Genomic DNA, 140,839 nt, shown 5'->3' with positions numbered 1-140,839 from the left:
AGACCTACTTATCATCTGTTGGGAACCCTTTGATCTTTGAGCCAATCATTCAAGTCACCGGATTAAGGCCAATCTGGTTATTTTATGAGAACAAAAGATTAACGATAATCCAATCCTTAGGCTTGCACATGAAGCGAATGCTCCAATTGCGGCGATCACCATTGGTGAGACCAGGGCTGATAGTATCTTGTCCTTGAAAATTAATGCGAGATGTGGGGAGGTTAGTACTTCCAAGTTTTATCTCATACCTATGTTTTGCAACGCACCATTTGACTCACTGCATTTCTCCCTTGCTGTGTTACAACCATCTTCTTCAGATACTTCCAAGGATACTTCAGATGGGAAGTCTAGCTGTACCAAACGTAAGTTGAGCACGGTGGTGCTGTGTACTCATCTTTGTTGGACGCCATGTTGTCGTGTAAGAACAATCTACCGTTGTGTGCTCCAATTGTGAGTCCGTCTGATCCCTGTTACTCTGGCCTGGGTTGTAACTTTTAAACTCTCCCTACCTATGATGAAATAGCAGAGCTCCTGCTTCCTATTCAAGAAAATGCAAGAACAATCTTTGGAGAACCAAGTTTCAAGGGAAGACGATGTGATGAAAGACTACACTTTTAACTAGACTAATTAAGTTCTGTTCAACTGGGCAGACTATCATCTCCAATCCTGTTTGCAACAGGATGGGCGCGTTAACTTTGTTATTGTAAATGTAAACCTTTTTCATTGACAATTCATTCGAAATTATCTATAGAAATGGATGTCCCAAACTGATTTATGCTTGGATAGTCCACTGTAATTTGTAAACGAAGTTGAAAAACGTTTCTGGTTCGGATCGTTGGATTCACGCGGTCTATCATCAAATGTTGATCTTTCTCTCGCTCATGATGTGATTTATGAGTGTCGTGACCCAGTCACCAACAATAAATAAAGTGAATAGACGGCGGGAGAAGATTCCCTCATGTACCCAAAGTGAACTCGGCATAGAAATGCTCAAATACTATTAGAATATATTATCAGGTACGATCTTTTATACCCCATGGATCAACAATACCCCCTTAGTTGCGATTACACACAAGGTGCAACGATATTTTGATAATCATAGGGTGCGTTTGCTCTAAGGTATATGGGGGATGAGATATGGCCGCCGTGAATACGGTGACCACCCAAGGAATTTTTCTCAAATATGCTGGATGGATGAATCCAGCCAATTTGGTTTGATGAGACCATCTACCCTCGCCAACCAGGATCATTAGCAAATAATTAATATATTTGTTGTTAATTAATGATTATCATTTTATGATTAGTGTTAATTATAGGTAGTTAATCTATTTTGTTGCTAATTAGTATCAATTATTATAGGATTATAGATTTATAGGTATGTTTTGTTTTGGATTAATAATTTATTATTTTTATTCCATCCACCCTTTATACATCTAATCTAACCTAGGAAAAAACTAGCTCATCTCATCCATCCAACAAACAACTAACCTACCAAACAACTAACCTAGATTATCCTATCCAGTAAAATATGAATCATTATATCCCATCCAACGTGAACCAAACGCATGACATGCTATGACATCTTGCAAGTTGTCATTAGCACTTAGTACTGGTCCCCATAAAATTTGTACTTTAAGCTAATTAGTTGTTTGTTATCAAATATAGTTTCATTGCAACGCACATGCATTTACTACCTCTATGTCATAATGTAAGATATTTGACTTTTTGGTGATAACGTTTGACCATTCGTTTTATTAGAAAATTTAGCACAAATATAAAAAATGACAAGTCATATTTAAAGTTCTTTTGATAATAAAGTAAATCACGGGCAAAAAAATGATATTTTGATAAATTTTTGAATAAGACGAATGATCAAACGTTACAACTAAAAAAGTCAAATATCTTACATTATAAAACGGAGGGAGTAACTATTACGAGGTAAATTAACACTAGCTTTCGCCAATTCTTTCTTCCCTGTCATTCATTTCCCATGCATCTGTTGATGCTAGTGCAACGCTGTATGAACACAATATGTTAGTGCAACACTGTATGAACACAATGTAACCGAATCGTGTTGAAGACGGACTCATGCTTTTATACCTAAGATGTGTTTAAAGGTGGTGAAACAGGAACATGCCGATGAAGATAGTCATGCAAAATGAGAAGGACCATTCGTAAATTATTAATTGATTATTATCCATTATAAACTTAAAAATTAATTAATATAAATTTTAAAGTAATTTTTATAAATATATTTTTTTAAAAAGTATACCGTAAGTTTGGGAACGGTGCCCATGGAAAACGAACAGAGTTTTGTTCGCATAGGTAGAAACGGACTCCACATAGCTTTGGTCTATCTAAGTTAACAAAATTTTACCCGGTACCAAAGCAGGTTTATTGGGCGCGTTCGCGAATAATGGCTGAGCCAAATTTTCTCCTTTCTTCGTACGTTTTCAAACTGTTAAAAATGCTGTGTTTTTTAAAAAATCATATGAGTTGTTAAAAAAATCAGATTAATCTATTTTTAAGTTTATAATAAATAATAGTTAATTAATCATATGTTAATGCGTACACGCATTGCGAACAAGGCCATTATGCTTTTGAATAAATATAAATAAATCTATACTATTATAAAAAACGGTAACAATTCTGTCGGACTTTTTTAGCCGTTTGTCATAATGACGTCAGCAGTGGTGGTATCTTTATTCTTTCTTTTCCCCGTGTGACAAAGCCTTGGATAAGGAGTAGCGGCAACGTGTAGTCGTTTTTGGCGATGTCGTATCCTGTCCAGAGACCAGACTCCCTCCTGCAGTGCCGCGCGTGGGTCAGTTGCGTCTCGATTTTGGTATGCACGCGTGGGTCTGCAACATCAGCAGCAGAGACGACGTCATCTTCCCTCCAGACTCTTGATTTGATTCTTTCTCCAAGATTATCCAAGCGTTGGGTGCTCGGTTCGATCCCCAACCAGGTTGCTTTATTTCCTTTATTTCGGCGCAGCCCTGTTCTTTTATTTCCTTTTCTCCTTTTTTTCGGCGCTAGCCTGTTCAGAAGTTGTTTTTATCTACCGCTTTGTTGTTGAAAATTTTATAAACCTAAATATATTCTTAAAATAAATTATTATTATTGGGATTTTAGGCAGATTGTGTTGGTAGAAAAGCCTAAACTGGTGAACATAAAAGTGAGAATGGTTTCGGTTGTCCGTCAAAATATCTAGCAACATGTATCTACGTGATGGATAGGCCGGTAGCCGCCAAACATTTTGGTGCTGGGTTCGATCCCCAGCAAGGTCCATATTATTTTCCTTTTATTTTTAAAATGTTATAAAACCAAAAATTTCATCTAAATATATTCTAAAAATAAATTATTATTATTATTATGATTTTACGTATATTATTTTGATTTTAGGGTAGAAAAGCCCAAACATGTGTTTTGTCCACTGTATCATGTGCAGTTGTACGTCAGTACTCGTTACGACCTTTTGACACAAATTTAATTAATTACAAATTTTATATAAATATGTAAATATAATTTATAATTAAAATTTATTTAGTATAAAATAAATAATAATTATGTAAGTTTTAATTAAGAAACATAGTTAAATGCGAGCTACAAATATTAACGATATTATTTATTAAAATAGAGTATATATTTTTATCAGATTTGACTATATATTAAATTATTATTAAATTATGTATACATGAAATATATATGCGTTTTAATGTAATTTTATATGAAATTATTTTTTTTATTCCGTGACGAAGCAAGGGCATATAAAATGAAAAAGATTAAGGAGAAAATAAAAGAAGATAACGTACTTCAATTCGGTCCCTCACCTCCAAACCCCTCCAAAACCGCGCAGTACCCAATCCCCAATGGCGACGCCGCCGGAGTCCCTCTCGGCGGCGGCGGAGGAAGAGGAGGAGGTGTTGGAGGAGGAGGAGGAGGAGGAGGCGCGGGGGCTGCTGTACGAGGCCTACAACGAACTGCAGGGCCTGGCGGCGGAGCTCGGCAGCGGGGCGGCACCCGCACCGGCGGTGGTGGTCGTCGGCCACCAGACGGACGGCAAGAGCGCGTTGGTCGAGGCACTGATGGGGTTTCAGTTCAACCACGTCGGCGGCGGCACTAAGACCCGGCGTCCCGTCGCGCTCCACCTACGGTTCAACCCGCGGTGCCACGTCCCCCACTGCCGCCTCCTCGCCGGCTCGGGCGCGGGGGACGACGGCGGCGAAGAGTCCGGTGTCGCCTGCCGTGCAATGCCGCTCGCGGACATCCAGGTAATGCGCGCACGCGTGTTTGTGGAAATGCCACTGCTGTGTGTTGTATCTAATCCATTCCGACATGGTGGCCTCTCTATAATGTGCCACATTTATTTGTGTAGTTGCTAGAAGGAGGTTTTGGTATACTAGGAAAGAGTTTATTCGCAACAATGGTAAAGATAAGTATTTGTTTGAGAAGAATCAAGAAGGGAAACATAAGGATATTAGATGTATGTAATGTAATGTAATCTATCTATCTTCTGTGAATTCAATGTTGTGGTTTTGACTAGCATATTGGTACTAGCATTAGCCAACTTAAAAACGAATGAGATTGAATTCCCAATATTTTCGTAGGTAGGAAGAAGAATGAGATTGAGGGGAGAGAGACGTGTTCCCAATATTTTCGTAAAAATGGGATTCTAGTCTGGATGGGCTGCTACACCAACTATGCCGGTAGCCTAACTTTTCTGATGAAATGATGAATAAAGGTTGTATTTTCTATAAAGAGGAGGTAGATAGTAGTTTTGACGCATCAGAATGACACAGGAAGTTTCACAGTCATTATTTATTCTCAACCTGAAGCATACTATTCTTTTATTCTTTTGCTATTTCATTTATAAGGAACAAATATTCACTTGTTGATTTGATTATTAATTTAATATCAACTTACAACTTATAACAACAAGATTTGGGTCATTGAATTGTTGCTGCATTAGGTGATTGACTGGCTTAACCTTTTCCATTACATGAGAATACCATTTTATAAGAATATTTTTCTTTCAGGCATATATTGAAGCCGAAAACATGAGGCTGGAGAATGACCCTTCCCAATTTTCAGAAAAAGAGATTATAATAAGGATAGAATACAAGCATTGCCCTAATCTCACCATTATCGACACTCCAGGCCTCATCCTACCAGCTCCTGGTCGTAAAAATCGACTTTTGCAGGTATTTGCACCTATTCTTGCTTGCTGTCAGTTAAGGCTAGTTCTTTTTGATGATATTTTGCTTCCACTTTAACTTCACTTTTTCTGACTCTAGGTACTCTTTTTATATCAATATGATATCTGTTAATATTTTGATTTGCAGAGCCAGGCTTGTGCTGTAGAGACCCTTGTTCGTGGGAAAATCAAGCATAAGGAAACCATAATACTTTGCCTTGAAGATTGTAGTGACTGGAGTAATGCAACTACAAGGAGAGTGGTGATGCAGGTTTGCACTTGCTAACTAGTTTTTCATAAAAAAAACTAAAACTCAATGACATTCCCATGATCTCTTGTTATTCCACATCAGTTGCACCTTGCCAGTAAGTTGTGTTCCCTTTTTTACTGTAGGTTGATCCTGATCTTGCAAGGACTGTTATAGTTTCCACAAAATTGGACACTAAAATCCCACAGTTTGCACGTGCCTCTGATGTTGAAGTCTTTCTTCACCCTCCAACCTGTGTTCTAGATGGTTCCTTACTGGGGGATTCTCCTTTTTTCACATCAGTGCCTTCTGGGAGAGTTGGGTCCTGTCATGAAGCTGTATTCAGATCAAATGAAGAGTTCAAGAAGGTGAGGCATCACACACCAGTATCACTTAAATTATGTAGAGCTTTGTACCAATGTGTTCAAATAATTTTCTCTTGCTGGCAAGTTTGACCTGTGTTACTGTGTTAAGTCACCCGTGAGTTTTGTAAGCAATTTGGGAAGCCTCATCTGGTTATATTTTCTCTGAAAATGTGACACTATCAAGGAAGTATTCCGGATTATGAAATGATGTAGTATTAAATATATTTATAACCAGTTGAGTTTCAGGTAACTGTTCTGGGACTTCACTATGACGACTTATGATTATTTTAATTCATGTTTACTTTTTTCAAGTTCCCAAACTCTATAAACTGCTATGCTTAGATATGCTCCCACATTTCTGCGCACTTCTATGTGATGAAGAATTGAAGATGTCACAGGAAGTCAGGAACAAAATGTTACAGAAACATAGTTGTACTGCACTAATGTTTATTGTGGAGTTTCATTAATGTCAATAGATTGCTCGTTACTGTTGTTCTTTGGGCCAAATGATTACTCTTTAGAAATAACATTTGAAATGCTGTAACCTAGTAGCAATAAAGGACTTCTTTGTTGAACATCAATGTCTGCCAGGATTCTTCTCTGCTGTTACCATTTTAGTTTCAGTGTGCTTTTTCGTGCATCTGAACTCTAGGAATCAAGTAACTTCTGTCTTACTTCATCGTTGAAATGCATCTAATGTTTACTTTCATTCTGCAGGCCATCTCATTGAGAGAGTTGGAAGATGTTGCATCTCTTGAGGACAAGTTAGGAAGGGGGCTTACAAAGGAGGAGAAAAATAGAATAGGAGTGGGTAACTTGAGACTATTTTTGGAAGAATTGCTGAAGAAGAGGTATTCTTACATATTAAAGAGCTGGAGTATGTATATTTTTTAACCATTCTTCATATCTTTGCTTTGAAATAATGCATACTAATATGGGCAAGGTACATCGAGAGTGTTCCATTGATTATTCCACTTCTTGAGAAGGAACATCGTGGTGCAGCAAGGAAGCTGCGTGAAGTCGCTCAAGAAATCAGGTGATTCCTTTGTTAATTGTCAGCAATTATGCATATCATTCATAGAACATTTAAAATCCCCTAGAATCTGGTTTTATTTCCTCCTGAAATTACTTGTAATTGTTTCCATTTGGTAATTTTTTTTTGGGTGAAGATAAAAGCTTATAAACAAAATAAAGCTCAAAAGTTTTGTTCTTTCCACCAACACCTTGCTGCCAACTACTATAAGTTGACATTCTAGTAGGCTAGAAACACCCTCATAAAGATTCAAGAACCATCACACTACTATGAGTATGTTATCTTTCCTCAGTCCCATTGCAATGATATCAGGTGCAACCTTGAGCCTGGACACTGCAACGGTTCTACCTCCAATTATGTGGCTTCTATGCAATCTCTCACCATAACATTTACATCATGAGCCATTGATTTGCCTAGAATTGCACATTTTCCCTTACTTTCCAGATTGACCAAGTGTAGCAGCAGTAACTTTTTTTACTACTTATGTCTGGAATCACTTACAAAGTTGAGCCAGTCTCAAAATCATGGCCAATTTATCTCCAGAATAGATCTGATTCATTTGAAATCAAATGCTAAATAATTTTATTAACACCAGAATCAAAGAGCAAATGATGAATATATACAGGGGTATTATGAAACAACGTGAATCAAAGATTGAAATGTTAGCCATACAATGCTGAATTTAAATTAAAACCAAGCCATTCCAAGCATCATCAATAAACCTTTACTGTTCACTCACTTGAAATATAAACCTCCCAGTGTTGAACAGCATGGCTAGAAGAAGCAAACCAATGAGCAATGATCCTCCTAGAGAATAAAAACTCGAAACCAAATATTTTTTTCCTTATGTCCCTTTTAGGGCCTTTCCACTATATATTTATCTCTACTGTTATTCAAGGTCCCTGGTATACCCTATTGATGTCATATGTATCTGGACAGTGATTTGGATGAAGCAAAAATGAAGGAGAAAGCTCGCTTGTTCCATGATTCATTTTTGTCAAAGGTGCTTACTACTCTGAAACATAATATTGCTGGTACAGTCGCGCGGATAGTTGGATACTACATGTTTTGCAATGAATAGAAATTCATGCACTGTAGCACATGTCAACCAATAATCTAATGTAGCTTTCTTCATGTCCACTGAATCTATTGCTCAGCAGCGAAAGCTGGTTGAAATAAACCTGAATACTGATGTTGTGTTTTCTTGTTTCAGTTATCTTTGCTATTGAAAGGAATGGTGGTGGCACCGCCTGATAGATTTGGTGGGTGTTTTATCTTTTGTGGCTCATTACTAGGAAATTTGAGGTTCTTCTTAGTTAGCTGACATTTTTTTAATAATTTATTGAAACTGTTGTTGGAGTGTAGGAGAAACTTTAGTTAATGAGAGGATAAATGGAGGAACGTTTACTGGAAGTGAGAATTTCCTGATCCCAAACAAATTGATGCCTGTAAGTTCTTTTTTTCCCATTGTATTGAAGATGCCATACTATTTCACAAGTTATTTTATTTTGAGTCTGTAACACAGGATGAAAAGGTTATTCGCTATAGCTAAACATTGTGTCTAAATAAGTTCCTGATGAACCTAAAGTCTGTTAGCAGTGGCAGATTGGTTTATGTAGCAGTAGAGTCATTTGACCAATTGACCCACTAATTTAAACCGCCCTGTAAGGCATGAAATATTTATTTCAGATGAAGACAAATGTCTGCCACATTTTGTCTTTTCAGCCCAGACGTTTATGTAAAACACATCGTCTACTGTTGTAATTTGCTGTTGGTTATATTTAATTGTCTTAGTCTCTTAGAACCTGTTAAAACAAAATTATGCACTGAGTATTCGTTCTGTTTTTTGAAAATGTATTCGCTATACCTTGCTTTTTCTTAGAATGCTGGAATGCGTCTCTATGGTGGTGCACAATACCATCGGGCAATGGCTGAATTTCGTTTGGTAGTTGGAAGTATGAAATGCCCTCCAATTACTAGGGAGGAAATCGTCAATGCTTGTGGCGTTGAAGATATTCATGATGGGACAAATTACTCCAGGTACTCTCATTCCGTATGTCAGGAATACTTGGCTTTATTTATATAGTATATTTACTCATTCCTCATTCTCAACTTCTTTTTTTTTGTTTAGGACTGCTTGTGTGCTAGCTGTGGCAAAAGCACGTGACACATTTGAGCCTTATCTTCATCAGGTAGGTTTAGCTTATCTACGATCTCATTTAGATGGCCCTGTTCGGTTTTCATGACTGTTACTGCATACTTGAGCTACTAGAATAGTAGTTGCTTTTGTGTGATTATTTCTGTGAAGTCGTCAACCATTTGATCATGCTCGTTCCATCATTTTTTGGATCAGAACTAGAGTGTGCAACACATTTCCACAGAAATGTGTGAAATCAAGACAAAAAAAAAATGTAACATGTGAAAATGAATATAGAATTGAATTAATTTTCTGTTATCGAGGTGTGATCTTTCCTCTGCTTAATCCTTTTCTGTGATTAAAACATATCCTTCCATTTTGTGCAGTTGGGTTTTAGGTTATTATACATAATGAAGAGACTGATACCGATATCTGCTTTTCTCTTGGAGGTACTGATTAATTCTCAAGCCATTCAATTCAAGTAGTATTTCTGCTCTTTTCTTTTGTAATACGATAGAACTCCAACAGAAAGATGGTGAGAACTGTAGCAGCCACAATGTACTTGTCAAGCGTGTCCAAGCTGCATTTGATAGGTTTGCTGAATCTACTGAGCAATCATGCCGTGAAAGGTAATATCGTAAGAGCATCTCTGATTTTGATTCCTTTATAATTGTTTCCATTATTTACTAGTGTACACTCTGGTTCAAGCCATCTTGCAAACTCAGTTCAACTAAGTCCTTGATATCAAATTAAATGTATTTTCCTACTGATTGCGCTACATGTTGATAATCTTAACATATGTGGGCAGTGTTTTCCAGTGCAATTTTTGTTTATTGAAGCTCATCGATATTAGCATATATAGCTAGCCAGAAAGGAAAAGCTAATTCTTTAGGGACCAAGGGAACATCATTTGATGATGTCTTGTATTTGGTCCTAGTCAATGTGCACTCTAGTTTACAACAGTAGTTGTTTGTTTTCTTGCCTTATCAGGCAGGATTCAATATTTTGTGAACACTAGAATGCCAATCACCCAACTGGTATTTTTCATTTAAAACGTAGTGCTTCTTCCAAATGTATCAGCTGAAGTTATGATATCATTGAACAATAAAGTGCAAATGAAGTGAACTGATGAGCTATCCCAACTATTCCCTCCTTTTGAATTCATGGTATTACATTTTGTGCGTTCCAGAGCACACATATTTCAAAGTTTGACTTCACTGGTATGTCTCATTTAGATATGACACATGATTTAATATGTTGTCAAACTAAATCTTTCTGTTATTATCCATATTTCTCAGTCTTCATGGCATGATGCATTCGTACATATATATTGTTGTACCTGATGGCATAGTTTATTTGCATGTCGAAATGTGTGGTGCAGATGTATGGAGGATTTGGTGAGCACCACCCGTTATGTCACTTGGTCCCTTCACAATAAGGTACAGTTAGTTATATTAACTAGAACTAGCACCTTTTGAGGGATTCATGGTGTGCCTAATGATTTTCTAAATTGTATAGAATCGTGCCGGATTGCGACACTTCTTTGATTCCTTTGTTGCACAAGAGCAATTATCCGTGAACACACTTGCTGCCCACTCGACTGGGCTGCATGAGCCATCCTCTGCTTTGAATGACAATAAGGAGGATAGGCCAAAGGGAAACTTGAAATCTAGCAGTTCTCCAGAATCAAATTCACCCACTATTGCATCAGAGACTAGGCTGGTTGATCTCTTGGACAGTACACTGTGGAACAGAAGGCTGGCGCCCTCATCCGAAAGACTTGTATATGCACTGGTTCACCAGATTTTCCATGGGATCAAAGAACACTTTCTTGTCACCACGGAGCTTAAGGTCTCCCTGTCGTAAATCTTGTACTCGTAATGCTTTGTAAATCTCTTGAACTAACTGAAGTTTATTATTATTTGTAGCTTAATGCTTTGGCTCATCAAACTTGCAGTTCAATTGCTTTCTCCTCATGCCGATTGTTGACAAATTACCGGCCCTTTTAAGAGAAGACCTTGAATCAGCCTTCGAAGATGATCTTGACAGCATATTTGATGTTACTCAGCTGCGCCATTCTCTCGGCCAGAGGAAGCGAGATCTGGAGATCGAATTGAAGCGGGTACTACTAGTCTTTTACATAATTTTGTTTGTGCACCACATTACTACCTGTCTACCTCAGTATTATAATTTTCAATTTTGCTGGCTTCAGATCAAACGCCTGAAGGAGAAGTTTGCAGAGATAAATAAGAAGATGAATTCTCTCCAGGTTAGACATTAAGCTCCTCTAGGAGAAGCAACTAGCTAGGTAACAATTAGTCGAGTTAGATTATTTCTATGCTGTAATAATAATAGTAATAATCCCTCACTGCACCTAGTGTTGTGACTTGTGAGATCTTGTGTAAATATACATATATGAGCCCTTTCCAGTGTTCTGTTCTACCTTATGATAAAAGATAGTAACTGACTAACAACTCTTACGTGATGTTTAGTGTTTAATCATTAGCTTTACTTTGCTGTGAGATGAGTTTACTGAAGCTGAAGCAATGCAAATGAAAAGTAGCCGATGGTTTTGCTGTTTGAGGCAGAAGAGCACATGCATGTAGCGACTGTTTCAACCCAAATCCATCACAGAAAAAGCAGCACTCTTCCCTTGCTCGCAACCTCTCAAACCCATCACCCTAAACTTAGCATTAGCAACATCCTCCCTTCTCTCTCTCCGTGCGCGCCAACCATGGTGGCATGCTTCCCGCATTGGGCACCGGCAAGAACGCGGCGTCGTCGACATGACCGGCGGTGGCAAGAAGCACGGCGGCAGCGGCGGCGGTGGTGGTAGGGAGGTCTTCTTCCACACCCTCGACCGCGTGCCGTCTGGCCTGCACATCGACGCCGACTTCCCCTCCGACGACGACGATGATGACGACGACGACGACGTTCGCGTCTCCTTCGCGTCTGCCACGGGCGACCACAACTTCCAGAGCTTCCGCCGGCATCAGGCGGCCGTGTTGGAGGACGACGACGAGGAGGCGGCGGAGGAGGAGGACGAGGACATGTCCAAGTATGATATGTGGATGTCCGACGAGCACATGTCGATACAGGAGCGGCGCCGCCGTCTGCACCAGGGGCTCGGGCTCGCCAGCAGCCGGGACCTCGCGCTCCGGCGTCACAGCACCAGGAAGCGCATGGTCGACATCCCCCGGAGCATGTCCAAGATACCTCCGGTCCCGTCGCCGGCGGCCGCGCCGACCGCCACCGTGGCGCCGACCACGTCGGCGCGTGACATGCTGATGCGGCGGCCGGAGAAGCCCATCGCGCGCCGCCGGTCCGACAGCTGCCTCGCCGTGCGAGACGGCGGTGTGTCGGTCGGCTCTGGGAAGCCACCGCCCTCGCCGTCGCCGTCGATGCGTCGTGCTCGCTCCTTGCCGGCCCGGCACGCCGCCTCCGACGATGTCTCTCTCGTCGAGAAGTTTCGAAACACTGTGGCTAAGCGTGATCTCCCCGCCGTGCCCCCACCGGACGCGGCGCCGCCGCCGGTGGATAAAGGCCGCGCCGGTGACGGCGACGGTAAGGGAGGCAGCGACGCGAACAAGAACCAGCAGAGCGGCAAGGAGAAGGAGAAGGAGAAGGAGGTCACCGTCGTCGCTGCACCCAAGGATGCCGGCGCGTCGAACACCCAGACCGGCGTGCAGCTGGGGCTGGAGGAGTTCGAGAAGTTCATCGGCAACACCCCCATCGTGAAGCACCTCATGCGGCGTGGCCAGAGCCAGAGCCACAGCGGGCCGCTCGCCTCACCCTCCGGCGGCGCGCCTCCCAAGGCCGAGAAGCCGGCGGGCAGCAAGAAGAAAGGTGGGTGGCTCAAGAACATCAAGTCCGTCGCCATCGGCTTCATCCAGGACAAGGACGGCAACAGCAAGTCGACCCCGTCGACGGCCACCGCCGCCGCAACCAACGCCACCCCCTCGTCGTCGTCGTCGTCATGCTCGGCTTCGTCGTCGGAGCGGCTCAAGGTGCACCAGTCCGGCAAGTCGTGCAAGGAGCTCACGGGGCTGTACATGTGCCAGGAGATCCAGGCGCACGAGGGGTCGATCTGGAGCATCAAGTTCAGCGCCGACGGCCGGCGGCTGGCCAGCGCCGGCGAGGACAGCGTGGTGCGCGTGTGGCAGGTCGTGGAGGCGAGCTCCCCGCCGTGCTCCCTGCCGAACGACGGCCACTCGGGGCCCCTGCCGCCGCAGCCCCCGGGCGCCGCGGCGGCGGACGGTACGACGCCGGCGACGCCGGCGCTGGCCCAGCTGTCCAAGAAGTCGGTGAAGGGGAAGAGTGGCAAGGACACGCTCCCCGAGCACCTCGTCGTCCCCGACAAGGTGTTCGCGCTCGCCGACCAGCCGGAGTGCGTCCTCGAGGGCCACCAGGACGACGTGCTCGACCTCACCTGGTCCAAGTCCGACCAGCTGCTGTCGTCGTCGATGGACAAGACGGTGAGGCTGTGGGACACGGCCACCAAGGCCTGCCTCAAGATGTTTGCCCACAACGACTATGGTGAAACATCCATTGATCAAAACCCGTTCTTGTCTCGAGATTGCTTTTGCAATCCAGCTGAAACAATCGCTTGAATTTGATCGATCTGCCGTGAACATGTTCGATGGTGCAGTGACTTGCATCCAGTTCAACCCGGTGGACGACAGGTTCTTCATCAGTGGATCGCTGGACGCCAAGGTGCGGCTATGGAGCATCCCCGACCGGCAGGTCGTCGACTGGACCGACCTCAACGAGATGGTCACCGCCGCCTCCTACACCCCCGACGGCCAGGTACTTTTCTACTTCTCATCACTGCATCTTTCACAGTACCCAGTGGTTATAATTTCGGACCAAAATTTCCGAAATTTTGGGTTTGTCGGTGAATCCCGATAATTAGTGTATTTCAGCCAAAAATTTTGGTTGAACTGTTGCAACCTATATTTTTTTATTTGTTGATGCACTTTATGAATCCAAATGTTTTTTTTTGTTACCACTGATTTAGGCAGATGATGGACTGGTAATTTAAAATTAAATTTTCAAAAAATTCAATCGAGTTTTAATTTAAAATTATATTTTGTTTGGAAAATTTCGTCTGAAATTTCTGAAATAATTCCAAAATTTCGGAATTTCGGTCCCCCAAATAAATCACGATACCGATATATCGGACCCTGTTTCTGATTCCCATTCTTGATCTGCATGAACAATCGAATCAGGGTGCCATCTTCGGCTCGCACAAGGGTAGCTGCCGGTTCTACAAGACAACAGGTAGCAACAGTTTCTGCTCTTCATCGACCTAATTATCAGTTTGATCATCGTGTGTTAAAAATGTTTCTATTTCATGCAAGATTGCAAGCTTAGCCAGGAGGCACAGATTGACATCCAGACGAAGAAGCGCAAGTCGCAGGCGAAGAAGATCACCGGCTTCCAGGTATATACGACCACTGATGCAACGCATCACGCTTTGGCTGCTGAATTCAGTAAAGCGTAGAGCTAGCAAGAACACTGATCGATGCAACGTTGGAGCTGCACTGCATGCCTAATTGTTGGTGTTTGGACATGGCCGTGGACACGCATGCAGTTCGCTCCGGGGAACCCCTCCGAGGTGCTCGTCACCTCCGCCGACTCGCAGATCCGCGTCTTCGACGGCGTCACCATGGTCCAAAAGTTCAGAGGTGCGGTGCGGCCATGAATGGAAAAAATCTAAGCTTTTTGTGGATGAAATCATTTCGTGATCAACGGTGGCGGCGCTCGTGGTGCAGGTTTCAAGAACACGAGCAGCCAGATCTCGGCGGCGTACACGTCGGACGGCCGGTACGTGGTGTGCGCGAGCGAGGACTCGCACGTCTACCTGTGGCGGGCGGCGCGGGGCGCGCCGCCGGCGGTGGCGGCCATCGGCGGCATCGGCATGAAGGCCAAGACGTGGTGCACCACCCGCTCCTTCGAGAACTTCTACTGCAAGGACGTGTCCGCCGCCGTCCCGTGGCCGCTCGCCCCCTCCCTCCCCGCCGACGGGTCGGTCTCCGGCAGCTCGCCGTCGCGGCGGCAGGGCGCGTCGTGCAACGACGACGTGTGCAGCATGGCGAGCCACGCCGCCGGCGCCACCAAGCCTCCGGACCTGCCGTCCAAGAGCGGCGAGCTGAGCAACTCCGGGACGCCGCTGACGCACTCCGGGCAGCTAGGTAAAAGCGGCGGCGGCAGCGCCGACGGCGGCAATGCGTGGGGGTTGGTTGTGGTGACGGCGAGCCTAGGCGGCGAGATTAGGGTGTACCAAAATTTTGGAATGCCATTCAGGATAAGAGGTCAGGGTAACCTCTTCTACTGAACACAAACGCTATGTATGCTCATGGGCTTTCTGACAATTTTCATTTTCGTACTATGATCCATTTTCAGAACTCAGAAGTGGCCTACTTAGATGATCTCTAATACTTACTATATATATATATATATATATATTCAGTTTACTATAGGTATTATTAGGAAAATGGTTACATGTTGTTAGTGACTTTAGTGCCAGGCATGCACGTCCAACCATGAAATTGTAATTCGTTGTATTTGTGTGTGTTTTTTTAATCAAATTTGCATTTAAAAACATGATTCTTCTGTCTAAACTAGCAATAGAAGGCGGAGGGAGGAGCGCCTGCAATGGGCATAGAAAGGAGAGGGGTGTGGGTTAGGCCCCGTTTGTTTTGGATAGTTTTGGGATAAATTATCCGGCACAAAAAATAGTAATATATTAATATATGATTAATTAATTGTTAATTATAAAAATTAAAAATAGATTAATATGATATTTTAAAGCAACTTTCTTATAAAAAATTTCGCAAAAAAAACACCGTTTAGCTGTTTGGAAGTGTGTGTGCGAAAAAGATTGAATCTAGGTAAGGAGAAGCGACAATCGAACATGGTTTCGGTGACTTTCAAATTCAACAAATTCAAGTATATGGACCAGTTCACTGCCTATATATTATACAATTAGCATATCTCACGAATGAGGGTTTAGAACACATTAGAGAATTTCGTATGGGTTCAGACACATCGGAGAATTTCGTATTTTACAAGGTAGGTCACCAAAAGTTTTGGAAAGCTAAAGACTAAAGGTGATTACAAAAAGATGCAACACAGAAAAGCAAGGAACATATCTAAATTTTTTTAATGTTATCATTTCATATACATATCTTTGCGAGATCATTCCAAATGTCACATATCTAGAAAGAGTTATTATCTTGTACATCTTCAAACCTGAGATGAAAATATAATTCATCTCGGGAGGGTTTTTATTTAACCTATTTAGGTAGTAAGCTTTATCCCGGAAAAACTCTTTAATAACTTGGGGATAGGATTTCCTTGATTATAATTAAGGTACATCCACAACTACTTCGAATTTGATGATAACCACTTTTCAAGTCCAATCTAGTAACTCATCCACAATAAGCAAAGAAAACTTATTATTAATTGTAAGATTATTCAGTCGTCTATAGTCCACACAACAACGACAAGAATTATCATTCTTCTTAACCAAAAGAACAAATGAAAAAAAGGTCTTCTTAACCAAAAGAACAAATGAAACAAAAGGGCTACAATTCTAAGTAATAACCCCAGATGTGAGCATTTCACCGATCTGTTTCTCAATCTCATCTTTTTAAGCTAGAGAATATCGGTATGACCTGCCATTCACCGGAGTAGCACCGGGTACTAATGGAATGGAATAATCCAATCAATGGTTACGTAACTTCTTTTTCACATTATTTCCTTTTTATCAGCAACAACTCTATTTTGCCCTCTTAAGTTATCACGATAACCTAATTTTCATCCTCTCAACTTTTTTAATCACATGAAAAAACTCTCTAATTTCCATTTAACAAAATAAAAAACCACAATAATAAAGTATTTAAACTAGTTATTTCCAAATTATATATAGTGCTTTCTGTTTTTTTTTCAATTAGTAATTCTATTAAAAGTTAGAGTCTATTTGAGATGTGACATTTTGAATCGATATAATTTCTCATATGAACAGATTTCACAGTTTGTTTATATTTTAGTTTTTCACCTATATTAATCTTCGGAAATGATAATCATTTGTTTTATGAATTCTTACTTTCCAACTTTTTTTTATAATTGGTTTAATATTTTTTATTATGCAGATAAAAATATGTTGTTACTAAACTCCAACGCATGACTTAAAATAGTTTACATTACCTTAAAGTAATTCCATATAGAAACTTGTCGCAAACAACAGTATGGGTTGAAGTATAATGTCCGACAGGAAGAAAATATAGTGCAATGGACTTGTAAAAGAGGTGCTCGTAAAATATCCATGCAAAAAAGGAATGCAGCAAGAATTAAAGTTAGCTATGCAACTTTTAGCTATCCGGAAATGTAATGGGATATTATACCATATACACTTGGCACATAATATCGACACGAGCTGGAATGACTCGATATCCTTAGACACATTTAGTATGGTTTATGGTATTATGTAAGTTTCATAAGCTGCAACACATTTAGTATGGTTTATGGTATTATGGAAGTTTCATAAGCTGCAAATGAGATTTTGGATAAGAACAATGTTCATGAGTATTATAACCAAGCTTACAAGTTGTTTTATTATATGCTAGAGCTAAACTACATAAATCTTATATATCTTAATCACTTGTGCATTTAGATTAATACCGCTGATGTTATTTCAGCAAAGAGCATAAGTTTTCATCTCTTCTTAAGAGTCCATCTATCACTAATGACATATTTGACACATTTAGTATGGTTTATGGTATTATGGAAGTTTCATAAGCTGCAAATAAGATTTTGGATAAGAACAGTGTTCATGAGGATTATAACCAAGCTTACATGTTGTTCTATTATATGCTAGAGCTAAACTACAGAAATCCTATATATCTTAATCATTTGTGCATTTAGATTAATACCGCTGATGTTATTTCAGCAAAGAGCATAAGTTTTCATCTCTTCTTAAGAGTCCATCTATCACTAATGACATATTTGACACATTTAGTATGGTTTATGGTATTATGAAAGTTTCATAAGCTGCAAATAAGATTTTGGATAAGAACAGTGTTCATGAGGATTATAACCAAGCTTACATGTTGTTCTATTATATGCTAGAGCTAAACTACAGAAATCCTATATATCTTAATCACTTGTGCATTTAGATTAATACCGCTGATGTTACTTCAGCAAAGAGCATAAGTTTTTATCTATTCTTAAGATTCCATCCATCACTAATGACATATTTGATACGTTCCTACTTACTTTGTTAGAGCTAATTATTTTGCCAAATTGGTTGAGAGAAAGGGAATAAAAGAGTTGTTTTGCTTGTATGTTGTTAGCTAGGTCTCACTCAACTTCAACATAGAGGAGTACGTCGTCCCTCCACACAACTTGGTTGTCTATTTATAGGTCATCATATAGTACATTGAGTGGCCAAGCTAGATTTCTCTACAATTAGCTAGATTATTCTAGACTTGACTTAAAACATGCAACATACATATGAATACTACATTGCTCTAGAGATTTCCATACATTTCTACTACTTGACTATTGCTTCACGAGCATTAATAGGCTTAGCCTTTTTTAACCATGCATGAGTTAGCTAGAAGCTTTAAAAAATGCATTAGTGTTAACACTAAAATCTGGTAAATTTTCTTAGTGGATTCGGTTAAGGAAAGGTGCAATTGGCAGATGAAAATCTTATCCAGAAGAGTCCGAATTAGAGAAGGAATCGTGAAGACCAAGGTTTGACGACGTAAATTTATCTATTAATTAGAGTTAGTTAGGATTTTTGTTTTATCTCTAAGAGAGTTAGAGTTCGATCGGGACTTGTTTGTTTTCTTTTATTTGTTAGAAACCGTGCCGTATCTAGTAAGAATTAGAGACAGAGTCTACATAGTTGTTTGTTATTTTTTTATCTATTAGGAGTCGTATGTCGTGTCCAACACGGACTAGCATCCGCCCGAGGTTATAAATATGTATGCACAGGGTCATTGTAAATCATCTACCTATCAATTAGATCAACTACTTTCGGCGCATCGCCACCCTCCTCACCGAGATTTCAATACCGGCGGAACTTAGCACCTGACGCGAGGTTGCATCGTCTCGATCTCTGCATTGGTTGGATTAGAATTGTCTTAGTTTGGTCCGATCTTCTAATCTGTTTGTGCAATTGCTAGTTATCGTATCAATTTTATTTTTTCAAAAATAAAATTTTAAAAAATATGATTAAATCCACACATTAATTTTAAATATGTTTTTATAGTTTCTGATGAAATAATTACATCCCCTTGTTTTTTTACGATGAATCTTTTTTCATTGCATATTCATTGAAAAGTAACTTTCAAATTTGATGGGGAGCCTGATTTGTTATAATAAATATTTTTTAATTGTTAACGAAACTATGTTTTATTTTTAAAAATATTTAGTAATTTATCTCTTATTATTATTCACAACCCAAATAATTTATTAATCAAACATTTCTTACTTTTAGCCATATACCAAGGACGCTAAAGTCATTTCTAGAATAATTAACGGTCAAACTAATGGTCAACTAACGGAATGGGCATATAAGGGATCCAAATAAAAACATAGAGATATATAAGAGATCAAACAAATCTCAGAGGTGTAAAAGGGATTGGGGGAACTTACAGGGGCACAAAGGGAATTGACCCATCATATAAATTGGAAGAGGAGGTAGATTAGGGATTCATCTACATAACGTTGGTGAGCACTTGAATGGCCATAATGAATTGGCCTCCCGTCTAATGTTTGCTGAATGATATGTCAAATGCTGATCTGTGGATACCATGGGTCAACTTGGCTGAATGTTACAGGCCAGACTTAAATTCATACTCATGTCTTATTTTGTATTTGAATTATCAATGTGGTAATACAGACGGGGAGAACCATATTTTGAATGTTGGTGTAAATATGACTGTCGGCGAAACAACACCCGGGTTCCCGCTTCTCCTGGGAGGAGACGTACCGGGACCCAACAGGCTGATCCAAGGATTGTAGGGACCTGGACCTTCACAGCTACCTTGGTGCCTCGCCGAAGAGAGGCACGAAGAATTACAAAGGAGGGGCATGTGAGTTCACAGGTTGCCCTTCGACCCTAGGGGGTCGGTGCCTTCCTAGTGCTGCGTATCGTCCATTGGCAATCAGGCGCCAAAGATAGCACGGTGAGTGGCTCCCAGGTGTTCAAGAAGGTACACCCCATATCGGTATCTCTTCCAAGGTCATATATATCATAAACTCCTCATTATAAGAGAGTTTTTCATCCATCTTTGCAAGGACATGTCCGCCGTCATCCCGTGGCAGCTTGCCCCCTCCCTCCCCACCGGTGGCGACAGGTCAGTCTTCGGCAGCTCGCCGTCACGGTGGCAGGGCGCGTCGTGCAACGGCGATGTGCGCAGCATGGCGAGCCACACCGCTGACGCCACAAGGCCTCCGGTCCTGTCGTCCAAGAGCAGCGAGCTGAGCAACCCCGGGACGCCGCTGCTGCACTCCGGGCAGCTAGGTAAAGGCAACGGCAGTGGCGGCGGCACGGATGACGGGAATGCGCGGGGGTTGGTGGTGGTGGTGGAGAACCTAGGCGGTGAGATAAGGGTGTACCAAAACTTTAGAATGCCATTCAGGATGAGAAGTCAGGGTACCCTCTTCTTATAATTTTACACTATCTTTCTAATTTTTTTGAATCTTTTACCCTTGGTTTGCACCACTGTTGGTTTTTCTAGAAACTGTGCAGTTTTCGCCATCCAACCGAGGCTATCATAGTTTTTAATTTAAATATTTTAATTTTAAATTTATTACGGTTTTCGCGGTAACCACCAGGTAACCGGTCCTTCTCTGTCGGTCAGTACGTGGGTCTCCGGCGGTTTTGGTACCCTGATCAGTCATTGTAAAAAAATTGAATTAGTTTGTCCAAGAGGCACTGTTCTCTCCAATAATTTCTCCCCAATTTGTATTATTCAACCTTGCTTGGAAGTTTGAACATCCCGTGCATCAGTTCTATACAAACCTACTGATTTCGTCTTCCTGGTAAAACTTGTATACAAAACTCGGTTATACACTTGTGCTAAGTTGCAACAGCTCTAATTTGTACTGAAATCTACCATCGATCGACTTTTATTGCAACGTGTCACATTTCCCAAACTTTTTTTTTATCAATTTTATGGTTCTTAATTAGGTACCAAGACTAAAATTTTGATACATCCTAATACTTCTCGGAGACCGTAAAATTGCTCCTTTTTGGTGCTAAGCACTACTGGCCATGGTCGTCTTCTTCTACTAGCTCGCCGTCGCCGTCGCCGCCTCGACTTCTGTGGGCCGCCACGTCGTCTTCTCGAAGCAGAGCAGCAGCTCCCCCTGCTTGGCCACCGTCATCCTCACCTCCCAGTGCAAAGACCTCGCGATGCTCTCCACCTCCTTCGCCGTCTCGCCGTCGTCCCGCACGATCAGCTTCCCCTCCGGCCGCAGGATCCGGTCCACCTCCACCATCACCGGCAGCAGCTTGCACCTGCACACGAGGACACAGAGAACGCCAATGGCGAGCTCAGCTCAGATCAGCTTTCAAGATGTTGTGTAAGAAAGAATGGAGCTAGTGCTGACCTGTTCTTGAGCTTGGAGAAGAGGTGGTCGGCATGGAGGAGGTCGTACGACCTCGGGTACGTGCTGAAGGACTCGCACCAGTCGTGGTACATTCCGAACAGCCCGCGCTCGTAGATGATCGGCAGCGTGTCTGGCGAGTCCACGGGCACCACGTTCATCACCCACACCTTCATGTCCTTGAGCGCCGCCGCAAATCTATGGAAGAAGACGATGACGACGGTGATGAAACGACGACGATCATGCAATGCGGGTGGAAGGATGGGTCGTAGGCGTACCCTCCGTAGACAGCTCTCATGTCCATGACGTTCCGGACGTTGCTCCAGTCGATGCCGACGCCGGCGAGGTACGAGTTGTTGAAGACGTTGCTCCAGTGCTCGTTGTCCGCGGCGAAGTCGTCCGGCGCCGGCTTGCCGTAGACGCCGACCTGGCTGTTTGACAGCCAGTAGGGCGCCGTCGATAGCCTCTCCGGCCACTGCTCCGGCCACCGCGCGCCGCGGGCGGACGTGTCGGTGGGCAGCGAGGGCATGCACGACTGCAGCGTGACATTCCTGCATCCAGCGAGCGTCGGTCGATCGCGTCAGCCATGCGAGCACCTCAAGAGAAGAGCTTCTCTGTTTCTGAAGGATATATACCATGCGGCGTCGGGGTCGTCGGAGGAGTCGCAGAGCGGCGGCTCCAGCTGCTTCCTCTCGCTGTAGCAGTCGTTTCTCGATGGCTTCTTGAAGATGACCATGGCGGTCTCGTCGACGGTGTCGCTCGTCCTCTTCACCATCTCCCAGCACATGGACTTGGTCAGTGCAGCCATGTCTGCGCGCGCGCGGCGACGCGAGGAAGAAGAAGCATGAGACCGTGTATGCTAGCTAATGCCATGGGAGGGGGAGAGGAGGGGCCTCACCGTGCCAGATCTGGACGTCCTCCGGGGTCTTCCGGTAGACCGGCGTGGCGGACCAGACGAAGAGGCCGCCGGAGCGGAGGAGGCGGTTCACCTCGAGGAGGAGCTTGCCGCCCTCGATGTGCCACGGCACGCGGCACCGCGCGCAGTGGACGGCGTCGAAGGCGCCGCCGGGGAAGGGGAGGCGCTTGGTGCCCATGACGGCGGAGATCGCCGGGATGCCGCGCTCCAGCGCGAACTGCACCTGCGCCTCGTGCTCGTCCTTGGGCGCCAGCGACATGGTGAGCGCGTCCTTGTCGAACAGGAAGCCACCGAAGCTGGCCACGCCGCAGCCGACGTCGAGCACGACGCGGCTGCGCCGCCCCCACGCCACGCCCGGCACGGCCTCCTCGATCAGGTCGATGTAGTGCGCCGCGCCGTTCTTGAACTGCGTGCCGCCGCCGGGGAACGTGAGGTGCTCGCCGGAGACCTTCACCCAGTTCTGGTGTCCCTTGTACGACGCCAGCTTGGTGTGCGGCACGTTGTGGTACCAGATCTTGTCGCGGCTGTACGGCCACGGGATCGGCCGCCGGTAACCGGCCGGGAGCGGGACGAGGCACGTCGGCGCGGCGGCAGGGCAGTGCCGCTCACGGTGCTCGTAGTGCTTGGTGCTTTTGAGCTTCTTGATGGCCGCCTCGTTGTCCAGACACGGGATGTAGTCCGCGCCGGCGGTCGAGTTGCAGAGCTTCCAGTCGTGCGCCTCCTCCTCCGTCACCGTACTCGTCGTCTCGCCGCCGGCGTTCTTGTTGCTCTCGCGCGCCTTCTTCTCGGCGCTTGACTCCGACGCCTGCGTCGGGAACGAGCCGTTCCGCGCCACCGCCGACGCCGTCTCGTTCAGAAGCTCAGCCTGCCCGCTCGGCAGCAGCTCCGCCGGCTTGATCTCGTCAGTGGCGGCGGTGCTGTTCGCCGGGGCCTCCTCTGTTGTTTCAAATGTCGTCGTCGTCGTCTTCGGCGCGTCGTTCTGGTCTCCGATAGTTTGGTTGTTCGACGCGGCGCCGGCGGTCGTGTCGCCGTCGGTGGCTTGCACCTCGCCGTCGTCCGCGCCATTGGTGGCAACCTGTTTGGAGCTCTTCTCTGTGCCCTTGCCGTCTTCTGTCACCTGTTCCACTCCGTCCATCTTTCCGTTCTCGTCGTCGAAGGTTGCCTGGTTCTTCGACGACGAGCCGCCGTCGCCGGTCGCCTTCGCGTCGGTCGGCGCATCGTCGCCGCTCTTGTCATCCTTAGTCTCCATGGACACCTCATCCGTGTTCTGGCCGGCCTGGCCGCCGGTGCTCTTGGTGTCCCTTGTCTCCTCCTCCGTGCTCTGCTCGGTTTTCTTGTCGGACTCGCCGGCGTTCTCCTTCGTGTCCGTTGACGGCGCCTCGTCGGCGTTGCTTCTGTCTTGGCCGCCGCTGTCCTTGCCATCGGTCGGCGCCTCCTCGGCGCTCTGCTTGTCGGGATCTTCTTGCCTCACCACCTCACCGCCCTCCGTCTTGCCATTCTCGTCGGAGAACGTCTGGTTCTTTGGCGGCGCCGTGTCGCCGGCGGGCTTGCCGGATTCCGCCGGCTCCGTGCCTCCGGTGGTGGTGTTGGCAATGGCATCAGTCACCACAGCGGAAGCCTCACCCCGGTTGCTGTCCGTCGATTGCGTGGCAGCGCCGCCGTCGCCGTCGCCGTCGCCATCGTCCTTCGTGCCTGTGTCCCCGACGACGTCCGTCGTCTTCGTCGCGTCGCCGGTATCTTGATCTTCCTTGCCAGCATCGCCGGCATCTTGGTCTTTCTTGCCCGCATCACCGGCAGCCTCCTCTGTCGCCTGCGGCGCGTCGCTACCATTGCCACCACCGCCTCCCTCGACTTTGTCGGTGACGACGATGGACGCGTCGTTCTCCTTGGCCGCCGCCGACTTGTTCTCGGTCGACGACACGCTCATCGGAACATTTCTACTCGACGCCATCATCCACGCGCCGACGAGGCAGAGCGCCACGAACAGGACGATGGTCGCCGTCGAGCAGGACGACGGCGAACGGCGCCCTCCACCGCCGGCGCCGGCGCCGCCATCCAGCCGCTGGTACCGATCTCGATCAAACAAGGGCATCCTTCACCTTGCTCTTCTGACACGATAACACCTAGCTCATGCAGTAGGCACTTCAAACTGTCGATCTGCACATTCATATAGGAACAAAGCTGTGAAAATTCATCTGAAATTTGAATATAAAAAAAAGATTAATTTAGTGATTTTTCAGGTAATTAATCTGGCGATACAAACATACAGCAGGACAAAATTCCACAAATTAAGCACAAGCTATGAACATCCTAACAACAAGAAGTCTAGAACAAGTGACAAACTGCATTCATAAATCATAAGTTCATAACCAATCAACCAATAAAAAGCAACAAATTAAACAAGAACCAATCCAATTGAAACTGACCTGATAAGTGAATTGAACAAAAATCAATCCCTGAATCCACAAATCAAACGATCGACTGCAAAAGCAATATATATACACACACGAAGCAGAACGATCTGGAGCTAGATTTTGCTTGCTTGGAGAAGAGAAGAGGTGAAGTAGAGATGAGAGAAAGTGAGATTAGAGAGAGAGAGAGAGAGAGAGAGAGAGAGTTCAAAATGTTTTCTATTTCCCAACAAGAAGCAACCGGCCATGGACGATGCATGCGTCGTCTCCGTGTTCCTCTCGCAGCTAATTAATCTTTTATTAGCATTGGGATCGCGAAGGTTTGTGTTGAGGGAGGATTACACGGGAAGGAGGTTTGTTTCAGTCCAACGAGAAATAGTAAAAAGTATATCGAGATATCAAATCGTTTCCGATAGTTGGATCTAATATTACACATTCTACTCAACTAGATCCAATGATGAAAAATGATTTAGTACTTCGAGATATTTTTTTAACCGGAGCAAATCCCCACGGGAAGCGAGGAGAAAAAACACTTAATTTTGTGGCGCGAAATTTGATCAAATTAATGGGAAACCAAAATAAAAGTTTCATTCTTGGTCGTGGATTTCACGGACAGGGGGTCGAATATTTCTCAAATTTTGGCCATAAATTCGATCAATCGCGCACTGGAAATTAGATCGAAACAGGAGCGATCGATCGAGAGAGAGATATATATGCATATATTGGTAGAAATCCAGTGACGCGTGATGGAAGATGAATGCATGTACGTAGAAATACTGGTGAAGTGTAGCTGAGTCCATAGGAGTTGACGCGTCAAGGGGAAGCGACCACCTTATGCGCAAATGCATGCCTTTGATGATCACGCACTCCATCGTACGATGCACATATACACCGTTATTAGCTTGTTCATGCTTCATACACACTTCCTGTGCAAGTAATTAATTAATTAGCCGTTGATTAGGAGTAACCATGTATGCAAAAAATTCTTCTGCCTGGTGCAATATGTATATACACACCCATTTCAACACTAACTTGAAATAATCTCCCCGGTTTTTAATAGATGATTTTTTTACTTTTAGACATACTGTCAGTGGAAATCCTTATAATGAGATCTAATGGTACCACACCTTCACGAGTTCGGCCGGAGTACGCAAGGGCCATCTAGGCCTAGATGGATATGGAATTAGAAAGAGTGATCATTATAAAACGGTATCGTGTTCCATAACAGGATGGCACTATACCAAATTATGATACCTATGAATATCAGGTGATCCATACAAGATATCAGGTGAAACTTACTGATACTTGTTGGTACGAGACCTATGATATCTACATAGGAACATATTAATATTCACTAGTACTAGGATGATCGAGATGGCAACGACCACATGAAACTTATATCTACATAATTGCTTGCATGGTGAATTCACACAAAAAAATTGTAGTAGAAATATTGAAGGGGACATGTATACACTTAGAAGAGGTGGATATACATGTGTTGCTTTGTGGGCTTTTTTAAATAACTCCAACAGCTTCCCATCTTAACTTGTCATCTCTGTTTTTTTGGTAAACCATAAAAAAAAACCTCCAACAGTGTACCATCCGAGTTGCCAAATTTTAGTGACATATCCTTCTGTTTGTTTTGTGCGTATACATGGGAGTCGACGTTTCAATTGACATCTAGAAGAGTACGGAGAGTATGAGCTCGCGCCTCGACCTGGAATTTTCAGCGTTCTTTTTTTTGCCGACGCATCATTGACAGGTCGCCATCAACTCCCGGTCAGCCTGGGCTCCCGCCGCCGCCGCCCGGCGCCCCCTCGCCGCCCGGCCGCGCCCCGTCCCCGCACGCCGTGCGCATGCGGTCGCGCGCCCGCGCCCGCTAGCTAGCCGCTCGGCGTTGCGCGCCCGCTGCCCGGTGCCACTCGTCCTCGCGCCCGGCACCCCGGTCGGCTGCTCGCCCGTGCGCCCGACGCCCCGGCGTCCGCGCGCTTGGCGCCACTGCGCCCTGGTCGCCCACTCGGCCGGCGCCCCTACGCCTGGTCACCCGCTCGGCGAACACGTGCGACTTGCATCCTTCACCAACCATAGAGGTTTGGGATTATATTATCTCTATCTCCAGTTTGGTGTTTTAATTTGTTTTCTTGGTATCCATCAATCTGGAATTATAATTCATAATTATATCTTTTAGGAAGAAAAGCCCGTAATGAATGTCAATTATTTAAGTGGTTGGTTTGTCGTATCAGTGCTAATAACCATGACAGCATGGTTGGCTTGTCATTGGCTAATTAAAGAATTCTCTTTTCAGCTAGCAAGTGCAGAGAGTGTATGCATGGTAGTTTGCAATAGGTGATGCTTGTTGGAAAGGGGCTAAATAACATTTGCACAGATAAGCTATTTTAAAAAAACTATCCGATTGAGCTCCTGGATACAAGAGGTTTACGTCAATAAAAAAAAGCGATGAACAGTAAGACAATGAACTGAAGTTCTTAATCAAATTCGGAAGCATAATTAATCAATCGAATATGGGAATATCAACTAACCTTTCCCTCAGTAACTGAATTCAAGCTGCAGGAAACAACAGATCATGGCCAGGCATTGACGTATTAGCTGCTAATATAAAAACATTAAGAAGCCAAATTTATCTGCCATTGTCATGGGGTCAATGGGTGATGCAGCACAGGAAACTTCCTAAAGTCAGAATTTGAAGTTTCGTTGTTTAAAAGAGAATAAAGAGGCACCACTTAGAAATATGTTTGTCAGTTTTTCTTTCTTTTCTGTTATGCATTGTCAACTAGGTTGTACCATATAGGCGATACTTAGTTCCATGGTAGTTATATTCAAATTATATATTGTTTCATACTAATTTGTTTTAACTACGTCTGACATCATGTTGCATTCAGGACAAACCCAACAGATTCGTTTCTTTGTTTCGAACCGTCGCCATGAGTGGATACAAATCACTTCTCCAAAGAGAATTGGATGACGATTCATCTTCAGACGACGATGATTATTTTATCATCGCAGCTGCTCGTATTGTGCAAATGTATTCGGGACAGACACGACGACCTGGTGGTTCTGTCCCTGGTCATCTTGTAATTTATCGAGATAGAGAAGGCGGCTATGAAAGAATGTTTCAAGATTATTTGGCAGATAATCCAACCTACGGTCCACATTTATTCCGTCGAAGGTAGCGAGGGCAATCTAATGCGATCTCCCTTAACTTTCAACCGTTTTGATAACTATATCTATTTTTGGCAAGCGGAATATCCCTAACTGTTAGAGATAAAATAATTTTTCCTTTGCCATATTGGTTACAAACTTGCTAAAACATCAGATTTGGAAAACTATTTTTGCCTAACTGCTAGAGTTGCTCTTACTGCACGGGGGTATCGTGAACTCGTGATGCTCGACCAGCGTGCAAGAGCGAGAATCTTGAACCAGTAGGGGCGCTGAGGTCCAAATGGTTAGGAGGTGAGAGCGGCGACAATGAACCAGAAGGGGAACAGAGAAATGGTTAGAGGTGCTAGCATGAATCTTAAATCATAACATGATATGTGACATCTAAATAATGATAAAAGTTTATTGGTATTTTTAGGTGATGGGAAACTAGACACTCCATTGAAAATATTATTTTTTTACTTGGATAAGATGCTACTATTGTAGTTCACCTTCACCTATGTGACTTCCTAGTAATTAGTAATTAGGTGAATGCTAGTGTTGAAACAAATTAATAAAATACATATATATGTTTTCCACCTAGGAAAAAGGCATGAAAGCTCTAAGGACACGCACAATGCACCTACCTGACGAGTGGTCTTACCTCGTCACATAGGTGACCTGCATCTGTGGAGGTGAGAGAAGATAGGGATGGGTGGCTTTATAGGGTTCTTGCATCTTCTATAAGCCACGGTGCCCTTGTCAAAAAAGTGGTGAGGGAGAGGACGGAAAGCGATCAGATCCATGCGATGGCTCACCTTCCTCGCCTCCACGGCCTTCGCCGACTGCCGCTGCGTCGATCCACGCCACTCCCAAGCTTCACCCGACGGTGTGAATGCCACTGCCCAAATTTGCTCCGTCGAAGAGGAGAGAAAAGCGGCGTCGATGGAGAGGGGATGGCTAACGAAGACAAGTAGCATGTTGGAGGGGAGAGAGAGATGCCAAAGGAGGGAGCAACACTAGTGGGGAGCGAGGGAGATAGGGAATGTGGATGAAGAATACTATTTCTATATTTGTTTCTGACTGTGAAAATGTTTGGTGTAAAATACTAAAGTTCGGAATGAATTAAAAAAAATATGAGGGCAAATAGAAAATTACAGGGGTTGGCGTATAAATTAAAGATACCCTTAAGATACTTTGAACTGAAACCACGTAAATTAAGTGGCCTGTACTGTGCATGTCATAAGACAACAACTTATGACCTCATTAATGAATCCAAATTATTAGCCCAAGTCAGATATCAACTCCATCAATGCACGAAGGTTCAAGAGAGTCTGAGTACTCTTGCCCCAATCAATTCATGAATAGTTTAAGCCCTAAGATGATATTGATAATTTTTTTCAACTCGGTGATAAAAATATGGTGTTCTCTGTTTCTCTCTTTATTTCATAACGTAATTTTTTTAGACTTATCGAAATTTATATGGTTAATAATAAATATAAACATATATATATTTTGATTAATGAATGAAGATAAAAATATAAACAGACGGAGTATTTAGGTCGTACTCCAAAGTTTAGCGTTGCATTGATGATAAAACACAACAATTGATATTATATTGGACCCTAACAATGTAACTAAAGAAATAGATTTAGGAATCAGTTCAGCAGTTTAATCTTGGACCCTAACAATGATCATAAGAATTCAATTTTTACAATTTAGAGTAGAGAGAGTAATCCAATTTGGAACGGCTTATTTCAGTACAGAGAGAATACTCTTCCAGTCTTCCCCACGCTACAATTGAAAAAATAACTTGAAAAAGAAAAAAAAATTTATTGGTAGATACCTCCCCGACGAGAGATTTGACTTTTTAACACTCGTAAGATTGAGAGATTGAGGCTCGATTATTTGACATCATGGTTCACACTCAGATGGTTACTCAGATGTCAGATGGTTACTCAGATGGTTCCACGTGTCTTACTCGAGTGTAAGCATAACCAATTAGCTAGAGTGTAAACTTAACCAATTGGCCAACAAGGAAGTGTCACATCATCGGATTTATCCTCCGGGACCACGGGAGCAGCGAGCGAACCACTCCCAAAACCCTTCCTCTACCCGGCCGCCGGCGCCGACATGGCCGTCGCCCACCGCCTCCTCCGCCGCGGCCTCTCCGCCGCCTCCCCCCTCCCCTCTCTCCGCAGCCTCCTCCTCGTCTCCCCTCAGGTACACTCTCCACCCGTTAGTCTGTCCATTCACCCACGCCGCGCGGGGGGCACCGGTTCTTGATTTCTAGTGACGTTTCTTTCGATTTCAACCGCGAAGGAGCTCGGGAGGCGTCCGGCGAGCTCGGCAGCGGCGGGGGACGCGGCGGCTGAGCTGCGGGGCGCGCGGGAGGACGTCAAGCAGCTGCTCAAGTCCACCTCCTGCCATCCCATCCTGGTATGCTATGCTCTATGCTGTACACAAACACAAGCTTGTGCTCTTGTGCATAGGTGCGAGGAGGGAAATGGAATTTTTAGTTTATATATCTACCTATCAGCGCAGGTATTTTGCATCTGTACACAAGTTTGTTATCACTGTGACATGTAGTTGGAGAACTAGTACTGCAAGATGGTTCCACTTCCATGTGTGTTTGGTTAGTTATGCTGTTTAAAACATAATTTTTGGCCTCTAAAAGATGCTAGTGATGTAGTGCGCTCCTTTGTAGGATTCTCATACGATGTATGCACAACTATAGTAAACTTTTTAATTATCACAGTATTTGCGCAGTTCATGGTTCGCCGAATTCTTGATTTTACACACACACACACACACACATGACTTGTCTGTTGATTGAGTTACTCTTGGTTTCAGGTTCGCTTAGGGTGGCATGATGCTGGTACTTATGACAAGAACATTACTGAATGGCCGAAGTGTGGTGGGGCTAATGGTAGCTTGAGATTTGAGATTGAGTTAAAACATGGGGCTAATGCAGGTAGTTCTTCTGTTCCATCGTTGTCTGTTGTTCGTGATGCATGATGATTCTTACAATAGTCCTCTGCTGCAGGTCTTGTGAATGCATTGAAGCTGATCCAGCCCATCAAGGACAAGTATGCAGGTGTCACTTATGCAGATCTGTTTCAGCTTGCCAGTTCTACAGCCATTGAGGTTCCTTTTGCACTTCAACCTAATGATCTAAAGGTCTTGTGATTATTATTTAATGGTTATATGACTGCTTCGGTTTTCACAACTTAGGAAGCTGGTGGCCCCAAGATCCCCATGATCTATGGAAGAGTTGATGTTGCTGCCCCTGAACAATGCCCACCAGAGGGCAGACTTCCTGGTTAGTAACTTTTAGGTTCTATGGCCCAAATTTATTCGCAGACGTGATTTATGGTCTGGAAACTAAAATATAATGTTTTCCCTTCAGTGTCATGTCATACTGATCCCAAATTGCAATTGCAAGATGATGGATCATCATCTTACAGCTTCAATTGCCTAATGCTACTTTGTCCTAATTTGCTAAACTTAGAATATTGATAGCTTTCAAGGCATTGACTTTGAATTGATATGTGTTTCAAAACTCAAGAGACCAATTACAAATTTACTGTATTGATTCTTTCTTTTAATCTCAATTTATGAGTTATCATGTATGTAATTGAGATACCTGATTGACATATAACCCTCTTCAAGGAAATCACCCATATCTAAATCTTTATTTTGCTGCAATATATTTACATCAAAGTATTTAGATCATTAGATACAGTGTCAGGCTGTAAGCAATAGGGCACATAAATATAATTGGTAGTTCTCTTTATAACTTATGGTAATAGCCATGTCCTGTTTTTCTGTCACAATGAATTTATTTTCTTAAACAGACAACAGGTCTTCCTATAAGAGGCCGCTGCATTCCTGGTAATGCCTATTTGTCTACAAGGTTTAGGCAGGGTACATTATCCATGTATTTGTGGATTTTATTTCGTGAAATACCAAAATTGATGCAAACAGGCAAAAAGCATGTAAAACAGTTTTTTAATGAAATATTGCCCCTTTTTAGCTCTATAATCTGATGTAATCACATTTCAGATATGCAAATGTGCAAGAAAGATTACTCCAGTTGCAATATAACAGGAAAATGAAAAGCTGCACATACTGTGCAGAATGGAAATCAGGCCTATGATAATATTTTACTTGTGAAATTGATAAATATTGCTACCCATGAATTGCAGCAGTGTCAGATGTATGGTTTTTGTATTCACATGGCTTTGATATATTTCCTGCTGTGTCATATACTAACTTTGATATTTGAAATCTTGCGTTGATGATGATCTACCACTTTTCTCTGCATGTTCTTTTTGTTGCAATTTTCCTCCCTACATTTTACATTTCCACTCTTTCAGCTGCTGGTCCACCTTCACCCGCGGAACATTTGCGAGAAGTATTCTATAGAATGGGCCTGAGTGACAAGGTAGTTGCAGACTGCTTCATTGTTATATTCAAACATTTTTTCTGGGGATTACTAGTCACATCTGTTTTGTTGTCTGTAGGAAATTGTTGCGTTGTCAGGAGCTCATACACTTGGACGAGCTAGACCAGAGCGTAGTGGCTGGGGTAAACCAGAAACAAAATACACCGTATGTAACTTACATCTGTAGCTCATTGCATGATTTTAAGAATGAGTTGTCTATTGATGCATTTTTGGAGTATTGCATATTATTTAGTTCTTTTTCAGATTAGCTAGTGAAAATTAATTAAGTTATCATCATTGGCAACACTTACAGATCATGTACATATTGTTTGCTTCCTAGCAAAAGAACCATATTGAATTCCTAATATGTTCATTTTCATTTGGAGGAGTTTACGTCAGAATTTTTATATGGTTTATTACACCAAAGAAACAAAGAATGTGCTCGTAGTGTTCTTTGGCCATATTATAGTTCATCTCTAGTCGTGAATGGCCTATATGGCTATATTAGCATCAACGTTACAAACTTTCCTACCACAGTGCTTGCATTCCTATTACAAACATGTTCTTGTGGGTACCAGTATTAACTATATCTAGCATGTACACCTTCATGGAGTTCTTGCTGAAGAATATTCTGAATGCTAATTTCATGTTTGCCTAAAGCATGTACAACTTCATGAAGTTCTTGCTGAAGAATGTTCCGAATGATGAATTTCATGTTTGCCTAATTGATTGTTTGCTTGACTGGCAAAGAAAAATGGACCTGGTGCACCTGGAGGGCAATCTTGGACATCTCAGTGGCTCAAGTTTGACAACAGCTATTTCAAGGTGGGATGCACAATTTTCTATATCGATGCTAAGCATGATAGAAATTATGAAACTTATGCTGGTCTGCATAAATTCAGGACATCAAAGAACGACGAGATGAGGACCTTCTAGTGCTGCCTACTGATGCTGTGCTCTTTGAGGATTCGTCATTCAAGGTTAGCGAAGATGCTCATCAGCTCTTTTTATAAAGAATGCTAAAGCTGATGCTCTAAACTAAACGTTTTGCTTCCTTTGCCGTGCTTGAAGACCTATGCAGAAAAGTATTCTGAGAATCAGGATGCATTTTTCAAAGACTATGCTGAAGCTCATGCCAAACTGAGCAACCTTGGAGCAAAGTTTGATCCACCAAAGGTTAGTAGTATGTAGTAACATGAAAAGGAAACTGGAATGGAGGAAATAACTAGTCATCGTAACATGCTTGTCACTGAAATGGTGCAGGGTATTTCAATTGAGTGACTGACAAAAGCTGCTGATGAGCTGCATTTTGGCGAGTTCAAGACAATACCCTGATTCTTCTTGCTGTTGTTTTTGAATTGTATGCTTATAAAGCATATTCTGGTTTATTACATCCAGAATTTGACTCCTAATTGGCAGTTCTTGTTCTTGATGCTGTTTCTTGAGTTGTGCTCTTGATTAGAAATAAAAACAGCAGTTACCATTTTCATTTTCAGAACCAAACATTTACCACATTTTTTAATGATGTATGGTACTGCATTGAGCTGTTACAGAGGATCACCAAAATATAAAACAGAATTTATTACTGAATCCTTTTGTGATATTTTCCACGTAGAATTGTACATAACCAGCTATCCGAAATCGAATCGAATTATTTGGTAGTTTCTTTGGATCATCTGCTTCCAGATCCTGTTCCTTGATCACAACATAACTTAGTCATCATACATATAAAGTTACATCTGCCAATCCTACTATACAGATTTATGCCAATCCTACTATACAGATTTATTTTGAACTCACAACTGCACTGGGTTGTTTCTTTCGTTGAGAAAAGCATATACAATATACATTTATCATGTACCCAATTAATATATGTTACTGAGAAGGTATGATAATGAGTTTCATTTCCCTCTTGGAAACCCCAAGATAGCCTGGATCATGGCCCCCAGGTTGCCCTTGAGGACGCCCCTGAGGATCTTCAGCTTCGCCATGGAGTAGGGCGGGTACCTCGCCGCCGCCTCGCAGGCGAAGCCGCGCACCAGCACGGCCTTCTTGTGACTGAAGGCCTCGAAGCTGAAGCTTCCATGGTAGGCTCCCATGCCGCTCTCCCCAACTCCTCCGAACGGCAGGTACTGGTTGGTCAGCTGCAGCAGCAGTGATGTTGTTGCAGATGCAGACACACATCAGAAATTCAGGATCAGTCACTTGGTTAGCACTGTTTGTGTTTGCGTCAGTTCACATGAAAGCCATGATGTGCTTGGCTTAAGAAATGCACAATTAAGTGCCAGATTAATGCTGATTTGCAAGTCATGAGATGATTAGATGCAAAACTAGATGCCAGATTTAATGCTGATAATTACATGAACAGCTGTGTCGTTGACAAGCATCCCTCCTGCAGAGATGGCCGCCACATACTGTTCCTGGAGCTTGCTGTCCTTGGTGAAGAGGTAGGCTGCTAATGGCTTCGTCATGGAGTTGATGAGGGCAAGGCTCTCATGGATCTTGTCAACCTAAGAGGACAACACAACCATACCAAGCACGGCACGTGAGAATTTGAGATGTATTAATTGCATTGTTTAATTAATGGCAACACGTTGTCAATCTGCAGTAACCCATCTGTGATTGACTAGAAAGATCATTTATTAGCTCTAACCGTTATGATAGGGAGCAAGGGGCCAAAGATCTCCTCCTTCATGATCACCGAATCAAGGGGGACGTCCATGAAGATAGTTGGGGCTATCTTTCTGAAAATTTGGCAAAGAAACAAAATTTAACCGGTCATCCAAACTATGTATGATTCAGAAGCATTTGCCAGAGTTAGAACAGTAAAAATTCAGTCAACTTACAGCAGATGTTCACTTCTCTGACCACCGAACACGATCTTATCGGAGACAGACTCATCATCCATCAGCCTTTTCAGCCTGTTAAAATGGTTGGAATTCACAATTCGTGACAAGTCGGATGATCGCAGTGGGTCCTTCCCGTAGAACTTCTCCAAAACTTTCTCTAGAGCCTCCAGCTGGGTTCGTAGCACGGTTGATTAGTTAAAAACCTTTCACGGTAAAGTTTTTTAGGCTGCAGTGCAATATGTTGTCTTTTCCTTACCAACTTTGGTGCAAATGATTTTGTTGTTATGATGAAATCCGGAGAAATGCACGCCTGGCCATTGTTGCAACCCCATTTCCCGGCGGCTATCCTCTTGGCAGTAACCTACAAATCAAATTAGAAAGAAGATTGTGACATGAAAGAATAGGACAGCACAAGTTAAATTTGACCATAATTATTGTTCGGAATACATGCTTTAGAGAGTGAAAATGGCACAAAGTTGTTTTTTATGCAAGATATGTTTATTACAACAAAAACTTCTAAAATATTACACTCACGGAACTATTTTTAAATTTCACGTAAAAAGTTAAGTGGTCAAAGTTACATTTTATTGGCTTTATGAATCTCAAATGTCACATATTTATGACTGAAGGGAGTACGTGCCGGTGTCAGGTTGGGCGGCAAATCCTGAAGTGACAACGCTCTGCAGTTGCAAATTCAGACTTTCAGAGAGCAACTTACATGGAGGTTGACGTTAGAGTCGACAACAACCGGGCACTTTCCGCCGAGCTCCAGCACCACCGGCGTCAGGTGCTTCGCCGCCGACGCCATCACGATGCGTCCTATCTTGCCATTCCCTGCAACGCAACAATTTCAGTATTTCACAGAGTCTGTCAGATTAATTTCTGATTCATGTAAAGGAGCTAGCTTCCATTCTAGCTCCACAGTTCGTCAGGTTTCTGAGCCATGGAAGGAGCATCACTTCGAGCTCCATCAATGGCGGCAATGAATTTGGAATGGTATGGACCTACGTACCTGTGTAGAAGATCTTGTCCCATTTCTGTTCGAGCAGGGCGGTGGTTTCGGTGACGCCACCCTCGACGACCTTGATGCAGGTGCTGTCGACGTACCGCGGCAGCAGCTCGGCCAGCAGCGACGAGGTCGCCGGCGCCACCTCGGACGGCTTCAGCACGACGGCGTTGCCGGCGGCGATTGCTCCGATGATCGGGTCGATGGACAGCACTGTAGTGAATAAGCAAAATTAGCTTGATCATGCATGCGTGCTACTGACAGCGAAAATAATGCTAACTCGATCTGAACTACATACAACCTAAGAAGAAGAAGAAAAAAAATCTATCGATACTGATACCATCGAGGCATATAGCACATGATTTCACCCTTGACAAAAACAGTTAAATTTTGGAACCATTGGACATTGGTCACTTCAAAGTTCTTGTTACATTCCCTAGAAGCCTAGAACAGCTTGTAGCCAGACATTTTCAGAAGAATTTCAAAGGAATGTAGTCTGGTTTTCTTCCAATTGGATGAATTTGTAAATCTCTGGTTTCAGAAGAAACTAAGGATATGTTTAAACTCAATAGGATTTTCAAATCCCACCTTAGTTTTTTTCTCACTTTCCCCGATGAACATATAATTTATATTTGGCCATGTCTTAACTAGTAGGTTCTCTACGCGAGGCTGGATTTTAAAAGTATAATCGAATTTGGTACATAACTCATGACTTTGTTTATTTTGTATACAGCTATACCATTCAATCTAAGTTGTTATAATTTTGGCACACTACCACAATCAAATACTACCTCGTCCCATGAAAATTTTATTTTTCAATTTGTGACCAACGTTTGACCATTCGTCTTATTTGAAAATTTTGTAGAAAAACTTAAAAAAATTAGTAAGTACTATTAACGTTTTACCATTTAGTAACAATAAAAATAGTAATCACGAAAAATTCAAATAAGACGAAGAGACTGAGGTAGTAGTGCTTATTTTCCTCTTCGATTCCATTAACATGGTATTTCATTTAGACCTCTAGAGTGGATGTGATAACTTTTTTTTCCAGTAAATAGCAGATTTTAATAATGCAATAGATAGACGTTCCTCCCATATCATATGTATGTGTGTGTGTGTTATTGCATTCTATTCATGTTATTTTTCCTGTTTGCTGTGTTGTATAGATGCATCACGGAAGATGCATGTTGCAGGTGGTTGAGAGTTGTGACCTACGCGACAGGTCGAAAGTTTCTGTCGGAAGCTCTGCTTCTATCTGATACACATCTTAATCTCGCAATAAATAGTAAGGCGTTATCGAAAACTGAATTCTTTTTGAGAAATTAATTAGCCGATCAGCAGTTGCACTGCCATGTCGAAAATCAGAGTTTCTTTATGATCCACCGATAATCAAACAATTAAGAGGACGGCTACGAGCTAGCTAGTCAGCGATACTAGTTTGATTCCGAATTTATGGAAGCTCAACCAGAGACGTCGATCACTGATCATCATCGAATCACAATTCCAGAACACAGCTGAAATTTGATTGATTCGATTTGTAGGAGGGACTGCTGTGTGGCAAGTCCCCAACCGTACACATCACAATCATGCATGCCATATGCATGAGTAAAGTTCTTGGATCTAGCTTGCTATCAAATGTAGACGTGTACGTGTACTCTTGAGATCGATGGATATAAATGTTGAGTGTAAGAATTTATCATCGTGGACCTCATGTACACACCTCTTGCAACTTGTCAGTTCTAACTTTAGTGAATTGAGCGAAAGGGTACGAGACTTTCAAATTCATAATTTTTTTTCATAACTCTACTTTGCTATGAAAATATATAACAAAATAATATATATTTTTTATTAATTGTGCTAATATTACTGTTAAAATATCAGGGCCTAATTTATAAAAACCGTAGAAAGCAACGGGGTAGCAGACTCATTGTCTGCTAAATGCATTTAAAGTAGTAGTATAGATGAATTAGTTCGTGAAAAAAAGATGTGTTGTTTAAGCAAGAGTTGTGGGAAATTTAAGGCGGGGAATGGACATTGTTTGTTTACTGGTATACTGTTTTGGACTTTTGGTGTGGACTAAGAATCAAACAATAAGAGGGTTCACTGGGATGTGGCGAAACTGCTTATTAATTTGGATGGTGTTTTTTTTTTGGCAAACAAAATCTGTAGTATGGTGGAAACTTTCATTTCGATGAGATGGATTTCTCTGAGAATTCTAATCTGTAGGATGTATAGTTACATACACATATTTGCAAGAAGCGTATGTTTATAATTATAATATTTGTCTCCAATGTTAACGTGAGCTCGATCGCTTGGACGTCTCTCTCTCTCTCCCCGTTAGTATTCTCGTAACATATTTTCTAAAACTTATTTTATATATTTTATTTCATGTTTTATCACCGAGTCATACATCCCTAAATATTTGACGCTATTAACTTTTTTATACACGTTTGATCATTCGTCTTATTAAAAAAAATTATCAAATATGTAAAATTATATATATATTAAAATATATTTAACAATACACGAAATGATATAAAAATAATTAAATATTAAATATTTTTTAAATAAGACAAACAGTTAAACATGTATAAAAAAGTCAACGGTGTTAAACATTTGGAGGACGGAGGGAGTATTATATAGCACTCAAATGCCATGCATGTATCCCGGCCATAGCAACCAGAGTGGCCATAATGCTTAATTAATTCGTTCAACGCTATCTAAAAGATCCATCTTTTACATGCCGTGATGTGTTTCGAGTCTAGGCAGCTTCCTGACTGGTCCAACTTTCATGTATATTTTAATTATTTCATACTTTCAGAATATAATATTTTTGGTTTTCAACATAAATATAAAATCAGCTTGTCAAATACTGAAATATTAAAAAATAATTGTTGCACTAAACAAGACCATCGTAATCCACATAAAATAAAACGATATTATTTGCAGCAGGGTTTTAAGTAACTCTGGCCACGACGAACAAATTACTCGAATATTTTTCCAGACAGACCTAATTTTTTAATCATTTTTATTCTAATAATTTGATTACTTAAAAGGATATAGTATTTAAAACTTTTAAAACTATGACTAGGAATCGTGACGAAGGATGGAGCAGGTGCAAAGAGGCAGGGATGTCAATGGCATGTCATGCACAGGGTCACGCAATTTCCATCGGATATGATTTGCGTGTTGGACTTCTGCTATTCAACGGAAATAAAAATAAAAATCCTAAATCAAAGTATTATAAGGTGATTGTTTGGCTTTTCTAAGTAAAAATCAAACAACATATTTATAAATAAAAAACCATGTATAAATAAACTTTTTATACATGTATCCTTATCGATCTAAAAATTAAGACTAAAAAGTTTAATATTTAAATTCACGTATGTGTCCTACGATAACAACCTTAAAATTTAATATTTAATTTTTGGTTTATTAGCCATAAGCAGATATGAAAAGATGGAGCTGATATAGTACTTGTTTGCGAGCAATCAAATCAGTTAAAAATGTTATACGCGCGCACTTAATCAATTACGTTTACCGTGAAATTAAAGAGAGATGGATCGATCAAATTAATAGAAGCATACGTGAATCATAATCAATTAGTTTTGGCCAACTTACGGAAAGGGTAGTTCCATGCCGAGATGACGAGCACGACGCCGAGGGGCTCCGCCGTGACCCTCGCCGTTGACGGGAACGTCATCAGCGAAGCATGGACCTGAATGCCGGGTACACACGTGCGGTAATTAATAAGGAAGCAATTTAGGATATACCCCATATTAATAACTTATTAGTTAAACCAAACTAAGGTTTAGATAACCAATGAGCAAATATTTTCTTTCATGCCATTCTCAGTGAGAGCTATATAAAGGTTTTATTCTAATTAAATAAGGTGTCACATCAGCTAATACAGAGACATGATAGAAACATTTGTAAGGACGCAAGAGCAATTCCATCATGATGAAATTGGTGCTCACTATTTCCAACGTGTTAAAAACCGTCACCCTCATCTGTTAGCATCTGCTTATGTTATAAGTTAAAATTTGAAAAAATATAGAATTAATTTTGAGGTTTTTTCACCGAAGTTTATTTGTTAGCTTTGTTTTTTAATCGCTAAGAATACGTATATAAAAGTTTTATTCATAATTGATTTAATAGAAATGGTTTATGCTTCACCTCAAAACATTTCATTAACTCCTACTTAGATGACACATTTAAATGATATGCTATTTTTAAAAACCATGAAACGGAACTTTTTATTGAAATATTTGGTTTCATTCATTAAGTCAAATATCCTTAAATAACACGGTACTGTCAGGAACCATGCAATAAAACCTTGCCCCGAGAATGGTCTAAGGGTAGTTGAGGAGATACCAATATTACATTATGTACTGTGTAAACGATATATTCGTAAATAAAAAATAATTTATGAATAAAACTTTTATGCAGATGTTCTTAGCAATCTAAAAGCACTGGTTAAAAAAACTACTACAAAAACTAAAACCAATGACTGAAAAATAAACTATGATGAAAAACCTCTAAATTTAATGTCAAAATTTAAATTTTGGCTTATAACCATGAGTAAAAGTGAAATATGATGGTGTTAGTGTGTGGTGATTTTTTATACTACAAAGGTATCTGAAAAATTGTCAAGTGGTTTAATCCTCTTCTATCCAGCGTTCAGATAATTTATATTGACCAGTTACAGTAAATTATTATGACTTACTATGCACTCCTTAAGTTATTGCGCTCGATGAAAAAGAACCAATATAATATGACCTTTAACAAGTGGTAAATAAAAGAACGAAAGTGACCTTGCGATTTTCGACAGTGATAGTAAGCTGTCATAAGCACAAGCTGCACTGGCTAAATTGGCACAGAAGAAGAACACCATCTACTTATGAAATGAGCCATTTTTTCATTTGCCAGCCAATTGTTTCAATCACTAATAAACATCAAACAACTCGGATGGCTGTTTTTAAGGTCAAACAAAGAATCTAACTAGTAACTTAAAAATGCACCCAATCCTAGTCAATATGAAAAGTAAACTTCATCGAACCTGACTAGGAAATACTAGGGCTGCGTTCAGTAGTTGGTTAGGGTGGGTCAGTTATCCGGCGTGGAAAACATAATAACATATTAATACATGATTATTTAATTATTAATTATTAAAAAAATATATTAATATGATTTTTTAAAATAACTTTCCTATATAAAATTTTTATAAAGTTTAGTAGTTTAGGAAGCGTGCGTGCAAAAAAAGAGAGGTTTAGATAGTCGAACGCGGCCTAAAAAGGCAAACATTTACAGTAAATTTGTAACACACCTATATTACATACATTCTAGTGATACACTGTACAAGTTTAGCAGGTTTGTTGTGTCGATTATTACAGTTTGATATCCTTTTGGAGTGACGAATGTTTTTTTTGGGTGTAATGATGTTTAATGAAGTTGTAGTAGCTGGGATATAATATATATACCTTTTGGGGTTTCATCCATTTCTTGAGATTCTTGAGGGCGAACTCACATGAGGATTTGACCAGCGCTATCTGCAGCACAGATTTATATTATGAGCATCAATATAAATGGCCAGTTCTCCTGCTGCCAGTTCATCCAAAAAATAAAAACACAGAATTTCATCAGCAGCAGAGCGGTGTGGCAAGGTGTAACAGCATATCCACATGCATTGATGTCCAGCATCGTTGGATCAGGAAAGTCAGTTCCTTTCCTCAGCTGTACGCTGTGAAACTGTAATAGTTAAATTTAAAGCACAGCGAACATCTAAATAAAATCAGCATCATAAATCGTGGTAATTAGGAAGCAAGTAGCAACAACGACGTGGTAGTGCTGATCAAGCGTCGATATCTGCAGGACTGTTCGACTGTACGTCTTGGTATGTCTACTGTGCAGCTATTATCAAGACAAAGTATGATGAATCGAACACGCAAAATTCATACTAGTATACGACATTAATGATCATTCAGATGATCAAATTAGGGCATACTAGTAGACTACATCAATGAACATTCAGATAATCACAATTAAGGATGATTTAGGACGAAAAATGTTGCAGCTAGCAGATCAAATCGTTACCGAATCAACCGACATATTTGATTTTTCCTAAAAGGAGAGGGAGAGATGATGAGGGGAGATCGGGTCGGATCGGGGATTGCCTCGTGGACGTAGGACTCGGTGGAGGGCTTGGCGAGGTCGGCGTGGAGGGCGCGGCACACCTCCGCCTCCGCCTCCGCCGCCATCCGCAGCAGCCCGCGGAGCTGCGCCGCGCGCCACTCCGCGCCCCGCGTCCGCCCCGCCGCGAACCTCCCCCGCAGCGCCGCCACCTCCTCCTCCACGCTCTTCGCCGCCGCCGCCATGCACGCACGCACTGCAATCTCTCCCTCGATCGATCGCCTCTCTGCTTCGGTCGATCAGGATGGATGCTGCTCTGCTTGCTGCCAAATTTTGAGATGGCGGAGGCTCTTTATATAAAAAAACCCATGCGCGCAGGATTTAATGGCAACTGAGATTGCCGTAGACTGACGTGTGGGTCCACCTGCCAGTGAGCAATACTATGGGGCACGTGGGGTTTATCTGTCAGTGAGCAATATTGCGGGACAATGCTGTAGAGGATAGACATTCGTTTATTGGACGGTTCATAGCACGACATCAAAATGGGACCACCAAATTCGTTTCGTGGAAAAAATATGTACTTATTTAATTTAGTTGTGATTTGTTATATTAATAAAGTAATTTTCAGCTTGTATTTTTATATACTTGGAAAAAATTGAATGGTCAAGTATATGTTAACCGTGTCAAATAAAAAAAATCGGAGGAATCTGATTTGAATTTTTAGAATTTTCTGGAACCCACTTTGTTGCAAAGAAAAAGCATATTAGTTCCCTATACAATTGTAAAATTTACACAATAAACGTGGAAAAAATTAAGGAAAACAAAGGGAGATGTGAAAAGAAAATGTGGCATGGCATTTGTTATAATTTTGACGACCAAAAGTTTTATATGATAAAGTTTACAATATTATAACTTATGTACACAACAACAACACTATAGCAACATTAATTTTTTAAAAAAAATTACATGCCAGCAAGAATACTATATTGCAATGTATATGATATCAACAATTAAAGTAACGAGCTTGTTGTTGCAAACGTGGTATTATTCTACTCTTTGATAGATAGCAAGTAGCTCTTATAACTTGATCGACAGGGCCCAACTATTATGCCATTTCTTCTTTATTTTTTTTACTTAGTTAAACTGCAAAAGCATACATAAATTTAACCCCTTATAAAACATTTTTCACTTGGTTTTTGATCGATATTGATGTAATTTGCTGAATCAGTTTTGAGACGGCTGTGTATGCACCATATTTGTAATCTTGGGATGGAATTTCTAATTTTTCTAATCTTTTTTGCCTGGATAGGATTAGGTATACCGGTGAGTAAGCTTCCTTTTGGACCTTTTGTCACCGCAAAAAAAATATTTTGGATAAATTCACATTTAACCTTCTTTGCCTGGAGTTTGTGAAGTTCAGTTCTTCAGAGTAGAAAGAATCAAACAAAAGTAAAGGAAACGTTTTAGCCAGTGTTGTGAAAAATGGCCGACTCGGCCGTTTAGTCGGCCGTTTAATCGGTGACGGTAGTAAAACCGTTTCGTATCGATAATACGGTCATGATTTTACGTTTATGAACGTTAAATTTCTGTATTTAGCGGTTAATCATCCGTTTTTATGTTTAATCGTCCGCATAATCCGTATAAATAGAAAAATCTGCCGTCACAATAGCTAACCTATCTAGACTCTATACATTTTATTTTGGTATGTTTGACAACTAATTATACTTATATTTATGCCTATGTTTACTACCATTTATATTTTATTATATTTTTTACAATTTATAATAAAAATAAACTAAAAATATTACTATTTGGAATAAATTCTAGCCTTTACATGACATGATTATTTTATGATTGCTCAAATTAATAATGGTATAAATACATCTATTTTATATGATCTTAGACATTTAAATATCTCCAAAAGAAAGAGTAATACTAATGTATACATATATTAATATAAACGTTATATTTCCGTATAATTCCGATTAATCGTCCGTATTCCGATTAATCATTTGACGGCACCCTCTCCGTCCGACATCCGTATTCCGTTTTCCACAACACTGGTTTTAGCTGCATCACGCTTCATTCGCCTACTCCTATCCCTCTATAAATTTCATTCTTGAAATTCTAGAGAGTTGTAGAAATTTCTTTCAGATATTTGTATGGCCAATTCAAACTAAGCACATTTGATTTTTCGTTCATTCCAAAACAATAACGAAACTCTCGATCCAATAACAACACATATTTCTGTAGAACCTAACAGGCAATCTAGACATTTTCAGCCAATCAAGTGCTCAGAGGAAATTTGAAGAATCAAAGCTCTAAATCTCACTTGGGGCCTTGTTCAGTTAATCCCAGGATATATTAGGAGAGGAATAATTCCACACTGAAAAAAAGGCAAAGAAGGCCTGAGGGAGGAATATATCAGTTAAACCGAACAAGGTTTTGCGAGTGGCAGGCTGCTTCCTGTTCCTGACGCATGTTTTCTGCTGGTTGCTAGAGAACCAACCTTACTGTTGTTTCTCTCTTTCCGAATTGACCAAGCAGCTAGAATGACGCTCGCTCCTGTCATATCCTCTCCTTGTTTTGGTGACCAGGCAAAGGTAGCGAGGGTACTCCCTACTCCCTCAGGCTCGATAATACTACCTCTATACCTCTGTAGCTGTCTCTAAATGCTTCACGCCGTTAATTTTTTAATGCACATTTGACCATTTGTTTTATTTAAAAAATTTACATAATTACTAATTATTTTTATATCATTTTATTTATTGTTAAGCATATTTTTATGTATATATATAGCTTGACATATTTAAAAAAAATTGAATAAGACGAATGGTCAAACGTGTATAAAAAAGTCAACGGCATCAAACATTTAGGAACGGAAGAAGTACTTATTATCTAAATTGTAGATAATGACATGATCTTTCAAAAACCACTTTGATCAGTATTTTCTATAGAAATACCAATAAATATATGATTCATTGAAGTGTCTTTCAAGTTTAATCTATGTATGATATATATATTCTCCATGCTCCTAAAGTAAATACTCCCTCCGTTTTTTTAACGTCGTTGACTTTTGGACTGTGTTCATCTTATTCAGTTTTTTTAAAAAAAATATATGCAAGATTGTAAGTCATGCTAAAAGTTTCTTCGATGATAAATTGAACCATAACAAAATAATTTATAACTATATATAATTTTTGAATAAGATGATCATTCAAAAGTTAACATCGTCAAATAAATAAGAGTGAAGTGCACCAGCGGTCTCTAAACTTATATGCATGTGTCATATATGTTTCTGAACTCTCAAAATGCATTTTGGATACCCGAATTTGTCTGGGTGTCATAAAGATCCAAACGTGCTCCAACCCGCTCCATCCGCTGACGTGGTATGCCACGATGGCGCCTACGTGTTAGTGGGGTTATGTGGGTCCCACATGTTAGTATCTCTCTCCTCCTTATTTCTTGTCTCTCACTTCTTGATTCCTCCACTAACATGTGGGACCCACACAACCCACTAACATGTAGATGCCACCGTGGCTGCCACGTCAGCGGATAGAGCAGGTCAGAGCCCGTTTGGACCTATATGGCACCCTAGACAAGTTTGAGGACCCAAAAATATATTTTAAAAGTTCATAAATCTAGATGATACATACACAAGTTTAGGGACCGACGGTGCAATTCACTCAATAAAAAAATAGAGAGAGAACTTTAAAAATTGTTTGTAGTCAAAGTTTTAAAACGATAAAGTATCGTAGAACTAGAGGGAGTAATGCATGTACAAGAGATTCCGACAAACTAAAAAGAATGAAAAATCGTCTAGAATGGCAAAGGTACCACACAAATTTGTGCAGAATTGAGGAGATAACCATCAGATGCAGCAATGGCATGTAGAGATCAATCCAACAGATCATTAGAAGGTTAAATATATTAGTTCTAGTGAAAGGAAAATAAAACTGTGAAGCAGACATAGGAGCTCATCTTAACAAGTAATCACAGGACATCCAAATGATATGAAATTTACCAAACTACATTACTGTTTTGACTTAAAGACAAGGGACAGAGGACAGGAAGAGTTGCCGAACCATTCATTCCTAGGAAAGGAACTTCTGCCCAACATGATTCATGTTTGGTCTCTGGTTCCGTTCTTTCTCCAAGCACAGGACAGCAAGCTCTAGCACCAGCAGCACCTCGGAGCGCACAAAGTTTCCATCCAATCTAGGATCCACAACGCCATCGATCCACGTTTGATCATCGGTTTTGATCTTTTCTGTTACTGTCCACACTAGCTGCCTCAATGCAGCACCTTCATCTCCACTGCCATTTGCAGGTAGTTCAGACACTCGAAGCCCCATGACTAACTCCAGAAGCACTACTCCATAGCTATACACATCGACCTTTTCAGATATGGGGAGGCTGGAAACCCATTCTGGAGCAATGTAACCCCTAGTGCCTCGAATCTTTGACATGCTGGGATCAGCCTGGTCTCTCTGTAGCATCTTTGCGAGCCCAAAGTCGCTGATTTTGGGCTCAAAATCCTGGTCCAGAAGTATGTTCTCGGGCTTTACGTCGCAATGGATGATCCAGTCCATACACTCATGGTGAAGGTAGGCTAGCCCTTTGGCCACACCAACTGCAATCTTGTACCTATGTTGCCACTGCAGCTGCCCCTTGCCATGAAACAAGAACATGGCCAATGAACCGTTCTCGATATACTCGTAGACCAGAAGCCTGTAGCTTCCCTCTGAACATACACCCATTACTCTCACCAGATTCATGTGGTAAATCCTTCCAATCACACTTACCTCTGTCTGAAACTCAGCCTCACCTTGCTTCACATCTTTGAGCTTCTTGATGGCAACCATGCGATTATCAGCTAGAACACCTTTGTACACAGATCCATATCTCCCACGGCCAAGCTCATCTCTGAAATTCCTAGTAGCCTTCTGCAATTCTTTGTAGGTAAACCTACGGAAATGATGTGTAACAATCCTGTAGCCTTCCTCCGCTGCCCACATCGCCGATCGTGCCGAGTGTGTTTTTGCCATGAACCACCAGCCAAAGGCAATGAAGCAGAGCTCCACAAGAAAGAACACAGCCAGGAAACAGTACAAGTAGTACCACATTGTACCCATCCCTTTGCTACCGTGTGCAGTATAATTGAATGTCTGTGTTTTTGATGCATTGCAAACATGGAGACGATTGGCAAGTTCAGAAGCAGATGCTTGTGACTGGGACGACAGAAAGCTCCGAGGAATCTTGACATATGCTGTGCCAGGGTATCCCGGAACTGTCTTGCCATTGAAGAGAGCAGACTTCAGGAAGCAGCCATTTGGGTATACCTTGTACACGAATGCTAAGCATGAGCAGCTCGACAAGCACATCTCCCTGCAAGCCTGCAGTGACGTCGACATGACGTAGTTCAGATCAGAGCCCCAGAAGTCGGTCTCGGGAATGCGCACGAAGCTCATTTTCTGGCCATCGCTGTTGCAGGTGAGGTTGAATACTGGCTTGCAGCCGCTGCTCCAATCACTAGGATCACTGACTACATAACCAGGAGGGCAAGAACAGCCAGGCATTGGCGTGTACCCACATATCCCATTCCAACCACAAAGTCCATGAATTTCACAGGCCTGGGATAAAGCCATCCAAGAATTGTGCCAGCTCCCATCCGACTCATTCAGGCTGTAAAGCCTGAGATTTCCATCGTAGTCCAATGTGAGTCTCCTTTTGATCTCCAAACCCCAATCTGAAGCATAAAACGTGGTGTTATCGCTCGACACAAACTTCCCCAGCTTGTCAAGAACACCACTCCTGCTACGGTTGTACGAGATCCTGTAGTTTTCCCAGCTGCTGCGGTCAGGGTTAGGCCAGTAGAGGATAGAAATGTCTGGCCCATCATAAGCAAGCGATAAAACATACCGATCATCGAATCGTAGGGTGTAGTAACTTGTTGGGTGTGAGAGATCAGTTGATACCAGCTTCACGGTGGCTGTAACCGGCTGCATCGGGAGCAGAGTGTTGGTTGGATGATCAAAGCTTTGCCAGAGGATGCCGCCGTATTGATCCTTCACCACAAGGTTTCCAGAGTCCAAGAGCTCGGCACGAACAGCTTCTGTGGAGCTATTGATTTGCCATACGACCATGCCATCGTAGTCTGTGAGAACCATGCTCCCATCCTTGTCCAGCGTGACCTTCGATCCGCTCTCATGCACAGGGCGGTCTTGATTTGCACTCCAGGCGATGGTTCTGTCAGCTGAGTTGGTGAACCAGATTGACAAGGTGAACGCAGTGGATGAAAGGTTGTAGAAGCCAAACGAGAAGGTACCATCCATTGACTGCAACACATCAGAGGCATGCTTCGTGGAGAGGGAAGACCCTCTATGCAGGTAATTAACATAACCAGCCACTGCAGAAATAGGAGCTAGAAAGGAAGATAATATGAGGTTTAGTATCACAAAAGAGCTTGCCATGATATGCTTTTAAAGAGCAAGATCCTAGGAGAAGAAAATGCTGCTGCTGTATCATGCAGGAGGAGGAATGAAATCAGTTGCAGGTATATCTTTTGCATAGTTCCATAGCCATATGTATAATCATGTGAGTTAAAAAAAAATGCAAACAAGCACATGGCAAGTGATTAGAGACCTAATTAAGATTAATAATACAATAGACTTGAGTACCTTTGAATATGGCAAGAGAAAAGCCGGAATGTATGACCTGGACTGCCAGAGAATACGGTCCAATATAATGATATTCCTTGTCCTTATCAGTTTCTTAATCCTATTATAGATGACAAAATGTCACCCGATATCAGTTTGGCTGTCCACCAAGATGAAGATTTCAGGCCTTAATATATGTTTTCTTGAATCTATTATATGCTTATAAGCTAGGGCAAGCACATAGTTATCTAATAAAACTGGAACAGTACATCTTTTCTTGATTGACAGTAGTACAATGAAACAATTGGATGCCGCTGATAATTTGGTTTATCTAATTTGGCATAGATATCAATTACCATTTTCCATACATCTTTGCTAACTGACATTTTCATGCCAGTATTTTAGCATGATTCTATTATTGGGGTACTTTTGCATTCAATTAACCTTTAACACATTCCATGGGGATTTATATTTGGGCATATTGGGTATGCTTTGAGGAAGTCACTTTTTGGGGACAAATGATATATATTTAGGCATATCATTTTTTATGATTAAGTGTAGTACAATCTCAGTGCAAAGTCACTATGTCATCTCAACGCACAAGGAGATAGTTTGAAGAATAACTACATTTCTTAAACAGTAGAATGAAAATCAGATGGCCAATTCAACATTCCAACTTGGAGTTAGTACAACGTAGTTCTGTAGTCTCCTTTCAGTATCTTCAAAGCTTTGTGGTGCACAACAAATCCTGGAAAATGCTACAGAAATAAAAAGGAAATTTTATGCTTGCCTGAAATTTTATGCTTACCAGAAATGATGCATCTGGATTTTAGCTATTTATACCCATTGTAAGGAGAGAGGATCCACACTAAAAACATCCTATTATTATTTAGTCCACCATAATTAGGATTTATAAAATTACATGTAAAATTATGTCAAATTTATAAGTTCTTTGACGCATCAAATGGATGTTGCAGTCAAATATGAAAATAAAAATAAGCTGCATATGGAATGCAAACTTATCACTAGCATCACCATATGGGTGACAACATATTTGCAAATAAAAAAAACATATGAATAAAACTTTCATATACATGTTCTTAGGTATTTAAAAGCTAAGACTGGACAATAACTACAATGAAAGAAAACCCTAAATCCAATCCATATTTAAGGCTAGAAATTCAAATTTTGGCTTATAAGCATAAGCAGAAGCGAAAAAATAGGACTAACAGTTTTTATTATTTGCACGGACTACTTAGTGAGATAGCCATCTGATGGAACAAAATGCATGTTATTTATGCAGTTCTGTCTTATTTAGAGACAATGTTTGATTTTTTTAGTTATAACGTTTGACCATTCGTCTTATTTAAAAATTTGGTACAAATATAAAAAATGACAAGTCGTACTTAAAGTTCTTTTGATAATAAAGTAAGTCACAAGCAAAATAAATGATATTTTTATAATTTTTTGAATAAGACAAATGGTCAAACATTACAAGTAAAAGTCAAACATCTTATGTTATGAAACGGAGAGAGTTGAACATAAGATAGAACTAGCAGTAAAAAAGGTACTGAAGTTCAAGTCAGGACTAAAATATAGCTGCAATAAATAAAATGTCCAATATAATAAGAACAAAGACCAGAAATTGGATAAGAAAGGCTGTGATCATGAATTCATGATGGGTGGAGACACAGCATAAAGTCTTAACGACTAAAACAGGCACAAGATAATCATATTTATCAGATACTATATGACTTAGGTGTGTAACTAACTAATTTTTTTATCAAGTTGGAGTTAAACAACACAAACCCTCACAGGATTAATTAGGAAGCTTAATCAGAAAGATGATTGATACTGGTGCCCTCTCCATGACACGGTGAGAGAGAACTATAATATTTTCAAATTGGATAATATCCCTTGATTTGGCATTACTGCAAACTGTATCCTCAATAATATATGATATAGTTCACCCATCACCATCAAGAACTATTGTTTGACTTGAAAGGTCAGAAAGGTTTCTCACACCACACATGCAATGGATCAGTCATCAGTTTTCTCTAACAGTTTAAGACATCATGCAGGTTTAGGGGAACATCGTCGACCACTTAACATTATTTCTTTTGTGAACTTTTGGCCTTTTCTGGTCAATTGACAATGCTGTAAATATAGAACCAAGGTCGACATCTTACCAGATACTACATGGATATAGATTATTCTTATTCAAAAAGTACTCTCAAGAAAAAATAATCTACTTGGAGAAAGTTGAATCAAATGTACCAACTTTGGAGAAGATATAAATAACACCCTCATCTCTTCTTGCTAGACCTTATTCACCCTTAGGGAGTCCACCTATTTGCCAGGATAGGTGACAGGAACTGTCAGTAAAACAAGAATATTGATATTGAGTATACTTGGCATGTTGATTAGGGCATAATATAAAGAATAAAGGACAGACGCAGGATATAAACTTATGTTTTTCATGAATGAATAATTATGTATGATCAAAGAATAACTAGCATAGCGAGACAGAATTCTGGTGCTAGAAAATTAGCTTCCAAACCTGAGAATCTTTGCCATGAAAAAACAAGTTTCGAGTTCCAGGAGTTCCACTGGCTGCACAGCAAAATGGAACGAACATGTACCACTTGTTTTACATCCGAATCTCTTGCACGTTCCCTTGGAAAAATAAAGCATGTACCCCTGATCGAAATAGCAGCTCAACACGAAATTTATACCAAGCAGGTTGTCCTAAGATGGAGCAACATTGCATCAGACAAATTAAATGAGGCTCACAGTATTTCTTTCCTCAATTCCCCTGCACTGCAGTGACAAATATATTTGGACGCACTGTAATTATGCAGGCAGTGTAACTAGTGCACAAAAGCACTGCATGTCGCTGGCATCTACAAACAAGGTCTCCCCCATTGACAAGCTCAAGACCCTGCAGGCAATCAGAGATGAAATCTGAAGACATCTTAAATTTGAAGGCATTTTGTTCAAACCAAAGATAGAGCAATCTCTTTCAGAAAGAAGAAAGAGAATAGCAAACTCTGGAAGAAAATGTGACCTCAAAATCTCAAATTTGAAGGCGTTTCATCAGAACCAGAAGTCCAGAAACAAAGAAAGCAAGAATCCCAAATCGGGCACATCACCATTGGCCCAAGGCCCCACCCCCTCCCCCCGCGGCGTCCTCCTCTCCTCTCCCCAGCCACCGCGTAAGAGAGACTTGAGACGAGCTGGATGAAGCAGCGGCCATACGAGCGGGCGGCGGCGATGGTGCGTTGGCTGGCGGAGGAAGCCTCGCCTCGCGATTTTTTCCTATTCTTTTTATTTAAAATCTCTTCAAAAATAGTTTTTTGTTTGAAAAAAATTTCAAATCCACACCCACATTATTCGCATTTGCTTATGTCTATAGGCCAGAATTTAAATTTTTAATTTTAAATTTAAGGTTGATTATTAAAAGCATATATAAAAATTTTATTTCTAAATTATTCTTTGCCTACTGATATGTCATTAGGTTTTTTATTAAAAACGCGAAAAAATAAGTCATTATAATCTTAACACCCAGCTAATATGATTTGACGAAGGGGAATATAAAACACTCACCATTGCCTCCACGTTCCCTTTTTTGTTTTAGTGGAGTTTCATCCACATATAATATGTGGCACTTCAGGAAAACAAATAACATGGCAACGAAATTAATGAGAGAGAAATTTTGTTTTATGAGAGTTTCATGAAGATAAAACACGGTGGGTATTGTTTTCAAGCCTATAAAACTCCAATGAAGTGGTACTAAGAGTGAAAAGTATAGCATGAGATGACCTTATGACTGGCCTAAGGTCATACGTTTTAGCCGCATATATGTCTTTCCCGCACATGAATAGCCATTAAGACGAGTTGTTATAATTGATGATGAAAAAGTCGACTAATTAATTTTATACATACACACGTGTCACACAAAGTGGCATGAGCGTAGTGCCTGAGATTTTTTTTTGCAGTCTTCGATACATTTGCAAACTACCCCTAATATAATAAAACGTCCAGATAATGGGTAACAATGAAGCCGCCTGCGGATATTCCTTCTCGTGTTGGATGGCTATTGCCTCTCCCCTATACATCGTTTATCACGTGAGATTTCATGTCTAACTAGTGGGTGTTTTATATATTTCGTCTACTGGCTAGACATTGGGACTTGAGAGTATAGTTTGCAATGCTTCAAATACTAATCTATTTTTGAAATTTTTTAATTAAAAATAAATAAATAAAATTTTCGCCTCGCCGGCTCATTACATATCTACGCCTCAAGCAATTAAAGCCCAAAAGGCCTCAGGCAATTCCGGCCCAAGAGGCCTTAAACTAAGGAACTGACGGACTCGGACTCGGACTCGGTTTTGACTTTTTTGCCATAAAAGGCAAGAGGCCGCTTTAACTCGAGTGTATTGACTTTAGCTGAAAACGGAAAAAAACGACAAAACGTCAAAGCAGCCAAAGCCGCCAAACCACCGGGCGCTCGCAGAAGGAGATGGAGCCTACTCCTCCGCCGCCGGCGCCGCAGCAGACGGCGGCGGCGGTGCTGCATCCTGGCGTCTACTTCAACCCGACGCTGGAGGAGGCCGTGCGCAACTACGTCAACCGGTGGATCACCGGCGAGGAGTTGCCGGAGGTCAACGCGGGGCTCGTCGTCGTCGGGGCCAACGTCTACGGCGACGCGGCCGACGCGCTGCGGCGGCGGCACCCGCCGGGGTACACGCGCGGCCACGAGTACAAGTGGTTCTTTCTCACCCATCGCAAGGTCCAGGTCTCGCGCAGGGGAGGGCGAGGCGGCAAGCGCTCCGAGCGCCACGTCGCCACCGGAGGGAGGTGGAAGGTGGAGCAGAGCAAGGAGCGGCTCAACGACGGCGGCGGTGGTGGCGGCGACGTCGGGGACAAGAGCAGCTTGGGGTTCTACTTCCCGGTGGACACGAAGACTCTGTGGATAATGGAGGAGTACACGAGCTCCCTCTGCGACGGCGGCGGCGAGGACGGCGCGGAGCCCGTGCTCTGCAAGGTGTACCTCACGCCGCGCGCCACCGACGACGAGGCAAGGGCGCTCTTCGGGGAGGACGGCGTGTCGGTCGGCCCTGACGGCGCCAAGAAGAAGGCCCGGGTGAAGGTTCCGGCAGCGTGGTTCGATGACGTCGCGGCCCGCCTTGGACGGCCGGTCGCCGCGGCGGCGCGGGCGACGCCGGGGCCCAGCGAGCTCCTCCTTGGATATCCGCTCGCCGCGGCGCCGCCGTCGTCCGCTGATCTTGGGTGTCATGACCACCGTCTTGTCGCGGGCGTGCTGCGGGTGGCAGGCGATCTTGGCCACGATCAGGGACATCTTGCAGCGCCGCCGCTGCTGATGACGCCTTACGACATCCAGCCCATGTATGAATTTCAACTGGAGATCAGATGCTGCAGATGATGTCCATGAGCTACACCGTGCCCCATGAGCAGTACCATGATACCATCCGCAGCTGCCACTGCCGGACCCAATCGCCGGCAGCTACTACGACATGGGTAGCTCCACCGCCGCCATGAAAGCGTGCGCCGACGCCGCCGCATCGGCAGCCCAAGAATCAGAGCAGACGCCGCCCACGCTACAAATTAGACCCAGCGCGGCGGGAGCGGTGAGGGCGACGGCGACGGCGGAGACGATGCCCCCACCTCTGGACGCCGTGGCGGAGCTGCCCACGCCGTCGCGTGGCCTGCCGCCGGAGCTCGCTTTCAATGGCTTCCCGTCCGCGCAGCAGGAGCCATCCTGTGACGACAGCGTCGGCGAGCTCTCGGCGGAGCAGATTGCGAGATATTTTGGACATTGCTATGATCGAATTTAGTTTATTTTTCTGGGACGATGTAATGCTAGTTAATGTTGATTCTTTTGACAACCGATGCATTTTTTAAACTTTACAAAATTATAATGCTACGGTCGTAAATTTTCCTGATTTATCAGGGGCCTTGCAATAGCAATTGATAGGAATTTCGAATCTACACCATATAATTCAGCATAGTGCTTCGAGCAAATTATTGTCACTCTCCATTTTAAAAGATATCTATTTCTATCTGTTAATCTCGACTAAAGAGTACCGGACGATGGGTGATTATTTGGTTTTTTTATAGAAAAAGTCAAATGGCATATTTACAAACCAAGGATAACTTGTGAATAAAAATTTATATATGTATTCCTAGTGATCTACTCTCTTTGTTTCACAATATAAGATTTTTAGTCTTGTATAGATTCATATGAATGCTAATAAATTTAGACATATATATAAATTATATACATTCATCAATTGATGAATTTAGGCATGTTAGAAAGACTTATAATATGAAACAGAGGTAGTAAAAATTAAAGCTGGAAAACAAAATTTGATGAAAAAACCTCAAAATCAATTCTAAATTTAAGGTGAAAATTTAAATTTTGACTTATAAGTATAAGCAAAAACGAAAAGAGGTGCTTAACTAGCCTATTATCAGTACTTCCTCCATCACATATTGTTTTTTGTTTGTAGCTTGTATCTCAACGGAACATTGGCCTTCCAGATTTACTGCATTGAATCCAATTGTACCCAGTTCCAAGAGTATTGTATGTTTCTGTAAAAATATTCGCTCGTCAAGTATACCTCCAGCATTTTTTAAGATAATAGAAGCTTTCATTGAACTTGTTAATTACAAAAAAAAACGATACAAAATCATTGAGTACACTTTGGTTTCTATATAACAGAATGCAAATAGCCAAAACACCCTCGCATCTATAAGTTTTCAATGACAACGTAAGGACCATCATCCAACCATTGCATCCAAGACCCTATCAAAGAATGAAAAATGCATCTAGCAAGAGTAAATTCTAAAAGAACACCAAACATATCAGGGGATAGAACATAACAACCATCGTCACCATCGTCTTTTCATCTATGTTTATACTTATAAACCAAAATTTAAACTTCTAAACTTAAATTTAGAGTTAATTTAAAGTTTTTCATCGTATTTTATTTTTCAGCCTTTGTTTTAGATCGTAATTAAGAACACATATATAAAATTTTTACCCATAAATATTTTTTTAATTGTTAATAAGCGGTTTTGCTTATGTTTGTTAAAAGCCAAACAATAGAGCTGCAACATGTTCAGTTCTTGAATGTCCCTGATCAAGTGATCAATCAGCTAACAATCAAACATGGCATCAAGATATTAGTGGGCCTATAACAGACTGTGGAATAAGTATATATTCAGTCTTTAGTCTTACAAGTGTTCTACATGAAGAACTCCTTGCAAACTAAGATTGGGAGCTGTGTATCATAGGAACATCATAATTTTATTTCATATGAACATGATGATGTTTACAGGTAACTGGATTTTCTCCTTTCTAAAGAATATACATTATCCTAACTGCGTGTGGAGCCTCCCTTTGATGATGATCCTTCTGACGTTGAGTCCTTCGATCATCTTAATGCCCTTTTCCCTTGTCACTTGTTCTTATAATCGAACTGTAACAAACTGCAGACTCCTCATTCTGATAACCAATGATGTTGGGGAATTGAGGCCAACAATAACCTTCCTCAAATCCATGAATTGTGTAGTCACTGTTTGAATAAACAGAGAGTAATTAAGGGTATATATGTTCAGGTGTGTGAAATGATCACAGAAGGGAAGATCCAAACTTGGGGATTCTATCACAGGGTGCACGGATCCATCCAATCTGCCCTCTCTCATTGTCATATATCACCATCTGATCCTGCATTGTGATGTCTGCGATAAGAGAAGATTAACATCAAGGCGTTAGAAATATGTGACATGGTGACTTTTGGAATTTAGTATGTTTATGCCTCAAGTTCATTATACCTCCAACAATGTTCAGATCCTTGAGGCCCACCTCTGATCCATTGAGGATGCCCAGGCATGCATTCCCATATTTCTAGCACAAACAAACGAAAATCTTAGAAACTAATAATGTGTGACTAAATACTAAGATATGCGGAGTTTCAGAATGTTTACTGTGACAATTAGGTAGTTTTCAGGAGGGATCTCCATGAGAGCTTTCTTGCCATTAGAAAAGCTCAAAACAACCGATTTGAATTCCTTTTTCACATCAAGAACAGACTTGAATGGCTTCTTCCCCTTCCAGCATAGAGGCAAAGAGTGGTCAGGTACTTCTTTCAGGTTCTTGCTTAAGTCGTCCTTAATCTGCAAGGGACAAACCTCATAAGCCTCATGTTTAATAATCAATCCTGTCGGGAAATGTTTAGAACTTACTGCAGCAACAAGTGCTTGATATGGCTGTGCAGCAAAGTAAGTGAATGAACTCCCGCTGTCAAAGACTACTTCCATTGGTCTCACACCTAGTGACCGGCCACCAAAGTAAAGGCTTGCCGAGCCAGGTGAGTAGTGATTCCTAAAAATAGACGGTCAAATAATTTGAAACTATAAATGGGAAATGCAGGGTCATGGCAATTCTTTTCTTGAGATTGGGTCATGTCCTCTTATAACAGAGTACAAATTCATAGTTTCAAGATCCATCAACAAAATGCATATACAATAACAAATAACAAACAGCAAACATATTAAACAGGATTGGTTACACATTCCATACAGATGCAAAGTACAATGTATAAAAATATTCGTGATTTCCAAGAACAAAAAGAAAATGTAAGTGGCCATGCTCAATACACTGCTTTCAATTAATATAGGAGTCATTTGACATTAGTAATGATCAATCGCTCAATTTCAGCATCACCATTCAAACACTGATACTGGCCATCTGCATTTACTTTAGAATCATCGCAAACCATGTTTGTCACACCAAAATATAAAGTCCAGGAACAGTAGGGCTCACCGGGATGCACTACGAGCCATAGGAGCCCAGGTTGCACGTGAGTAAGGCACAATGTCATCACCAAAGAAGAGGAACCCTCCACCTCTTGTACTGAGGCAGTGGCCGACCACGTTCTTAGTGACCCCATGCTCCTTGAGCTGTGACAGCAGGCTGACTGAGCCACTCCCAAGCCCAAGGACACCATCAGTGGGTGACACCTCAGTGCTGCTCCCAACCCGCTGATCATACCCACACCTACACACATAAAAGGCCACTATCAAGAACCAGCTCAAGTGGCCAAATCTTTCTTTGCAATGTTGATATCTTACAAGTTAAAAGCACCATACCCGAATGCAAGATCAGGACGGACAACGGAGGAGTTTGCAAGGCGGAGCACGAAGCTGTCCTTGACAACCACACCAAGGGAAGACCCCTGGTCAGCATACCTAATCTCATAGTCACACTGCTGCTGTGGTGAGTCGCATCTGTGCCTCCCAGTCAGGCTACCATGCAGGGCGGCGCACATCGGATCCACACAAGGGACCAGCTTGTTCTTTGTTGGTCGGTACAGCGGGTGTGGAACCTGTACCGACCATCAATCCATCCATCACCATGCAAGGCAACATTGAACATAAAAGAAAGAAGATAGTAGCAACTAACGTAATCCATGGGAGACAAGAAATGATTCAACAACCAACCCCACATTGAGGAATGGAGAAGTGAACTAGAGATGATCCACAAATAGGCTTCAACACCAAACCAACCCAGCAATGATGTAAACAACAAAAAGGTACATTTACAGCATCAGCATTACATTCACCAACCCCAGTTTATGGAAACCATCTCTATTTCTTTTGAAAGGTCAACCTCATCATCCCACTTCCAAACTAGTGCAAGCCAAGAGAGGAGATTTTTTGCCCAAAAGACAGTAGTGGATAATGGACATTATTGATTCAAATCTAGGATTAGACAAAACAAAAGGCTAAACAAGACCGCGCCAAATTCGGACATGCAGGAGGTAAACAAGATAAGTAACGGAGTATGAGCAATATTCCTACCTTGGAGCAGCTGACGCAGGGGGCGTCGCACTGCAGCCAGGTGAGGTCGCTGCCGGTGTCGACGTCCAGGAAGTAGGGCCTCGGCGGGTTGCCAATGCTCATCACCACATAGTACAATCTGCGCAAGAAGACAGTCAACATCAGCACGAGGAGAAGAAAAAAAAATCAGTTTTTTTTTGTTTCTTTTGCTGGGTACTAGAAGACTAGAACTTGATTCATCGAGGCGTCGAAGGGGCGCAGGGAAATCCGTGCAGAAAGCCGTGAGAACTCCCCCCAATAAGACCAAAATTTGCAATCAGTTGATAGTTCTTGGCGTCGGGTGAGAGGAATGGATCAGCTAGAATATCTAATCCGCGGTGGAGCGGAGCGAATCGAGCCAAGAAGACGAGCGAGCAAGCAAAGCAAGCCATACCCGTGGGGGTACACGTCGCCGTAGAGCGGGAACACGGCGGAGGACTCCTCCCCGACGGCCACCGCCGCCAGCCCGCCCCTCGCCGGCTTGTCCGCGCGCGCAGCCGGCGCCACGGCCGCCAGCGCCACCAGCAACACCACGAGGCCGGCAGGATGGGCCCACCCGGCCGCCATGGGAGGGGGAGGGGAGGGGAGCTCTGCCCCCTTGTCTGCTTCTGCCTCTCTTCCTCCCTTTCTCTGAATATTTTTTTCAGGTTTTCTTCAGAAGAAGCTGAAAAAGGAGAGGTTTTTGGATGGATGGTGAGAGGTGAGGTGTGTGTGCAAAATGGTGGCTTTTATAGGGGAGTCTCAATGGAACTATGGAAGGTTCTTTCTTGGGTGCAGCAAGGAACAATTCTTCAGGCCTTTCAGAGTTTTTTTGTTTCTTCAGCTTTTCAGAGAGTTGAGATGAGATGACCTTTTCTCCTAGGTAACCTCAGAGGCTGGCAATGGATGCAAAGGGGGAGAAGGGTCAGGTAGTGTAGTGTGATGGTGCTTCTGCCTTTTTGTTGATGCAGTGGAGGAAGGTATTTTGTTGCATGTGGTTGATGGTTATCTTTGTATCATTAGTGAAAATGTTAAAAGTTTCTAAGAGCAGGTACAATAGTAAATTATAAACCAGCTATAAATATATTTTAAGAAGATAAGAGATGAGAGAAAAGAGCAGTGAGCTATAGATTTGTAGCCAGCTGTAGCACGGACTCAAAGACATAATATATGTATGATAGATAAGACATGGTTGTATATGTTTTGTAGATAGCTATTGTATGAATTGAGTATTAGATTAACCATAGATGAATTGAAGCTAGTAGTTGGCTATACTATTGAACTTGCTCTAATATAAGAGGTATGTGGGTTGATAAGCGTATAAAAATATTAGGCAAGATTAAGTTGTTAAATACTACATTTGTCTTATGGTGAGTATTTATAGTAATACATGAATGACAAACTAATATAGAAAGTAAATAATCTTGGGCTCGTTTGCACCTAATGGTGTTGGCCAGTCTAATCAGCGCATGTAAAACGAAAAACGAAGAAAGTCATTAGTATACGATTAATTGATTATTAACTTTTACAAACTTGAAAATTGATTAATTTGATTTTTACTATAAATTTCATGTATATATTTTAAAAAATACATTGTTTAGCAATTTGAGAAATGTGCGTACGGAAGAAAGGGAAAAAATTCACTCACATGTCGTCGGTGAACGAGTCCTAGATGTCCCTTGTTAAAAAAAATGATAGTATGGTTAGATATGAAAAAAAATTAAATAGGGGATGGTTAAAAAAAAGGTAATATTCTAAAGTGTATTTATTTTGAGAAAAAATATACTATAGAAATACAATTATTACGGAATGGAGGTAATACATCATTGATGTTATATGATCTACTTTTGATAGCCCTTCGATTAAAATATTGCTCTGTATAATAGAATAAAATTAACATGCATATTTTAATATTTTAGAGTAAATTTTATCAAGCCACAAGTATTATGGTCCAAGTTGCATGATTTTGGTACATTATACAAATTCTAGGTATTATAGTATGTTTCATAAAATTATACTATTAACCAATTTAACTTAATACTGTAGCAAGATGAAAAAATTACATGCATAATTTTAGATGGCTCCATGGCATGTCAAAGAACTTTAATATAATATACATTTGCATATAATTGTATAACTCTTATGATGGATCAAATTGGATCAAAAGTCTAGTTTTATTGAACTGCATGACTATAATAAGTATTTTATGACCTATGCATCAAAACCCCGTAATTTTATGAAACTTAGCATATAATACATATGGTTTACAAAATTTATCTAACATTTTAATAAGAGAAGACTAGTTTGTATCTAAATTCCATGTGGTTTGAAAGAACTTGCAACACAAGATACATGCATTTATGCATTTTTGAGGTGTATGTTTACACTATTCCTGTACAATGTTTGTCTAGACATAAGACAGAATTAGACGACGAGCCAATGTCAGCGTCTAGACAGTCTAGACGATGTTTAGACGTATTCGACACATTAGAAAAATTAGATGAAACAGACATCATCTAGACAATATGCACTCTAGATATATACATAAAAATACATGATAAATGTTAACATCGATCATATTTTTTTAAGTTCACAAGTCTCATCAGAAGTGACAAACATAAAAGCAATCTAAATAAGTAAATAATAAAATGATAATTACAAGTTAACGACTAATCATCATTCTATTTCACCTGCTCATAACCCTAATATTTTTTATGTTGATCAGGTACTCACGATCGATCACTATGCCAAAATTCATGCATAATCAAGATGCAGGCCTAGACTGTCTACGATCATCCAGATACGTTTGACAGCTAGGGCAGTGACTATGGCCTAAAATGGACATTAGCCCATCTAGAAAAACATTGTCACTAAGATTAAAAAGTAGTTTGGGCGATCGATCGCTGTCTGATAAAATGATCAATTGCGTCTTGCCGCCACCCATGCATGCACGAAATTACTGTTTCATCCCAAAATAAATAAACCTAAGTAAATGAGTGATATTTACCCTCTTTAATTGTTTTGAAGAATTTTTAAATGTATATTTGATGATGATTTTATATTATATATATATATAAATGTTTACCTTTACTAAAGTATTTTTATGATATATATATATATATATTATCTTAGTGTTTATAAATTAAATATTTTAAAAGTTATTTTTTTAGAACACAGTATAGCGCAGACGCTCGCAAGGCACGCACACTCTCCTCTAAGAACATACGCACGCAAACCCTCCTATGAGCACCCCAAAACTGGCCGACAAATCTTAGAGAATCCCAAAGTCACCACGGACGTCTCGTTGTCCCAGGTGCTACTGAGGCCCTTGTAACCACTAGGTGGCATGCCCTTTTACAATATTTTAAAAGTTATTAATAGTCAACGTTTTAAAATACTAACTTTACTCTTGTCCCAAATGATTAAAGTTATGGAAGTGGGGAGAGTAGTAGACTAAGGGTCATTGTTTTTATTTTTTAGAGAAAAAACCCTAGCGACATATTTACAAATAAAATTTTTTCAATAAATTTTATGTGTGTTCTTAGCGCTCTAAAAGCAAAGACTGAAAAATATATAATATGATAAAGAATATAAAATTAACTATAAAATTAAGTTTAAAACTTAAATTTTGGCAAATAAATATGTAAAAGAAGGGAAACGAGGAGGATACAAAAGTTGCAACATTACGTGATGGTTGCTTGTCACTTTCACGTATATCAATGCGACAGGTAGACTGGCTACGTTCAAGTTCTTTTCAATCGACTATTGTTTGTTGGTTGGAGTCAATATGCAAGTCTCCCCTGATAAAGTACACTGATAATGAAATTAGTACCAGCAAACAAATTACGAGGAAATTAATCGCTCCAATATTCATGTAGCCTTACTTGGGCATCGTTTGAGATAATTGAATAAATGAATTGCCTTTATTATAGCCATATAAGGGTATAGGGGAATAAATTAACTCTTACAAAATTTAAAAGCTATTTCAGATAATTCTATACACGTTGTCTATAAAAATTATATTCAAGAGCTGGAAAGCTAGTGTGCAAGTGAAAATCTAAAATCCAAAATCAGAAAGAAAAAAAATGGTCCAAGTTAGAACACAGATGGGAACTGAAATAATTCTGTAACACCAACACTTGTTTGTTTCAAGTGATATATATCAGTCTTTTATGCCTCTTACATGATAATATACTTTCTTGTCATTTCCTATGATCGAAGTTCTGAAGAAATAAAAAAATAATAATTATACAATTGATACCTTCTGCTGTGGTTTACTAAAACAGCTAAAGAATTGTAGTTAGGTGGCCACAAAGAAGGTGTAGACAACAAGTTGGAAGAGATGAGACCTACACTGCAGCTGCTATTCATTCCTTACTTTAGACATGCACAAGCACTAGAATAATAATAATAATAATAATAATAATAATAATAATAATAATAATAATAATAATAATAATAATAATAATAATAATAATAATAATAATAATAATAATAATAATTACAAACAAACAAATTAATGTTGGGTTGTATTTTGGTGTAAGGAAGCATATAAGTTGCAGCTTTATTCCTAGCCTTTGCCATCCGTCTATTGTGATTCTAGCCTTTGCCATTAGTCTAAAGTACATTAGATTCATAAAACTGCAAGGAAAAGCATTTCTTTCTTTCTTTCTTTACTTTGGAGCCAGTGCAGCCTGCTGATCGATTACTTGATCAATTAATTCCTCTTCTGCTTCTGAATTAATTGAAGTAGTCGTCGTCATCTTTTGACAAATTAAATTCAAGTGATACTGGCACTACAAAGTGCGTCCAAACATATACTGCTAAGAGTTTACGAAAATTGCTCTAACAAAATTGAGGGGAAACAAAACATAGCTGTTGAAGTGGGCAGGTGCTTAAATTGAGGGGATATATTTTCAGAAATGGTAAAAATAATTCTAGTAAGATCCATTCCAGTATAAGAAAAAAATATTGCCTTTTTTTGATGCCATGACTTTTGGATTTATGTTTGATCAGTCTTCTCATTTATTCTTTTTGAAATATTTAAAATTATAAGTCATGTTGTACTTTTAGTAATAAATCAAATTATAATAAAAAAATTAATGATTATGTAAATTTTTTGAATAAGAGGATTGGTCAAATAGAACTAAAATTTAACATCATCAGATAAAAAAACGAAGGTAGTACGTACTTGTGTTTTATCCTCTGCAATAACTAACATATACTCCCTCCGTCCCTAAATGTTTGGCGATGTTGATTTTTTTATACACGTTCGACTATTTGTCTTATTTAATTTTTTTTATAAAATATGTAAAGCTATATATATGCATAAAATACCCTTAGCGATATCTTTCACTTATAGCTATGCTGATGAGCAAAATTTGAATTTTAAAACTTAAATTTAGAGTTGATTCTAGAGTTTGTTTCGTAGTTTTTTTTGGTGTAGCTCACTAAGAACACATATATACACTCCCTCCATGCTAAAATATAAATATATCTAGAATTTAAATTTTATCCTATTAAATAAGCATTTTTACTCCAATTTCTATAATTTCAATCATTCTAATGGAAGATGCGTAAAAATAGAATCTAATCACTTAAAATTTGAAAAATGGCTATTAAAATGACTAAAACGGAGCCTTTTGAAATCTCTTTAATATATACTTAAATACCCTGAAATGCTTATAGTTTAGGATGAAGTTGGTGAGCAAAGGTTTTAACTAAAAATGTTTTTAGTTTTTAATAAGCCATTATAAGTTCAGTCCAACGATGGTACTAGTGAGAGACTATAAGCCAACTATAAACATATTTTAAGTACATAAGAGATGAGAGAGAAAAACATCGAGCTATAGATTGGTTGCCAGCTGCAGTACGGACTCTAACACGTAATATTGCAGTATGTGTTTTGTAAGTAACTATTATATAAATTGAGTACTCCCTCCATTTCACTTTCTAGCCTTATTTAGATTCATATAGATGCTAATGAATCTATATATATATATATATATAAATTATATACATTTATCAATTGATAAATTTAGACAAGGCTAGAAAGTCTTACAATATAAAACAGATGAAACAAATGTAGTATTAGATTGAGGCTGTGTCCGGGAGTGGGGATATCTGGCAGTGACGCGAAAAAAATATAGTAATAAATTAGTATATGATTAATTAATTACTTAAAAAAATATAAAATAGATCAATATGATTTTTAAAACAACTGAGTGCGGTGGCTTCACCGACTTGCTTGGAGGGGAGCCTCGGACTTGGTGACTTGCTACTGTACCAATCCAGTGTCAAAGCAAGTTCAATAGTAAAGCCAACTCAGGGATCTGGATTTAGGGATTTTTGTAAGTTCTTATCGCATCGGATATTTAGATGTTAATTAGGTCTATTATATATAGACTGATGATAAAACTAATTACATAAATAAAAACTATTTCATTAGACAAATTTTAAAGCCTAATTAATCCATGATTAGCAAATGTTTATTGTAACATCACATTCGCTATTTATGGACTAATTAGGCTAAATAGATTCATCTTGCAAAATAATCAAGAGTATGAAGTGAGTTTTATTAATAGCTTATATTTAATACTTGTAATTAGTGTCCAAACATTCGATGTGATGAGAACTGAAAAATGTCCCTGAAAACACGCAGGGTCTTAGGCCGCGTTCGGCCTCGTCGCTAAGTTATCTAAGGGGGTGTTTGTTTCTAGAGGCTAAACTTTAGCCCCTAGTCATATTAGATGTTTGGACAATTATTATAAATAGTAAGTGTAGTCTATAAATAAAACCCATACATAATCTTGGACTAATCCACGAGACGAATCTAATGAGCCTAATTAATCCACGATTAGCGTATGTGATGCTACAGTAAACATTTGCTAATTATGGATTAATTAGGCTTAAAAAAATTCATCTTACAGATTAGCTCTCATTTATGAAATTATTTTTTAATTAATCTATATTTAATACTCTAATCCAAATTAGTGTTCAAAAATATCCGATGTAATATGGGGTAAAAAGTAAACAACCCCTAGACTTTTTTTTTTTTCACGCACGTTTTCGCACCCCGACTCCCCCTCCTCCCACCTCCCGCCGCCCGCTTGGCCTCGGTGCCTATATAGGGATTTGAGTAGACCACAGCACCGCAGTAGGCTGTGCTCCTCCGCCATTCCAAAATCGAGACGACAGCCTGCGTCGATCGCCAATGGCGCCGCCTCTCCCCAGCGGTAAGAGACCCCTCGGAACCCCCACCCCCCAGCTAGCTGTTCCCCCGGCGACGGCGCTACCTAGGAGTGGACCCGATGTGCTCGTAGCGCTACCGACTAGACCCGATGTGCTGCCTACTAACCCTAGCTAACTCGGCCTCTACCCGCCGCGCAGATCCCATGGCGCTGAAGCGGCGGCTCCTCCAGGCGGCGGCCGACGGCCACCTCGGTTCCTTCAAGAGTAAGCGCCCCCCCTCTTTCTTCTCGGTCGCGTTTTTGGTGCGACGCCGCTGATGGATGTCGGGTTGTTTTTTTTTTCGGGGTTCGTCGCAGGGATTGCGAGAAGGCTGGACGACGGGAAGGGCTGTCTCAAGGAGGCCGTGGAGGCCGTGAGGGAACGTGGTGCCGGGACGCTGCACCTCGCCGCCGGCCGCGGGAGGTCGTCCGTGTGCGCGTACCTCGTCGAGGAGCTCCAGGTAGACGTCCACCACGCAGATAATTCAGGTGGTCTCTTCGGCTTCTCCTCTCTCAAACCCTAGCTTTTTTTTAACGATTCAAGGTTATGGCCCTAATAACGATATGTTTGTTTAGTGGTTGGCATGATCAGGTAGCGACGCGCATGTAGTGGGCCCTGCGTTTTATTCAGTTGCATGTTTTGTCCTGATGGGAATTTTTCTGGTTGTTTAATTTGATTGCCCCATGAAGTCAATTTTGTTTCTGCGTAATTTGAGAATGTGACATGTTTTATGGTCATAATTGCAGGACACCTCAGATTTCTTGGTTGTATAGAACCTATAGTCCCTTAACCTCAGTCACATATTTTCTTGACTTATGTAGCCTATGCAATCTCTCAAGTGACTCTATCAAGCAGATTAGTGAGATTTTCCTCTCCCCATCTCTACACATCTCCCAACAACCTTTACTCCAATTTTAATGAACGTTTTCTGCAAGTTCTGTGAGGTGGCCTTTTCAAGTATGCTCACCATTATTTAACTGCCCCTTTCTCCGTGATTGTCTAACTTTGAAGGAATATGATTTCTTAATTATATGCCCTTTTGCATTGTGCCACTAGAAATAGCTTTTCATAATCAGAAATTCAGAATTTAAGTTGTATGGTTGTTCAGTTTGCAATATCTGATTTTTTGATATTCAAAATTATCTTAACAAATATCTGATTGTTTGATATTCTAAAAGGAGAGCATCTTAACAAATCAATGGCTCACACAATTGTACAATAGTGCCCCATGCCTAAGGTGAATTGACAAGAACCGTTTGATTACCTACACATCTGAAATGCTAGCCTAGTTTTTTTTTTATCACAGTTTTTGTTTCTTTTCGAGGTGAATAACAGAAACTCTATTTTCTGCCAATGAGGCTCAGAAATATGTGTAGACACTGATATTTCACTAGGATATTCTGTATATTATACTTCCTGGATGGAAACTTATAGCTTTCTTTACCCTGGAGATCGTAATTTCTATTTTCATGTAAAAGCTTGTTATATACTCCCAGCTTTTCATATTATAAGTCACTTTGGGGTTGTCCTAAGTCAAAACTCTTTAATTTTGACCAAATTTATAGCAAAATGTATTAACATCTACAACACTAAATTAGTTTCATTAAATTCACCAATGAATATATTTCTATCTTATATTTATTTTGTGCTGTAAATACTGCTATATTTTTCTATAAACTTGGTCAACTTATAAGAACCTTGACTTAGGACAAACTCAAAGTGACTTATAATATGAAACAGGAGATATATGTTAAGGACAAAGGCATGCTTTTGAAGACCTGGAGAGAAAAAAGAATCTTAGGATTCATTTTCTTTTGTTTGTTAGAGCCTCTGATTTTTTTGTGAGCTTCATTTTCTTTTGTTTGCTAGAACCTCTGGTTTTGGTAAGCTTCTTTTGATGTTTTTCACAGGCTATACACCTCTGGCGTATGCAGTCCGTGGTGGGGCCATCGATTGTGTGAAGTATCTTCTTGATCATGGTGCCAATACAGATAAGCGTGACAAAGATGGGTTTGCACCTCTCCATTTTGCAGCTTTAAAAGGTCCGCTTGTATGCATATTGAATAATTAGATAGTGTCATATGTGCACAGGACAGTTTCTTAAATTATTGTTAATATGCTGAAGGGATGTAGACAATAGCAAGTGCAATGGATTACACAATATCCATTATGAGTATAAATAGGCATTTCTTGACAAGCTAGAAATAGGTAGTTTTCCATGCCATATTTTGTTGTGCATAGATATGGTAGCGTCATCCAGCTTTTAGAAGTTCTTTTTAATGATGTACTAGCTAGAACCTTGCTGTGTGTTGCATCAAATCTCAAATAATTATACATTAAGGCCCCATTCGGTAGAGGGGTATAAGTTAACTTATGCCCTAGCGTGAAAAACGTAGTAATAAATTAGTACATGAGTAATTAATTATTAATTATTAAAAAAATATAAAATAGACTAATATGATTTTTTAAAACAACTTTCCTATAGAAAATTTTTGCAAAAAATACATCGTTTAGCAGTTCGGGAAGCGTGCGTGCGAAAAACGAGAGAGGGTTAGTTAACTTATGGGATGGCCCGAACGCGGCCTAAGTCTTGAATAAAAAAAGTAAAAATTGTTAGACCTAAAATGTTAGTTATGTAATTCACATACAATTAAATGGCAATGGATACACCCATCATATTAAATAAGGCACTACAAACAAGTTTCTAGATAAATCCATCCATAGAAATCCTCCATAGCCAAACCTACCATCACCATCACTGCCAATTTCTTGAAATCTCGTATAGTACTAGTATCATATCCAAATGTTCAACCTAACTATGCTGAAACTGGAAAGAATCATTATCTTATTACGAGGTGTTGTGTAACTCTTGTGGCTATTCAAGTCTAAAATATGAAAATTCATGGGCCTACACCCATGATAATTCATTCTGCATATATGTTTATTTTGTGTTAGTATTGTGTCTTTTGATGTGGATCAAGAGAAATGCCTGTACTTGAACTATGATGCTATATATCGTAAATGTAGTATCAGGACTCAGGAGCACTGTTTTTGCTCTTAGTTTGATCAATAGTTCAAACCTTAACTGTACCGTCTAGTGACATCAATTCAATTTACTTATATCTAGAGTAAATTAACAGTGTTTTTGTCATGCAAAAGTGTCAATTTTATTTGAACTACTTTTAACTGACATGATCATAAGCACATTTATAAATTAGTGTAATGTCATATGCTCTCATTAATAGTTAATATAGAGCATTTTTAAATTTTTGCCTTTTTTGGTTATTTGCTCTTACCTTGTTGTGCTGTAAAATGAATTTACCTACTTTGTTAGTGAGCATTTTCCTCTTAATATTGGAGTGTCAAGATGGTCTATATGTATGCACTAAACATTCTTTTTTCAGTTTTACACATTATAATTGTTTAGATGCAGGAAAAGTCTAGCTGTCCCTCCACTTCTAGGAAATAGCTATTTACTCCAATAATCAAATCACCGAGTATTGAAACATTCAATATATTAATTGTAGATTCAATTTGGCATTTGTATTCAACAATTTCCATAACTCATATTTCACCCTAGGTGAGTATATATTTCATGTGGAAAATCGCCAGTAATAACTGTCGTGCTGTATGTCGTGTCTTGTGCAAATAAATGTTGATTATGCATTGTTTTATTTGCATACAATGTTTATCTTTTTGTGCTCTATATTTCTGAACAGGGGAGAGTGAAATAGCAAAAGTCTTAATTTCAAAAGGTGCTGATGTTGATGCAATTTCTAATCATGGGATGCCACTGCATCTTGCTGCTTTCTTCAAGCAGGATGGTGTTGTGAAGATTTTGTTGGATCATCATGCAGATGTATGTTACATGATTATATATTCTTGCTGCTTACATTGACAGTCATAAGCTAGCAGTAAATTGTTATCCAGCAATTTTATCTTGTGATCATCTTTTTCCATATAAGTTTGGGCCATTATTAGTAGGTGTATGCATAAATTAACCACCCAATCTAACCAAATTGCTTCTGGACTACTGTTATTACCGTCAATTGTGAAAACTGGATCTTTTAATTTGGGGAAAACTGAGGGAGCCGCTAACACCATCAATGAGATCTTTGGTGATTATTATGACCGTCAGTCTTCACACAATAATTGTGAGCTTGATTAATTCATTCCTATAATCAGTGTTATCTGATCGTCCGATTAATCGCGATTAATTGGGCTTATCGGTCCCCTAACCTCGATTAGGCCATTCGAAACGATCAGATTGATCAGAAACCTAATCGTCCGATTAGCTGACGATTAGGTCTGATTAATCGGGCGATTAGAAGGGGTGGCGATCAACCGATCAGCATGTGACTTTGGAGTTTTGAGTTGGGCTGGGCAATCTTTAGTCTCGTCGAATTTAATTATGGAGTATTGGACTAGAATTTTAGTCTCTTAGAAATATATGGAGTATAGGACTAGAATCTGGAGTTATGGGCACCTCAAACAACAAAGCTCAAAGGTAATTACCATTTAACTGTCAAATAATTCCTCTATTATTGTATTTTATATTGCACACTAGTACACTGCATAGACTGTAGTACTGTACCGATCAGACTCGATTAATCGGTTTGATCGGTGCCATGGCGATCAGGTTCAATCAGCTGATCAGACAACATTGCCTATAATGTATTGGCTACGTAGAAGGATTGAGATGTTGGAGATAGTTATAATGGCTTGATCATAAGAAATGAGCTAGCAAGAGAAATCACTATGGCCTCAAGTAGAATATTCCCCTCACAGTAACAAAAGGAAGCACATCCTGTATACTTTTTTTAAAAAATAATTACAATGGTGCATAATTTTTTATTTGCTCTTTTCTGTAGAGTGCTAGACTTCACAAATTTTTTTTGTATCCCCGTCTGAGCCTATGTCTAGATGGTTGGTATTGCAAAATAATGCAAGGAGGGAGTTCAGATGGGGATTGAGAAAACCGCCTACGGTCCATGCTTGTCTAGAACTTATCATGAACATTGCGTGGAGCCTGCCTTTGGCCGAGAACTGTAGTAAGCCCATTTTGGAAGTAGTTTTAGCCCTTGAATGCTCTTATATTTCATCTTAGATGAAATATCACCCTAAAAGGCAGATGTCAAATGACTTTATTGAACAATGACACTTACCATACTCACTATTTGTTCACACTGACAAATAACACTAGGTGGAGTAAGATGGAGCAGGAAACATTTCTGGGATTACCATTACCAATCCCTCTTCAATTACCAGCACATCAAACATGTCTGCCAACTTTTCATCATTTGATCTTACTAACTTTTATAATCCTTTTTATCAGTGGAACAAGCTACATAGGCCTGTGTATACACCACTTATCATGGCTATCAACGCTGGCTCGCTGAAATGTGTGAAGCTTCTGATTAAGGTATGGTACATTGTTGAACTCTTAGCTATAAATACTAAGACGAGTACTTCTGTAACAACATTTGTGCAAGTTATGACATTCTAATTTAGAGGAGACATGCCCAATATTTTCTGTATAAGGCTGGCGCTGATGTGAAGGGTATTGGAACAGTAACCCCCTTAATAATTGCTGCAAACAATGGTCTAACAGACTTCTATGAATGCTTACTGAAGGCTGGTGCAGATCCTAATGTTCAAGATGATGTAAGTTTTTCTTTTCCAATTAGCTGCACATGTATGTTCTTCACATGATGAAGTTGTTTTAGCACTGGAAATTATGTGAGAAAACTGATTCCAAACTGTGAATTTTTGACTGGCTAATCTTTTAAGGCCAATCTTCTAATTTCATGAATGACTCCAACCTGTCCTAGTGGTAGTGGCTCCATGAATGTCACCATTATTTGTAGGAGCACAATAGATCCATATTCCAGCATACATATTGTTCTGATTATAGCACACAATCTCAAATATGAATTGGTTATGAAAGCAAAATATGTTGAGCAAATTTGCTCAGTGCCATTGCAAACGCTGAGTTGGAAAATACCATCACAAAGTCAAGGGACTGCAAAATACCCTTGAAAGGTGAAAAGTTTTTGAAAATGCTATTACTATTTTCAGGTTTCCCATTCAAAACTGTTGGTAGTTTCTTCTTTTGGGGAAAGAGAATTATAGAACTGTCAGGGCTATGTGTACTCCTTCAGAGGCCTAATTGCTAGGGAGAGTTTAATTGAGGAGCATGCTGACGCTGATCACAGTAGTTAATCAAACTGATCACTAGTATGGTTTCAAGGGATCTATTGCTAGCAGTTTATGAGTTTGATGGAGGAACATATTAGGTGGGTCATGTGCCTGTCATCACAATCTAACATTGTACTTCTATGGAAAACCAAGAAACTCTACTAGTAGAATGGAGATAAAAAGAGAAGAAAACATAGGAACAGGCACAAAAGTGGAAAAGGTCATGGTAATGGTATTTTGCAACTCATTCTCTTTGCAATGGTATTTTGCAATTCATGTTCTTTTGTGATGGTACTGAGCAAATTATCTCAACTATATTTAGTTCACTTTGTTCTGTTACAAGTGCTATGCCATTGCAGGGTTTTTTATGTTCCAATTTCTTAGGTTATACTCAGATGAGTTATACACTTGTTGCTGGTGTACTAAGATATTACTGTTTCAAAATTGAACTATCGAAGGGTATTTCTTTGTTTCTACCTAATTTTGATTGTAATGCTAATATCTAGATTTCTTCGTGATGCTTGTTTCTATGCTATAAGCAGATTTACTTCAGCTGTCTTGCTCTTCTTCAAAAGCTTTAATCAATTTGCCCCTTTATTCTTAACAGTTTGGTCACCTTCCAATAGAAATTGCTGCATATAACAATAGGCGGGAAGATGTTGAGATCCTGCTTCCTGTAACTGATCCTATTCCGCATGTGCGTAACTGGAGTGTTGATGGGGTAATTAGTTATGTGCAATCATTGCCATCAGTGGAGGTATGAGCTGAACCATCAACGCTATATGCACGTTCATATTGTTGTGTGTTGTGAACATTGGTCAGCAGCCAGCTGCTTTGCATTAGAACATTACTTATTCCATAGGTTCTGATAAATTCTATTGACTTGAACGCAAGCACTCTTTCCAAGAAATAAACTAACATGTCTTTAATGTATTTCTGTTCATTTTTTCACATATATTCATTTTTGTAGTTTGCAGAAAATGATTGTCAAATATTAGGGCTGAATATGTTCAGTCTGAAATATGCACTAGAATTTGAAACAGTGGTAGTACTTGGCAGCATACATTTCCAAACTAATCCTTTTTGGAGGCAACACAGTCGATTGACTGAAAACTTACTAGAATTATTTTACACGTTAGGGTTTAGTACTTTAGTAGCAGTTCAGTAAGTGAAATTTTGAACAATTTAGCCCTTTTAAGAAACATATTTTACAAATGGTCTCCCTTAAAATCTTATTCTAAGAATGTGGCCCCAAACCTCAACATCTTAGTGCCAACAAACTTGGCGCTAAGATGTTAGACCTTAGGGCCAAGGTCTCTGGCATTAGTCATGTGCAACAGTTTCACTGACAAGGAATGATGGTGGGGGTGTTAGCTCAGCTTGACGCTAGGAGCTATTTGTAAAAATAAGTTTCCTTCCCTTTCTTAAAAGGGCCAAATAGTAAAAAATATGCTGATACTCCCTCTGGGTTTTAATATATGGCGTTGACTTTTGAAAATATGTTTTGACCTTTCATCTTATTTATATAAGTCATGCTTAAAATACCTTCTATGATAAATAACTCAAAAATGAAATGATATTTGCATAATTTTTTTTTGAATACGACGAATGATCAAACGTGTCTAAAAGTCAAGGGCGTTAGTAAAGACTGTCAGTTTGATATATGTTTCTAATGATAGTTTTAGCTCATTTTTATTCCCATTTTTATTGATTGCTTCTTAGCTGGGTGCCTTTCATTCTCATTCTTGGAACCAAACAAAACCCCCATTGTTTGTGTGCTAATTCAATTTGTGTATAAGTTGTACGGAATAGGTTTTGTCAAATTATTTTCTGAGTCAGCACTGGACCCAAAATTTGATTTCTCAGCTTCATTCTATATTAGATATTATTAGATTTGTGAAAACATTTGTAGCTGCAAATTGAAGCCTGGCCATTTCCTGTTTCCAGCCAGGTTCCAGTTACTCCTGATGTTACTGTTGTCTTTGCATAAGCGTGTCATGTCCTCAGGCCTCAGCCTTTGCCAAATGCTTTGTTTTGGTATTCCAGGATGACCCTCTGTACAAATTGAAGCCAGCTGATATGAAGTTAGAGGGAAAGAAGGCCTACGAGAGAAAAGATTATTTTACTGCACTTAAACTCTACTCTATGGTATATTACCACACCACATTCATCACTTTGGTAGTGCAGTTCACAGTGGGAATTTTGTGCCGTATTTAGCCTGTAGCATTAATTAGATAACACTGCATTTATTTATTTGTTCATGTGCCCCTTTTGTTTACTTTTTTTTTTGTATGTGACCCTTGTGTAAAAGTTAATATTCAATTCCTGTGTGGGCTTTAAATGGGCTGAGATAGTGCTATCTATAATCTTGCATATAGTTGAATGCAGGAAATAATTTTATTGTCATTTGTCAAACTGCTATAAAATCTCAATAGGTATGATGCATATATGCTATAAATTATAAAACCTCAATTTAAAGCATCACACTATACTGCATGTCTCTTACAAATACGGCATGAGTTTATCATTCTACTGAGTTAATTTTCAATGGTAGTTCTACCTACTTGGATAGGAATGTTATTTGGATGGATGTCTCAGGCAGTGTTCTCTACTAAGTCTGAAATGAAATCCAGCCTTGCTTCACCAGCCTAATTCTAGTGAAACCTGATCGACTGCACGACCAAATTTCTGTGCACTTACGCGATGAATGAGCAGAATGTGGTAGCAATTAATAAATGTGGTGATGTTGGTTTGCTGTGTTGTTACAGGCAGTAAATTTGTGCCCAGATGACCCAACCCTGTTCTCAAATAGAGCCTTTGCTGGATGAAGATGGGTAAAGGTACCCAAGCTTTGATGGATGCTCAAGCTAGCAGGATGATGCGCCCTGACTGGCCAAAGGCTTGCTACCTGGAAGGTGCTGCTCAAATGTTACTGAAGGTGAATATAACATATAATTTGTCGCCACACCTGTATTTGTCAGCATATATGTTTTTTACTGATGCATTGCCTTGGCCTTCTGTATTCAGGACTATGAAAAGGCGTGTGATGCATTTTTTTGATGGTCTAAAAATGGATCCAGGGAGTGTTGAGATTGCGGACACATTAAGGTTTGCAACTTACTATCTGCCTGTTGATTGATGGAATTTTTTATTTGTAAGGATAATTGTAGCTCTTATCCCCAAAAGAAAAAACATCCACAAAGAAAGTCTCGAATTAAAACATACATGTGCGGCTGATTGAATTATTTTGAGGTAAAAACATTTACACTTGATGAGGACTCCTTAAATACACTAGAACACATCATCAATGTATGCACCGTACCTTTGTACTTTACAAAGTCCTTTATACCGTTGTGAATCAATGCAGGGAGGCTTTCAAATGCTTGAAGATTTCTCATGCAACCAAAGTTCTGGCATCTCAGGAAAAGGAGAAGTAGCAAGCACCATTTTCTGTAAAGGCTGCTGATTCTGAAATGATCCGCCTTGTCTTATAACTAATCACGAACGAGTGCCAAGCATCTTATCTGTACATAGTATGTTTACCTGGGGATGTGGCTCACAATTAGGGAGATTACTGGTAGTATAGTATTAACTAGTAAGCTACAGTAGTTAGATCCTGAACTGCAAATGCAACCTTGGATAACTGCACCCGCAGCCGCTGGCCTCTTGAGTGCTAAAGTGTAAGCACCTGATGGTCTCGTTGTGTGTGAGCTAACATAGTCAAACCTGTTTGCCAATTTTGTGACAGTCTGCGAAGTACCTTTGGAGGTTGTGACCGGGATAGATGATTTGTTCGAGTTGTATTGGGCGGGTCCAAAGAGCATGCCGTCCAAAGTTGGAGGATGATAATATGTTCGAACACATTCATCCCTCTCTTTCACCACCTTTTGTCACATGTTTCTCTCTAATGAAGTGTCTTCTTGTGTCATATCCTTCTCTTTATCTACCTTCGATCGCCAGCCCCGTTTGAACTACCCTTTTCTCCCCTTTCTTTCCACATTCTCTCAATGAACGGTGTCCTCTCGCAAGTGTCGTTATTTTCTTCTTCAGTTTGACATCTGTGCTAGTCTCCATCTGGACCTCCATGGTGTCATCCGAATATAAGGCCCCGTTTAGTTTACAAAATTTTTTTAAAAAATATCACATTGAATTTTTGGACACCTAAATGGAGCATTAAATATAGGGTTAATTAGATCTATGTCATTGTAACTTTTACGGATTAAAAAAATACCACTATAATTCACTTATTTGAACTGATGCCATCGATACTTCTTTGAAATTGGATCCATGCCACTCCGTCATCACTTCCGTCGTTCCTCCGACGTTTTCCATCCATCCATCCTGTCCTCCCCGTCGAAGGCATCGGCACCACCACGGAGGCAGGGGCGCACACGCATCCAAGTGTGACGCCGACGGCCACCGTTGCCGTGATTCGCGACCCGCGCGAGAGCGGCTGCCCTCCTCCGCCGTGCATTAGGGGGCCCTCCCGCCGGGTAGCCATCCGCCGGTGGCTCGCCCGCCTGAGACGTGACGCTCGGCTCACTCGCCCAACCACGACACAAGGAGGCAGCCACGTCACGGCTCACTCGCCCAACCACGGCACAAGGAGGCAGCCTTCTGGGTCGTCGTCATCGTCGTCTTCCGGTGACTCGCCAGTGGTGAGGAATAGTGGGCCGACGAGCCAGGCGCGAACACCCGTGGCGAAGCTGTTGATGAGGACGCCCGTCCAGCGGTGTTCCCAGTTGTGGACCTCGTCGTCGACTCGACGCCCGTCGGGAGCACGTCGGTGGACTCTACGCCCGCCGGGAGCTCCAGGTGCGCCGGGAATGGGATGGAGACGACGACGGCCACAGCTCTGACAGGCATGCGACGGCGGCGGTGGAGGAGCCAGTGAGGTCGCGGTGGACGTCGAAGCCGGAGCAGATACTCATACTCGAGTCCATCTTCAACAGTGGCATGGTGAACCTGCCCAAGGACGAGACCGTCCGCATCCGCAAGCTGCTCGAGCGCTTTGGCGCCGTCGGCAATGCCAACGTCTTCTACTGGTTCCAGAACCGCCGGTCGCGCTCACGCCGCCACCAACGCCAGGTGCAGGTGCAGGCGCAGGCGCAGGCCGGCGCGGTGGCGGCGGCTGCTGCGTCGTCGGGCTCTCCCTCGGCCTCCTCCGGCCTCGCGCCTGGCGCCGGCTCGGGCTCGTCGCTCGGCCTATTCGCGCACGGCGCCGAGTACAGCTCCTCGTCGTGGCCGCCGTCGGTGGGGATCATGGGGGTGTTGGATTGCGGCGGCGGCGACGACCTGTTCGTCATCTTGAGGCAGATGGGTTACATGGACCGTGGTGGCTCCTCCTCGTCGGTGGCCGCCGGTCAGCAGCAGCAGTAGCTCTACTATTCGTCGTGCCAACCTGGTGAGCCCTGCCCCCGCCATGCATGGTGCATGTCGCCTGAATTTTCATCCGTCGGTGGTTTGATTTGCCTCTAATTTCTGTTTTTCACCTCTAATTAAACATGCACCGATCCGCAACATTATACGTATTAGCTAATTAATCAGCTGCATGCATGCATCCATCCATAGCAGAGAACATATATGGACACGCAATTACGCCTGACGATGACTCCGGCAGCCGGCGTCGCGCGAAGGCGAGGTTGGCGGTTGGCGTGCCGACGGGAGGGCCCCCTGATGCGCGGCGGGGGCGGTGGCGGCGGAGGAGAAGGGCAGCCGCTCTCGCGCGGGTCGCGCATCGTGGCGGCGGTGGCCGTCGGCGTCGCGCTCGGATGCGTGTGCGCACCTCCATGGTGGTGTCGGCGCCTTCGACGGGAGGACGAGATGGATGGATGGAAAACGTTGGAGGAGTGACGGAAGTGATGACGGAGTGGCATGGATCTAATTTCGAAGAAGTATCGATGGCATCAGTCCAAATAAGCGAATTGTAGTGATATTTTTTTAATCCGTGAAAGTTACAATGGCATTGATTTAATTAACCCTTAAATATACATGAACATTAAAACTAATTACACGGTTATGGAGAAATCGTGAGATGAATTTTTTTAGCCTAATTAGTACATGATTAGTTATAAGTGCTACAATAACCACATGTGCTAATGACGGATTACTTAGGCTCAAAAGATTCGTCTCGTAGTTTCTTGGTGGAATCTATGATTTGTTTGTAATTAGACTACGTCTAATACTTCAAATGTGTGTTCGTATATCCGATGTGATGTTTTTTAAAAAAAATTGTAAATAAAACTTTTATATACGTGTTTATAGCTATCTAAAAGCTAAAGTTTGAAAATAATCTCCGGTAAAAAACCTCAATCAACTTTAAATTTAAGTTTGAAAATTCAAATTTTGGGTTATAAGCATAACCTAAAGCTAAAAGATGCGGATATTGCGTTGGATTCCGGTGTCGCGGTTCTTCATCCCTCCTAGCGTGGAGCTTGTAGTGTGGCAGCCTGTGAACAAAGGCACCGGATGATGTTGGAGGAGGGGAAACAAGCACAATGTGGGAAGAAATAGGCCTACCACAACATTGTATGGCTAGTTGCATCATTGATTCATCGCTTCTTGTCAGGATCACCATCAACAGATTACACCAAATAGATCTGTCGTTATAAGTAAATCCACCACCATGAGCGAGGAAGGACCGATCACCCCACCTTGTCTTCAGGCGACAAGGAGGACGGGACGGTGACCTCGAAGCTCATTGACCACAGTGACCCACCTCGATATTCGAGGGAAGGTACTTGAGCGAAGCTTGTTGGCCTGATCTGATCTGCAACCAGAGTTCATGTTATCATGGTAACCGGGCTCTCCACCGAGGCGTGGTAACAGCATACCGTGGTTTTGGCTTTAAATTTGAGGAGAATTTAAAAAATTTAAAAAAAATTAACCAAAAATATATATGTTATATATGTTGATATATAGTATAGTTTTGTTAAAGAAATTCATCAAAAAGTTTATTATCAGTGTAATTAAAAATCATAACCAAGAATTTTGGGGAATTTTTTTTTAAAAAAATAGCCTATGAGCAACCATGGTTGATTTCCTCCTTGGCGTTAGACTCGGGCCCTGCTTAGTTTCCAAATATTTTCGTGTTACCTATCACATCGAAACTTTAGACAAATGTACATATTATTAAATATATTTAAAAAATAACTAATTACTCTCTTCGTCCCTAAATGTTTGCCGCCATTGACTTTTTAATGCATGTTTGACCATTCGTCTTATTCAAAAATTTTACATAATTACTAATTATTTTTATATTATATTATTTATTGTTAATTATACTTTTATGCATATATATAACTTTACATATTTTAAAAAAATTGAATAAGACGAATGGTCAAACATGTATAAAAAAGTCAACGACGTCAAACATTTAGGGACGGAGGTAGTATATAGTTTGAAAGGAATTTGCAAGACGAACCTTTTGAGCCTAATTAGTCCATAATTAACGATAGCTGCTATATTAACTCGCATGTGCTAATGTCGGATTAATTAGGTTTAAAAATTCATCTCGTGGTTTTCTGACATCGTATATAATTAATTTTTTAACTAGTTATCGAAATAGTATTCCAACATCCGGTTAAAGACCAATATGACACTGAACCCAAAAGTTTTCGGAACCAAACGAGCCATCGTTTGAACCAAGGTCCAAGGTCAAACCGTAGGCAGATATCAGCCGACGTGCAACGAGGACGGTGGCGCGTGCCTGATAGAACAAAAACGGGATTTTTAAATTGACACAATTAATTTTTAGACATACACTTTAACTTATTCAAAATATTAATGTAAATATACAAAATTAGAAACCATCTTCAAGTTAGTTTAGAAATAAAATAAATCATAAAAAATATTTATATAAGAAAAATGGTCAAATATAAATTGAAAAGTCAACAGTATCGATTAAAAAACAGAGCGAGTATTTTTAAAAAATGTTAAAAATGTATAAATAAAAAAAATCCACGAGAGAAGACGGGCGAGGCGGGCCGGTTCGGCCCAAAGAGGCCAAAGCCCACATAAGCCGAACACTAGCCAGCGATACTCTCTCTCCTCTCCACCCAACGCCGCTGCCTTCGCCGCCACCGCCGCCGCCGCCCGCTCTCCTTCTCCGCTGCCGGCGCCGTTCATTCCCCGCGCTTGCCGCCCCTTCGTGCTGCTCTAGCTGTCCTCCCCACGCTGTAAAAAGCTCGCCGAAGGGATCGACCCCGGAAGGTAAGAATCGATGATCCCGTCCCCCTCGCCGTTCTTAGGGTTTAGGGTTCTCCCCAGAGGCTAGCTGCTGGCCAGTTTGCGCCATCAGAATCGCGGTTCGAATGAGGGGAGGGTGGGGTGGACGTTGCCGCGTAACCTGTAGCTAATGGATCGACCGCCTTCACATGCATGAGCGCGATTTTGTGCAAGAGATCGTGCATCAGTACTAGTGTGGATTTATTGAGATTGCTGGGGAAAAAAGTTTTCTTTGACGTGTCTGTACTGTGAAATCTGTTGCAAGTTTAGCATCGCCTGTGGCTATTGTTCTCTGTGGCTATTGCAATAGAAGTTGAAACGATGCACGCTATATTTTAGTTTTAGTTTAGTTTGTTGAGTCTCATTGGTCATCCATATGGTGGTGGACATAGTGACATAGTGTGTTTTCTGTTTACCTGCTGCAATTGCTATTTAGAGGGTGAATAAGACAGTAGGTGACCTTGTCATATATCATTTCCAGTTTCGAAGATGTCTCGCCGGGGACTGATGGAGCAGGACTTAAGTAAGCTTGACGTGACAAAGCTCCACCCGCTGTCACCTGAAGTTATCTCACGCCAGGCGACAATCAATATTGGTACTGATGCATTTCTTTTAGCAATGCTTTGCTGTTCTGTTGGTTCAGAGTCTACATAGCTTATTACTTTTTTTCCCTGTTTTTCTTGTCTGCAATATATTATCATTTCTGGAAGAATGTTTGGATTATACTTCGTTAAACTAGATGTGTTATCTTGCATCATGAATGGTGGTTCTTGTACACCACCAAGCATCTCCTGTACTGTATCCATAGTTTGATCCTTGTTACTGCAGTTCATCAGTACCATTATTGTGTCATAATGGAGTTCCATTTCCATGTAGATGTAATTATTTTCTCTCCTCTGGACGCTCCTGCTTAAGACCCCTAGAATGATACTGAAGACCCTTAGAATGATAATGAAGTCAGAAGTCTCACTTAAGACCTGGCTACAGTGCTCCCCTGTTTCTGGTTATACTTGTTGACTTGTTCATTATGACTCCTAGTTTGGCCAGATATTATGCATGGCAGGAAGCATTCTAAGTTTTTAAATTTATGATAATACAATATATAGCTAATGGAGATGCATGTTTCTGGTTTTGTATCACATATATAACTAGTGACTTGCAATGTATATTATTGCACTTCTGATTTGTGAACCTCCTGCAGTGGAATGATATTCTTTATCGTATTGTAAAATAAAATCTTAGGTACCATAGGGCATGTGGCACATGGAAAGTCTACCGTTGTGAAAGCAATATCTGGAGTTCAGGTATTTTTCATACTTCATTATTATGCTTCTTTCCTAGTGTGAATCTGAACTCTGTGTATACCTGACAATTAAATGCCTCATGTATCAGTAACACTTGAGTTTTCCAAATCTTTCTTCCACATTACACTTATATGTTCACCTTTTTGCATGCTTGAGTAAATTGCAGAGAACTTTAAAACATATGCTAACAAAACTATACAGTTAATGTTTCAGAAAATTTGTATCTGGGAATTCGTATGGTAAGAGGGTGGAGAAGATATGTGCCGTCATAGCATTGTTCCATATAAATGCAGTAGTTTGTTGTTCATGCCCTAGACTGGTTGCTTCACACATTCCATATGTAATAACAGTGTAGTTCATTAATTTCTCTCATATCTAATTGTCATGTGCTTCATAAAGCAATTTACTTATTTATGTTTAATAGTTCTGATGTCTTGTGATTTCTAGACCGTTCGATTCAAGAATGAGCTGGAGCGTAACATCACTATAAAGCTTGGTTATGCTAATGCAAAAATCTACAAATGTGAAGATGAAAAATGTCCACGACCAATGTGCTACAAGTAAGCAAATAGACCACTGACATGAATTTTTTTAAATGTGATGGACTTATATTTCTTTCAGCATGTTAAAAATGTTCCATATATTTCATTTTCCAGTGAATATCTGGTAGAAGTTATCAGTATGATAATTGATTGTCCAGAAAAATGGCTAACATAAAATTAATTACCATTCACCTCCATATGATTACTGCTTTGATGTCAAACTCAGATGCAATAAATGCACTCTTTGTACACTGTCTATTGACTTTATTCCTTGTTATATAAAGGGCTTATGGAAGCGGAAAAGAAGATAGCCCTCACTGTGACGTGCCTGGGTTTGAAAACACTAGGATGAAGCTACTGAGACATGTTTCTTTTGTTGATTGCCCGGTATGACGAAATAGCCCTCTGTCACATATGAATGTTCTCTTCTACTTTTGAGACACCTAGCCTGATCATTTATTGTCAGCCTGAAGGTTTAATGTTATTGTTTATGCAATTCATAGCTTTGCAGTAGCCTGTATATTTGTTTTTAAAACTCTTTGTTCTGTCAAGTGTCAATTATGATCATGGGACCGTAATTGCATTTATTTTTAGATTCAAATATTATTTCCACTAATAGGTCAACGATCATATAAATAGTAATTGTAAAATAATGTCATTTCATTTGTTTTCTGGTCAACTAGCACTAGCGTTGGTTTTATTTGGTAGCCTGAGAAAATTCCTATTTTCTCTGTTATTAACAGGGGCACGATATTCTCATGGCTACGATGCTTAATGGAGCTGCTATCATGGACGGAGCATTGCTTCTGATAGCAGCGAATGAAAGCTGCCCACAGCCCCAGACATCTGAGCACCTTGCTGCAGTTGAAATCATGCGTCTCCAACATATCATCATTCTTCAGAACAAGATTGATCTTATCCAGGAAAGTGCAGCAATGAATCAGCATGAAGCAATCCAGAAATTCATCCAGGTCCATACTGTTCATCGGTTCTTATCTAGTACTACCTTTGTTCCAAAATGTAAGCATTTCTAGGTTGTTTAGTAGAGATTAAGGTTGAGAAGAAAAGACTGATCTCCCTTAATAAATGTGGGATGGATAGGGGTGGAATGGTAGGTGAGGATAAAATGGGAAGAATTTTTATTGGAAAGTGATTAATGAGAAATTATCATTGTAAATAGTGCCAAAAATACTTATATTGTGGTACAAGATTTAAATCCTAGAAATGATTATATTTTGGAACAGAAGGAGTAGTTAGTACATGAGATTTGTCTGTCTTTTTGTTTATGGATGGATTTGCTTTTCTCTGCAGGGCACCATAGCTGAAGGTGCTCCAGTTGTGCCAATATCTGCTCAGCTGAAGTACAACATTGATGTGATCTGTGAATACATTGTGAAGAAAATCCCCATTCCTGAAAGGAATTTCACTTCCCCTCCAAACATGATTGTTATTCGCTCCTTTGATGTCAACAAGCCAGGTTCAGAGGTCGATGAAATTAGGGGTGGTGTAGCTGGTGGCAGCATTCTCAGAGTATGTATTCCTTAAACATAATTAGATATTTTCATCACTAGTTCTGTGTGTTAAATATGAGCTGAATGGTAATGCTCCATTACAGGGAGTTTTGAGGGTGAACCAGAACATTGAAGTTCGCCCTGGTATTGTAATGAAGGATGAGAGCGGCAACATCAAATGCACTCCAATCTATTCAAGGATTGTTTCACTCTATGCTGAGCAGAATGAACTCCAATTTGCCGTGCCGGGAGGTCTTATTGGTGTGGGAACAACCATGGATCCAACCTTGACACGTGCTGATAGACTGGTTGGACAGGTTCTGGGTGAAGTCGGGTCACTTCCTGATGTCTATGTGGAGCTTGAGGTTTGTCACAACTTTTATGTTTTTCCATGACTTCAGTTAGAATAAAACAGTCATTACTCACGTTCGGACATTTCACGCAGATCAACTTCTTCCTTCTTCGGAGGCTGTTGGGTGTGAGGACAAAAGGTACAGAGAAGGCTGGGAAAGTTTCCAAGCTCACCAAGGGTGAAATCCTGATGCTTAATATCGGTTCTATGTCGACTGGCGCTCGTGTGGTTGCTGTCAAGAACGATCTCGCCAAGCTTCAGCTTACTGCCCCTGTCTGCACAAGCAAAGGTGAGAAGGTTGCCCTCAGCCGTCGTGTGGAGAAGCATTGGCGCCTCATTGGATGGGGCCAGATCCAGGCCGGCACGACGCTCGAAGTTCCACCCTGCCCGCTCTGAACTGCGTTTCTTTAGGCAGAATCCTACAGTTTGAGTGAAGAGAAGAGAAGAGGAGAAGAGATGTGGAAGGGAAGAGAGCTCCTAGGCACTATTTTTGTGAGATGGAGGAGAAAACACATGAGTTCGGTAAACCATATAATTGCATGCTACCAAATTCACCTACGCTCCTAAAGTTTGCTTTCATTCTGTAGTTTTGGATAATCATGTGTTTTCTTGCCATGTTATTATGAATGTGAAGTGGGTGAGAAACCTACTACTACTTGGATCACAGAATATGGATCAGAATTGTTTTACATATCTCAATGTGCATTGAGCATGTTTTTTTGTTCCCGTTTTGACACGTTTGCATTAAACATGTTGCAACTGAAAGCATCGCTCTGGATATCTCTTGGTTTCCCTTAATCAGTTGCGACTTGCTGCGACATGTTCATTACACCCTTCCTATTGCCTCAGTTATGGAATTTCCTTCAAAAGTTTCAAGATATAAGCCACAGCTACCATGTAAAGAATGCACAAGTATGTAATTTTTGCACAAGCTTCTTCTAGGAGCAGTCAGGAGGAACAATGGTTTGGTTCAGCATTGGCCATCACTTCTATACGCAATCTCACCTAGGCACTAGGAATAAGAAAAGCTATCAGACAATTGGGAGCTTGTGAGAGAGTTGAAAACCTAACATCTAGATTCTAAAATGCCCCCACTCTACCTGTGATTGTGCAATTGAATTACAATGGTTAACTATCACAAATCAGAGCTGCGACTCAGGAAACTAGGATGCCTCGAAATGTCTACTCAGCCTATAATACTCTAATTGCTAGCAGAAGGCGGTCTCAACCTTGATTCGATGGACCGGGCATGTCAGGGTTAGGGTTGTTGTACATGACATTTTGTGCTGCCGTGCCTGAGGGAGGGTTGATTGCTGCAAGAGGCAACCGAGGCCCGAAAGATAGCATCTGCAGCTGCCGCTGCTGCTGCTGCAGCTGCAGCTGCTGTTGCTGGAAGAAAGCCTGCCGCTGCAGCTGCTGCTGCTGGAGGTGCTGCTGTTGTTGCTGCTGGAGGTGCTGCTGCTGCTGCTGCTGTTGCTGCTGCAAGAAAGCCATCTGTGGGTGCACCTGCATGTTATTGGCATAGAAAGCTGGCGTGCCAGCCGTCTGGTGCATCGAGCCTGGCATTCCCGGTGGTCGAAGATTCGCTTGACTCAATGGATTTGATGCCATGGTGTTGCCTCTAGGCGAAGCTAACTGAATCCCTGAAACCATTCGGACGCACTGAGCATGCAGCTCCTGCCTCACCCTCTCAGCCTGCTCGCTGTCCCTCAAAAGAATGGTCTCAATCTCCGCAAATTGCTTCAACTTCAACTCCAGCCTTTTCAACTGCAAATTATTGTTACGGAATGCAGCGAATGAAAATGATGAAATCAACATTAAATATCACCCACTTTAGCGTAATCAAGTGGAATTGACATACTGGAAGCTACATAACTGTTATGTTACTAGTTATTAAACTGAAGTATACATTTCATGTTAGACTTAGGAACCAACTCCTGGAGGACAATTGATGTCAGTTACCAGGTCGTTAGTTAACAGACCACTAGGCTGGTTAAGGATTCAAAGCTAAAATTAGCATTCAACCTGGTTGGATCCTCTTGGTTCTAAAGAAAAGCCGCTTTTAACCCTGAGTAGTTAAGTTTCTGCAAACTTATTAATGTTATTGTCATGGAAGGATCTGCTTTATTCACACACTCCACATTAGCTAGAATCACAAATAAAAGAGTCAGATCCTGCTTGGTAAGAGTTGGTGCTTCTCGATGACAATCTTTTATGCTCAGAAGTCAGAACCTCTTTGTTTCTCAATGCTTGGTCAATTTGTTGACAAGTTAATGTGACTTTTGAGCTGCCATCATCAAATCACAATCAGACCATTGTGGTTCAACTTTTTATCAAATTACCAATACATATATTACTATTTGTGCGGTATAGATAATCCCATTCAGAATCAGATTTCAACGATCCCATCTTCAAGTCCAGAAAGAAACAAGCAAGGACTGACAACACATCATTTCATACTCCCTCCAGTTCCATAATTCTTGTCATTTTGGACAATAGTATGATCAAACTTTTAAAAGTTTGACCATTAATAGTTTTTAAAATATTTAGTTTAAAAACACTGAGACAACATGTATAGATGAGTCATAAATAGTATTTTAATAAAAGTAAACATTTGTTTACTTTTTGTATATATTTTAATTGAAAATCACAGTCAAATATAAATTTAGAAGACCATGTCGTTATTCAAAATGACAAGTATTATCAAACTGGAGGGAGTAGAAAATAAAATTATGCCACAACAAAATGAAGCAACTGTGTTGCCATAACCATTTGAATGAATTTGCAGAATATCTTTTGTACTCCAACAAACCTGATGATTTATGATGGTAGCAGTTAATCTCTGAATTTCACGCTCCTCCTGATCCGCAAAAAGTTTACACTTAGTTGCTGCCGCTGACAAGCCACACATTGCAGCATGTCTAACATTTTCTGAAGAGATGGCCGAGTTGGAATCTGTTTAAAACAAAATGGCATGTTAAGAGTAACATCTTGAAACGAAAGATCGTAAAGGATGCAGAATTACTATTTTGGGGAATAAAGCAGATACCACTGTTCGGTCCAGCAGCATGGCCATCATTGCCTATTGAACTGATCAAATGTATGAACATTAATGTGTTAAGAGAAATCCAGCAAGGCGACACAAATGAAAACTCAAGTGTAAACATCCGAAGTAGAACATTTGCATTCCAGTTACAAAACCAATATAACATTTCAAAAAGGAATAAATCTACATAACTCCCCAACGTTTTACCACCCGATCACTTAACCCCCTCACCTAACAAACCAGGTATTTAACCCCCTAATCTATCTAATACCATTTAGATTACCCCCTCACGGTGGTTTTGGTGTTTTTGCTCCTTGTTTTGCCATGGTGGCAGACTTTTTTTTAAAATGATTTTTTGATGCCTTGTATATTGCACTAATTCGGGTGAATATGATTGCATATGGACTAATTAGGGTAGTTTGAATATTGCACTAATTTTTTTATGCCATACTGAACATGATTGCAGATGAACTAGAAAACTAAAAGCTAACAGTTCCACTTGCACTAGAAAATTGAAAGCTTTTTGGCTAGATCGTCAAAAACTGGAAGCTAACGGTACAATTTAACCAATTTTTTCCTTTTTCAACTTTAGCATAAAGGGAAAAAATGGTTAAATGGTACTACTAGCTTTCAGTTTCCGACGATCTAGCCAAAAAGCTTTCAATTTCTAGTCCATATGCAATCATGTTCAGCATGGCATCAAAAAAATTAGTGCAATATACAAACTACCCAAATTAGTTCATATGCAATCATATTCACCCGAATTAGTGTAATATACAAGGCATCAAAAAATCATGTTAAAAAAAAAATCTGCCTGCATGGCAAAACAAGGAGCAAAACCACCAAAACCAACGTGAGGGGGTAATCTAAACGGTATTAGATTGATTAGGGGGTTAAATACCTAATTTGTTAGGTGAAGGGGTTAAGTGATCAGGTGGTAAAACGTTGGGGGATTATGTAGTCTTATTCCTTTCAAAAATAAAAAAGAATGTTCAATAATCACATCACTAAACCTACACAGCATAGATGGCTCACCTGGAGTCATCACTAGTCAAAACAGATAGTGCTGCACTTGCACAGGATGCTGCAACTCTTGGTCCTACTGAAGAGGTCAAAAACGCAACCTGCAAAATCATCTCTGAACAGTAAAGCCAGATACATAAACAAGGTCTGGCTTTGCTCAATATAGCAACAAATGGTCTAGTTTGTGGGATAATTATTATCAAAATTCAAAATTATGTACCTATCTGCTCAGGTCCACCTAGATATGATGTTTCCATGTCTTATCCTGTGCTGTTGGCTATCATGTCAATGCTAACTAATGGCCATACACTAGATATTAAGTAAGAAGTTACAGTGCCCATGGCTTTCCACCTAAAGCTGGGATTGCCCACACAATGTATCCTAGATGTCTTGCATAAGGTGTTTTTTGAGTAAAAGAAATTTTTAATGGCAACAAGCTGTGCATGCTGAAAAGAAATGTTTGATTATGCACTGGATAATAAGGTTCTACATTACTGCAACACTGGTATCACGATTATCAGGACCAGCAAATGGTCAGCAGCTACTGATTGTCAAAACTCAATTTTCAATTCCACAGATGATTTGTCTTCAAAATTTGCAAGGGTTTGATTTCACATTTGAAATTTGCACTCCAAATGTATGTGTATGAGTGTATCAATAAAAGCTGGCTGTAAAGCAGTGAAGATAACTAGAACTGCAACGAAGCAGAACGATTGCAGCACCGAAAATTGAATTGAGCGTAATGACAAACAATATACTGTTAGAGAGTCACTCACCAGTGACATGACCGGATTAGCAGTGTTAATGAAAGGAATTTGTCCAGCTTCGCTACTTTGACGAGAGCTTCCTAAGGTAAACAATTATGGCAGTTTAAAAATGGTGCCAGATGCATTTTTGCGTCAATCAGAACTGATATGTAACCAAATCAAAAGAGATGTTTTTCAGTAAATTAACAATGAATAAACCTGAAGTACTGCCATTGGAATTTGAACGCAAAAAACCGTTGTTTTGTACTTTAGACGAACTGGATGCTTCTGGTACTTCAATATTCTCTAGCAATCCGTCTTCTACTGGAAGACCAAGAAAATGGTAAATACATTGTGCTTTTGACTTTGTTCCGACATGCTCTGCAACAGCATTCCAGTTTTCATTGTGTTTATCTATGGCCTCCAATAACAGTAACGTTTCCTGATCAGTCCAGCTGTCCCCATCATTGTCTGCTCCATCTTTCTTCCCATCCACTCTTTGAAAATCTAAGCTTGAGTGCCCAATAACAAATCTTGCATCGTGGAAGCAATCCGAGCAAAGAGCAATGTCTGCCTGTTAAGCAAGTTAAAGGAAAGCATGTGAAATCTCTTTCAGAAAGAAAGGGAGTTTGCAAAAGGCAGCAGAATAAATTTACTAAATATGCAAGAGATATAGATATCCCTGACGATGCACATGATTCAAGAAGGCACTAGATGCTAGTGGGTCAACAGGTTTTGCGCCTAGGACCAACATGATTAGTGAACTCCAAGCAATTAGCTAGTATACTGCATAAAAGCTTGACAACAGAACATTAATCGTGCCAGCCGCGTCAACTTTTGGAACACTTCATATGCACATAGATATTAAATGGTTCCTTCTCACATCGATGTGCTATAAAAAATTGCAAAGTTTTGCACGGTACACAGTACCCCCTCCATTTCACAATATCTGTCCAGTACGCACACAAAGAAGATACAAAACTACAATACTCTTTTATTTCTGTTGATGTATGATTGCTCTTAAGGAATTATTTCATCTAATGGTGTCAAATACAATCTAATTACACCAAATATTGTTAGTGGTTTGTGTCCTCTTGGTCACATGTTGCACAAATACCATGATACAGAGAGAGTAATAAATAGTAGCATCATTTTGCACAAAGAAAAAGATATGAATACAGTCTGTATGGGAGTTGGGAACATACGTGTGAAGAGCATTACATAATCAAATATCTTAAAGATGTTCAAAGGTCTGCAGCATATGAAGAATGATAAATATCTAATCAGCAGTCCGAATTATACACACCTCCTTTTGTGACTCATAGTGCAAGCTGGGCAGAGGCTGTGCGCAGAAACTACAAAAGCTGTCAGATAATTTCTCCAACAATGTTTTCTCATCCAAATCAGCATCACCATTTGCCATCTCTGGAGAAGATGAGATTGATGCCACAAAGGCAATATCCTCTGCCTTGACACTGCATTTTGGTCGATCAAACAAAATCAAACCATCAATGGATTTCAAGGGAGCAGACATTAGATGCAACTCCCCTGATGGCTCCTCCCTGATTAGTGATGTCAGCATCCTCAAGCCCCGTTGAACAGACCCAGGCGCAAGGTAATTAATGATCCCCCAAGTGTCCAAAAACCTAACTATTCTACTCAGGTCATACAACTCAGCCGAGCTTGTGACAAGCCCTTGGCAATCAGCAAATGCAAGTTTCTTCTCAGGGTGCTCCAAATACTTTGCAATTACCCTATTCCTCAACATTATGTATTTGTCTGGCGTGTGCCCTGGGGACTTCCCTGAGAAGAAATGTGGCAGCACCTGCCTCTCCAATCTGTGCACCATCATCGGCAAGAACCAATCTACAATTTTCGAATCAACCCATCTTAAATTAGCATTATGGTCAACTAGTATGGCACATTAGAAGAGTTTTCCGGTTAGGAGGAACAAACCTGCGTGCCTGGGCACGATGAGCACTTTGTTGAGGAATTGCTTGGGCATGCCGCGGCACTCCATGAGTAGAGGAGGGGTGCAGACGTAGGAGGACGGCTTGTCGGGGTCGTTGGACAAGGACGGGTGGTCAGGGAGCACGTGCGAGAGCACCTGGAGCTGCCCGTGGGAGATATTCTCGAGCGCGGGGGCAGGTCCAGTGGCGCCTCCGCCGCCAGCGCCAGCCGCGGCGCGCTCCGCCGCCACGACAGCGAGCACGGAGTGGTGGAGCCGGTTGACCACGCGGCGGTACGCGGGCGGGAAGGCGGAGACGCGCTCGCCCCCCGGGAGCACCTCGGCCTCGCGGAGGTCGAGCACGGGGTCGTCATCCCCTCCGCCTAGGGTTCCGCTCCCTCCCGCGCCCCCGTTGGCGACGGTCGCGTGGAGCGCGCCGTCGTCGTCGTCGTGGTTGTCGCCGCCGCCGCCGCCGCCGTTCGCCGCCGCGGACCCGCCCCCGACCACCGAGTCGGAGTCGTCGGAGTTGTCGCCCGCCGCCGCGGAGGGGTTGCCGTTGCGCTTCCGCCTCTGCCACTTGGCCCGCGCATCTAGTGGGGGTGGGGGTGGGGGACCAGAGATAGGGTTTTTGACGCCGCGTCAGCGCGGGAGGAGGAGGGGACCCCACTAAACTGCGAGGGGGAGGGGGGGAGGGTCATACCTGCGGTGGAGGGGGCCTTGCGAGGCATCGTCGCCGGCGCCGGAGGAGGAGGAGGCGGAGCTCGGGAGTGTCGCCGGCGAGTGCGGCACGTGCGTAGCGAGTGACGAAGGCGTTCGAATTTCTTCCCTCTTGTTTGTGTTTTTTTGCTTTCCAACAGCAATCAAACCATTCGAGCTTCGGTTACTGAACCTGGACGCGTTGAACATTCTTCTAATTTGGGAGAAAGTGTTTATTCATATTATGAGTATTAGTTATTAGTCGAGCATGAGATTAATGGATACTAAAACTATTCGAAGTTTTCTAAAAGTTGAGAAAAATACTAAAAATGAAATATGCAAAACATCAAATTTGAGTGACCTCTGCTTTGACTCTAACGAAGAACCGCCGTCGACCGAATTAGACTTAGGGTCTAGAGAAAGAATAGAAAGAGACTATAGTATCTAGAAAGATAAAGTTAGAGGTGATGGTTATGCCACAGTGCTGGTAAGTAGAGGGGATGACATTTCTAACTAAATCAAGAGAGAATTGTAAATGAGAGAGACAATGTGCGATAAAAGTGAAAGTTTATGTTGGATAAAGTGAATTAACGATAAAGATGAGAACATCACTATCCACGGACGGAGGAATTCGATGATTAAGATGTGATAATTGGAATGGTGCCATTGAAGGAGAGGATGGTAGGTAAGACTCTACCAAGATAAAATATTATAGGTGTATCGAGAAATTTATATCGGAGACAATAAGGATATGTAAGTTTAGAGTGTTCGCCTCTTGCTATTAAGTCCATCTTGTTTTTACTCCTTTCAAAATTCCATGCAATGTGGAATCATACCACACCAATCCTTTCGTTTCAATATTTTAATCTCTCTTAATATTAAATAAAACTTAAATATAAATATACCCACTTTCCCAAAATAAACTTGTAAAAGTACAATGTGATCCTATTTACATTGCCATGCTAGCGTGCTACATCTAATGGTGTGGCTAAATCATTCTACTACCTCCGCTTGATAATATAAGATGTTTGACTTTTTTATTTGCAACATTGGACCATTCGTCTTATTAAAAAAATTTAATACAAATATAAAAAATGATAAGTTATGTTTAAGTTTTTTTATAATAAAGTAAGTCACAAGCAAAATAAATGATATTTTCATAATTTTTTAAAATAAGATAGATGGTCAAATATTGAGAATAATTAACCTTTTGTCACTCTTACAAATAGTGCGAACATATTTGTCATTGGACCCACATGTCATAGACAGCGGATGACAAATATGTTACGTGACATTTCTAAGAGTGGTAAAAAGTTAAATGCCCTCAAATATTATAAGCAAAAAAAGTCAAAATCTTACGATACAAATAGGGTACTATATTTTTCATTGTTTTATTCTGTCATTTATGGCCAACGACGATGAATATTTGTGTTCAAATTTTTATGAGAAAAATGTTTGAAAATAGGGAAAAAAATCCATATTCGTATGGTAAAAAATGAATGTACTTTTAGGAAACATTGATTGATGGGCAGATTTTGATTTTTGCTACAAATTTTGTGCAGGAGTGCATGTAACTTGTTGGGCTACTGGGTTTTATTACTGCAAATTTGAGATGGGCTATCGGAGTCATATATGGCGCCCGCATAATGTGTAAAGAGGGAACGTTCACCAAGTGCATGTTTAACTCATTTTCCCCCTATCTAGTCTCTCATATCTACTAATCTATTCATTAGTGATATACTACTTTCGTTTTAGGATGTAAAACTTTCTAGTATTAATTAGATTTATATGAGTGTAATAAAATTAGACATATATATAATTAATATATTGATCGATAAGTGAATCTAAACACAATTAAAAAGTCTTACACAATATAAAACAAAGGGAGTACTAAGTACTACCAAATGGCTCATCAACTTCCCGGTGATTTATGCAGTGTACCTCAATATTTAGAGTAGATTTGACGGAACTCCAGGTTTAGAGACATAATGCAAAATCTCACGTATAGTGATTTGTTTCAAGAAACCCATATATTTTTCCCTAACCGAGGATAAACCTAAATTTCATGTTAACAAGGTAGGCCCAGTTTAGTATGCATTAATCGGTGTAACTAAACAAGAGTATTCTGGGAGCCATAAACATAATAGAAAGTTATCCTGACATTATAACCTGCAACAAACTCCACTAGCCAAGCAAATTCAATTAGATCTAATTTGGGAACATTCCGATCATGTTTTATGGAATAACTTCGCTTCTATAACTGAAAACATACTTTCCATATTGATTCTCGTTTGGTTACCACAAAACATAATGCCAATTGCTCCTCTGGGATCCAACACCAGGCACCTATGACTGGATTTGTGAATGGGGAATTGGGGATCAGGTGCCATTGTGAAGCAGTTTGGGTATCCAAACAAGGCATTTTGGGTGAAAACCATGTTGGCTTTTGCAGCTCAGTCCTACAAACGTCTGCCAATATCACTCTCAATACATCAGCATTTCACATATGGCGAACTGCGGCATTGTAAAATGGTTAACAAAAGAGAGCATCGAATTGAGTGGAATCAAGATCTGGAAAATTCCAATGCTACCTTCCATCAAGCCATCAACAGAACAGGGAAATGATGCATCGAGTAAAAGATGACTGGTCAAAAACCATTCTTTCCTTGATCGGCACACGGGTGCACAATTCAGTTGGTTACTAGGGTGGAGTTGACAGTATTTAACCCCCATAACAAGCAGAAAAAAAGGCACAACAGTCTGTCAAGAGAAGGATCCTCCTCCAAAACCTGAGCTTAGAAAGGAGACAAAAGATATCTCTTGCAGAAATGATCATCAGCACACATTCCCTCTCCATGGACTTATCTTAGAAGACCAGCGTTTGTGGCATGTCAAAAAGAGCACGGATAGTCTCACTAGCCACATCCAAAAGTTGTAGATACTCATCTGCTCCATCGACCAAGCACTACAAATTACAAAAAAGGGGAATGAGCTTCAGAGCTATCATCTTTTAAAGTTGTCCACAGGAGAATGCTGGAATCGTTCCAACTTTACATACATAGTAGTTTTATTTGAACTTATGGGGAATAAATGACAAACATAGAAACATAAAAGTTATTGTTCATCACAATCATCTAAGTTCTAGTCTTCTAACTTTCTCTTCATAAATATTCACCTCATGATGACAAAAAGGATCAAACAAAGATTTGTTGGTTACTACCATTCCATGTGACTATATATAGTGGAACAAGCATGAAACTCTAGGAGAGAAAAAAAAAAGAAAAGAAGAGAAACGAGTAGGAGAAACCTTATCTGCTTCCCCAAGCTTTTTACATATCCTTGCCTTCTGCTCATCTGGAATATCATCAGCATGAACTATCACATCTAGAAACTGAACGAAGTACCTCAGTTAGCAAACCATAAGGTGAAAGCAGAACATATCTAGATTTAAACAAATAGATATGATCTGTGAGATATCTAGATTTAAAGTAGTAGAGATGACCTGTGAGATCAACTGTGAAACGGGATATCCATCTGCAATAATATTATTAACTTCCTTGTTTGCCACATCAAATTCGCCAGATTTGCAAGACGCAAGCAATGACTTGACAACGTCTTCAGGGATAGCCTGACAAAGGGAGGCCCAACAAAATGAAAGAAATAGTTTGACCACACATAACAATAAAAAAAAGTTCCCTATACTATTTATTCCAATCACAAACTACTTGCACACTAAAATTTATCATGACATGAGATAGTAGTCCAGGTAACACTGAACTTCTCTTACAACTAATAATTTATCACTATGTGCACAGGATCCTGTGAACCGAGTGGTGCAGAATCCACTTTGCTAAGTGCAAGAAAAATGTCACCAAGCACGCATGACTTCGTACAACCTCAAACACAAAAATAGAGAAATAATTATGGCGAATGTAAGTTTCCATTTGCGAAGGAATAGGAGTGGCGATGTACCCCTGAAACACTAATCAAGTCGGTGGAAGAAATAGAAGATCCAAACAAGCGAGCAGCACTCTGCAACAAAAAGGAAAAAAAGGCATATGACATTAATATAAATTGAGTAATTGACCATATAATGCATAATGCGGAAAACCCTACCTGAAGATAGGTTATAGCACGACGGAGGTCACCATTAGAGATGGAGCTTAGTGTGGCCAATGCCTATTGTGGAAGTTTTAAAAATAATAAGTCAATATTGAACACAGAGTAATATTTAGATGTAGGCATACATTTGGAAGTGAATGCAATAAGGTTACCTGAGCATCAAGACTGACCCCTTCTTCGTTGCATATATGTAAAATACGATTGCTCATTACTTCTTCTGAAAGAGGCTTGAATCTAAACTTTGCACATCTTGATGCAAGTGGTTCTATTATCCTGCATTACACAATATGACAATCAATCACATGAAACTCGACAAATAAAGCTCGAGAGGGGAAAAAAGAACAAACAGATACCTGCTGATGTAATTGCATATGAAAAAGAATCTTGTCACTTTGGAGTAAGTTTCCATAGTACGCCTCAAAGCATTCTAAGGACATATATGATACATCATCAACACAATATTTGGCAGCAACAATGATTTCAGAGAGCTGCATGCAGTAATGTACCTGGGCATCTTCTGTCATCGAATCTGCTTCATCTAGTATAATAATCTTGTATGGTGGGCAGGGGTAACCACTGAAGGCCATTGCAGAAAAAAACTAGTCAAGAATACAACTACGATGAAAACTGAAGGGTCCCTAATTTTGATCAACTTACCCTTTTCGTGCAGTACCAACAGCGACAGCAGCAAAGTCCTTGATCTTAGTCCTCACCACATTAATTCCACGCTCATCGCTAGCATTAAGTTCTAGAACCCTTGATTTGTAGAGCTCTGGACTGCATCATCCAAACAGTATGACAAAACTATCGTGAATCCTCAAATTTACTGAGACCAACCTTGCACTATTTGCATAAAAAATATCCTTTTAATGTTATTTCATTATTCAGTAGTCATGCTCAGAATGGACTTTTCTCACATATGAATTTAGGGAAGTAACCACTACATGTATAATATTGAAAAAAGAAGAAGAAAAGATGAATTGGCAGACAGACAATCTCAATCACTCTGGTGCTCTTTGTATCTGTAACCTCACTACTACTATATAATCAAAATTCTTCCTAAATACTGTTTTGCCTTTCTTTTCAATATTTGTGTGCTATACTTATACCACATGATTTTTTTATTCTCTAGACTTGTATGCAGTTCCTTCATAGATCTGACCGCATCAGATTATCACTGGGGAGGTATGAACCATTATATACATAAAAAAGATTATAATCAATCAAGTGATGTAACTAAAAGTCAGAAAGAAAAAAAAAAGGTTTGTGTGAGATGCTAGAATAAATAACTTGTCCCAAACAAGAAAAACGCTGCACAAATGGAGTGGACGAAATTCAAACAGACTTGGGCATTTCAACAATCTAAACATTAAACTTGAACTATCATTTGATCCTACATCATTCAAACACATTGATCAAGTATTTTGAAGAGAGCCGTAATATCTAGGACTAGGATCAACCATGTAATTGAGTTAATTGTAACCAATTTTATAACACATGTTTAGGCATGCAAATACTTTACAAAATAAACGAAATTCCCAATATTGATGATCGAACTTTGTGCAGAAGCTCCACATCCGTGCCATTTCTTAGCATTTTGCGCAGCACAACAATATGAATTGTTGTCGTCAATTTCAATGCCTTGCACAATTTCAATTTCAATGAATTGCGTCAAAAATTACCACAGCTTCCAAAATTACTACTAAGCAATACCAATTTTACCCCAAGCGAAAACAACAGCACAGATTGAAGATAAAAGAGCATCCGGCAAGAGTGAGCACCCGTAGAGCTGGTAAGCAATTGCAAGCGCGGTGGTGGTCTTCCCGGTGCCAGGCGGGCCATAGAACAGCATGTGCGGCAGCTGCGAGGGACCAGACCAAAAATAAGAAACCTCCCGGGGGGGGGGGGGGGGGGGGGGGGGGGGTGGACCGCAAAGAGGAGGAAACAAGGAGAGGGGAGAGGGGAGAGCTAGGGTTTAGGCTCCGCTCACGTCGGCGGTCTGGAGGGTGGTGGTGAGCACGCGAACCACCTCCTCCTGGTGCGCCACGTCCTTCACCTGCCTCGGCCGGCTGCGCAGCGGTAGCAATTAGGGCAAGAGGCTAGGGTTTATCGATCAACAAACTGTTGAGTGGGAGGGGGGGGGGAGCGCCGCCTTACTATTTCTCCACCCATGGCTGCGAGGACGGCACGAGCGGCGCCATCGGGCTTCCTCCGCCGCCGCCGACGACGACGACGAGGGAGATGGTTCGCGCGCGGGGGGAGGCGGGAGACGAGTGGCGTGGCGGGATTCCGCTTGGGTTTCCCGCCTTCTTCTTCTGTTTCCTTTTCCTTTTTCCTTTGCGCTGCTCTCCTCTTCTTGGAAGACGTGGGTGCTCGAGATCGTGTGCGTCCACGCGGGAACGGACGGTCTGGATCGTCCGTTTTTTCCATGTTGTACAGCTCCGATGTTTTTTTTTCAAAAAAATAAACAGAACTCTTAAGAAGAGTCTCGTTTTCTCGTATGTTAATATTTAAATTTTTAACTTCAAATTTGATTTTAGATTTTTTATTATAATTTATTTTTTAATATTGTATTTTATCACTAAGAATACACATATATATAGATAAAATTTGCTCAGTTTTACAGTATGCTTTTAGATTTTCTGGCATCGTTATTCACATCATAGAGTTTGTTTTTGTCTGCTTGCGGCAGTTTGCTGGCTGTTGTAGACTGTCAGAAATGATATGATGTTTAGAAATTTGATTACTAAATCTCTTAATTCCATTCCTCTCCGGGTGCTTTGTTCTTATTACAGTAGAAATCCTTGCTGAAGGAGGGCGAAGTCAGTTTACTGGAAGGTTGGATTGAAGCGCTTCAGTTTTCAATGCGAAGATTCAGGGAGACTAGGATGGGTGTTGGCTAATGCTTTGCTGTCTTGCTGTAGTTCTGTTGGTGTAAATAGATGATCATTTTGGCCAGCTTTTGCTGCTATGCTTTTGGATTGTAAAACCGGTAATCCCGGTATACTCTGTGTGTTTCAAACCAGCTTTATTGAAAAAACAGGGCTACGGCTTTTCTCTAAAAAAACAAAAAGTACACTGAGGTACCGGTACCTCGAGGTATCAAATCATTTCTAATCGTTGGGATCTAATAGTGTACGTCCTACTCAGCTAGATCTAATGGTGAAAAATAATTTGGTACCTCGAGATACTTTTTGTTTGATCGGAGCAAATCTCTCTCTATATATAAATATATTACTTATAAAATAAAAGGTATGAAATTTATTTTATAAATTATCTTTTATTTAAGTGGGTAAACTATCACTTCTAAGAATTTACCTACATCAATCCTTTTCATAGTGTGTCAGAATTATAAAAGTAAAAATTCGTTGGTGTATAACTTTTGACGGCTACTCCCTCCATCCGGTTTTAGCGTCCCTTTGAATTATATGAATGAAAAAAATAGAGGATTGCAAAACACAGAAAAAACGTAGGAATAATCGTTTGATTGGACCACAGGAAAAACACAGGAATTTGAGGAGAGATAAAGACTCAAAAGATTTTTTTTCTATGAGGTTCTACCTCTTACTAAATTTCCTGCAAAACTTGTATGGGAATAGGCATTCCATAGTAATTTCATAGGATTTCATAGGGTTTATTCTTTTGATTCAAAGGTCTTTGTAGAAAAAAATTCTATAGAAATAAAATCCTATAGAAAAAATTTCTATAAATTTTCTTTGAATCAAAGGGGGCCTTAGATTATAGAACTTTTCTGCTGATACACAGATTCATCTTCTAACTAATATATATGTGGTTTGCAAGAAAAATGTTAGAATCATCATGGTATAGTTGGGTGATTTTGGGGAAAATTCCATCCATACCATAAACTTTTGGTCGGTACTTAAAAAATACCATAAAATTTTTCACCTTCCCAACAATACCCCAGAACTCATGGAAGTGGAACGGGAAATAACGCCGTCTTTTTGTAGGACCAAAATACCCCTGTGTGCGAGAAAGAAAGAGGAAGAGGACGGCCACCGGGCGGAGCATTGCCAGGCGGGGCGTTGGCCGTCGGGCGGGGAGGGGTGCGCGGGGGAAGAAGGACGCGACGACAGCGCTGTACGCATTGTGTAGCAGCAGGTTGGTGGCGGCGGCGACGTGCAAGAACCGGGCTCGGGCGGTAGATGTTGGCGCCGTGCGCGCGCTGCTGGAGCTAATGGTCGACCCGTAGCGCGGGATGGTGGACAAGGCGGCTTGCGTGCTGCACACGCTGGTGGGCGGTGCGGAGGGGCGCGCGGCCGCTGTCGCGGAGGGCGGTGTCCCTGTGCTAGTGGAGATGGTAGAGGAGGAGTGTCGGCCAGCGTGTCGTCGGCGTGTAGGCGTTGGCAACCAGGGTGGGGGACGTGGCGTCGACTGGCGGGGAGTCTGCCGGCTGGGAGAGGCGTCGGCTGGCCAAGACTGCTGCCCAGATCCGACTCCGGTGTGGGGAGTCGGCCGCCGGGCGGTTGCGGGCGGGGAGAGGCGTCGGCCGGCGGCGCGACGAGTTAGTCGCCGGCTGGCCAGGACGAATTTTTTTAACGGGTTTAGGACGATTTCCTAGAGGGGTAAACATGTCTAGCGCCCCTATTTTTCATGCCATTCAAAAATTTATGGTATGGATGAAATTTTCCTTTTTCTGTGTTGGGAGCAAAGTTAAAAGATTTTTCTTTTTCACTGAAGAAATAGTAGAGAGAAAAGAGTAGAAGAATCAAATAAACACGCCTGGTGGGACTCGAACCCACAATCGTCTGATTAGAAGTCAGACGCCTTATCCATTAGGCCACAGGCTCCCTTTTCCTCCCGACAGATACGTATAATTTATTTATATTATTACAGTATTATTAATCCAAATATTATAAGCCGCGCCGCTTAACCCTCCCTCGCGACACGACGCAACGCCGGACAAAGCCAACGCCTCCGCCGCCGTTCTCTCCCGCGATCTCGCCGCCCCTCGCCGGAGAAGGAGTGGAGATGGAGGCGGCCACCGCCACCGGCAACGCGGCGCCGGCCAGGGGGAAGAGGAGGCACGGGTCCACGGCGGTGTTCGTGGCGGTGGACTACGCCTTCCTGCTCGCCTTCGCCGGGTTCCTCTCCTACCTCCTCGTCTCCAGCCTCCTCCCCACCTCCGGCTCCGCCGCCTCCTTCTAGATCTCTGCAGGGAGAGGCCAGCTACGACGATTCGTGATGTGATTCCGGTGTAATTGGATGCGTATTTCTTGGTTTCTTTCACAACTTTTTGACATGGATTCCAGTTGTTGCTTGCTCATCTGTTCTTCAATTGCTCATGTCCTGCTACTGATTGGTCGGCCTCTGGATCTGATGATCCCCTTGTCAATGCCAGTTTCTGAATGCCAATTTTTGTCTTGTTGGTGCTAGATCTGATGTGTTTATGCTTCGTTTTATATGTACACATATGCCGGCATTACGATTTTAGCCGTGATGAAAGCTGTGCGACCGAATTGGAGATGCAGTAGAGAATAGGACTGAAAGGTGAGCGAATATGGACGGATACTACATGTACCGTATTTGTTTTCATATTTTTAGGCGGATATGGAAACGGATACGAATATCTCGGATACGGAAACAAATACAAATTATCTCGAATACGAACAAGGATCGGATGTAGTCGAACACGAATACGAAAACAAATATTTCTCGAAGCATATAAACCACTCAAACCATTCGTAGACAAATAGCAAATAGCGCACATATATAGCTAACTTAATCGAGATAGCTGTTATTTTAGGCATCATCATAGATTTAACACGTTACATTTAGTTTCACGGGGAACATATAAGTGACGTAAGTTCATCACATAGCACATAATGAGTTCAGCAAATAGTCCAATAGCACAAAAGTAATTTTTAGTAAATTGGTTGATGGGTCAGACCTGGAATTAAGTGGGCTGAACTGGTTTCAGGTGTTCGCGGATATCCGCTCATTACAATCTTCAGATATCCGTCGGAATATCCGTGTCCGTCGAAAATTGCCAAACCGTATTCGTAATTGTATCCCAAGAAAATTATCCGTATTCGTATCCGTATCTGAATTATTCGAGAAATATCCGCTCCGAGCTGCCTCCGTATCCGTTTTTTTCCGGAGCAGACGGAAACTATCCGCCCCGTTTGCCTAGATTAATCCATGCATCAATGTATATGTGTCTAGACTCATTAGCACATATATAAATGTAGGTAAGACCAAAAAATCTTATAATGCATAACAGGGGGAATGCAATGATCCGTCACTTTGGAGGGTAAAATACTACTACTATGTGGTTAGTTCCTCATTAGTTGTTAAAGTCTAATGCAGCTGTGGCTGTAGTTGATGAATGGTGACTTGATGTTACCTGGTTTACCCTAAAGTTGAATTGTCATTTTGTGCTTCTTTAGACAAATACAAAGGTTAATACCACTGGAGAAAATTGGTAGCTCATGTTTTACATTGAGAACTTGCTCTAGGTCTTCTTGTCAAGACGAGGCAAACCTGGAAGCAGCTCTTTGCCAGCAACTATGTCGAATTAGTAACAAACATTTGATCTAGCTTTGAGTCCGCTAATAGCTGTTGTAATCGCCGAGAGCTTAGAACGACTGCACCGAATGGCAAATTTGATGGATATTAATATGTAGGCAATGCAATAGCCACTTCAATTCACATTCTTTTTCTTCTACATTGCCACCAAAACTCTGTACATATGTACAAACAAACATCTATACCATAGTAGCATAGCAAGGAAAGACTAAAACATATCACACAGCATTAGTTCAATTTTATTTATTTTGTTGTTTGACCTACAGATTGTACATAGCAAGGAAACTTGGAATACACCAATATTTCTGTTTATACTTTAGTTTCTTTACGAAATTGTGTGACAGAGGCACTCACACAAAGTTACATTGCCAACAGGCCTGAGGCCTTCATGCGCATAAAAAGAATATCTAAGTAAGTCAGGAAGATGAAGTTCCTGTAGATTTTGGCAAGCATCTGTTCCTTGCGTTTTTCATGTATAGAGAAATTCTTTGATAAACAAGAGTTAACGTTTTCTAGTTTGCGTTCTTCTGCAGAGCTGCATAAAATTCGAGAGAAAGAAATAGCAAGTTAAACAACATGTGCTGTTGTTGCTTACCATGGGTTAAATAAGAATTCCAGAAATCCACCAAGAAATACTTTTCCTTTTTTGCTTCAAGAGCAACATATAAAAACTCCATTTACAGATCTAGACAAAATATAATCTTGAATGATGTGCTGAGAGCTGACTAGAGATGAGCAACTTTCGGAGAGCCTGCCAATATGCAACAAATATACATCAACTTTCTGTACAAAGTGTGTTGCTGATGTGTTGCTTGAGCCTTGAGGGGGTGCACAGAGATGTCTTCAGGTTATGGCAATAATCGGACGACTGTAATGGATGGGATCTTCTCTCGGAGCTTCTTATTGACAGCTACTCTAACAGTCCTCACAACTGCAGCAGGGCCAGTGAGCCGGACCTTCACAATGGGGCCCTTGATCATGAGAAGCTGGAGCTTGCCACCTCCTGTGCCAGCAAGGTATGGCCTGATATCATTGAGTACCTGGTAAACATTCAAAAGCATCGTCAGTACATCTCTTTACTATTAGTTATTAAGTCTTTTTATTCATTAAGTGGAAAAGGACAATTCTAAATTACAAGCATCTGATGGTGTAAACGGTAAACACCAAGGAATACACATGACAAGGATTCAGATGTATGCTCAGAAAAACTAATATGTTATGGAACTGATCACTTAAAGCATCATCACATCTTCTTTTTTACATATTTTGAATAATACTGCTAGATGCATGAATAGTAAGCAACATGGATTATCGGAAATTCAAAGTGGAATATTATGAACAAATAGTATGGAATATTTTTATTCCCAGAAAATGAGAAGTGCCAACAGCTAACAGATGCTTCGGTTCCAGTAAAAGGAAGAAGTAGCAATACTTGATTGATAATATTCAACAAAGGTTACTAAACAATTTTTCTGGTTGATACTAAGTTACTAACCAATTATGTTACTGCAAAGCTAAAGAGTTTTTTTGAAACATTTGTTTGTTTCTAGTGCAAGACAATTCATGACCAGTTCATACCTTTTCAACATTCTCTTCATTCAGCTCAAGCCCAGTCCCCTTATCTGCAACAGGTTCAACAGCAGCAACATCTGGTATTTTCTCCATCAGGCGCCGCTCGATGCCCATCTTGATCGTAACCAACGAGCTTGGGCAAGATCCACAGGCTCCCTGCAGCTTCAGCCTGACCACATTGCCGGCGATCTCATGGAGGGCAACGTCCCCTCCGTCTGCACTGAGGTATGGCCGCACTTCATCCAGAACAAACTCCACGTTTCCAGCGGTTAATGGCAGCTGCACCGCTGGGACTGGATCCAGACCGGCAATGGCTCCAACAGCTGCTACAACGACACAGGCAAGAAGAGCTTCAGTTCTTGCAATCTGAATTGTCAAGTGATTCAATCTCAATGATCAATGCTGAATTCAATTTTGCTCGATTTTGATTGGAGCTTTGTGCATTTAAAAGATGAAGGTGGGGGTGAGTCGATCTCACTCTCACCTAGCGGTGGCCGCCGGTGAGTGGGGTTGGCGACCAATCTTGTCGCCGGAGAGGAGCTGCTCCGGCGCTGCGACGACCTAGCGGTGGCCGCGACCTTCAACATTTTCCGATCATGCATGCAAGAACCAAGCAGCTCGGTTGGTTTATATCACGTCAAGGATCAAAAGAATCGGCAAGACAGAGAAGAAAAAAAAATCAAATAACATATTTATAAATACAAAATTATTTGAATAAAACTTTTATATATATATATATGTTCTTAGCGATCTGAAAGCCAACACGGAAAAATAGGTTACAATGAAAAAAAACAATTTTATAAATTTAAATTTTAACATATAAACATAAATATAAGTAAAAGCGAAAAGAGAAATGTGAAAGACGAGGAGGACGGTGGCCTCGCCTAACCTTGGAGGAGAATGAGGCGGTGGTGGTGACCGCCGCCGCCGCCGCCGTGACGGGCGTGGTCGTCGTCTGCATCTCCGGCAGGTCGCCGCGCGGAGGTGGAGACGGCGATCTCCTCCGGCCCCGCTCGATCGTCCGCTAGCTGTTTGGCCGTGATGGCGTCCCGAGCTGCTATTTATGGGGCGAGAGAGCTGCTATTTTAGGGAGTGAGACTCGAATACTCGATCGAAACGACTCGCCAAGAGTTTTGTTACTTCTATTAAATTAAAAAAAGGGAAACTAATTTTGCATTTAATGACTAAATCCTTTTTTATGCGATTGTCATTCCATTTTTTTCGTGTGTCTATCGTTGAGATTGCCCTCCGTTTGTTTGAACTTTGAAACCTCTGCAGGTTTATCTCATCAACTTCTTTTATGTGTTTATTATTGCTTTTCAGGTTATTTTCCTTTCTTTTGTGTGTTTATTATTGTTGAGATTGAGGCACATGCAGAGGGTCAAGTCTAAATCAACTGCTTATGCATGCAACAATAATAAAGTTAAAGGAAAAAGAGATGTAAAAGCGTCACCGCCACTCCAGGTGTCCAGAGATTAAATGGAGATGAACTCACGTATAAAGCTTAATAGCTAGAACAATTAACAATGTTGCAATACATATAACTAGTATGCTCGTGGTACCTGACAAACTGTTAAAATGACAACCTTCGAATTTGAATTGGATGCCACAAGCCCCCGGCCCAATTCATACGAAATCTCTAGTGCCGCACTGGTTACAATGTTACATCCTATTTCTGATTTAAAAAGAAAAACAAAATAAATAAGACAAATGCACCATGCACTTAGATTGATTCCTTAGCTATCACAGGTATGCATAATCAGGGAGGCAGTTTCCCAAGTCAAAAAAGAGAGCAGGCGTATGAATGTATAATGTAAAAGTTAAGGGGTCATGGCCTCCCTCTGTCTGTGGCTCGAAAAACTTAATCAACATCTATCATCAATCCACTTCTTGGGCTCTCTAAAACAGTGCCAGTGACAACATGTGATCTGCTACGTCTCCCAAGCTGAGAATTTAATCGCATTTGATGTTTCTGTAGATTCTCCTCACAAAAAGAGTTGACCCTAGATAGCCAATAGCACCTGGATCGCCAAAACAGATGCTAAAACATCAAAATGACAAACTTCACAGTAAAAAATTCTACATACAAGGTAGAGACAAGATCTTACCGCAGAGTATGCCTAGACCAAGGCAGAACATCAATGTATAGCCGAAGTAGAAACTTGTCTGGAAAAATCCTGACATCTTTGTCTTTACATGATAGTAGTATATGGAATACAAATACACATATAATGCAGTTGATGCAGCAGAGAGAAATGAAGTCCATTGCCAGTGATAATTCTCAGCATTCAGCAAGAAATAAGTACCCACGATAGTGACACAGATAGTAACTATCAGAAGGATGACAAAGACCAGTAACATGAAGCCGTAGACATAATAGACCTGCCAAGAAACCAAAACAACCATCATGATCACATTATTCATACAATTAAAATTACAGAAAGTGCATAGATAGATGTAGCATGAAGAACAGACATTAGAATTCCACAAAGAGATCAATAAAAAAAAACAATTTGTGCAATTAATTAAGCTGCCATATAAGATGTTGAACAGTATAGACACTTTTGTTGTCAAACAAACTTGATATTTCCAATGTTGTTGACAATGGTTTACTTGTTTACCTTGTAGTTCCAGAATGATGTGAAGACAAAGTACATCTCAATGAAGATACTGCCAAAGGGAAGCAGCCCACCCATTAATGAGATAACAGAAGGTGTAAGATACCACTTCTTCTCAGGAATAGGCCGTGGAATAGTCTTTACTCGGCAGGGATTGTTAGGAGCACCACTCCAGTTCCTACCAACAACAGTTCCCAGAAGCACAAGTGGAAAAGAAATGAAGGCCCAAAGGACAAACATGACAACCATTGTGCCGAATGGTATTGCTGCTAATGATCGGTAGAAGATAGCAATTGTGTTCAGAACAAAGCCAATTCCAAAGCACAAGAATGGAAATAGGGATGCTGTAAGGATCATAGCCTTTATCCAGTTTTTACCTGACATGAAATGAAGTTAATGCTCAATAAGCCATACATCCTGAAGTGGGAAAGTATAATACATGCAAATTCTAGAAACTTCTACAAAATATAAATGATAGGACTATAGGAGGAAACTAGGAAACAAAGAATTTTGAGAAGAGATTGAATCATTGAACTACACAAACAAATGTAACAAAACCATGCAATTCCAAAAGGAAATGTGCAGAACCATACCACCATTCCTTGAATAGAGGCCACCACTGACATAGCCAGAAATGAAAGATGTAAGAGCATAGCACACAATGAAGGTTGTGATGATAGACCCTCGCCTGACAAATGTTCAACAATATATAAGTTAGAGAAGCAAATTCATTGACAAAATGTGAATTATAAGTACCACACTCCATGCTAAAACAAAGAAAAACAAACTAAATCTGTTTCACAGACAATATAGGGGCTTTATGTCTTCAGGATTTATACATTTATCTATTACAAGCCCAAGGGCTCATGGATGCACGCATTTTCAACAGAAGGCAAACATACCACCTTGAACCAGCAAAGTGCAAAACATAGGAGTTCAAGGTAATTTTGGACAATGAAAAGCTAAAGATTTTTCCTGTTTTTCAGTTTTTTGGGCACAGTTACAGGATAAACAAGAAATAGTCCTTCAACATGATTGTCTTTCTATATAATACGAAGAACCAAATTAAAGGATAGGTGAGTACTATCTGTGCTTAACAACATATGTGCCGTTGTATCTTGGACTCAGATGACTGGTGAGCCAGTTCCCAGTAGTTTTAACTTTTAAGTCATATTAGCTAGAGGCAGCAAATTTAATGCCAGAATTTTTTTACATATATTATTTTTGTTATTCTGAAGTACAGTAGATTCAGAGTGATTCTTCACTAGATTCAGGGCCTATTTGGTTTGGAGGAATGTCACAGGAATTTTGGAGGAATTGAACTACTTTATGTGAAAATCCTGTAAAATTCTTGCGTTCCAGCCCTCAACAGTTTTCACAAGTCATGGGAACCTGGTATTCCCTGTCCATTTTCTTTCTCGTGTATTAATATGGTAGTTTAATCGACAAGCTACTCAGGTATTTCAAACTATGCAATATAGGTGAGAGGAGATTTTGGGGATGGGTGTTGCTTACCCAACATATAGCATGCCAACAATGGCCATTATAATGACAAGAAGGATAAGAGCTGCCAGCTGAGTGCCGATACCAACAACAGCAGAAAGAAAGGCCAAACTTCGAGGAGGGCGAAATACATCACCATGGACAAGCTTCCATCCAGATTCCTCATTAACGTCTCTCTCCTAACAAAAACAATATCAAGACTTGAGAACCCAATCGAGTGGCACTAGGTGAAAATAAGTACAACTTATGTGCCAAAGCTATTTAAGTATACAATAAAACAAAGTGTGCACAAGAATTCAGATTTACCAGTGACTCCAGATCATCATCTTCACGAGCATACTTTGCATAGTCATTCCTCAATGTCCGCATCAATATCATTGAAACCAAACCAGTGAGGAAAATAACCATCATGAAAGAATTGAAAATGGAGAACCAATGAATCTGAAATAAGAAATTTGCACAGAAGTTAGAACCTTCGAAAAACTTTCAAACAGAAGAGGATGATTCAGCTCTCTATTGTTAAAATTGAGTTCTTTTTTTCACATAAGGTAAGCAGGCTGGGAGCTGCATGCTACACATTTATTTTTTGGAAGTACAAAAATACTACCTGGTGCTCAAAGAAAGGATAGTCCAGATATACTTCAAAGCGACGTGCAAAGGTCACATCTGTTGCCAACCACTTCACTGAATATGTCATGTCCAATTTCTTGCCAGCTTCAAGAAGCTTAGGAGACTCTTGGGTGAGATTAACATGAATTATCTAAAAATAAAATAAAATTAGACCAAATTATGTAATCACGTCGAAATTAACATGCTAATGTCCTATACAACAGTTTTATGCAAAACTTATACCCTGTTATCGTTGTATTTGACAAGAATGCTCTTGTGTGTGTAGATATAACGCTTGTTTTCATTGTTTTTGTCAGTCTCCCCAACAAAACCTGTTTAAAGCACATAACCATAATCTCGTTAAGAAAGAAGTGAAGGGAAGAAAAGAAGAAAGCGATGGAGATACAAGTTGTGAGAAACATACCCCAAAGAGGCAGATCATCTTGGGGAATATCGCACCAACAATGCAAAAAAAAAAAGTTAAAAAGATACAATGTCAGAAAAAATAACTTATAAATCACAATAGTACTACCCAAATCAAAATATCAGAATATAGATTCACATACCCATGAAAAATTCAAACCAGTATGAGCTGTCAATGGCATCAGAAAACTGCTGAACCTTATTAGAATCAAGCTCAAGTGTACAAATGGTGACCTTCTCCTCATTTCCTAAGCCAAAGGAAGCACTTATACAATCCATAAGACAAGAAAATACACCTATTGATGGAGTATTCCAACAAACAGTAGACAACAAAAAGGATGGTATGAAAAGAAGATCAACATACTTAAGAACTTTATGTCAATCTGACTATCGATCAGCTCATTTCCACCCAGGACCTCACCAAGACCACCCCATTTATGCGCAGGGTTCTCAGATGGTTGACAAAATGGAAGGCTGTAATAGTTGTAAGTTTCTTGTGGGTTATTGTAAGGGCCGACTTTATTCACCCAGAGCTTAACTGGTTCTTCAACTTTATACTGCACACAAGAATTACAAAATATAGATGAGAACTTTTGAGCTCACAAAGTTGTCCCATGGCATGATAGTCAACATATCCATTTATAAATGAAAACAACACTCAAGATTATATGCCATACATAAATCCCTTAGATAATGTGCCGCAAATGCTCACTCATTGAACTTTTGGCTGCTACTTGTAAAGAACATGCCATACAAGTTATGGAAGGATTTATACGCAAGCCAAAGTAACTGTTAGCACTTCTCCGCAACCGAAACAACACTGTAACCTTACTATACCCGAAACTGTCAAAAATAACACAACATAGCTAGTGCTTATTCTTGACTACTTTTAAGTATACATAATAATACTACAGCACCACAGTGTGAAACTTGTTTTGGAAAACAACAGCAGGTGCCAAAACGTCGTCAGACAACACTGCCACCACCATGTTGACCCTGTTTATACCCCCTTCACCCACCACAATGGATCGCGCATACAATCGCGTGGTGTCGATCTGAAGTTCTCGACGCAGGGGAGCGCGAGAATGAACACATATTTCCCTTCCTCCACGATAATCAATAACATGCCAAGCTTCCATCCGACGCTACCGTCCTGCTCCTACCAAAACCCCATCCTCCAAACGCCTCCCCTACCCTACGCGCGCGCGCGAGGAAGAATTGTAGCACCCTCCATCACGAGTGCTCATGGCCCGACACCCACGGGTGGTAACACCCGCGTCGGCACGAGACGACCAGTGGCGGAGATCACGGCCACGGGCGGCCGGATCCGAGGCGAGGGGGGGTTTTAGATCGAGGGGGGGGGGGGGGGGGGGCAAGGGCACGCACCTTGTGGTCTGACTCGGAGGCGGAGGCGGGCGTGAGGAGGAGGAGGAGGGCGGCGAGGGCGAGGAGGAGGCCGCTGCCGCGGCAGGCGGACGAGGGGGGGTGCGGGAGCATGCCGCCGCCGCCGCTGCCGCTGCCGCCGGCGAGATCTGAGGAGGAGGGTCGTGGAGTGGAGCTGAGCTTAAGCTTTAAGCTGAAAAAAGATGGCTTCGGTCGGGCTGCGTTGGGCCGAGTTATACAGAGACCCCTCGCGCTCGCGGTTGATTTTGTAACTGTTTTTTTTTTTTTCTTCTTCTTTTGGCCGTGGACCATGGAGGATCGTGTGGGTTTTGGTCGCGTGTGTTTCGTGGGATCTGGCCGTCGGATCTTTCACCGCTGACTGACTTGTGATGTACAGCATATTATGCCGCATCGTTTCGGTTATAACAAGCATGTATATGTATAAGCAAAATAGACGACGCCACCGATGTTGTTTTTAATCACACATTCGTTTTATTCAAAAAATTTATACAAATATAGAAAAATGTAAGATATATTAAAATATATTTAGTTATAAATCTAATAAAGAATAAATTATAATTATATAAAATCTTTTTAATATAACAAACGGTTAAACGTGTAAGAAAAGTCAACAGTATCATATATTAAAATACGAAACGCGTATTAATAGTTCAATAATAATATGTGTGTTAAAATTTTTACATGTATGCTTTTATTGTTCAAAAATAAAATGTTATAAAATAAATCATGATGAAAAAAACTTAAATTAGCCCCAAATTCTTAAATTTAATTTTTGATGCATGTTTATGTGAAGTTGTCAAAATGATGAAGTCTGTGGAAGTATAGGGTTTTGATAGGGTTAATTATTTGTTTAAAGTAAACCTCGATATTTTTTAGTTAGATCATGATTGATGCTCACTACCGATCTTTAAGGGCCTGTTCATTTCAAAGGATTTGCAAAGGGAAAGTTTAGAAATATGAAATCTTTTAAATTGAATATCATAGCAATGTTCGTTTTAAAGGAATACAACAAAGAAAAAAATATAGAGAAATTTCAATCCATTCACTTTTGGGGGCAAAACATATAGAAAAACCACTCCAATCTTATTTTCTTAATCCTTTGGTCACATACACAACAACAGTAGAGAAATTTCCTATGTTTTTAATCCTATGAGTTGTATATGCATTCCTATGTTTTTTCTTCTATTTATAAGGTCTATTTACAAGATTTAGCAACCATACGAACCGAATACGCCCTAAATTCCTCCACTAACATAAGGCCATTTTGGTTGGATTCCGTAATTAATACATAATATAAATCATGCCCAGGTCCAGCTATTGCACCAGAGCTCGAGTATATTTTTGACGGGAGTATATCAATCTAGACATGCACAGAAAATATTATAACACGGGATTCCACAATTAATACACAATATAAATCATGTCCAGGTCCAGCTATTGCACCAGAGCTCAAGTATATTTTTGACCAGAGCGAGTATATGACACATCCGGAAAATCTTATAACACGGAATTAATAATGTAATAATGGGCGGGATTATCACCACTCCATGTCATTGTGGGCCTTTCCTCCGCTTCACTCCGTGGGCCGTCGTCGTCAAGCCCAGCCCATTCGTCAACGGAAAAAATAAAAAAGAAAAGAACCAAAACAATTAATCCACCTTCACCAACCCACACGCGTCGCCGCCGCCTCATCCACAGCCATGGCGACCTCCCCCTCCGCCGCCACCGCCACCGCCTCGCTCCGGCTCCCCCTCTCCGCGCGCGCCTCCTTCCCCTCCTCCTCCTCCTCCCCCAGCAGCAGCCGACTCCGCTTCCCGCTCCGCCGCCGCCCCGCGCGACGGGGCCTAGCCGCCTCCGCCTTCACGAAGCTCTCCGAGGCGTCCCCCGTCCCCATCCCTCCGGAGCCCGCGCAGCCGTTGCCCGACGAGGGGGCGCTGCCGCCCAAGCCCGGGGTCTACGGGGTGTACGACCCCGCCGGCGAGCTGCAGTTCGTCGGGATATCGCGCAACGTCAGGGCCAGCGTCGAGGGGCACCGCAGGAAGGTGCCTGCCGACCTGTGCGGCTCCGTTAAGGTAAAGTACTCCTGAAAATTGTACCGATAGATGAAATTCCTATCTGAAAAAAAGGATTGAAAGTGGCAACATATTGCTTGCAAAAGTGCATAGGATGAAACCGAAGCTATTCAGAATGCAAGTAGATGCCAACAAGCATAGTGGCCCAACTCTGTAGCTAATTCAACACTGTGATCAGGGTGTCTCATCGTTTTGGCAACTTCATATAAGTATATGCCAAAATTTTGATTATAAGATCTTAATTTTGGATTTGATTTTGTTTTTTATTCATCGTAGTTTATTTTATAACAGTTGCTTTTAGAACGATAAGATTACGTATATAAAAGTTTTACTCACTGATTATTTTTCAATTGCTAATATGCCGTTTTGCTTATGCTCAATATAAGCGAAACAATGACATTTGATTTTAGAGCTGCACCAGTGAGCTGTTTCTTAAGTTGGAATTCAGAATTAATTCCATCTACTAACCAATTTTAGTATTTTACAAAACCCATAGAAGTGATGTTAAACCTGAGAGTCCTTTTCATGCTTGAAGCAAAGCGTCCCGTCACGGGAAACTGAATGATCATTTTGTCATGTATAAAAAGGGCATACCGGGTGTGTTGGTCTGATTTTGCTTGCTTTCTGCAGCACACCCAAAATGGAGGAGAAAAGGACACATCTGAAATTGTGCATTAAAAATGTTTAACCAATTTCATCATTTTGGTATATTGTTAGACACCACATTTTGCTTTCAACCAAGCAACCAACTGTTCTAATATGCCAAGACAAAAGTTGCTGCTCCAAAAGGCATTATGTGTTTTTTCTAAGACTATGTGTGGTTGTTGAAGCAGCTGTTTAAGTGTTAACACATTATTGGATATCCTTGTCTTGACAACATTGTGTATCTGCACCACCCTCGATCCTCTGTTTGACAAGAAGAAAAATGAACTGAAAAGTACCTTACAATCAGTATAGGTAGATCCATAGATATCAAAACATGAAGGAACAGCACAAGCATTTCCTCACATTGTGCTCTGTAATAAAATTCTGGAATTTATCCAGAGTCACTATTTCAATTTGCTTCTACTCAAACAATTAAAAGAGAAGATCAAGTTTTGGATACTGTATAACTAAATATAGTAGTGAAATGGCTGTATTATTTGAAGAACTGTAGTTGCTATAAAAAACAATGCGCAAAATTAGTTCTTGATCTTCTAAATTTCTGATTGATTTGTAGATACTTTTGGTAACTGAAAGTTTGAAAAAAATGTTAGATGCTAATAGATTATTGCACATCCTCACTCATTCGTTGTGTCCTTAATAATACTACAGGATTTAAACTTCATAATATATCCGTTGCTCGTAATAGTTTGATTATTAGCAAACCATTTGTACATAAGTTAATCTTCCAACAACAAAATATTATTTCTACATTAAAGCTTCTGACTTATCATTTTGACCATACCACTTCAGTTTCTGACTGAACTGACATCTACAGGTTGCCATATCAGATGAGGAGGCACCAGATCGAACTGTCCTGACTAATGCCTGGAAGTCATGGTTGGAAGAACACATAACAGCCACGGGAAAGGCACCACCAGGAAATGTTGCTGGAAATTACACCTGGGTTGGACCTCCACAGAGGCCTCCAGACTTGCGATTGACACCTGGTCGCCATGTTCAGCTAACTGTGCCACTAGAACAGTTGATTGATCGGTTAGTGAAGGATAACAAAGTGGTTGCGTTCATCAAAGGATCAAGGAGTGCACCCCAGTGTGGGTTCTCGCAAAGGGTTGTAGGGATCTTGGAATCACATGGAGTGGATTTTGTGACCGTTGATGTTCTTGATGAGGAGCACAACCATGGGTTGCGAGAGTCCCTGAAGACATACAGCAACTGGCCAACTTTCCCACAGGTCTTTGTTGGAGGGGAGCTTGTGGGTGGATGTGATATTATTTCATCCATGGCTGAGAAGGGGGAACTTGCTGCTCTTTTTCAGAAATAGCAGCAACTCTGGAGCTTCAGGAATGTCTTGAACTACTGTTACCTGATGCAAATCATACATGCTGCAGTGATGCTTGCTTATTGCAAGGCACACTGGTGTGGCTCAGTAATACATGTACGTACATTTCTTTGATTCTGACGAGCAAGTGCTATACTGTAGAGCGTATGGTTGCTTTGGTAGGATTTGCAAGGGCAGAGAGCTGTCAGTATCTTTGTTGTATTTCAGATTTTGTAACTGAAAAACTGTAGCGTCATGAGAAAGCGTGTGTTGCATAATCCACGGCGGTTCAATGCCGAATCTGTGCAGATTACTTGAGTGCTTTCAGGCAGATCATCATCATCATCTACTGAATTAGTCCTATCACATTATAAACTCATAAAAGTGTCATTATGGACTTGTTAAACCTCGGGGAATTTCGTATCTCCACACAGCGGAAACCAACTGATGACATGATGGTCTTACCCAGTAATAATTCCTTGATCTTCTTGTTTTGTGAATTGTTGTAACACTGTTGGTAACATGATAGTCAGCTTAATTGTTTCCTTTCTGCTCCTAGACTAGATTGGCATGTTAGCTTGAGCAGTGCAGCTCACCTAACGGCCCAGCCCAATAGATCTCTCATGGTTGATTTCTCCAAGCTAGTATAATCTACAAAGTGTGCGTAACTGTGTTCTTTTTTCTGTTCCTGATTATTCTCAGACTCTTTATCAGCTTTTGAATGCACGCTTCTCAAACTACTAAATAATGCATTTTTAATAAAAGTTTCTATATAGAACTTTACCATCTTAGCTTTCAAAAATATATTTTTAGCTTTGTAGTATCTAATTTTCTTGTTTACAACATTAAATAGCTAACATAAAAAAGAACACAAGTCTTATAGTTCCAGATACTAACATGAAAGCAATGCTAGCTAATTCAGGCCACGTTTCTTAGTTGGATAAGTAACTAGCACAGAAAACATATCAGCGGATTACTATGTGATTAATCAATTATTAGCTATAAAAACTTAAAAATGGATTGATACGTTTTTTAAGACAACTTTCTAAGAGATTTTTTTTAAAACGTACCATTTAGCAGTTAGGAAAGCATGAACACTTAAAAAGAGAATATAGATTTGTAAGATGTGCCGCCAAATGTGGCCTCATAGTCATAAAACTAGCTTGTACTTTCCAAATACTAATACACGTCGTATCATTTTTTTAATATAAAATGAAATTTTATTTTTTTTGGAAATGGTATCGGATGGAGCAATGAGTCTTATCAAAGTTTTAGATATTAATGGGATCTACAACTTTTTAATGGACTATTTTTTTATTTGAAATCATATAGGATATCAAATAAATGCTACGCTATTCAAACGAGAATAGCGAAATGAATAGAAACTCTATTATAATCAAGATGTGCTAATGGTTGAGATGGTTAGTGTGTGTTGGGTCGAAATCGGATTTCTTGAGTTTGAACCGCATATATTTAGAATTGAATCAAAAAATTGTTGGTTTGGAGCTCCTACGGTGGCCATATGGTTATCTGTTTAGTATAATACAAAATATTTTTTTTTGCATATTTAAAATTTAAAATTCATGAAAATATTATTAGTGACAAATTATACCTTTGACCATCATAGATGACTTATTTGCAGTGACGGATCGTAAGTTATGACCCGTTGGAGATGACGTATCTGTTAGTTAGTATGACCCGTCACTGATGAATTATATGTGTTGGGTGTTTATCCGTCACGGATGATCTAGGTTCCTTATTGGTAACCTTTTATCTATTGTGATACCTATACACATCATAGATATAGGTTATATCCCATCACAGATGAGGGACTATGGTGTAGTAACATGAGCTCATCGGCTCAAAACTTGCATTAACTAGTTGGGTTCTTTACTGTAAAGATGAAGATGAAAGATGAAAAATCAAATGATAGTTATTTCATGGTATGAACAGTGGAATTAACTTCTACAAAATGTGAAAAATCTAATTTAGATATATGAGATGGTAAACATACATAGAGAAGTTTTTTTGCAAAAAATAAAAAACCTGCATGTACAAGACAAGGAATAATCTAGGTAAAAAGAACTAAGCCTAGTCCTTTACATGCACAAATTTAATCACATTAGGAAGGCATTTTTTTTGCACTCCTATCAAATTACATCTGGCAATATCATGTTAACGTCAGGAAACCACTATAGTCGTTGCTATCGCTTCAAGGCAGAACAAGCGAAAATGCAACACCAACCATGGACGCTTGGTTTATTAATTATCCCCTCTCTTTTGACTATATAGTTCCCTAGAGAAAAAAATTGAAACCTAAACTCCTAAAAGAACATGCACAGTGTTGTTATACATATAAAAATCTATTATTGTTGAATCACCAAATCAAAATGGTCCTGTCGTGATGCTAGCTCCGACGAAAATTCTATCAGTTAATAGCGTTTGCAATGACAGGGACCAATAGATCGATCGAATCTTTCCATTTGGTTTGATGCAAATATGTCACCTACGTACCATCTGCATGCTTAATTAAGGATATGATGAGGTGTCTTTTGGGTGGTTAAGAGCAAGTATAATAGCAGGATATAAGCTAGCTAAATGCTTATGTGGAGGGAAGAGGGGATGAGAGAGAAGTGGGTTGTAATCTCATAGTCAGTTTGGGCACAAGAACCAAGAAACTATACGAAAGACATATGAATCATGGTGGACAAAGAGAATTCTTATAGCCAGCTTGTTTGCTATATTTATTAGCCTTGCTCTAACTTACTGGATGTTAAGTTAATAACCCTAGCTGCACTCTTTGGTTTCCTGTTAGGTGATGATGCTGATGCAATATGACAAAACATCATATCAGATGCATATATACCTGATCAGCCTTCCTTTAGCTTCTAGAAGATCGATCTAGTGCATGTGCACTTTCGACATCGTTGATGTAATAACAGTGTTTTTTTTTTCTCCTCTTTTCTGCAGTTGCTCAACTGTTCGAAGTGTTAGGTAAACGTGATGCGATGAGGATGACGATGGCCACAATAGTTGAGGAAAAGGGAAAGTACTTGAGAAGATCATCAAACTTATATTTAGTGTCGAAGAGCATATGTATTATATTAATATGAATTTAGTGTAAAACTAAGAGGTGGTTATAAAGCTTTCGAGCTTTGCAATCGCCATTTGGCTATATGTATATATATGTCAATTGTGTCTTTTTTTTTGCCGCCCAACCCATATCATGTAAAAAACTCGAAAATTTTGGTGATTCGCCAGTAGGCAACAATACACTTTACATCCATTAGCATCTGGACATTGATGGTTCTAACCCAAGCACTGCCATGCATCCACCCTTTTTACCACTGGCATGGAAGCCATTGTGGGTGGGGCCCACCTAGGCTTCTAGAAGGTGAGGGGCTGAGGCCGTGTTCGGCAAAAGGGGAAAGGAGGGTTATTTATCCGCCGCGAAAAATGTAGTAATAGAGTAGTATATGATTAATTAATTATTAATTACAAAAATATAAAAAAGATTAATATGATTTTTAAAAGCAACTTTTCTATAAAAAATTTGTAAAAAAAACACTCCGTTTAGCCGTTCAGTAAACGTACGTGTGAAAAATAAGGAAACCGGATAAATTGTCGAAGGTGCCGAAAGCAGCATGAGAGGGCCACACACTTTGGCATGTGGCATCAAGTTTTTGGCCCAACCTACTGGAAAGGACACTGGTGAGATTCTTAGAAAGAGGAAAGCTACAGCTATGTATATGTGTATTGGGAACGATACATCATGTGTGCATAGGTTAAGAGTGGTGTCATTGTGCTATACCAACCAACAACCACCGCCCAACGTAACCTAACCATTGCCATCACCATCCAATCCAAATGCTGTAATTTGCTGAAGCACACGAGTGGGAAGGTCCGACATTTCCAAATGCAAAAGGTGTAGATCAATGTAGATTGATTAACCAATTAATGTGTTCTTGAATCATATGGTCAAACATCATAACTAGCTTTTGACCACCTACATATGGTGAATTACATGTCCTTAGGAGATTTGGTCTTGAAAATGAAGATATGATTAAAACAATATATTATTAGCCTTGTGAAAACTGCTTACTTACTGTTAAATTAATAAGTTAATTTTTAAGATGTCATTAGAATGCTTGCAGCAAAACCTCAGAAAAATTAATTCACTAATATATGAATATAATTAAGTGTCAATAATCGGCTATGTGTCATGAATTATTTCCATATACTTAACATGTTTTTTATAATTTTATAATTATATAAACAATGATAATTAAAATTCATTCATTAAAATGGAGAGGTCTGTTTTGTTAATGATTATTCCCAAACAATTCTATATGCACGCTTGTGAGTTGTGACAAAAAACTTGCACATGACCACATGGACGTACAAGAATAAATACCTCAAACTTTCACAAACCGCAAATTTTCACACGAACCATCACAAGTCTCACAATTCCTCGCTTGATTGACCACATCTGAGGCACTAATGGGGTGTGCTCAGAATGCGTTTTGTAATTTGGTTACGGCCAGATTAATTGTATAGGATATACATGACAATCTATATTTAGTTATATTACATAGGATTATCTATGTTGTTTGTTTGGATATGTAGATGTGATAAGTTTAATTTTTAAGTTGGATGGATGAGGGTGGATAGAATGAAATAGTAAATTTTAATTAACAAAAAGTATATCAATTATTACTAATCTTACCCTAACTAATACTAATTAACAAAAAAATATACTAATTAAGACTAATCAACCATAATCTTAAATAATTATCACTAATTATTACTATTAGTTACTAATGATCATCCTTAGCAAGGGTGAATGGTCTCATCTAACAAAATTGCCTGGATCCATTCCTCCTACAAATTTGAGATTACTCTTTGATGATCGCTATATCTGCTCCCCGTCCACGAACCAAAACCGTCAAAAAACCTTGCAGACATATCTCACCACCCAACCAAATTAAACACACCCTTAATTTGGGGGGAAATTAGACATACTGCTTGTAGTCAGCATAGGGGGCAAAACCGCACGGATCGTTGTACTGGAGAATATATAGGTGATCTCGAATATATAGTTTTGCAACCTAAGCTGCATTGAATCGAAATTCAACAGCCAGATTATTGAACAAATGTTAAAAGGAGAATGCATTCATGCATATGATGTGAAAGGACATATAGCCTAATGGTTATAGTGACCTGAGTGGCACCTAAGATTCTGGGTTCAAATCTAGTAGCATGAATTTCAGATTGGGCATTTGAGGGGCTAAGTTTTCCTAAAGTTCCCAAAATAAAAAAAATGGTTGCATATATCCGAGTGGATATAGATGTCAGGTAAAAATACCCTTCTGTAAAGAAAAATGATGCAATGATGTTGGACTTAGGGTTTGGAAAGTTGGGTTGTCAATCTCCACTAGTATTCATTCATTATATTGGAACACCTTTTGCTATATGTTTAGAAACAAAAGAACGTAATTCCAACGATCGATGTTCTTAAAACATTTTCGAGACCACACCATGTCAAATATTTCACCTCACCTTGTTAATCAGTTGGTCACAAGTCATTGTACAAATGATCTTGGTGTTGTCACTCGGTTCTGAATGGATGTTAACTTTGGTGGGAAGATTCATGCATGCCACTGCCAGTCATCTCTAATCACAATTAAGCTTGTTGCTATTTCCTACAAGAAATCTTTTCGTTGATTCATATAATCAGCCTTGTTGATGTTGATCATACTATATATATCTGTTCTTAATTACTAGCATCTGCTTTTGCTAGAGCAATGATTTAATTTGTTGGTCCACCTGAGAAAGAGTGGTGCCATACATTTTGGGCAATCTTTTAGCTGCTGCCCGGTCCATTCACAGAGTGAAATTAATAGTTCAACTTAATTAGTGGTGATGTCTTATTCATGTGACTGACTTTGCATGCTGATCGATCTCTTGTTATCTGTCGGCCTAACAGTATAATGATCCATCAATCACTGTATAAATCATTTTGTACTATATACATAAAGTGAAAAATATTACTCCCTCCGTCCCTAAATGTTTGACGCCGTTGACTTTTTAATACACGTTTGACTATTCATCTTATTTACAAAATTTACATAATTATTAATTATTTTTATATCATTTCATTTATTGTTAAATATATTTTTATGCATATATATAGCTTTACATATTTTACACAAAAATTTGAATAAAACAAACGGTCAAACATGTGTCAAAAAGTCAACGGCGTCAAATATTTAGGGACGGCGGTAGTATTTATTTGTGAAAAGGGGTAAACTATTAATCACAGGTCTACAATTAAGGATTTATGCAGAATTTCAGAGAAAATTGTTCAATTCTTCCAAAAAAAATTCCCCCAAAATTTCTCCAAACGGAATAATCCCAAGCATATAACATGATGAATTATATATCCATTTTGAGGGTTTTTTGGGCCTTTAATTTCTAATTAATTAAGCTATACATATTCTTGGATCATTTCATCTAAGTCGGTTAATATATACATATACATATACATACATATATATATATATATATATATATATATATATATATATATATATATATATATATATATATATATATATATATATATATATATATATCAGACTTATTCATATATCCATGCATCTAAGCAGAGTTTTAGTGCGTGCATGCATGTGAAAACAGACAAAACTTTGCTTTCCTGAAACTTGTTTCATGGGTAAACTAATAGAGATCTTAATTTAACTCGGATTTTTGACGTCGACCATAGACTTTACTTCTCTCTATTAGTCCAACAAGTGTCCCAATCATATATAATTTCACAGATATTTTTCAGCAGGTACAACATATCAGAAAAATCTGGAAATGTTTTGCTTTAGCCTTCAATTAATTGTATCTTATGACATAACATGTATAAATGGAAGAGTACATGAAGTGACAAATATTAAGAGCGATTAGTCACTAACTTATTAGGCGCCTCATAAAATGGAAGTGCATGCATACTTGAAAAAAATGATAAATATATATCTATATAGCCGATTGGGCATGGCTACTGTTTGATATGATCATTGTAGTTGTGCATAAAGTAATTTTACCACAAGAGAGAGGTGCTTTATTCAGAAGTTTTACATGTGGAGAGAAATGATCAAAGATGTCATCTGACAATTAATTCAACAACACCTCAAACGGATTGACCAAATGAAGTTCGATACAAAAACTAATTAAGATCTTGATCCCTCCATATATGCCCCCATCGAAATTCGTGATTCTAGCTAAGTACTGCTTGGTGTCAGTGGGATATTCTGTTATGCCACACATCATTTATCTACCATGAGGTGCACATGTGATGATTTGGACCCAAGATGCACACGTGGCATAACAGAATTAGGGTTGGCAATTTCCCCAATAGGAATGGGGGACATTTTCGCCCCGCGGGGAGTAGGGGCTAGGGCCTCGGGTTTGGTTGGGGCTGGGGGACACTTTGTACCCCCGGACCCGAGGAGGCAAATTAAAATTTTAAATGTAAGGCCCCAAACACTAAAACCCATTAAAATGTAACCAAACCCTAGCTCCTTCTCTCTCCCTCACAGCCTCAGTCTTTCACGCGACATGCGGCGGAGGCTCGGCAGCCGGGCGGTGTGGCGCGGTGATGGCGCATGGTGCGGCAGCCGGGCGACGCAACACGACGACGGCGGGAGCGGCCGTGTGACGGCGTGGGTGGCTTGCCGGCCGGGCGGGATGGCTCAGCGGTGTGCGGAGGGAGGGGAGGGGGATGGGCGGTGCGGCGACGCTCTGGCACGGTGACGTCGGTGAGTCATCTTCCTCTCTTTATGCATGGTTTGTCGCGGACCCGGTAGGGACGGGGGCGGGGACCGATTTCCCCCTAATTCTGTTTCGGGGTCGGGGCCGGGGCCAGGGCCAGGGGCGTTCTAGCACTCCCTGTCCCCGTCCCGCCCCGTTGCCAGCCCTAAATAGAATATCACATGAACACCAGGCAACATGCGTGGAGGCTAAATTTAGGAGACGGGAACAACATGCAGAAACCAGGTATCGCCGATTTTGCTAGACGTAGGGTTTAGTAACATGTACACGTGTCAACAATTCATCACGGAGTACACGAGTGATGATTTGGATCCAAGGTTCACCTAATTTATTTTCCTTTGGAAGGAGCTTTTAGCAGTTTGTAGCTTTTTTAATCTCTAGCTCATCCAAACGGTGTAAATTATTATCCAGGTTATGATAATTCATTACTATATATAATTTTTAAATAAAAAACCAACATTTTCAGATTCTCAAAAGCTGACGAAAACGATCTGAAACGGGTTAATTAGGATTCTAGCACGGTAGATAGATATAGCATGTAGGAGAGAGGTCGTGGGCATGGGAGGATGCCACCAAGCTAGGAAGAGGCTAGCATGGGGTGCAAGCGTCAGCTAAGGTTGCAAGGGAGAACTCATGAGCTAGTTTGATACGCTACTACAAAAGATATTCTTACTTAGGTTTAAAACATGTTTTGCTAGTGGACAGACATCACGCCAAGAATTAAAAGTTAGTGAGAATCAACGATTTTTGCTAGTAGCTAGCATCTGACCGCCGACCTTCACTGCAAAACCATTTTTGTTGGCAGGCAACCTATATAACGCATCTGTCAACAAAAATTGAGTTCCAGATTTAAATTTTATGTGCAAAAATAAATTCGATAAAATATTTTGATTTTTAGCGAGTATCTATAAAACACAACTGTGCGCCATAATTGGTAATTTAGATAATAGTTTTATTAAATTCACAAGTATGTAATTTATAGGATTCAAACACCAGGCCTCTATGTCCACAATGTATCACATTACCATCTTATTATGAAGAACATGTTTTTTATATTCGGAATGATATTGCTTTTTTTATTTCCATTATTTGAAAATTAAAATACTTATTTGACTCTGTAAATGATTTCAAATGAAAAAGTCATGAACTAGCCCGGCAACTTTGACATAGATCATGTGTCCATCAGAGGACGTTATTTGAATCATATATATGAAACTTTGTAAAAATATATCTTAAATCTTATAACTAACATTTGGAACCCTAAATAATCTTAAATGGAAAAATTATCAACTAAAAAGTTATAGATCCTACTGAGATCTACACATTTGGTATAAAATTTATCTTTATCTAGCTTTTCATGAAAAAGTTAGCTATAAATACATATTTTTCTAAAATTGATTTTCATCGGTGGTCGTCTTAATTATGCGTCTGTCTTTAAAAATACATTTTAACTCACAGATGCTTATGTCGTTCGTACTGGCGGTCCTTTCTTAGTCCGTTTCGGAAAAAAAAAGGTGGGTATCGCGAGAAATCATTTTTTAGTAGTGATATACGAAAATGTAGAGTGAAAAGGTTGATCCAGACCGTTGTAAAACTGATGACAAGTTAATATTTTAAATATATTTTAGATAAAAAAGAAAGAAGTTACAAGAGCATATAAATATAAAGGTAAGTAAAGGAAGTGATTAAAGCCAAACAACATATTATAAATTAAAAATAATTTGTGAATAAAACTTTTATATATGTATTCTTAGTAATATAAAAGCAAGGCTAAAAAAATTATGGTGAAAAACCCCAAATTAACTCTAATTTTAATGTTAAAAATTCTAAATTTTGCTCAGAAGCATAAGCATAAACGAAAAGATGGGATGAAAGAGTATATATGCATGGCATATCACTATGATGAGAATCTGACGTGAAGGAAATAGAACACATATAGAGAGAACACACCTCTTCGTAGAGTCAATATGAGGTGCTACTCTATTTCACGACGTAAGACTTTATAGAATTATCTAAATTTATATGGATACTGATGAATTTTTATATATAACATATATATTAATATACAGATAAATCTAGATATAGTCAAACTATCTGATAATATAAAATGGATAGAATAGAAGATACTAGGGAGAAAAACATGGGGATCGAGGAAGAAAGGTTAGGTTACAAAGAAAATAAACTAATATCTGCATGAATTTAAGGACCATGTTTTCTTAATTATTGAATCGACGGTAACTCTTTGATGATTAGAAAGAACCTTAAAGTATTTGTACCTAGCTAAATTTGCCATGAGATGAATCTCTCACCCAAAAAGAGCTTTTAATTTGTTACGGCCTACATGATCTAACTGGTACTCTCTCCATTTCAAAATATATGACACATTTTATTTCATTAGAACAAATATTAACTAAAGATTTCTATATTAGAATATAATTTTATGGATAAAATCAACATTATTTATTCTTATTCAAAATATGATAGTACTTTTATTATAAAAGTAATATATTAATAGAATAATTTTTTTATTAAATTTTTATTCTAATGAAACAAAATACTTGGTATATTCGAAATAGATCAAATCAAAAAGGATGAAGTACCGTATCTCTTGCATGCTTGCATACACAAAATCAGCTCGGCGCGCATGCATGCCAACAACCACCATACCTCTCCATCTACCCCCTACAAAAGAGCACAAGCCTATTTTGCTACCATTAACTAACAAACAACAGCTACTAGTAAATTCCCCTCCTTCACTCTTGTACTACTACCTACCTAAAAGAACATCTCATGCTGCTCTCTACTCCCTGACAAATGCCTTTGAGCAAGTTGAATAGTATAGCTAACAGCTGGGTAAAAATTATCTATAACCAACTAATAGTCAATTTATACAATAGTCATATACTACATAATTAATATCTGGTCCTATCTGTCATACACACATGTGTCTTAGAGTCTGTGCTACAGCCAGCTAGCCCGCTACTCTTCTCTCTCCTCTCTTATCACATTAAAATATGCTTATATCTGGCTTATAGTCTGCTATTGTACCTGCTCTCGGAAACACATAAGCTATCTCTCTCTCAAGAGAGAGAACCTATTAAGCTTAACTTCAACCCCAACCTTTTGTTTCTGCTTGTATTTTTAAGCCAAAAGTTTTAATTTTAGATTTTAGAAGCTTTTGCATTATAGTTTATTTTCTACAATTGACTTTTAGATAGCTAAGAAAATTTATATAATTTTTTATTTAAAAATATTTTACATTTGCAAATCACCCCCTTTCACTGAAGTAAGAGCAAGGACTTGTCTTAAAAAGAAGCAGGAGTGCTCTTTGGAGCCTCTTGCATGTAGGAGCTAGTAGCTCCTCAGCTGCTCTAAACTACATGTGCACGCACGCATATTCATGCTTAGCAAGTACCTTGCAAGTATATATCTCCACTATATCACAGGCCCTATGTTATTAGAAGAACAACACTTAATTGTAAAAAAAAAAAACCCTAAAATAATGCAAATGAGAGTACTACTATATGCAAGAAGATACGACCTCCATCCTGAAATAAGATTATTTTTCAGTTTTTTGATACAATGCTTTGACTCTTCGTCTTATTTGAAAATTTTTTACGATTAATATTTTTATTCTTACTAGATGATAAAACATTAATAATACTTTATGCGTGACTAATTTTTTTAAGTTTTTATATAATTTTTTTAAATAAGACGAATGGTCAAACATTCGACATGGAAAAACGAAAATAAAATTATTATTGGACGAAGTCAGTATTCATCAAGGCAGCTAGGGAGAAGGAATCATAGAAGAGAGGGAAAAAAAAAAACACATTAATTTCAAAGAAATGAAGTGCACCAGGTGTAGTGTGCATTAATTCTGTGATCATATGGGGACTAGCTTGCTTGTGTGTGACATGACAAGAGCTTTTGCCTTTCCCCAACACCGAGATCAAGAGATGCTGTAGTTCAACCAGCAATGGACAAAAGGAAGGTGGCATGCATATGCATGCATATGTAAAGCCAAAAAGAATAAATTAGATTAGATGAAGAAATTAAAGGAGGCCATGGGGGCACTGTCACTGATGAACACTGCACTAGCAGAGAGAGTGGCATCAAAAGCAATGAAAGTTGCAAACTCAACCAACTAAGGATTGAAGCTAAAGATGATTGATCTAATCAATTAGCAGGATTGATTAAATTTCCAAAAAAAAATCAAGAGAAAGAGGGTGGTGATGATTTGCTCATGATCAAATCACAAATTAGCAAAGCTTTGCTCTGAACAAGCTTGGTTAATTTAATATAATTCAGCAAGCATGCATGCTCTACCTCTCATTTCTCTCTGTCTGAAACTCTGAATTTTTTTTGTGAGTTTACACTGTTGACGACGATCCCTGAAACGAAGACGCATTGGTGAACCGAAACACCTGCGAGCTCACCGGCGGCGAGGAGGAGGAGGAGGCCGATGAGCCGCCGCAGCTGCACTCCTCGCCGCCGTGCAGCCCCAGGTGGTTCAAGCAGAGGCATATCTTCTCCCTGGTCTCCGACGAGGAGTGGCAGGGGTAGGAGCTCGTGGTGGTGGCGCCGGCGGCGGCTGCTGCACTTGCACCACCAGCTGCAGCTGATGCTTCTGCTTCCTGCCCAGCAAACGGCGGCGAAGACGGCTGGCATGACGACGGCGGGCTTATGGACAGGTTGAGGTCGATGCCGCAGCCGGCGGCGGCGAGGTGGTGGTGCGCATGCGGCGGCGCGCCGTAGCAGTACTGGTCGTCTTCGCTGCAGCTGCTGTGGCCACTGGCGTCCGGCGAGCAGCTCGAGCCGCCGGCGAGGTGGCCGGCGACGCCGCTCGGCGCGGCGGCAGGGACGAGCGGTTGCACGGAGACGGGGGCGGCGGCGGCGGTGGCATTGAGCGGGCGGTGCGTCTGCGGGTCGAGGCCGCGGGCGAGGAGCTTGCGCTTGATGTGGGTGTTCCAGTAGTTCTTGATCTCGTTGTCCGTCCTCCCCGGCAGCCTCCCGGCGATCAGCGACCACCTGCGATCGATCGAACGAACGAACGAACAATTAGTAATATTAATCAAAGATTAATCGAAGAACAAATCAATTCGAAGGTGGAAGAAGGCTAGACTAGACTAGCTACTTACTTGTTGCCGAGGAGCTCGTGGAGCTTGATGATGAGCTCGTCCTCGTCGTCGGTGAAGTTCCCCCGCTTGAGGTCGGGCCTGAGGTAGTTGATCCAGCGGAGGCGGCAGCTCTTCCCGCAGCGCAGCAGCCCGGCGGCCTTGGGGAGCGACCTCCAGCACCCCTCGCCGTGCTGCCTGATGTGCGCGATCAGCCGCTGGTCCTCCTCCTTGGTCCACGCGCCCTTGTTCGTGTGCGCCTTCTCGCAGCACGGCGACCTCCCCATCGCCGCCTCCCCGAGCTAGGCTCCCAGAGAGCACCACGACGACGACGGCGGCGGCGGTGAGGTGGAGGAGGAGGAGGAGGCGGAGGTGGTGGTGGTGGTTCAGTTTATATGCATGGCGATGGCGAGGAAGAGAGAAAGGGAGTGTGAGGAACGTTTGACCGAGTTGGTGGGTGGGGAGGACCCGATACAATTCTATGATTTTTTAATAGTTAAATAATGGTATATACGATAAAATTAATTATTATTATAAAACTAGAAAAAATATTTTAGAAAAAAAAAGTAAGACATGAGAATGATAGACTATATATTTATAGGGTTTTTCTTAAGATAAAATACTGTTTAGTATTTTGAGAAATAGATATTGAACGATAAATCAGAAAAAAACGAGGAAAAACTGAGAGAAAAATACATGGTGAGTATGGTGAGTGGTTGTTGTTGGGAGCCCTAGAAAGGCATCTCGCGATGGATTTGGTAGGTAGGTGGCCGATGGTGTTGCTCATGTGAGTCTCTCTTTTGTCCCCCTCTACCACTTTACTATTGCACAAATAAACGTATATCTTTGTGGACAAGTGTATTTTTTTCCTGTACCTAGGTGTAACAGCACCTATAATTTGCTTTACAATCTAAGTAGTTATAGATTTTATTTTATTTTTTTTTAAAAAAGCGTTGTTGGAGATATCTTAAGCCCACACCTAAACATGTAAGTCTAGATTCGATCTTCAGCTAGAGAAATAAAAATAAAAAAAAGTCAAACTACGAACAATATCTGTGTAGCGCGTATAATATTTTTCATTTTTGTTTCTTGATGTGCAGACTGAGTTTAGAATTGCATGGATGTTTGGGTAGATGCATATAGCATCATAGTTTGTCGTGTTAAAATTTTTGATTTTTTTCAATTTTCTGTATATTATACTAAGGTGAATAATTACAATATCCCTCGTTGATTAATAGGTTGGTACGTAAGGAGCATTCAAAAAATAAAACTTCATGATTTGTAAAGCAAGTGTAATTAAAAGGCACGAGTTGCTCCCCCTGTCTTAAAATATAATTATATTGAGATTTTTGATAGGGATCTTGGAGATTATACTCTGACCAACAATAGTTAAAAAATAATTTTATTTTAAATAAAAAGAGTTCCATAATTGTTTAGTGATAAATCTATTAACATCACTTTTATGTGATCTATTTTTTATTAATAGACAAAGATTAAAGTCGTTGATTTATTATTGTTCTAAAAGCTGTTTTATTTCGAAATGAAGGAAGTAATTTATTTCTAGACAAATTTAAATTTTTTAAATTTTGTTTATTTTATAGCCGGATAAGGATATGCAAAACAATGTTTCCACGACCAACATTTAGTGAATAGAGCATGTGTAGTACCAACCTTTGACATTGACAAGCTTAATTTCGGTACATGCATGTACCCATGTAGTGTGTGGAAAGTACCATCCTGCTTAATTAGTTCCCCTACTTAATTAAAGGGCACTTAACTCCTGTCAGTATGTACTATAGTTAGTAGCTATCTAAACCCCTTTTTAAGTTTCTAGAACTAAACTCAAGCATGCCATTTTCTCTGTGATTTGACAAAGTACAAAGCCTCAAAAAAGGGAAAATTAAAAACAATCCACACTAGAAATAAAATGCACTTTTCATATAGTTAATTAATATATATTTAAAAAATCCTTAAATTCCCTTTCAAAAAAAAAGAGAAGGTTCTGAAACAAAATTCGCCAACTTTTTTTTTGTGAGTGAATTTGTTTACTGCCTTTACGTTTACTAACCGACGACTAATTACCCTTTTCAGCACTTGATCACGTAGGCAGCTGTGAAGTGGCAGGAGAAGGGGAGGAAGAATGATTCCTTGGCTGCATCAGAATTGGAACAATTAATTATTATATTAATTAGCTCTGTTCCAAGAAGCAGAGCTACCTGATTAATTTAATTACCTTGGTGTTTGGTAGCCCTCACCTGCTCTAGCTTGTCTTTTTCCACTATACCAATTAATTTAATTAACTAATTAATTTATATATGTGTGTGCAAGAACACAGAGCAAAAGATTGCCGAATTGGAGCGGTCTTGCTGGGGCCAAAAAGCCGTGAAACAATGCAAGAAACAGTGTGAGCTGCCCGGTGTTGCAATGTCGCTAGCTGTACTTTAGACCATTAATTTGAAATTAAACCTAGCTAATTAAAGAAACCCAATGCTAATAAATGGTCACTTAACGTACCAATCAGTCAGTCACTAGTCAGTCATTAGCAATACTATTCTATGAGTTTCCTTCATTAAAATGTACTCTCTTGAAATTGTCCCCTAACAAGAGTGTAATTAGGGTTGCTAGCTACTACTAGTTCAGAGCCTCTCTAGCTAAATATAGCACGAGATGAATTAATCTAGCTCACAAATGCCTCTCACAACAGCCACTAGGGCCACTGCCATAAAAGTGGAAATATATTGCATTACTCTCCTAGTAGCCATGTTTCTTGAAAGCTGATGTGCATGTTGTTGATCAAAATGATTGAGATTGTGCATGGAACAAGAGGGCTAGGCTGACAGAGATGGTTTAGAACCTATGAATCATAACATGAAAATAAAGTTGGCTTGTGGTAGTAGCTAGCCAGTCATTAATGATGTGATTTGTGATGAAACTAAAAAGAAGTACACCCTCTATCCTAAAATATAAATTTTTTAGAATTCAAATTTTGTACCATAATATAATAATTTTTGCATTGATTTTCATAATTTCAATCATTTCGATGATTTCAGAGCCAATCAGCTGATGCATAGAAATGGAACCGAATCGATTCAAAATTCAAAAATTACCCACTTAAGTGGCCAAAGATAATCTTTTGACATTTTCGTATTCTATACTAAACAACCCAGAAATACTTATATTTTGCAACGGAGGTAGTTGTATCATTGTTCTGTTCCGTAGCTTTCTGGCCTTCTGGTGAAGGATTAGCCAGAGAGAAAGATGAACAACACATAGTACCATATTGCAGTGTGTGTTGCAGTGTTAGGTGTCTGTTTGTCAGGTTCAGATATGGGTGTCTCATAATTGAATGCGTTGTACCCTCATCAACTAACCAGTGATGTATTACTGCATGCCTCACAACTGTGTCTGACTGACCAACCAGCCAAAACCGCTGCAAATTTAAAACCAAACCAAACACCATATTTATATATATGTGCAAGATCTCTTGAATGTAGCACAGTCATTGCAGTTTGAACATATCAACATTTGATTTGATTGGAGCCACTCTGATTCTGCATATATATGCATGGTGATGTCAACAGCTGCATGCTGCAGTCAAGGGGACGTCGCTCTTGCATCAGCAGCAACAGTGCAGTTAATTAATTACCCTTTTGGTAGGTTTCGAGCTAACTCGCAGTAAATTGTGAAATATACTCCAATACAGATAACACATGAAGAGACCAATTTAATCAATCCGGACAGGGGCGAATCTAGAGCGAAATAGAGGAGGGCCACGGGTATCTGAATTTGAATCGGAGGAATGAATATATGGTGAAAATTTATAAACTTTAGTTAAAAAATGAAGGGGGGTTCCTGGGAACCCCTTCTTGTATGCAGCTTCGCCACTGAATCCGAATCCTCTGGAGTGCTACTCCATAGGGCTATAGTAAGCGGAATTTAGACCATCCTTTTGTCATTGGATTAAAACAGACATATTAGATTAAATACTATAGTAGTATACCTGAAATCACTGCGGCTGTAGTATTTTTTGACACGTTTCATGACATTTTTCACTGTGTTTCTTACCTGAACAGTGATTGTCTGTAGTACTGCAGACGATCCAGACCCTAATTTGATATATGCGTGTGTGTGTAATGTGAATACCAGAAGCAATCAAACATGGAGATAGGATTTCTTCACTCGTACTCAATATCTCAATGAGCCGATGAACTGTAATACTATATAGAAAGATTAATTAACTGATTTAATTTGAAGTAAATTTGACGACATTCGAACAGATTGCAACAAGAATTTAAAGCTTGGAGAGACTCCGAATTATACTAGTGTTAACATGTAGAGTACATATTAGTGTTCACTTGCATGGTAAAACACTAGAACACCGTCCTTGATTATGACCGTTGATTGATGTCGATCACGTTTGGAAGAAACAAACTAAACGCCATGGCTACAAAGTGGTGAGAAATCATAAATATCTATCCATTTATTCTAAGAAAAATGATGGTTTAGGTATAATATTGATCAAGTAATATAATTAATGTGCAATAGAATACGATCGACCAGGGTTCATTTAACACACCAACTAATAAATATACGTGAATAAGTAATATTACTTGCATATATGCATGCACGTACAATTAGGGCTCATTTAAAACAGAGGAAATTTTTTATATTTTTAACATAAATTAATTTAATTACCATAAAATTTCTCCAAAAATCCTGCCTTCTGAATAAACCCCAACCATAGTTACTCTAACACAGGCTGCATTTGAGATCCATATTGGATTATGGATTTTTACCGACATAAAGTTCTTTCAAAGCAATATTCTTTTTACTTTTTGCTGGTTAATTGACTAATTTATATCTTTATATAACTATCATCAAAATCAGATAATAAAAAATCCAAAATTTTTGTCACTTTCAAATTGGGCCAAAGAAAATGTGTGTAGCTAGCATGCAAGGAAGTACGTAGTAGGTAAGGTGGTCTTGATGAGGTCGCCTCGCCACCAACTGCATGTCTGCATGCATGCATGCCTAAATCCAACAAAATAGCCGGCTGCAGCGCGGTAGGTATACGTTGTTGTAGCAGTGTACACGTCCTGCATGAATAAGGCCATGTTTACTTTCTTTTTTTTTTCAAAAACATTCTATTAGATATATGGATACATATTTGAAATATTAAACGTAGTCTAATTACAAAATAAATTATAGATTTTGCCAAAAAACTGCGAGACGAATCTTTTGAGCCTAATTAATCCGTTATTAGCACATGTAGGCACTGTAGCACTTATGTCTATTCACGCATTAATAGGTTTAAAAGATTCGCCTCATGAACATAACTGCACAATTAGTTTTTTATTTCATCGATGTTTAATACTCTATTTAGATATCTAAAAATTCGACATGATGTTTTTGGAAAATGTTTGTAGGAACTAAATAGGGCCTAAGCTCAAATGGTTCAATGGATTGACATGTAAATAATATAGAAGTTTCCAACAATGAAGAGTAGTAAAATTTATATGATGAAAGTATTACATACCTTAATACAAATTTAATATGATAATAGATATCTTCCATGGAATCAAAACGATCTATATTCTTACATGACTGATTTTAGAAGTATCTATATTTTCTTTATATCGATAGGCTGGATGCATGATATTGCTAGCTAGCTAGTACACCCTTTGATTTTTTTTTATTTGATGATGTTGACTTTTGAATCTATATTTCTTCGTTTGTTTTATTTAAAATTCTTATCCGAATATTCAAATTATAAATTATGCTTAAATTCCTATAGTAATAATCATATCATAAAAATAATTAATAATTATATATTTTTTTGAATAAAATGAGTGATCACACATAGACCTAAAAGTTAACGATATCAAATAAAAAACGGAGAGAGAGTACTATAAGAGGCTACAAGGTATTTCAGGTATGTCCTAGCATATCCTGCACTCTATACTCAATATATATATCTGTATATATATATGTATTTCTAAAAAACTCATCTGAATATGAATGCATATTACTTAGTACATGTATATATATATATATTAAATTATGTTGTTAATCAATTATTATCGATTTGCAAAAATAAATTTATCAAATTGTATACGACAATTTTTGACATACACTTAGCTAAAATCCTATAATCGTCGACACTGCTATACATACTTCCTTCCTGCTTTTATATATGACACCCAGCTGGTCGGTTCAAAGAAAATAAATAATAGTGGTAGCTATATTTTGAGATGGATGGAGTACCATGCATCAAGTATAGTGAATTAAATGGACCAGATCAATATATATACATACAAGATTAATTAAATATATATGTAGCTATATTTCTTGAAAATCTCCTTGGGTCGACGGCGTGCATATGTAATTTGGTGCCAAATTTTCAACAGCGTTACTACAACCTCTAGCTAGCAGCTGTACGTCAGATCGATCAGAATACATGCAAAAGATCTTGAATTCTTCAAGCCCATCATCATCGATCTTAGCTTGACAGGCCAGGTTGCAGGAGTATCATATATATATATATATATATATATATATATATATATATATATATATATATATATATATATATATATATATATATATATATATGTAGAATTAATTACATGGTATAGATGGCTTTGGAAGCTCTGAGTTTGTCAAACCGAAGGTTTCAAGTCTGATGAAATAATTGGCAACGACCTGCAGTGCATGGGGCCAAAACCATGGGAAGAAAATGAACAGACAGTCCTAGCTATAAGCATTGACTGGTAAAAGAAAACGTTTCTGGTTATATATGGTGATCATTCTGCAATTTCCAAGAGAGTCATGCTGTCATGCATATGTATGTCATCTAAATTTTTTTATTGATATGAAAACAAGGTCACCAATGTATAATTTCATTCGCGGTAGTTTCATATGCTAGTTATAGTGTTTAATAGCGATGCGGGGGATTGGTCGCATACGTGAGAAATGAAACACTCTAGCCTCGGATGCTAGTTTCAAGCCGTTTTGTAGTCTTGGAAATAGTGTATACATTTGCTTACATGATATTTTATTTATTGATCGAGAATGAAACTGCTATGAAACTCTTATTGGGATTGCCTAATTAATCAAGCAAAGATGAACTATTGGAATCGATTTTAACCTGTATATAAGCATGATGGATGGCTAGTTAAGTGATCTCTGAATGCTTGACTGGTCAGAAGTGTACTAACTAGCAAGCTAGCTCTCTTTTGGGCCTGACAGTATGTGTAGTAGATATGCATGTGTTAATTCTTATTCCGACAGAAATTATCAAACTTCAACTATCAACTTTTCTGTGTCTCTTACCAGTTCCTACTCGATCTATATATATATGTGTGTTTTATTTTCGACAAAGACACTTTAGCATTTGGCACCAAGCTAGCTATGACATCTTTTTTAGCAAGATCAGACATAGACAGTTAGATTTATACCTAATTAATTACGATGATATCTTTACTGTAAAAATAATTTTCATAACTATGATGGCATTGGTGCTTTAGGGGGTGATTGTTTGGCTTTTAGCCAAACAACATATTTGCAAACAAAAAATAATTTATGAATAAATATTTATATATGTGTTCTTATCAATCTAAAAGTTAAGATTGAAAAATGAACTACAGTGAATAAACCCTGAAATCAACTCTAAATTTAAGATTAAAAATTCAAATTTTGGCTTAATTATAAGCATAAACATAAGCGAAAAGATGTGGGTGTTAATATCAGAAATCTTGTGATGCTTTTCTAAAAATTTAGTCATACTTAAAAAGATTAACTTAAAATGTTTTATAATATGGCATGTGGCATAGAGGAAACTGAGTTCAAACCCGGGGTGAGCTAGGCATTGTGTCAGAACTGAAAAAAGTCCGACCAAAAAACCTGGCTCGGGCCTAGCCTAGGGCCAGCGATGTACGGGAAAAGAAATCTCGGGACTGGTATAATCTCTTGGCTGGTCCGCGTCTGGCTCGGTGCATGATAGGTTGGCCCTACCCTTATGTATTTATAAGGGTTAAAATTTTAAATTAACTAAATTTTAAATTAACTGTGCAAGATATCATATCTGCAATTGTTCATGTGCACCCCATCTCACAAAGTTTTTTTTCTTGAAAAGTGATTTCTTTTAAAAATGAAGTTGCTTATGTTTACTACAGCGTAAGGGTGACACCACGATGACAGAGATTATCGACAACTAGAAACATACTACAGCCTAGAGGGGATATCAGGGTGACATCTCTGTAATATATATATCACCGGATTTTGAAATCCATGGCACTGGAAGAAGAAATTGCTAGCATCTGGAGTATAGCTATGCTAGCGTGCATGCGTCCAATATACGTCACCACGATGGCACGATGGAAGTAGCATGCAGTGCTAGAGTAGACAGAGATCTTGGAGAAGAAGACCAGATATGATGCCATTGACTGGTCAAGACATAAAGGAGACCGCTGCACTTGCTACAGTACACAGTATATATATATATATATATATAGAGAGAGAGAGTGTGTGTAGGAGGTAGGAAACCAAAAGAGATCCATACAGTAAACTGGGCAGAAGAGGGTAAGGGGGTGTTTGTTTGGCTAAACTTTAGCCCCTAGTTACATCAGATGTTTAAACATTTATTATAAATAGTAAACATAGTCTATAAATAAAACCCATCTATAATTTTGGACTAATTCGGGAGACGAATCTAATGAGTCTAATTAATCCATGATTAACGTATGCGATGCTACAGTAAATATTTGCTAATTATGGATTAATTAGGCTCAAAAATTCGTCTCGTGGATTAGCTCTCATTTATAAAATTAGTTTTTTTTATTAGTCTATATTTAATATTTCAAACTAGTGTCCAAACATCCGATGTGTCATGAGGCTAAAAAGTTTAGCCCCGTCTAAACAACCCCTAAGGTCCCTAAAGGAGGATCTCAGACGGATGGGGTGATTGCTTATTTTTTTCATGAAAAAACAATATATTTGTAAATAAAATAATTTATGAATAAATTTTTATATATGTATTTTCAACGATCTGAAAGCCAATGTTAGAAAATAAACTTCGGTGAAAATAATCTCAAAATCAACTCTATACTTAAGATTAAATATTTAAATTTTGGCTTATAAGCATAAACAGAGACAAAAAGATGGGGTGTACTTTTTCTATACTCCATCTGTCTAAATATATAAGGGATATTTTCATATTTAGAAATATTAATGATAGAAAGAAATGACTAGTATGCCATTTATTACATAAGTGGTTGTTGGGATGGGAGGATAGTTGAGGGGTAAGATGGAAAGAAATTTAAACAAGAAGTTTCTGACGACTAATACTAGAGAATACCTTACGTTTAAGAACAAGTTGGAACTTTACAATCCTTTATATATTTGGATGGAGGAAGTATATCTTTAGGCCATTTTTAATGCAAGCTCTTTGTATGAGTGGTCCTAGAGAAGATAGCGCATGTCACTAATTCCCTTTGCAAGGAACAAGCACCTTCGCAAAGGTGTGACCGTGACTAAGCTAGAGCAGAATTTTCGGCTTGTGTACTAAGACCACTTGGCAACTCACCGCACTATGAATGCCCTTAGTTGTAAGGAAAACAAAGGAAATGAGAAATTGGGAAATAGACATTTTCTTATTATTTGAATATTTTTATTTTCAAAATAAAACCTTGCATACTTTATTTTAAGAGCTGAATATTTTGGCCATGCCAGTAATCCTCTAAGACTGATGTGGTAAAATTTTTACCATGTAGTGGGATTGATGTGGTAGCGGTATTTGGCCATTCTGTTTTATTGGTGTGGTCAAAAGATTTAGATTTAAAAATAAAGTATGAGAAGGTTTAATTTTAAATTTTCAATATAAAGGGAATCTAATAATAATAAAAAATTGGAAAGAGATGCCCTCAACGTTGAACAAAGAAACCACTCCTGTACTCCCTCCGACTAGCAAGGATGTTTGGAGCATTATTTGGAGATATCTATGTTGAGACGAGGAGCATTTATTATAATTTGTTGAAATGGAAAAGTAAGTGAAAAAAATAAATAAGGGTGAGGGTTATAATCGGTTGATATGAGGATATAGGTGTGGGTTGGGTGTCTTGTGTTCTTGGAAAAAAATTCAAACTATACATGCCATTATATTTCTGATGGAACGACAGTGTGATTCCTTAACCGTTTTTATATGAATGTCGTGCATGTGCGTAGGTGTATTACTCTATACTTGGGCTAATTTAAGGTTTTATTTGGAATGCAAGAGGAGAAAAACATATGAACATGATGTTGATGGACAAAGATCTTACTATGGTATTTGAGGATATAGGATTCGACCGATATGAAAGTATTCACAATACAATCACAAGCAGAAAGACACATAGAATTTTATATAAGTACATGCCCCTGGGTAATTAATAGCCCTAATTCTATTCGTCAAAGACTAGCGTTACCATTATATCAATCTTACATGAGTAAAACATATAGGGAGAAAGACTTTTGTACTGTCTATAACTATATTGACATGGTAGCATGGGAGCGGTTGTCAGTAGCTATACATTGTTGGGCTTCTCTAATGTTGACTCCATGTGGTTTATATTGTATTCACTTATCTTCTAATTATCCCGGTCTATTGGCCTCTCAAAGCTTATCGGGTAATCCTGTCTTGATTACTCATGATTCTATCCATATATATGAGACATTTTTCTGTATAGGATTTGGTACATTGTACTCCTGCCAAGGTAAGCACATGCTTATAGGATATTCCATATTGAGTATATGTTGACACATGGAAAATAGAAATAGGATGTCATGCCCATTAAATTCCCGAGGAAGTACTGCACAAGAAAGTTGCCAAACGTCGTTTAGATGATATTTAGGAAAAAACCCATTAATTTAAGAGTCAAAGGAAAAAAAAAGATAGAGCCATAGTTATTTAGCTCTTCCAAAATTCGAATAGATTAGCACATTCAATATGAATTTCATATATAGGTTCATAACCAGATTTAGGGCAATGTAACGGTATTCTGCTAGTAGTGGTAGTAGGGTAATAAATTTATATCTAACTACTTATTTTTATAAGCATATTAAATATTTTATTTTAAACTAGGTAAGATATATTTATTAATTTATCTATTTAAAATCTATGCTACACAAATTTATCGTAGAGTTATATATTTTAGTTTTAATTTTTGTTCTTATAGAATTTTACTACGCATATTACCAGTGTGCTATAAAAAATTAGGTCCATTAGATCCAAAGCAATGGACACAAAACTCACAGAAAAACACGTTTTACCTTTAGAAAAAAGTATTTTTATGGGTGCACCGATGGAAATAGCCGACAGAAAGAAGACCACAGCAAGATATATGGGCCCACATGCTTGGTCCCGAGTCTGGTACTGTAAAGATTCATTGTTCCAAATTACTTATGTTCAGAAAATTATATTGTATGATACAAATTCCGTACTTTTCCTTTGAAGAAAACAGAGTTTGTATCGCTTTTTATGCTTTGGAATCTAGTTAAATAGGGAAATCCATGCTAATTTTTTGAAAGTTTACCGGGGAAGAGCTTTCCCACCTGAATTGCATTAAATTAAATAAAATCTAATACAGCACAAGAAATTTCACGTGGACACATTGAGGGCAACCAAGGGGCAGATCCAACTCATCAAATTAGGGGGTTAATTGACTTCTTACTCCTTTAGCCCCCCTACTCTTCATATTTTCTCTATATTTTTTCCTTCATCCTTTGTATTTTCCATGGGGATCTAATGTGGGTGCTGGGGGGCTCACGCTGGATCTGCCCCTGAGGGCAACCACTGGATACCTAAAAAACCAGACTATCTTCGTAGCATTTCGGATCATCCAAAGACAAAGCAGATAGAAAGCTAGACTTTTCTAGCTATCTATCTAATCCATACTAAATAACTACAGCAAAATCTAGCCTTGTTCTGTAAAAACCCCAATTAATCCAGTATTTTTCAACTTAATTATTCCTTATAGACACCTACGCTGTGCTTACGACTCTTGCACGTACGGCAGGCAGCAACAAATTAAGGTTCCAACTTTTTCTTCTGTTTTTTTATTAATTCATCATGCATATATATATATATATATGTGCGCGCGCCAATTACGTGCATGCAGTAGGAAAATGGAAGAACATATACCACCCTTGCTAGCCAATTACGTCAGCTATGCGTATTAATTGCGTGCATAGTATGATCGTTCATGTGGCTGAAATTTGATCATCAATTAGATCGATCGACCATTGCCTTGTCATCTATCGTTCCTCAACTCAACCTTGCTTCTTCCAAAATTAGGGAAATTTAACTTTTTGCCACTCTTATGAGTGGTCTAGACATATTTGACACTCACTATCTATGATATATGTGTCCAGTGGTAATTTGTTATGAACAATCATAATAGTGGCAAAAAGTTAAATGCCTCCAAATTAACAGTATAGTTAGTTATAGAGAAATGATATATAGTTTTCATGTGGCTAAAATTTAGGAAGTTGTGTTCGAGCTTCAATGAAAAAAACATGGTGAAGCTGGAGACGAGGAATAGGACTCACCTAGTAGCGGAGCCATCTCCTGGGCAAGTCGGGTGACCACTTAATCATGGGTTTCTTTACTAGCGTTTTCTTTATATTTATGTTATAATACATATAAAAAATTATATATTGCTGGGATACCCACCCAGTCGTCCGAGCTACAAGATGTCACTAGCTAGCTCTGCCATTGGAGTCACTAATGGTGTCAGGGGCAACAACGATAGTGGTGACGATAGAAAATAATATTACTATATCACACAAATCTCAATGTAATTATGGATGTAAAAAAGTTAGACCATAGTCACAATCTTCAAAAATAGCAACTTTATCCACTGAAAATATCAACAAGGATATATAGCCGGCCTCTTTGTTCTTAAAGTAAATACTTTAAAAGTTATTTATAGTAAAAGTTGGAAATGTTCGACATAAAAAACAATTATTATGGAACTGGCCCGAGCTAGGGAGTGATATGCATATATGCAGCAAGAGAGACACCGTATAAGTATTAATTACCTATAGCTTGACAGCAACTTGTATCGCCATCTGAAGAATGTTTCGTTGGAGTACACAGAAGTTGCTAGCCAAT

General features: G+C 39.9%; 16 protein-coding genes, 1 non-coding gene and 1 pseudogene across 20 annotated transcripts in view; 8 read left to right on the top strand and 10 right to left on the bottom strand.

Moving 5' to 3' along the window:
* LOC102719063 (NAD-dependent protein deacylase SRT2) overlaps positions 1–868 on the top strand; it is a 4,248-nt gene extending 3,380 nt beyond the window's left edge. The window contains exons 10-12 of one of the 3 annotated variants that reach the window (XM_006663807.3): positions 121–220; positions 318–418; positions 527–868. In XM_006663807.3, coding sequence (XP_006663870.2) covers positions 121–220; positions 318–371 — 154 coding nt within the window. In that variant the 3' untranslated portion in view covers positions 372–418; positions 527–868. Of the gene's footprint in view, positions 1–120; positions 221–317 lie in introns of all 3 variants that reach the window. The other 2 variants (XM_006663808.3, XM_015843362.2) reach the window with 2 other exon arrangements.
* Positions 869–3,839: 2,971 nt separating this feature from the next.
* LOC102718788 lies at positions 3,840–15,516 on the top strand. Its single transcript, XM_040529443.1, has 16 exons — positions 3,840–4,274; positions 5,040–5,204; positions 5,346–5,468; positions 5,591–5,812; positions 6,527–6,660; positions 6,753–6,845; positions 7,782–7,845; positions 8,056–8,104; positions 8,208–8,290; positions 8,725–8,882; positions 11,798–13,515; positions 13,628–13,785; positions 14,208–14,259; positions 14,340–14,422; positions 14,573–14,666; positions 14,754–15,516. The coding sequence occupies exons 1-16, from the start codon at positions 3,873–3,875 to the stop codon at positions 15,314–15,316; spliced, it is 4,161 nt and encodes a 1,386-aa protein (XP_040385377.1). The 5' UTR covers positions 3,840–3,872; the 3' UTR covers positions 15,317–15,516.
* Positions 15,517–20,937: 5,421 nt separating this feature from the next.
* Positions 20,938–25,131, bottom strand: LOC102720196 (probable methyltransferase PMT24). The gene is made up of 6 exons (XM_015842748.2): positions 24,949–25,131; positions 22,505–24,679; positions 22,242–22,416; positions 21,885–22,157; positions 21,610–21,804; positions 20,938–21,517 (listed from the first exon to the last, which is right to left on the bottom strand). Exons 2-6 carry the CDS (start codon positions 24,612–24,614, stop codon positions 21,289–21,291), a joined length of 2,982 nt encoding a protein of 993 aa, XP_015698234.2. The 5' UTR covers positions 24,615–24,679; positions 24,949–25,131; the 3' UTR covers positions 20,938–21,288.
* Positions 25,132–30,129: 4,998 nt separating this feature from the next.
* Positions 30,130–34,140, top strand: LOC102719916 (probable L-ascorbate peroxidase 6, chloroplastic/mitochondrial). Its single transcript, XM_015843225.2, has 11 exons — positions 30,130–30,312; positions 30,412–30,528; positions 30,943–31,063; positions 31,136–31,236; positions 31,324–31,411; positions 32,469–32,536; positions 32,616–32,702; positions 33,287–33,361; positions 33,439–33,516; positions 33,608–33,712; positions 33,800–34,140. The coding sequence occupies exons 1-11, from the start codon at positions 30,223–30,225 to the stop codon at positions 33,815–33,817; spliced, it is 948 nt and encodes a 315-aa protein (XP_015698711.2). The 5' UTR covers positions 30,130–30,222; the 3' UTR covers positions 33,818–34,140.
* A 16-nt stretch (positions 34,141–34,156) lies between these two features.
* Positions 34,157–42,859, bottom strand: LOC102718507 (aldehyde dehydrogenase family 3 member H1-like). The gene is made up of 10 exons (XM_006663805.2): positions 42,565–42,859; positions 41,872–41,940; positions 40,013–40,109; positions 36,398–36,604; positions 36,104–36,219; positions 35,642–35,746; positions 35,383–35,555; positions 35,190–35,280; positions 34,897–35,046; positions 34,157–34,680 (listed from the first exon to the last, which is right to left on the bottom strand). Exons 1-10 carry the CDS (start codon positions 42,763–42,765, stop codon positions 34,438–34,440), a joined length of 1,452 nt encoding a protein of 483 aa, XP_006663868.2. The 5' UTR covers positions 42,766–42,859; the 3' UTR covers positions 34,157–34,437.
* A 3,631-nt stretch (positions 42,860–46,490) lies between these two features.
* On the bottom strand, positions 46,491–48,993 carry LOC102718227 (putative receptor protein kinase ZmPK1). Its single transcript, XM_015843087.1, has one exon. It carries the CDS (start codon positions 48,991–48,993, stop codon positions 46,615–46,617), a length of 2,379 nt encoding a protein of 792 aa, XP_015698573.1. The 3' UTR covers positions 46,491–46,614.
* A 4,708-nt stretch (positions 48,994–53,701) lies between these two features.
* LOC121055972 (NAC domain-containing protein 18-like) lies at positions 53,702–54,625 on the top strand. Its single transcript, XM_040529369.1, has one exon. It carries the CDS (start codon positions 53,702–53,704, stop codon positions 54,623–54,625), a length of 924 nt encoding a protein of 307 aa, XP_040385303.1.
* Positions 54,626–56,493: 1,868 nt separating this feature from the next.
* Positions 56,494–59,780, bottom strand: LOC102717946 (aspartic proteinase Asp1-like). The gene is made up of 9 exons (XM_040529777.1): positions 59,480–59,780; positions 59,068–59,185; positions 58,357–58,592; positions 58,031–58,264; positions 57,451–57,589; positions 57,193–57,381; positions 57,040–57,112; positions 56,859–56,946; positions 56,494–56,780 (listed from the first exon to the last, which is right to left on the bottom strand). Exons 1-9 carry the CDS (start codon positions 59,650–59,652, stop codon positions 56,645–56,647), a joined length of 1,386 nt encoding a protein of 461 aa, XP_040385711.1. The 5' UTR covers positions 59,653–59,780; the 3' UTR covers positions 56,494–56,644.
* Positions 59,781–66,213: 6,433 nt separating this feature from the next.
* LOC102719636 (ankyrin repeat and protein kinase domain-containing protein 1-like) lies at positions 66,214–76,417 on the top strand. Its single transcript, XM_015842995.2, is given in 14 exon segments — positions 66,214–66,299; positions 66,454–66,519; positions 66,612–66,782; positions 68,205–68,336; positions 70,014–70,153; positions 71,630–71,716; positions 71,836–71,958; positions 73,100–73,249; positions 74,539–74,640; positions 75,261–75,303; positions 75,306–75,430; positions 75,520–75,543; positions 75,545–75,600; positions 75,860–76,417. Coding segments are annotated over 14 exon segments (1,311 nt in total). The 5' UTR covers positions 66,214–66,277; the 3' UTR covers positions 75,930–76,417.
* Positions 76,042–77,970, top strand: LOC121055971 (annotated as a pseudogene).
* Positions 77,971–80,507: 2,537 nt separating this feature from the next.
* LOC102717666 (eukaryotic translation initiation factor 2 subunit gamma-like) lies at positions 80,508–85,219 on the top strand. The gene is made up of 9 exons (XM_006663802.3): positions 80,508–80,703; positions 81,200–81,313; positions 81,961–82,022; positions 82,470–82,582; positions 82,849–82,951; positions 83,308–83,535; positions 83,876–84,094; positions 84,180–84,440; positions 84,521–85,219. The coding sequence occupies exons 2-9, from the start codon at positions 81,208–81,210 to the stop codon at positions 84,821–84,823; spliced, it is 1,395 nt and encodes a 464-aa protein (XP_006663865.2). The 5' UTR covers positions 80,508–80,703; positions 81,200–81,207; the 3' UTR covers positions 84,824–85,219.
* On the bottom strand, positions 85,191–92,051 carry LOC102719346 (SWI/SNF complex subunit SWI3C-like). The gene is made up of 9 exons (XM_015842746.2): positions 91,891–92,051; positions 91,199–91,780; positions 90,549–91,108; positions 89,462–89,816; positions 89,273–89,343; positions 88,509–88,597; positions 87,477–87,517; positions 87,240–87,382; positions 85,191–86,194 (listed from the first exon to the last, which is right to left on the bottom strand). Exons 1-9 carry the CDS (start codon positions 91,916–91,918, stop codon positions 85,652–85,654), a joined length of 2,412 nt encoding a protein of 803 aa, XP_015698232.2. The 5' UTR covers positions 91,919–92,051; the 3' UTR covers positions 85,191–85,651.
* A 2,472-nt stretch (positions 92,052–94,523) lies between these two features.
* On the bottom strand, positions 94,524–98,315 carry LOC102719067 (replication factor C subunit 2). Of its 2 annotated transcripts, XM_040529441.1 has the most exons (12): positions 98,166–98,315; positions 97,999–98,077; positions 97,790–97,869; positions 96,666–96,785; positions 96,515–96,584; positions 96,362–96,435; positions 96,161–96,281; positions 96,003–96,065; positions 95,859–95,918; positions 95,389–95,514; positions 95,194–95,277; positions 94,524–94,851 (listed from the first exon to the last, which is right to left on the bottom strand). In XM_040529441.1, exons 1-12 carry the CDS (start codon positions 98,207–98,209, stop codon positions 94,753–94,755), a joined length of 1,020 nt encoding a protein of 339 aa, XP_040385375.1. In that variant the 5' UTR covers positions 98,210–98,315; the 3' UTR covers positions 94,524–94,752. The 2 variants fall into 2 exon arrangements, with proteins under 2 accessions (XP_040385375.1, XP_040385376.1); XM_040529442.1 differs by lacking the exons at positions 97,790–97,869; positions 97,999–98,077.
* A 2,428-nt stretch (positions 98,316–100,743) lies between these two features.
* Positions 100,744–100,816, bottom strand: TRNAR-UCU. The gene has a single exon. It is a non-coding gene; the product is annotated as a tRNA-Arg (tRNA).
* Positions 100,817–103,175: 2,359 nt separating this feature from the next.
* LOC102718792 (nifU-like protein 1, chloroplastic) lies at positions 103,176–105,177 on the bottom strand. The gene is made up of 4 exons (XM_006664328.2): positions 105,016–105,177; positions 104,611–104,704; positions 104,133–104,449; positions 103,176–103,594 (listed from the first exon to the last, which is right to left on the bottom strand). Exons 1-4 carry the CDS (start codon positions 105,085–105,087, stop codon positions 103,403–103,405), a joined length of 675 nt encoding a protein of 224 aa, XP_006664391.1. The 5' UTR covers positions 105,088–105,177; the 3' UTR covers positions 103,176–103,402.
* A 440-nt stretch (positions 105,178–105,617) lies between these two features.
* Positions 105,618–110,879, bottom strand: LOC102718510 (transmembrane 9 superfamily member 1-like). The gene is made up of 12 exons (XM_040529402.1): positions 110,666–110,879; positions 109,644–109,836; positions 109,423–109,527; positions 109,281–109,298; positions 109,100–109,188; positions 108,855–109,007; positions 108,554–108,688; positions 108,260–108,426; positions 107,338–107,432; positions 106,748–107,121; positions 106,235–106,508; positions 105,618–106,147 (listed from the first exon to the last, which is right to left on the bottom strand). The coding sequence occupies exons 1-12, from the start codon at positions 110,774–110,776 to the stop codon at positions 106,080–106,082; spliced, it is 1,782 nt and encodes a 593-aa protein (XP_040385336.1). The 5' UTR covers positions 110,777–110,879; the 3' UTR covers positions 105,618–106,079.
* A 1,377-nt stretch (positions 110,880–112,256) lies between these two features.
* On the top strand, positions 112,257–115,227 carry LOC102717391 (monothiol glutaredoxin-S12, chloroplastic). Its single transcript, XM_006663801.3, has 2 exons — positions 112,257–112,755; positions 114,236–115,227. Exons 1-2 carry the CDS (start codon positions 112,384–112,386, stop codon positions 114,740–114,742), a joined length of 879 nt encoding a protein of 292 aa, XP_006663864.1. The 5' UTR covers positions 112,257–112,383; the 3' UTR covers positions 114,743–115,227.
* An 11,425-nt stretch (positions 115,228–126,652) lies between these two features.
* On the bottom strand, positions 126,653–128,054 carry LOC102718230 (transcription factor MYB8-like). The gene is made up of 2 exons (XM_015843034.2): positions 127,717–128,054; positions 126,653–127,606 (listed from the first exon to the last, which is right to left on the bottom strand). The coding sequence occupies exons 1-2, from the start codon at positions 127,977–127,979 to the stop codon at positions 126,949–126,951; spliced, it is 921 nt and encodes a 306-aa protein (XP_015698520.2). The 5' UTR covers positions 127,980–128,054; the 3' UTR covers positions 126,653–126,948.
* Between the last annotated feature and the right edge of the window lie 12,785 nt (positions 128,055–140,839).

Source organism: Oryza brachyantha, chromosome 12, assembly GCF_000231095.2.
Source record: "Oryza brachyantha chromosome 12, ObraRS2, whole genome shotgun sequence".
NCBI lineage: Eukaryota > Viridiplantae > Streptophyta > Magnoliopsida > Poales > Poaceae > Oryza > Oryza brachyantha.
Note: the sequence above shows the minus strand (reverse complement) of the source record. Positions and strands in the feature narration are given on the sequence as shown.

Bases quoted from the DNA above. Each gene is read 5' to 3' on its own strand.
- LOC102717391 (XM_006663801.3), top strand. From the start codon at position 112,384: ATGGCGACCTCCCCCTCCGCCGCCACCGCCACCGCCTCGCTCCGGCTC. The intron at 112,756-114,235 runs GTAAAGTACTCC...TGACATCTACAG, and splicing joins ACCTGTGCGGCTCCGTTAAG to GTTGCCATATCAGATGAGGA.
- LOC102719067 (XM_040529441.1), bottom strand. From the start codon at position 98,209: ATGGCGCCGCTCGTGCCGTCCTCGCAGCCATGGGTGGAGAAATA. The intron at 96,436-96,514 runs GTACATTACTGC...ATATGTCCTTAG, and splicing joins CGATGACAGAAGATGCCCAG to AATGCTTTGAGGCGTACTAT. The intron at 96,066-96,160 runs GTAACCTTATTG...CTTCCACAATAG, and splicing joins GGGTCAGTCTTGATGCTCAG to GCATTGGCCACACTAAGCTC.
- LOC102717946 (XM_040529777.1), bottom strand. From the start codon at position 59,652: ATGGCGGCCGGGTGGGCCCATCCTGCCGGCCTCGTGGTGTTGCTGGTG. The intron at 59,186-59,479 runs GTATGGCTTGCT...CTTCTTGCGCAG, and splicing joins GGCGACGTGTACCCCCACGG to ATTGTACTATGTGGTGATGA. The intron at 58,265-58,356 runs GTATGGTGCTTT...TTATGTGTGTAG, and splicing joins CGTCCTGATCTTGCATTCGG to GTGTGGGTATGATCAGCGGG.
- LOC102718507 (XM_006663805.2), bottom strand. From the start codon at position 42,765: ATGGCGGCGGCGGCGAAGAGCGTGGAGGAGGAGGTGGCGGCGCTGCGG. The intron at 35,556-35,641 runs GTAAGGAAAAGA...CTACGAACCCAG, and splicing joins AATCATTTGCACCAAAGTTG to CTGGAGGCTCTAGAGAAAGT. The intron at 35,047-35,189 runs GTTAGAGCTAAT...TTGTCCTCTTAG, and splicing joins CCTTGCTCCCTATCATAACG to GTTGACAAGATCCATGAGAG.
- LOC102718227 (XM_015843087.1), bottom strand. From the start codon at position 48,993: ATGGCAAGCTCTTTTGTGATACTAAACCTCATATTATCTTCCTTTCTA.
- LOC102718510 (XM_040529402.1), bottom strand. From the start codon at position 110,776: ATGCTCCCGCACCCCCCCTCGTCCGCCTGCCGCGGCAGCGGCCTCCTC. The intron at 109,008-109,099 runs GTATAAGTTTTG...TTTTATTTTTAG, and splicing joins TCAAATACAACGATAACAGG to ATAATTCATGTTAATCTCAC. The intron at 106,148-106,234 runs GTAAGATCTTGT...TTGGCGATCCAG, and splicing joins TGGTCTAGGCATACTCTGCG to GTGCTATTGGCTATCTAGGG.
- LOC102717666 (XM_006663802.3), top strand. From the start codon at position 81,208: ATGTCTCGCCGGGGACTGATGGAGCAGGACTTAAGTAAGCTTGACGTG. The intron at 82,583-82,848 runs GTAAGCAAATAG...TGTTATATAAAG, and splicing joins CCACGACCAATGTGCTACAA to GGCTTATGGAAGCGGAAAAG. The intron at 83,536-83,875 runs GTCCATACTGTT...TTTTCTCTGCAG, and splicing joins CAATCCAGAAATTCATCCAG to GGCACCATAGCTGAAGGTGC.
- LOC102718788 (XM_040529443.1), top strand. From the start codon at position 3,873: ATGGCGACGCCGCCGGAGTCCCTCTCGGCGGCGGCGGAGGAAGAGGAG. The intron at 7,846-8,055 runs GTGCTTACTACT...TTCTTGTTTCAG, and splicing joins ATGATTCATTTTTGTCAAAG to TTATCTTTGCTATTGAAAGG. The intron at 14,667-14,753 runs GTGCGGTGCGGC...CTCGTGGTGCAG, and splicing joins CATGGTCCAAAAGTTCAGAG to GTTTCAAGAACACGAGCAGC.
- LOC102719346 (XM_015842746.2), bottom strand. From the start codon at position 91,918: ATGCCTCGCAAGGCCCCCTCCACCGCAG. The intron at 89,344-89,461 runs GTTTATTCATTG...TGTTTACCTTAG, and splicing joins TTCCAATGGCAGTACTTCAG to GAAGCTCTCGTCAAAGTAGC. The intron at 87,518-88,508 runs GTGAGCCATCTA...ACATTTGATCAG, and splicing joins TTGACTAGTGATGACTCCAG to TTCAATAGGCAATGATGGCC.
- LOC121055972 (XM_040529369.1), top strand. From the start codon at position 53,702: ATGGAGCCTACTCCTCCGCCGCCGGCGCCGCAGCAGACGGCGGCGGCG.
- LOC102718792 (XM_006664328.2), bottom strand. From the start codon at position 105,087: ATGCAGACGACGACCACGCCCGTCACGGCGGCGGCGGCGGCGGTCACC. The intron at 104,705-105,015 runs GTTAGGCGAGGC...AAAATGTTGAAG, and splicing joins CCGCCTCATTCTCCTCCAAG to GTCGCGGCCACCGCTAGGTC. The intron at 104,450-104,610 runs GTGAGAGTGAGA...TCGTTGTAGCAG, and splicing joins TCACCGGCGGCCACCGCTAG to CTGTTGGAGCCATTGCCGGT.
- LOC102718230 (XM_015843034.2), bottom strand. From the start codon at position 127,979: ATGGGGAGGTCGCCGTGCTGCGAGAAGGCGCACACGAACAAGGGCGCG. The intron at 127,607-127,716 runs GTAAGTAGCTAG...GATCGATCGCAG, and splicing joins CACGAGCTCCTCGGCAACAA to GTGGTCGCTGATCGCCGGGA.
- LOC102720196 (XM_015842748.2), bottom strand. From the start codon at position 24,614: ATGCCCTTGTTTGATCGAGATCGGTACCAGCGGCTGGATGGCGGCGCC. The intron at 22,158-22,241 runs GTATATATCCTT...CGCTGGATGCAG, and splicing joins GACGACCCCGACGCCGCATG to GAATGTCACGCTGCAGTCGT. The intron at 21,805-21,884 runs GTACGCCTACGA...CTTCTTCCATAG, and splicing joins ATGAGAGCTGTCTACGGAGG to ATTTGCGGCGGCGCTCAAGG.
- LOC102719916 (XM_015843225.2), top strand. From the start codon at position 30,223: ATGGCCGTCGCCCACCGCCTCCTCCGCCGCGGCCTCTCCGCCGCCTCC. The intron at 31,412-32,468 runs GTTAGTAACTTT...CCACTCTTTCAG, and splicing joins ACCAGAGGGCAGACTTCCTG to CTGCTGGTCCACCTTCACCC. The intron at 32,703-33,286 runs GTATGTAACTTA...TGACTGGCAAAG, and splicing joins AACCAGAAACAAAATACACC to AAAAATGGACCTGGTGCACC.